Source organism: Pongo abelii, chromosome 7 (genome assembly GCF_028885655.2).
Source record: "Pongo abelii isolate AG06213 chromosome 7, NHGRI_mPonAbe1-v2.0_pri, whole genome shotgun sequence".
Taxonomy (NCBI): domain Eukaryota; kingdom Metazoa; phylum Chordata; class Mammalia; order Primates; family Hominidae; genus Pongo; species Pongo abelii.
The window spans coordinates 139,367,889-139,489,784 of record NC_071992.2 but is presented as its reverse complement, the minus strand read 5'-3'; the positions used below and the strand labels follow the sequence as shown (position 1 = coordinate 139,489,784).

The 121,896-nt window shown below is 40.4% G+C and overlaps 1 protein-coding gene and 1 non-coding gene across 17 annotated transcripts; one reads left to right on the top strand and one right to left on the bottom strand.

The window, feature by feature from the left end:
• Window positions 1–673: 673 nt before the first annotated feature.
• On the bottom strand, window positions 674–96,720 carry TBC1D31 (TBC1 domain family member 31). 16 transcript variants are annotated; one of them, XM_024250535.3, is made up of 22 exons: window positions 96,227–96,720; window positions 91,818–91,964; window positions 86,225–86,340; window positions 82,646–82,824; window positions 73,201–73,352; window positions 69,551–69,710; window positions 65,992–66,192; window positions 61,508–61,684; window positions 57,558–57,637; window positions 57,339–57,485; window positions 46,877–47,010; window positions 39,717–39,850; window positions 39,219–39,398; window positions 37,406–37,638; window positions 36,696–36,848; window positions 35,580–35,715; window positions 31,736–31,828; window positions 25,018–25,158; window positions 23,441–23,635; window positions 21,039–21,177; window positions 15,794–15,889; window positions 13,758–14,105 (listed from the first exon to the last, which is right to left on the bottom strand). In XM_024250535.3, the coding sequence occupies exons 1-22, from the start codon at window positions 96,301–96,303 to the stop codon at window positions 13,972–13,974; spliced, it is 3,204 nt and encodes a 1,067-aa protein (XP_024106303.3). In that variant the 5' UTR covers window positions 96,304–96,720; the 3' UTR covers window positions 13,758–13,971.
• On the top strand, window positions 8,553–8,625 carry TRNAM-CAU (transfer RNA methionine (anticodon CAU)). The gene has a single exon. It is a non-coding gene; the product is annotated as a tRNA-Met (tRNA).
• Window positions 96,721–121,896: the final 25,176 nt, after the last annotated feature.

The window sequence follows — 121,896 nt, the reverse complement described above, 5'->3', positions numbered from 1 at the left end:
GCCAGGCTGGTCTCAAACTTCTGACCTCAGGTGATCTGCCCGCCTTGGCCTCCCAAAGTGCTGGGATTACAGGTGTGAGCCACCACGCCCGGCTGTTATTTTTATTTTAAGCAGAGATAACTGGAAAGGAGAGGGGAGTCACGGTGTGCATAGATTCTGGAGCCAACTCACCCTGACGTCCCTCCAGCTGGAGCAGCCCCTGCAGAGAACTGTTTCAAGAAAGCCAGGCTGTGGCTGTGGCCAGGCCAGATGCAGCCCACAGTCCAGCTGTGACCCCTGCCAAGCAGATGGAGACAGTGACCTGTCGGGGGGTCGGATGGAAGTGCAGGAAGAGGCCAGGAGTGAAAAGAAAAGCCCCAGCTCCTGATGCCTGAGAATGCCCTGGCTGGGCTCAGGCCATTCTTGGGGCTTCTGGTCCTCACCCTCAGGGAGATGGAAAATTCTTCTGGGTTCCCTGCAGTGAAACAGCAAACCTGCCGAATCTAGGACAGCATAGATTTTTTGGCTGTCCACAAGCTCCTCAGACATTTGTTATCAAATATATGCATAAGATATTCACTTAGTATTTGTTACTAATTAGGAAGAATGAGATGTTCTAGAATTAGAAGACCTACAGCTGCTAGGGCTAAAATAACAAAAATGCTACAGCCTGGGTGGCTTAAACAACAGAAATTTATTCCCGCACAATGCTGGAGGCTAGGATGAAGGTGTTGACAGGATTGGTTTCTTCTGCGTTCTCTCTCCTCGGCTTGTAGATGGCCGTCTTCCTCCTGGGTCTCCTTATCGTCTTCTCTCTGTGTGTATCTGTGTCCAGATCTCCTCTCCTCAGAGACACTACTGCAGTTACTAAGAACAGGGAAGATATCTATGTATCGGCAAGGAAAGAGGTCCAGCTTACTGTTAAGTGGAAAAAGTCACAAAACAATAAGTACCATACAATCTTATGTAGATACCTAAAACCCAAGTGTTTATTTTTATGTTTGTGTGTAGGAAGACCACTCACAGGGCTTCCCTCTGGAGGGGGAACAGGATTAGGAGTGACTTGAGGGGACTTGACTTGTGTACATCTATATGTGTGGCACGTTGGATTATTCTTTTTTTTTTTTTGAGACGGAGTCTCGCTCTGTTGGCCAGGCTGCAGTACACTGGCGCTATCTCAGCTCACTGCAACCTCCACCTCCTGGGTTCAAGCGATTCTCCTGTCTCAGCCTTTTGAGTAGCTAGGATTACAGGCGCATGCCACCATGTCTGGCTAATTTTTGTATTTTTAGTAGAGGTGGGGTTTCACCACATTGGCCAGGCTAATCTCAAACTCCTGACCTCAAACTATCTGCCCTCCTCAGCCTCCTGAAGTGCTGGGATTACAGACGTGAGCCACTGCGCCTGGCCTGAATTATTCTTCATTCTTTTTCCTTTCCTTTGGCCTGAGACTCTGCACCCTCTGCCACAGTAAGCTGAGTATTTTTCTCTGCCCCACTAATGTTGAACTTGGCCATGTGACTTGCTTGGGCCAAGGGAGTTTTGATGTATGTACCCAGAGCAGGGGCCTTAAATGTACCTCCTTGGCATGGCTTTGTCCCTTGGGCTGTTGTGACTCTTTCAGAAGAATATACCTTAGTGAATGGCTGGTTCAAGGAGAATGCAAAGACTTGAAGAGCAGACTGAACCCAGCCTCAGCCTGGAGCTGAACCCGGCTGATACACAGATCCATGAGCAAGAAAAAGACGTGCTTACCTGAAGCTGAGTGAAATAAGTCAGACACAAAAAGACAAATATGGCAAGCTTCTACTTATATAAAATATCTAGAATACGTACATAGAGATGGAAAATAGATTAGAGGTTACCGGGGACTAAGGGAGGAGGAATGAGGAATTATTGCTTAATGAGCACAGAGTTTCTGTCTGGGGTGATGAAAAAGTTTTGGAGCTAGAAAGTAGCAATGGTTTTACAATGCTGTGAATGTACTTAGTGTCACTGAATTATAAACTTTAAAAATGGTTAAAATGGTGAAGGATAAAAGACTACACTTTGGGTACACTCCTTCGGGTGATGGATGCACCAAAATCTCAGAAATCACCACTAAAGAACTTACCCATGTAACCAAAAAACACCTGTACCCCCCAAAGGTATTGAAATAAAAAATTTTAAAAAATGGTTAAAATGGGCTGGGTGCGGTAGCTCACACCTGTAATCCCAGCACTTTGGGAGGCTGAGGTGGGCAAATAGCTTGAGCTTAGGAGTTCAAGATCAGCCTAAGCAACATGGCAAAAAATCTGTCTCTGCAAAAAATACAAAAATTAACCAGGTGTGGTGGCACGCCCATGTGGTCCCAGCTACTTGGGAGGCTGAGGTGGGAGGATCGCTAAAGCTGGGGAGGTGGAGGTTGCAGTGAGCTGTGATCACACCACTGCACTCCAGCCTGGGTGACAGAGCAAGACTCTATCTCAAAAAAAAAAAAAAAAAAAAAAAAAAAAGATTAAAGTGATAAAGTTTGTGTTATATATATTTACCACAATTTAAAAAATATATAGGATAGCCAAACTCATTTAATTGTACACTTAAAATGAGTGAATTATATGGTATGTGAATTATATGTCAGTAAAGCTGTTTAAAAAATAAAAGGCCAGGTGCCTCATGTCTGTAATCCCAGCACTTTGGGAGGCCGAGTATATATAAAACTGAGTATATGACATTTAAAAATATACCCAATGGGCCGGGCGCAGTGGCTCACACCTGTAATCCCAACACTTTGGGAGGCTGAGGCGGGCAGATCATGAGGTCAGCAGTTCAAGACCAGCCTGACTAACATGGTGAAACCCCATCTCTACTAAAACTACAAAAATTAGCTGAGTATGGTGGCGTGCGTCTGTAATCCCAGCTACTCAGGAGGCTGAGGCAGGAGAATCGCTTGAACCTGGGAGGCAGAGGTTGCAGTGAGCTGAGATTGCACCACTGCACTCCAACCTGGGTGACAGAGTGAGACTCTGTCTGAAAAAAAAAAAAAAAGAAAAGAAAAGAAAAAGGAAAACACATGCTTGCTGTTTAAGCCATTACATTTTGAGTGGTTTGCACTAGCACAGTGATAGCTGACTAATACAGCATGGCTGTATGCATATATTTTATAATTAGTACATATTATTCGTGCAATTGAAAATAAGCAAAACCAGAATTTATTGCATTCCTCCAAACAGGGCCCTCTTTCCTGCTTTCCTCCCTGGCGGTGGCACTGGAATGTTTCTGGACATTGCTCATCCCAATTTGGAGTGACTTGGCTTCTCTTGACAGCCAGACCCAAGTCCTATGTCTGTGGAATGTGCCTCCACGTGGCTCCCTCCTTTAGCTCTCTGTAACCACCTGCCAGGATGTATTTTCATCATCTGGGCCTGGATGGTTGCCTAGGTGTCCCGGGGGTCTCCCTGCCTGGGTCCATTTGGCACAAGGGAAGAGGATCCACTCTCAACAGGTTTCCATTAAGTTACCCTGTTCAGTCAGCCCAGAGCCCACCTCCCAGAACACACACACATACACACACATACACACACATACACACACACACACAGATACACTTTCCACTCTGTAAAATGGGCTTCCAATAAACTCTATTTTTTGTTGCTCAGAGGCATGCTAAGGTGATCAATGAACGCATTCAAATATAAAATATGTACTGTAGGGGGATAGCATTCTGTGTGAGGAAGTAGAATGGAAATGAGTTCAAGGAGGCAGTTAAATGTAAACTTTCCAAATGTTGGGAGACATATTTGTATATATTCAAAATAGATTTTGGTTTGTATGGAATCCATAGGGTATATAGATGTCATTGGGTACTTTTTTTTTTTTTTTTTTGAGTCGGACTCTCACACTGTCATCCAGGCTGGAGTGCAGTGGCACGATCTCGGCTCACTGCAACCTCCGCCTGCCGGGTTCAAGCTATTCTCCTGCCTCAGCCTCCCGAGTAGCTGGGATTACAGGCGCCCACCACCACGCGCGGCTAATTTTTTGTATTTTTAGTAGAGACGGGGTTTCACCATGTTGGCCAGGCTGGTCTCAAACTTCTGACCTCAGGTGATCCGCCCGCCTCGGCCTCCCAAAGCGTTGGGATTACAGGTGTGAGCCAATGCACCCGGCCCATTGGGTATATTTTTAAATGTCATATACTCAATTTTATATTTTAAAAAAATCACCATTTACATACACTGGTAATTACGTCTTTTGCAATTGTTTATAATGAAACTGTTTTGATATCAACTTAACATTATGAGAGGAGATGCCCAGAAGTTTTTCAACATTATTTTAGGGAATGTAAGTGAGGAAAAGGATTTGGAAACTGCTGAGAAGGGGGGCGGTGATCGTTTGAACTTGGTCAGGTCGCCTGACCTTGAGTTTGAGTTTCGCTTCCGTAAGTGAGGGGCAATTGAAGCACTGAGCCCTTCGGGTTGCTCTAGGAGTGGAGGTAAATGAGCCACCTCCGGAAAGGCGCTTAGCTGGGAGGAAGGAGCGCGTTCAGCCTGGGGAGGAGGGTGAGAGAAGGAGGCAGATGAAGGCAATGGGGATCAGGTTTTCGGGGGGGGGTAGGTGACCTCCGACCCGGCTGACGTAGGGCAAGGAGAGATCCCCGTCTCTACAGAGGGGCCTGAGAGCAGGACACATCAGGCCTAGAGCTGCGGGTGCAAAGGCCTGGGGGCCGGAAGGTCTTGGTCGGGGAGCCACGGCGCAGGCGCAGGCTGAGGCCCTCGGGTCCCCAGCGGGTCCTCGGCATCAGTCACTCTCTACGGGCCAGACCTGGGGGTCACCGCCTGCAGGAGCCTCCGTGCGCGGCCCACTCCCTCACCTGCGACCCCGTGGGGAGGCGAGCCTGACCGCCCTCGTTCCGGACTCCAGCAGGGCGCCCGCAGTCAGCGGTCCCCTCCCAAGTCTCCGCTCCTGCCGGGATTCTGCAGGAGCGGGACCTCACCGCCGCGGCTGGGAAGCCTTTCGAGTTTCATTCCACTCCAAGGCTCAGAAGGTCTTGGAAAATTGGGGACATACATCTTCAAAAGCTGGAGACACTTTATGGGGCGAAATATCTGCACCGCCCCCGCCCCCAAATCCTGTTCTACCTCCCTTCCCTGGCAGGTCTGGGTGATGGGGCCACCTTGGCGCGGGGATTGGGCCTGGTACCCTGCACCAGGTAGTGGCGCGGTGTGTCCCGAGGCTATTTTGGAAAAAGCCGAAACTTGCTGGACGGCGGCTACGACTCCTGGGCACAGCGTCTCCTGGCGACCTCCGGGCTCAGCCGGGTCTGGGAGCCGGGAGGTCGCCGGGAGAGTGGGCCCAAGGCAGGATCAGTCCAGCCCCTCCAGGTAGCCTGCTCCTCCTCCTCTCCTGTCCCCTTCCTCTCTCTCTTTCTCCTTCGCCTCCCCAACTTCCCTTCTTCCTCTCCCTCCTCCCTCTTCCTCCCCTCCTCTCCTCCCTTTTCTTCTAATTCCTACAGTTCGTCTTTTAAATTAAGGTACGTCAATATTTTAATAGTTTATAGATTAACATACTTCAAGTATGTTTTTAAAAAAACTGTTCAAAAATATACAGTGAAAAGTCTTCATCCCAGAAAAACTGTCAGCCAAATGTTAAAATCGAGGGACATTCTACAAAATACCCGACTAGTACTCCTCAGAACTGTCAAAGTCATCAAAACCCAGGAAGAATCTGAGAAATTGTCACAGCCAAGAAGAGCCTAAGGAGACAGGACCATTAAATGTAATGTTGTGTCATGGATGAGGTCCTAGAGCAGAAAAACGGACATCTGGTGAAAACTAAGGAAATCCGAGTCAAGAAGGACTTTAGTTAAAGCATCAACACCGGTTCATTGTTTGTAACAAACAACCCATACCAACGACCAATGCTAATAATATGGGAACCTGGGTGCGGGCTTTATGGAGACTCTTATTATCTTTGCAATTTTTCTGTGACGCTAAAACTGTTTAGAAAATAAAGTTTATTTTTTTAAAAAGAGTCTTCATCTCACCCCTACCTCCAACCATACAGTTTCCACCCCTCAGCGTATTAATCATCGATCTTAGCTTTTTTTTTTTTTTTTTTTTTTTTTTTGAGACGGAGTTTCGCTCTTGTTGCCCAGGCTGGAGTGCAGTGGCGCGATCTCGGCTCACCGCAACCTCCGCCTCCCGTGTTCAAGCGATTCTCCTGCTTCAGCCTCCCGAGTAGCTGGCATTACAGGCATGCGCCACTACACCCGGCTAATTTTGTATTTTTAGTAGAGATGGGGTTTCTTCCATGTTGGTCAGGCTGGTCTCGAACTCTCGACCTCAGGTGGTCCTCCCGCCTAGGCCTCCCAAAATGCTGGGATTACAGACGTGAGCCACCGCATCTGGCGATCTTAGCTTTTTGTGTGCAAACACTAGCAAATATAAACATCTACCCCTTTCTATAGAAATAGTCTCAATAGTCTCATACTCTTGTTAGTTCTGCAGTTGTGTTCTTCGCTCATTTCATATCACAACATACAGCATCCCTTTTTCCTGTTTGCAGCCTGGACAGACCATTATGCCTGTGACCAATCAGTTCCCTGTTGTACACTTGGGTTGTTTCCTTTTCCTTTTTCCTTTTTTTTTTTTTTTTCCTGTTCAAATACGACTTCAGGGAATAACTGTGGAAGTGGTGAGTTAGCATGTTGGGTAGCTTGCCAGTCCTGGGACTGCTACACCCGAAAGTGGGGCTGTTTGTAATTGTGGTAGACAGGACCGTTGGGATTTAATCTGCATGTTAATCAGCACCTCCTCGGGCCTGCAGATCTGGAAGAAACAGCTGGATCTAGGTGACACTCCCAGTCCGCAGTCCGCAGTCCGCAGTCCGCAGTCCGCAGTCCGCAGGGAATGCCCCAGCAACCTTACCAGGCAGCAAGCCCCCTGAGTCGGATTCCCGCCAGTGCGTGTGGATGCGCGCTTCCCCGAGGCTGGCAGAGGTCCTGGGCTTCCCACCCTAGACTGTGGGATCCAGGAGCTTCCCGAGGACTGGGTGTCAGTCTCCGGGTTTGGGGTCCCGGCAGCCTGCCCCTCCTCCAACTCCTCCTTCCTCGCCCCTCGGCCACCGGCCCGGCAGCTCCCAGTCCTTCTCCCACTGGGAGGTCGAGCAGGCCCCACCCCCATCCACTCCGAGATTCCCCTTCCCCTACCCTCAGCAATTGTGGTGCCTGCTGTCAAGATGATATTTCTCCAGCAGCTTGTACTCATACTGCCCTTTGCCCTCTTAACACCCCGTCGTATCTCTCAAATTCTAGGTGATTAACAAAATTCCACCCCCAGTATTTTCTAAGGAAAAACTTCAGACAAATGGAAAAGTCGACAGAGTTGTGCCGTGAATAACCGCACACCCACCTAGGTCCACACGAACCTCTCCCCACTCCCTGTCCTTCCGTCGGCCTGTCCATCACTCGTCCTGTACCTGGGAGGCACCCAGACCCGCGGGCGTCTGCACACTCCCCCCAGGGGTCCCCACGCCCGGCCTTGCCCAGAGTTCTGTCTCAATTTCCTTTTTATAAGGTGAAATTTACATACGGCGAAACGTACAAATCCTCAGTGTGCCACTGTCTGGCTGATTTTAGACAGTACGTGGAAGAGTCTTTTTTTTTTTTAAATTATAATAGTTATGTATTTATTTGAACATGTGTTAGGGAAAAACCCTTACCTGTTTTCCATTTATGATAGGGGCACGAAGTTTCCTTTAGCAATAATGTAGGTAAATGAGCTTATATAAAGGGCTGGGAGGAAGGGGAGGGGAGTGAAAGGGAAAGGAGAGCGGGCTTCCCAGTTAGCATATTAACTCACCGCTTCCACGGTTATTCCCTGAAGTCCTGTTTGAACAGCAAAAAGAAAAAAAGGAAGAAAAAATCAGAACCAGCTCAAGTGTGTAACAGGGCACTGGCCACAGAATGGTGGTCTGTCATGGCTATAAACAAGAAAAAGACTGCAGGACTGCGTCCCGGAGCCCGACAGCCCCTACGAAGCGCAGCCTCTGCCGAGGAGCTGCAGGCAGCCGTGGAAACTTGGAGCTCCGGGAGGAGGCCGGGGACTGGCGGGATCTGGGGTCTGCGGTGGGGGCCGTAACAGCGGGGGTGTGTGTGTGTGTGTGTGTGTGTGTGTGTGAGTGAGTGCGCGCGCGCCCGTGTGTTTTCCAATCATTATGCATCTTCGCCCAACTCCTTGAGCTTGGGTTTGTTCCTGTGAACGCAGCAGCCAGCACAGGGCCGCGAACACAGTGGGTGCCTAATAAGTGTTTCATCCGTTCAGGAGTGTGCAAACGGTTTGTACGCACTACACAAAAATCGTTATTTGGGAAGGAGGAAAAATCCCCCTTCTCCGTGTCGCCGCTACCCAGTGAGGCATTGACAAGCCAGCCACAGTGTTTGTTAATTGATAAACTGGACAGGGGCAGGACGCAGCGGAACTAGCATTCCGAATATTCTGGACGGGATTTACAGCAGCAGTAGAAGTAAAACTGAGCATGCGCAGCAGACCAGCCGTATAGCCTCATAATGATTCGTCCCGAAAGGCTCACTAGGTGCCTCGTTAGCGCAGTAGGTAGCGCGTCAGTCTCATAATCTGAAGGTCGTGAGTTCGATCCTCACACGGGGCACAATACTTTTGTTTGCTGTCCATATAACCCCGCCGGAAAGAAACGTTTTGTTTGCTTGTCAAAGTCCAGGTGTGAAAATAAGGGGAAAAGACATATCTGCGACGAGTGTCCTGGGACCGGGTGAACCTGTTAAGAACCCCCGCCAAGACCACCCTCGCACTGCGGCCCGAGTGTCCAGGAAAGAGCACGTGTAAGGGCCTGGAGCAGTCCCCGACTCCTCGCCCTGCCCTCGCCCTCGCCCTCGCCCTCGCCCTCGCCCTCGCCCTTGCCCTTGGGCACTGGCCGTCGCGAGGGGGAGTCGCGCACAGCTCTGGGTTAGAGTAGGAGTCCGGGTGGTCATAGTCCAGGACGGCGCTGCCAGCGCGGCCGAGTTCAAGGCCGTCTAATGGAGGCAACAGAGGAGTGGCTGGGAACACGGTGTGGGCCGGCGAAGGGGCTGCGGGACGGGTAGGCAGCATTGATGAGAGGCCAGCGGTGGGCACTGAACCTATCTGGAAATGCAGGTCATGATAGGGTCTGGGAGAGGGATGTCAGGGAGCTCATGCAGTCAGCTGGGATATACCATATGCCGGAAGCTGTGTCAAGACTGCATTTGAAACAGACGCTGCAACTGCAGTCCTCACCTGCTACGTTCTTGATAACTCAGCCATTCTCAAAGATCCATCTCCCTTCTGCCCAGGTCAAACAGCGAATTAAATCATGATGGAATAGCTATAACCAGCCCTTCATCTTTCAACTCTTTGCTGGTGGCGTGAGTCTCTTCAATTTCCCTGGGGATAATTCTTCTTTTTTTTCTTTTCTTTTTCTTTTTCTTTTTTTTTTTTGAGACAGGGTCTCACTCTGTTGCCCAGGCTGGACTGTAGTGGCATGGTCTTGGCTCACTGCAACCTCCGCCTCCCACGTTCAACCAATTGTCCCGCCTCAACCTCCCGAGTAGCTGGGATTACAAGCACGTGCCACTACACTCGGCTAATTTTTGTATTTTTAGTAGAGACAGAGTGTCACCACGTTGGCCAGGCTGGTCTCGAACTCCTGACCTCAGGTGATCCGCCCACTTCGGCTTCCCAAAGTGCTGGGATTACAGGTGTGAGCCACCGCGGCCGGCCCCTGGGGATAATTGCGATAACTTTTTACTAACCGGTTTACTATCCTGGTAAGGAGGAAATTCCAGGGGCTTTCACTTGAATCTTTCTAGGATAATAGCTCTTACTCAATGGGTCTTAGTGCCAACGGGAAGAATCTGCCATTTTTCATGTGTGTTTATTTCAATGATATATTCAGGTACTCAGAAAATAACCACAGGTTGGTTTCATGCCCCTGTTCACCCTCTGTAATTCAAACTTTGCTCAAGACTCCTTTGATCAACTGACCACCGTTAGCTGTGACTCTCACTGGTAGGCCATAGTAATTAGTGTCAATTCAGAACCCATGTTTAGTAATCCCTGTGAGATATGGGTGTTTTCTTTTCCCTAGTATGCAATCCTTCAAGTAAATGGCAAGAGGTTTATTTGGGGAAGGGTTAAAGAATACTCGTAAGCATGTATATGTCGTAAGCATGTATATGTGGCACTGCTTCAGGGTCCTTCCTCAGGGGGACCTGGCCTCCCCTTCAATCAAGAGGCTTTGGATCTGAGAATCATTTTCGTACTGGAAACTGGGTGACAGGTATGACTCTCCATGGTGATGACTCGAGTCAGTTTTTCGGCTACCAGGTCTGGAGATTTTCCTGTTACATACCTCAAGCAACATTTTAGTAGGCTGCCTATCTATTTCATTCTTAGGGACAGTGTAGTCAGTTACCAGCAGCCAAAAATCCTTTACTACTACTATTGCCCTGCAGCCCTTTACTGTAAATGGTCGTCTGGTAATTAAATGCTTCTGCCTGGCCTCGGCTGCCCCAGAATTCCATTATTCCCACTGAAACCAGGGAGCACATCTGTGGTGGTGGCAACTCTCACCATCACGTCTTGTTGCATGAGCCACCACAGAGCTTTTCAGGTTTGCGGGTGCTCCCTTGCTCAGCGCCTTCCTAAACGAAGTGGCTTTTGGGCCCAGAGCATGGCACTGGGAGGTGAGTGAGGAGGCCAGATGCGATCAATCCACCCCTACATTCCTACCTCCCTGAGCCTTTGGATACCTGCATCCACATCGTGCCAGGGAAATTCTGGCGTCTGTCTCATTAGATAGAGGCCAACATTGAGTCCACATTCCTGTCAACCAACCAAGTAAACTGTGGAGCCACTTTCAATGGTATGAGCGTGGCGGTTATCAATCATCTCAGGTCTGCAGTGATGGGCTGGGCTCTTGAGGCATTTCTCCTTACAATGCGCATGATGCTGAGCTGTCAATAGAGGGTGCTGGAAGGACACTGCAGGAGAGACAGGGCTTCTCTTCCTTGCTCCAATGTGCTGTTTGGCTTACTCTTGCTCTTGCTTTATGGCCCACCAGCGGTGCGTGTGCATGGCGGACATCTAGTCGTGCTCTGCCCCAACCATGTGCCTAGTGTGCACAATTGCTTTATGACTTCACAGTCCTAGCCCAGTGACCATGTCACTATAGTCTTCCAAGCATGGACACTGGCAAGTTCCAGGTCTCATGCCAGCAGTACCACCCTGATGCACTCTGAGCACCTGCCTGCTGGCCTGTTTGCCGGTGCCTGAGGGTGGTTTCTTGTGGCTTTCTGGATATGGCCAGCCTGCACACCACCCTGACAAGCGGGGTCCTTATGCCCTGCCTCCCTATGCATTTTTACCAGCCTCGGATTGTCTGTGCCCAGATTTGTTTCCTGCTGCCTGGGTACATGGACTACCCCTGGCCTGGCCAACTCTGAGACCCTCCCCAATATCCAGTGGTCTGCAACCACACCTTCTTTGATCAGGTCTGACCTAAGCCTCGGGGACGGAGGAGCCTCCCTTCCAAGTCTGTCCTTCCTTGAGTACTCTTCTCAGTCCCACGTACCCTGTAGAGTTCTCTTTACGTCTTCATAGTTGCTCCCATCATAGTTTAGTCTTTACATTAAACTTTCCTTATCCAAACAACTGTGTAGTTTGCTTCTTCACTGGACCCAGACTGATACAATGAGATTAAACATTAAATCCAGACTCTCAGATAAGCACACCCATATTAATAAATTAAGCCTTATACAGTCCTTGTAGTCAACTGCTGTTAACGACCCACATGCAATGACTGTGGAAAGACCTTTAGCAAATGCTGAAATCTTGCTCAACCTGGGAGAATTCATACTAGTGAAAAACTCTATGAATGTAAATAAATTTGAAAAGGCCCCTAACCAACTTAATAACTTATTTAGCACCACTGAATTCATATTGGAAAGCAACTTTCCAAATGTAGCCCAATGTGGAGAGGGATTTAGCTGAAGCCCAACATTTAGCCAACATTGCAGAATTCACACCAGAGAGAAACTTTATGGATGTAATAAATATGAAAAGGCCTATAGGGACCGCTCTTCTTTAACAAACTCAAGGGAGTAATGGAGAGAAACTTTTTGAATGTAGCAAGGAATTTTAGCCAAGTTCAGCCCTTATTCAATTCCAGAGAATTCACATTATAAAGAAATTGAAGATTGAAGATATAATGTCAAGAAGCAGGAAGAAATAATCAGAAATGTATTTCACATATTTCATTAAATGTGATAACCTTTGCAATACCAACCAAGCACATGTGACTGAGGGGATTCAACCAAGTATCTGAAATCTGCTAAGGCAGTGATTGCATCAAGATTACTGGAGAAACGCAGGCTCGGAGAAAACTGGAAGCATGTGATAAAAATAACTTCATTTGGGTGAGAGCATTCATAGTGCACTTTCACTGAATGAACAGGAACTTTTTTCAAAAATTAACTACTGCAGTTCTATATATAAAAAAGAGGGTTTTGTATGTGTATGTGGTGTGTGTAGCTGCAAAACAGACCTGACGAGGTATAAATCCTAGTCAAAGAGGGCCTGAAATAGAGGTAAGAAACTGCACTAGACAGCTTTTTCTGGGTGGCAGAACCACAGAATTTTAATTTCAATGCTTTCCGGTGAACAAGCAGTTCTAGTCTACCAAAGTTCCCATCACACTCTACCTATTCTATATCCTGGGATTCCTGTTGTCAAAAAACACCTACCAGCTTGGCCCATGCAGGCACATGTTTGCAGCCACCTAAAAATGTATGCAAAACTAGGCTGAGGAAAATACTCTTGGGAAACCAATGCCGTGTATAATGCCAGGATATCATTTTAGAACTTTACTTATTGGGCAAGAGAGCACTTTGCTGAAAATATTTGATAAACTGTAAGATTATGCTTCGTGGCCCCAGAAAAAATAATTAGTACTACATATTGTACACTTACTGTGTGTCAAGCACTGGGCCAGGAACTTTCTAGGCCTGATCTTTTTTGGTTTTTGTTTTGAGATGGAGTCTCACTCTGTTGCCCAGGCTGGAGTGTGGTGGCATGATCTCAGCTCACTGCAACCTCCATCTCCTGGGTTCAAGTGATTCTCCTGCCCCTGCCTTCCAAGTAGCTGGGATTATAGGCGGGCGCCACCACACTCAGCTAATTTTTGTATTTTTAGTAGAGAAAGGGTTTTGCCATGTTGGCCAGGCTGGTCTCGAACTCCTGACCTCAAGTGATCCACCCACCGCAGCCTCCCAAAGTGCTGGGATTACAGGTGTGAGCCACCACGTCTGGCCTGCGTGATCTTACTTAATCCTCGTATCAAGTATTTCTACCCTCCTTTTAGAGAGTAAGGTTCGGGAAGTCACAAGCAGCCCCACTCTGGAGCTAGGAAGTGGAGGGAGGGAGGAAGAGCAGTCGATGCTGCCAGAAGAAGTAGGCAGAGGGCAGAAGGAGCTGGGTCAGGGATGAGATGTTACGAGTCCGGTGGGGTCCCTGACAAAGAGGAGGTCCCGCTGGCAGAGGCGGGGTTGGGCAGGAAGATGGTGACATAGGCCACTCCACGCTGCTGGCGCTCTCCACCTGCTGCTGAGTTCTCTCTCAGTCCAGGCTATAGAGCTATTGAGATGGTTTCCCGTTCTTCATTTCTCCATTCATCTTTAAGATAAACCTTTATCAACTAAAGTTACTGAGGTTTATGCCGGTCCCTGCAACCTGAAAGCTTAAAACAGCTTTAACAGTTTCTAAAACATTTTTATTGTAAAAAGTTCAAGAAGCCATTTAAAAGCCAAAAAGTATCAGAATTAAATAACACATAATTTTGATAGACACATTTTTCTGTACAAAGGGCTGATCTTTATAGGAATTTTAAATAAATAATCTAAAAATCAATGTCACTGATTGCAACATAGGTCTCTCTCTCAACCGTCTCAAGGTGACGTGCGTTCTATGCAGCCAAAAGATGAGCGGTTTGACATCTGTGACGAGCCTGGGCAGCAAGTCTCTGGCGAAGATTTCTCACTTTCTTGATAAGATTCTGTCCTGTGGTGTCCCATTCTACTGCTCTTCTATTTAAAGAAACTTGAAAATGAAATTTGAAATTTAAAATTTAGAAAAGCTGAGTTTTCTGATGTTAGCAATGATACAGCATTTATTTTAAAGATAAATGTGTTGTAAAAATAAATAATGAAATGCAATTCTAAAACCTAAATTTTACATATTACCTGGCCCTAGGTGGTTCCATTTACAAGCCAAATAATTATTTGTTGGACTGAATGAATGCTAACAGAGAACTTCTCTGCTTTGAAATACTTGGGATACAAACAATCTTAAGTTAGAAACAAAGCTTGTTTAAGAGAGAATTTGAGTTTTTGCAATGGTAAGCTTCCTCACAATGATGCTTAATGGTGATGAGAAAAGGCATTCCACGACATAATACTTGAAATATATACCATGACTACCTTTCCAATAAGTAAAAAAAATAAGTAAATCAAATGCTTTTTAATATTGGCTAATATCAGGAAGGTCCAGAATCAAGATTAAAATACTACAACATGTCCAAGTGTAAGAGTGTTACTGATCTAGAGGGGCTAGTGAACACTGAAATTTTTTTTAAAAGCCCTTAAAAATATACTTCTCTGAAATTTAGTTACATAGGCAGTCAGCTTCAATTTCTGAAAAACTGTTTTTCCTCCTAAAGAAATACAACTTTTATGCTTTTGTATTTTGCTGCCAAATAACCTAAGGTTACCAAATAACAATTTGATATGTCAGAATAGAGAATACCTGAGAATCTCTCATCCTTCATCTGACTCTTGAATGATTTTTGGTTTAATTCACATTCTGGCACAGAATTTATAGATGCATATAAAAATATGAGTTAGCAAAAGTATTTTACACAATACTGGAATCTCATGACTTGGTATTAGGCATATTTCTTATAAAGCTCTTCTTTTTGGGACATTGTATAAAAGTTTGTTCTTCCAAAAGAACTAAAAAGATCTTGTTAAATTCTGCTTCATCTATATGGCAGTTTTATTGAAAAAAATTAGTTGAAAGAAAGTTTAACAGAGTGTCTTGTCTCCTCCTCCCTTTTAAAAATAAATAATATACTTTACTGGGAAGATTGTTAGCTTCTTTATGGATGGCCTAATGCTGTGATTACATTTCTGTAAGATGTTTCTACCCTGTCCCTTCTAAAAAACCCCAAACCCTCCAATGAACCACGTCCAGGGATCAAAAGTCAGTTCATCAGCATGAAGCCATTTGCCTTTGGCAGTTCTACTGCTGCTGGGGCCCAGAATTCCATCAGAGTGCCCAGGGCAGACACATTTTTTCAATGGTTGTTGGAGGGAGCCCAGCCCAGATGAACAGAGTCAAGAAAATTCAACTATGCAATAGCTTTGAAAAACAATGCTGATATTTTTTTTCACAAGGATGTCAAAATAGTTATGAATCTCATATTATCAACCTAGTTAGAGACTTCTGTTAGAACCTCCAACTATGTTTTTGGGCAGCAGTGCTGGTGCTCAAGAACTGGAGTGGCTTTAGTGGATTCAGCACATTTTCTTTACTTGGAATTTGGTCTGCACCCAGTTCTCCCACTGCGAAATCTGAGAGAATCTTGCTGCCTCCCTTTTAGGATTTTCATTATCAGTGCCCTGGGAAAATGGCATCCACATGCTATAAACATAATTTAAGCCACAATTTTGCTTAAATATTGTGAAATTTAAAATGGCAGAATAACATTTTCTTGCTTATCAACTTACTCTGTGTTGAGGGATCCATTTCAGAAGAGTCATTTAATTGTGAGGTTCTAGGCAAACAGCTTGAGTCCTCCTGTTCATTTTGGAACCTGGGTTCTTCTGTTATAAAAGTGAGGAGATTAAGATGATGTTTGGGAGTGAGTAGAAAGGCTTACTAATTCCAAATGGTCCCTAGTAAGTTAAAATCACCAAGGATGGCTAAAAGCTCCTTTCTTTTCTATTTTAAGAAGAATGCAGTCAACATTCAAAAGGCAAGGAAGTGTCATTAGTGAGAATTAAGAGCTGAGCTGATTTCTGTAAAACGTACTTTAAAAACACTTTCAGCTAAAACAAAAGGCCAATAAACTCAAAAATATGGATATTAAGATAGAGATTACAAAATGTGATTAGCAAGGCTTCCCTGGAAACTATTATGAGCTGATCACTACTGGTTTTAGCTAGGCAGGGCCTCATCACAACATACAGCAAATCAGAGCCAGCCATAGGCAAGTTTTACCTGAACCCTTCTTAGAGTAGTAGGCAGGGCAGTGCCCTAGCAACTAGTGGTGTCTCCCCTACTTTTATCAATTACTCTCCTCATCTCAAAACTTACACTCACCCTCAGCTGTGTTTTCACTGTTCCCTAACTCCTACAGCAGCACATCCAGTATGACACCAAGGTGTTTTTAAAAACATTTGCATCCTGACATGGCTTATAATGGTCCCTTCCTTTCTGCTCCCACCACTAGCATCTACGCCTCCACGTGTTGAGCCCAGAATGCTGGGAGTCTCATTGAATCGGTAAGATGTCTGCCTTTTACCTCTTGGAAAAGCTTTAGCTAATGGTTTTAACTCATAGTTTTAGCTCAATGAGTCATTAAGGTAATATGACTAATCACCAAATGACTAATTTGAACTGGTGACTAAGAGTCATCTTCAAACATCTGAAGGGCGGGACATGGCGGAGGTAGTAAACATAATCTGCAATCTGCACTGTTCCACAGAACGGTTTCTGCGGACAGAACTCAGCAGAAAAAGAAAAACAGAAAGAAAAAGCAGATTAAACTATTTTACTAAGAAATAACACTTTTTTTTTTTTAATGGAATCTTGCTCTGTCACCCCAGGCTGGAGTGCAGTGGCGTGATCTCGGCTTACCGCAACCTCCACCTCCTGGGTTCAAGCCGGCTCAAGCGATTCTCCTGCCTCAGTCTCTGGAGTAGCTGGGATTACAGGCACATGCCACCATGCCCGGCTGTTTTTAGTAGAGAAGAGGTTTCACCATGTTCGCCAGGTCGAACTCCTGACCTCAGGTGTATAACGGGTTTTAAAAGTAGGCATGATTTGGCCTCCCAAAGTGCTGGGATTAGAGGCGTAAGCCACTGTGCCTGGCCAGAAATAACTTTGAAATAAAATACTTGTAGCAAATGGTATAAGGTCATGAGCTTCCCAGTCTACCAGCATTCTGGCACAAGCAGGCTGGCCACTGCTACATCTGCTGCACAGATAAGACGTGAATCAGGTGTGGTTCCTCAGATCTTTTTGTTTCTTTATTTTTTAGAGACAGAGTCTCACTATGTTGCCCAGGCTGGTCTTGAACTCCTGGGCTCAAGCCATCCTCCCGCCTCAGTCTCCCAAATTGCTAGGATTACAGGCGCCACCGTGCCCAGCCAGAGCTGAGATCTCACAGCTCCCTCTCATCTGTCCTCCAAAATTCAACCTGCCCACTCCTGTTCAATTCATCTTCCCAAAGGGCTGTGTTGTAAATATTATCTCTGTTCAGACAACTAATGATTCCCTTTTGTCTCCAGCAATGTTTCAAACACTGGCTGGGGAGATTCACCTGTGAAACTTTAAAACAAAAATCTAGCTTCCTAGTTTCTACCCTAGAGCTACCGACAGAATTATTACTATTATTAGATCTATTGAATTAAATCACTGTTGGTGAGGTCCTGAACACGTCTATTTTTTGAACATGTATAGGTTTTTGGTTTTTTTTTTTTTGAGATGGAGTCTTGCTCTGTCGCCCAGGCTGTAGTGCAGTGGCACCATCTGGGCTCACTGCAACCTCCGCCTCCTGGGTTCAAGTGATTCTCCTGCCTCAGCCTCCTGAGTAGCTGCGATTACAGGTGTGCACCACCACGCCTGGCTAATTTTTGTATTTTTAGTAGAGACGGGGTTTCACCATATTGGCCAGGCTGGTCTCAAGCTCCTGACCTTGTGATCTGCCCACCTTGGCCTCCCAAAGTGCTGGAATTACAGGAGTGAGCCACCGTGCCGGGCCCAAAAATGTCATTTTCTTAATGGTAGGTGATTATCTCCTGCTTTTAGGATTAAATGAATCTGATTAAATCTATATACCCTGATTAAGAAAATGACCGACACATCATTCAGTCATAAACTTAAGACTTTTGAAAACTGGATGTTTATTAATCAAATTATCTCTATTGGTGAAATTTAGCAAGGTTAAAAAATATACATGGTTGACTGGTCTGCCAAAAAAAATTTAGTTAGCACAGAGGGAAGACATCATGGAGGCAGAGGGGCAAACGTGTAGGAAAACTACTGATGAGGAAAGCTTTTTACAGTTTCTTACCTTTCTCACCTTTCTCTATTTCTACATAGATAGCTCTCTAAAGATTTTATATTTTTCTTTCTAAAACAAGGGTAAGGCTGGGTGCGGTGGCTCACGCCTGTAATCCCAGCACTTTGGGAGGGCCACGCAGGAGGATCACGAGGTCAAGAGATTGAGACCATCCTGGCCAACATGGTGAAACTCTGTCTCTACTAAAAATACAAAACTTAGCCGGGCGTGGTGGTGAGCACCTGTTGTCCCAGCTACTCGGGAGGCTGAGGCAGGAGAATCGCTTGAACCCAGGAGGTGGAGGTTGCAGTGAGCCGAGATTGTGCCACTGCACTCCAGCCTGGCAACAAAGCGAGACTCTGTCTCAAAAAAGCAAACAACCAAAAAAAAAAAAAACAAGGGTAAGTGTGAGAGGGTGAGGGAGAAATGACAGCTCCCATGGTTAGTATCTTTTGTAAGCCAGTTTTAAATATTTAATTTGTGCAAAGTCACATTCTACTCCTCTCCACCTCCCCGAAGTATTCTTGGTGCTATTTGGGACCACGAAATCTCAAGTATGAGAGGTAATGAGGGGTTTTAAAAGTAGGCCTGATTTGGCCGGGTGAGGTATAATCCCAGCACTTTGGGAGGCCAAAGTGGCCAGGTCTCTTGAGGCCAGGAGTTCGAGACAAGCCTGGGCAACATGGCGAAACCCCGTCTCTACTAAAGATTAGCTGGGCATGGTGGCATGTGCCTGTAGTCCCAGTGACTCAGGAGGCTGAGGCAGGAGAATTTCTTGAATGCAGGAGGCAGAGGTTGCAGTAAGCCAAGATCGTGCCACTGCACTCCAACCTGGGCAACACAGTGAAGTTCTGTCTTTAAAAAAAAAAAAATGTAGGCATAATTAAATGACCTAACCTATACTTTCACTCTTCAAATTTGTGAAATGAAAAAGTAATGCACATAGCATATTCATGAGGCCAAAAATTGGAAAGAATCCAAATGTCCATCAACTGAAGAATAGATTAAAAAAATACATAATATCCACACAATGGAATATTATTCAGCAATAAAAAGGAATGACGTACTGGTATATGCTACAACATGGCTGAATCTCAAGACATTATGCCAAGTACAAGAAACCAGACACAGAAGACCATATATTACATGATTGCATTTACATGAAACTTCCTGAATAGGTGAATGGACACAAGGTAGTTAGTAGCTGCCAGGGGCTTGGGGGAGTGAGCGGAAATAGGGAGTGACTGCTAATGGGTACTGGGTTTATTTTGGAGTGCTGAAAAATGCTCTAAACTTGCTTGTGGTGATGGCTGCATGACTATCTAAGTGTATTTTTTAGTACGTGATAATATAATGACACTGAATAATACACTTTAAATAGGTGAATTAGGCTGCGTGTGGTGCTGGGCACACCTGTAATCCCAGCACTTTGGGAGGCCGAGGCGGGTGGATCACCTGAGGTCAGGAGTTCGAGACCAGCATGGCCAACATGGCGAAACCCCATCGCTACTAAAAATACAACAATTAGCCAGGCATGGTGGCATAGGCCTGTAATCCCAGCTACTCAGGAGGCTAAGGCAGGAGAATCACTTGAACCTGGGAGGTGGAGGTTGCAGTGAGCTGGATCGTACCACTGCACTCCAGCCTGGGAGACAAGAGCGAAACTGTCTCAAAAAAAAAAAAAAAGAAGAAAAAAGGTGAATTACAGGGCATGTAAATTATGTATCAACAAAGCTATTATTTTAAAAAGCAATGTATACACATTATAAAAGGCTGAAACAAAATAAAACATAGTAAAATAAAAGCTCCTTGTTAACTATACTCTATAATTTTATGGAAATTTTTTTTTTTTTTTTTTTTTAAAGAGACAGGGTCTTGTCTGTTGCCCAGGCTAGAGTTCAGTGGCATGATAATAGCTTACTGCAGCCTCAAACTCCTGGGCTCAAAGAGATCCTCCCGCCTCAGCCTCCAGAGTATTTTACAGTTTTAAATTATAATTTTGATTTTTCAGTTGATGCCTTGTACCGAAACCTAATGTTGGATCAAATCCTATGAGAAGTTTCCATGTGATACTTGAATGTATTGTTGTTCTGAGGACCAGCTTTTGGCAAAGTACATATTTTACCTTGGAGCAACAGAATCAAACAGAACTCCACAGGACAGCCTGCACAAACTTTTCCCTTGACTGGGACTCTGTTTCTGTAATAGTCCCACCTCAGCCCACCCTTTCCCACCAAAAATATGGTAACCAGTGATTACCTTTTACTCGAGCAGTAGATTGAATAGAAGTGCCAAAATACATCCCAATAATTTATTCACTGGCCAGGCACAGTGGCTCACACCTATAATCCCAGCACTTTGAGAGGCAAGGCGGGAAGATGGTTTGAACCCAGCAGTTTGAGACCAGCTTGGGCAACATAGTGAGATCTCATCTCTACAAATAATTTAACAAATTAGCTAGGTGTGTGGATGCACGCCTATGGTCCCAGCTACTTGGGAGGCTGAGATGGGAGAACTGCTTGAGCTCAGGAGGTCGAGGCTGCACTGAGCCATGATTACATCACTACACTCCAGCCTGGGTGACAGAACAAGACCCTGTCTCAAAAAAAAAAAAAACATAATAACAGACCCTACTAAAAGAATAAATCTGTAAACAGCATGGAGAGAAAGGCCTCTCAGACACTCACCTTTATGACATGGATTTTCAGCATGTTCTACAGCCGCATTTATCTCTTGCTTTAAAAACCACTTTCTAGATGCATCTGAAAGAGCAGAAGCTTTCTTTGCTGATCTCAAACAGAACTCTTTTCCTTCAGCTTCTTTCCACTAAATTCAAATAAATGGAAAAAAAGATTACATAAAAAGTATAGTAATACACATTTCACAGTGGAATGAGCCCCTTCTGTCTTCTGTATCCACTTTCCTTTATATTCCCATGGCAAGTAGGATCTATTTGGTTTTATGGTAATTGGGGTGCCTGTGTTGGCCCAAGGCTATTAAGAGCCTTGAAAGCAGAGGCAGGTTTTATCCAACCCCCAGTATTGCAGAGTGCCACAAAGCACACAACTATATCCCAATAGTTGCTGAAATAATAATGCATTTCAATAAGTTTCAAATCTCAAATCTTATGAGACTAAGCTAGTTTTGTATTAGTGGCAATTGCATTTTATTTAATTTGAATGCTCTATCTTAATAATAAAATCTACAAAATTCAGAGAATGAACTCTTTGCCCAGCTCTGGTCCACATGATGACCACAGGGAAGTCAAGTGATTTCTATTCACCCCTATTTTCTTCTCCATAAAATGAGAAAATAATAATCTTAAAATTAGCTCACAAGGTAACTAAAATAAATTTAAAATCCAACTTCTAAAGTTTGCCAAAATTCTGGAAAAGCTACAGCTTTTACATGGAAACACATAATTTTTATGTTATAGAAATAATAATGCATTAAATAACAAAAACTTTTTAAAAAATCACAAAATAGGGCAAGGAAGGATCACAGAAATCCATCCGTTTCATGTTACTGATGAGGGGGCTGATTCTGAGCAACTTCCCAAGGCCACACAGTAGTCAAATCAGCTTTACAACACAAGACACTAGACACAAGGAAGGATTTCTGCAGAACGTGAAAGGCCTTTACAATGATTCTCAGCCAACTCTCAAAAGTACCATTTTACCCAAAGTCCAGCAGCAGTGAATTTCACACAGTCTAGCCCTAGTGTCAGCAATATTTATGTTGAGAATGTGAGTTTCCACCCCAGTTTTCCTAAGAACAGCCTCAGGGTTCTGCATATTACCCCCACCCTCTCCAAGCCCTTCTTTCCTATCCTAGAATGGAAGGGTTATAAGATAAGGCTTCATGCCACTGGGATGGGGAAGGAGGGAAATGAATCTGGAATAGTGACTTGAAGGAAATACACTGTAAGAAGCCAGCTTTCAGAATAGACACTGTGATACAGCAACAGAGAGAAGCAATTAGGCCAGGTATCTAGATCTTGATCTTTCCCCAGCTCCTCAGTGTCCTTAGGAAAGTCCATGGTACCTGCGATAATATCTCCAGAGCACAGATCCCAGAGTCTTTGCGAGGATCAACCAAAAGATACACACGTATGACATATACTATTAATTACCGCCTCAAACTCCATTCTTTGAGTCTTCTTTAGCAGTAGAATCTTTTGTTTTTATTTTTAGCTATCTTATTAACTGATAGGAACAGAATCTTAATTTTATTTGGGATGATAATGCTCCCTGTGAAGAATACTATTTTTCTCAGCATCCTTTGCTGACAAATGTGGCTTGAAATATGATATCGAACTCCTGGAAAGAAGTTAGAAGGGAGTGTGACTCAGATGGGAGGCAGAACATTCGCACTTGTGCTCTCCCTTCTCCCTGCTGCCTGGAATGTGTATGTGATGGCTGGAACTCCAGGAGTCATCTTGGATGGTAAGGTAACCTTGAAAATGAAAGCCATACACTAAGAAGAGGTGCAGAAAGGCTGAAAGAGGGCATTTCCCTGATAACCTTGGAGCCACAATACTAACCCTAGACTCCCTACCTCCAGATTATATTTCTATCCTGTTCACAGTCACTGTAATTTGGGGTTTTGTTACTAGCAGCTATGTACCATTTCTACCTATTCAGCATCTTTTACATTGTAAGTGTAAAGAATTAGCTAAATTAAAGTACTAATATTATTCAATCAGCCAGAACAAAAATCCAGGAAGTTGAGAAACTGAAACACACTAATGTAAATGAGAAAGATGCTTAGTCATTTTTAGGTAGAATCAATATTAGATGACGTCTCTCACAAACACCTGTTAAAATCAGATTATCTTTTCCAGCAAAAACGACTTGGTTTGATGCTTTTGTCATTTGACTCTGTACTATTTCAAAATTTCAGTGCTTAGGCTGGGTAAAGGGGCTGATGTCTGTAATCCCAGCACTTTGGGAGGCTGACGCAGGCAGATCGCTTAAGGCCCCGAGTTTGAATTTTGAGGCTGTGCAACAAAGTGAGACTCTGTCTCTTTAAAAAAAAAAAAAAAAAAAATCAATGCTTGATATTAAAAAGTTTATAACACTATTTTTACCTTCTTGGCTTCCTCCTCCACCATTGCATTTATTATCTCTATTTCTTTCCTTCTGTTTTCCCTAAGGAGTTTGGCTACTTCCTGGTAACATTTGTTTCGTTGTAGATCATCACATTTTTGTTTATGTAAAGACTGAATCTGCCAGTCAGTATTTAGGCATGCTTGTTCAGCCTTTGCCAAATTTTCTTTAATCACCTAGGAAAAAGTTATACATTTCAGAAACAAGGTCAAACTACTAATACATAAAATGAAGGTATAACCATTCAATGTATCCAAGTGTCTGGGGCAGTTGTTCACAACTCCGGCTGCATATTAGAATCACCTGGGAGTGTTTAAAATAAGCTGATGTCTGGGCCCTACCACAAGCCAATTAAACCAATCACTGGACAGCGGGGTACCAGCACCTTTAAAAAGCTCTTCAAGTAGAAATTAGCTGGGTGTGGCGGCGTGCGCCTGTAGTCACAGCTACTCGGGAGGCTGAGGCAGGAGAATTGCTTGAACCCGGGGAGGTTGCAGTGAGCTGAGATTGTGCCACTGCACTCCAGCCTGGGTGACAGAGTTTAAGACTCCGTCTCTACAAAAAAAAAAAGCTCTTCAAGTGATTCTAATTTACAGCCAAGGTTAAGAACTTATCGGCTAGGGTATGGGTGGGATTCAACAATGTCCATGTTTTCAGTACTCTGAAGAGGAGACTCTGAAGAAGAGCCCATTTTAACAGACTGGACAAAAGCCTATTAAAAAAAAAAATGGAATATCTTGAGGAAATCACCTAAGAGACTGTTGTAGAACATAAGGTATCTACTGTACACTATTCCTGGTTTTTGGAATAGGAGCAGACCAGTACCCATAACCCATTTAACATTTTGTTAAAGAGATAATAGAGAAAGCTCATCTTTGAAAGTCTCAAGTTCTATTTCAATTCACTTAAGTCAGCATTTCTGAAAGTGTACTCCATAAGAAATTCTCTGAAATATGTCTGGGAAATTTTCTTAAATATTCACAAATGTACAGTATCCTCAAATTCGGCATGAAAAATACCTCACTTTAAGACAGCATTTCCAATACTTATTTGACCATCCCCCATCTTATTGAATAATAGTTAATAGTCCACACAATACACTTGGAAGTGCTGGCTTACATACCAAGCAGGGACCTGATGCTTTGGACCTAATCAACTCAGGGACAATTTCAGGGGCAGAACACAGAAGGACTGTATAATTTGTAAAGTCACTATTTCTTTGCATTTTCTTCTAAGTCACTATTCCTTTGTATTTTCTTGTAAGTCACTACTCCTTCGTATTTTCTTGTAAGTCACTATTCCTTTGTATTTTCTTTGAGGAAATTCCTTTGTATTTCCTCAAACTGTAGGAAAAAGACATGCATATCATGTGATTGTCAGTGAAGTAAGCATCCCATATATAAAAGGAAGCAATGTGAGATTCTAGGAACTGTGACAACTGAAGCAAAGAAACAAACTAACTCAACTTTACAGAGTTTAATTTCGATTTTGTTCTCTTAAGAGGGTGACAGATGTAAATTTCTCCTCTGCATGTACACTAAATGGATCATATTTTTACCTTCTGAGTTTTCTGACTCTGGGTTTCACCTGCTTCTATCAGCTTATGAAACATGTGTTCTTCAAGATCCACTTTTTGTCTATAGGCATCTGCATCTGCTCGCATTTCTTTGGCAACAGCTTCTTGATTTTCAGTAAGATTCTGTTAAAATCATTTGTAAAAAAAAAAAATCACTGATTTATATAATGCTAGAATACAAAAATGACTTTTTTCAGAATAGTAATATGCACACAAATAAAAGCTGTAATCATCTAATTTTCAAAGTAAAATTCAAAGACTGGAGACATCAGCAAAAATGGCAGAGTAAGGACCCCTGGAAATCCTCTCATCCATAAAAGCACTGATAAAAAAAATGTTAAAATGAACTTTTTCAGCATTCTGGAAATTAACCAAAGGCTTGGAGCTATCTGGGGAGCATTTACTTATAAAAATGGCTGAATCTTGGTAAGAACAGCTAGCTCTCTGACATTTCATCTTGCATTTTTCCTGTTCCCACCTCACTCCCAAGCTATGCATTAGTCTTTTTATTTTTTGAGACAGAGTCTCACTCTGTCACCCAGGCTGGAGTGCAGTGGTGCAATCTCAGCTCACTGCAACCTCCACCTCCTGGGTTCAAGTGATTCTCCTGCCTCAGCCTCCCGAGTAGCTGGGATTACAGGTGCATGCCACCATGTCCGGTTAACTTTTTTGTATTTTTAGTAGAGACGGGGTTTCACCATGTTGGCTAGGCTGGTCTTGAACTCCTGACCTCAACTGATCAGCCTGCCTCGGCCTCCCAAAATGCTAAGATTACAGGTGTGAGCCACTGTGTCCAGCCTACGCATTAGTCTTGAAAACCAGCAGCCTGGAAGCCAAGGAAGGAAGCCAAGCAAAATGGGGTTGGACAGAGCTCCTTCAAACCACCATTGCCAGAGAACTGTCATTGTTTGACCTGTCTGGTGGTTCCCTGAAAGACCACTCCTAAGGCTGTCTTTTTTTATCTCACTCAGAGCTCACCTAGTGCAGAATAGCCTTATCCCTGGGGAAGTTGTTGAAAACAATTAGAGCAAACTGTTGAATATCTTGGCTGCTTGGGGCAGTAGATCTTAGGAGAGCAACCAATAGGCTAAGCAAAAAGCTTAACAGGAAAAACTGGAGAATCAGATGTCTACAGGAGGCTTAAAAAAGCTCTGATAGATTCCTGGAAGGTCATGTGCATATGTAAGGCTGTGCATATGCTAAGGGCTGTGTTCTCAGACCTGAGAAAGACCCAAGATCTCACACTTCTGGTTAACTCTGAGGTTTTGCATAACCAGGAAGTGGAATCTAAGAAGTACAAACTGCCTAGCTGAGTGATAAAGGTGTGCCCTAACATGCACACAGAGCCCCTCAACAACTACTAGAAGCTTACTGTTTCAAAGAATCTATTAAAATCTCTCTCCAATCATTTGCTGACCCCCAAACTACCTGAGTAGAGACATCAGTGGCTATATACAACAAAGAATAGGGACTTTCAAAATTAGTTCAGAAAAGTCACTAAGCAAAGAAACAAGAAGAAACCCTGGGGAGGGGAGACAATCTTATTTCCAAAATTGCCACATTATATTCCAGACGGTCCTTGAGTTGACATAATGATTTTTTGATTTTATGATGGGTCTATCAGGGTGTTACATGAATTTTCAACTTACAATATTTCTAACTTACGATGAGCTTATCAGGACATAACCCCATCATAAGTTGAGGAGCATTGTATTTAAAATGTCTAGTTTTCAACAAAAAATCACATGACTGTTTGAAAAAAAAAAAAAAAAACAAGAAATATGTGCCAGACATAGTGGCTTATATACATAATCCCAGCACTTTGGGAGGCCAAGGTGGGAGGACTGCTTGGGCCCAGGAGTTTGAAACCAGCATGAGCAACATAGTAAAACCCTCTCTATAAAAACTACAAAAATTAGCAGGGTGTGATGGTGTGCGCCTGTAGTCCCAGCTACTTGGGAGGCTGAGGCAGGAAGATTGCAGGAGCCCGGGAGGCAGAAGTTGCAGTGAGCTGAGATCACGCCACTGCACTCCAGCCTGGGTGACAGAGTGGGACTCTGTCTCAAAAACAAAACAAAACAAAACAAGAAATATGACCCATACATACTTTAAGTAAACATTAATCACAGTATCTCCAAAGAAAATATAAAATGGTCAATAAACATGAAAAAATGCTTAACATGCTAAGTGAAAGAAGCCAGTCATAAAAAATCACACATTGTATGATTCCATTTATATGAAATATCCAGAATAAGCAAATCCATGGGCACAGAAAGTAGTTTCGTGGCTGCCAGGGGCAGGGATATGGGAGAGTAAATGCTAACAGGTACAGTAGTTGGGAGAAGGATAACAAACAGCCTTCATGAAAATGTAGGTTAAAAAAGCCAAATACAAATTGTATGTACCAAATAATCTCATATCACTATTAATGACATTAGCAGTTGTTATTTCTTGAGGGATTTTTTTCTACTTTTCTAATCATCTATAGACAGCATAATTACCTTTATAATTTGCTAAAAATATCTTTCAATTATATGCAAAAAGACACATATGTGAAGATGCTTATTATCAAAAATTGTAAACCACTTAAACATCTAACAACAGAAAAAAGCTTAAATAAGTTATGGTTCACCAGCAGCCACTACCAATGACAGTTATAAAAATATGTAGCCATTTAGAAAAAGAATTTAAAAAATAATTTTATTAAGTAAAGAAGAAAAGCAGAACATAGAATTTTAGCTACTCCATAAAGAAGTAAAATCATGTATGTGTAGAGATTAAGGCCTAAGAGGAAACAATGGAACTCTAAAAATGGTGAAGAGGATCAAAGATTGGGTAGTGGTATGAAGAAGCATATTGGACGACGTGTGCATACTGGAGTTGTCAATTAGCTTTTTAAAATAATAGAGCTTTTTAGGCCAAAGGGAAAAGAGGGAAACTAGTATCTATCCAATATGTATCATACATCAGACACTGTGCAATAAAGGGTTAACTCAGTAGGCCTGAGTAATTAAAAACCCGCACATTCTAAAGAAAAGACTGGCCCTTGATCAGTTCCTGGGAGATAACCTCTAAGCCCCTGGAATACTCTGCCTGATAAGAGTCTCTGTATACCTGGAGATATTGGCCATGCCAGCTGGTTTATGCTAAATGATGGGATCTGGTGGGAACCATGGGCCATGCTCTATCAGTTTGACCTTTGCAGGGGCTGTAGAGAAAGTAACTAAAGTCAGTCACATATACACTCCATGTCTCCATGACCCCCAGTAAAACCCTGGACACCAAGGCTTGAGTGAGCTTGCCTGGTAGACAATAGTCTTACATACCGTTGCACATCTTTGCAGGAAATTAAATGCTGTCTGTACAACTCCACTGGCAGAGGACAACTAGAAGCTTCTGCCTGGTCTCTCCTGGACTCCACTCCATGTGCCTTTTACCTTTACTGATTTTAATCTGTATTCCTCTACTATAATAAAATGTAACCATGAATATAAGAGCTTTTCTGGAGTTCTGTGAGTCCTAGTGAATCACTGAACCTGAGGGTGGTCTTGGGGACCCCTGACACAGACAAATACATATTAACTCATTTAATCTTTATAGCAATCTTTGCAAGACTAGCATTATGCCAAGGAGAAGGTACATACATGTGAAAGAGAGACAGATAGAAAACAGACTTGATAAATGAGGTCCTAGAAGATTATGAGGGGATGGGATCTGGAGTACAGGTTAGTATTTACTTGTTTCTTTTAGTTTATACTTGGTTTCATTCTTTTGTTGAAAAATAATTTGATTCAAATTAGATACATATGGAATGTTGAGCTCATGTGGAGGTAATCATAATATTGTTGGTTTTCTGGGACACAATTTCTTTAGAAATAGACACATTTAATCAACCTAATGTAAGAGATAAATTGGGCAGGTAAAGTGGCAATCACTACAGCCAATTTGGAAAAGGTAGTGGCAGCATATCCATACCTAACTGACCAGATAAAGTTCAGGATTTCATAAATTTGTTTTGGTGAATAGTTTAACTCTTCTCTAATCCTATTGGTTTGTTTAAATAAATACTTCCTTCAAAAGACAGCAAAAAGAGATTAACAAACATTTGCCTCCCATTCTGATACACAGAAAAAAACCTCAGCATAGGATGGGCGCGGTCGCTCACACCTGTAATCCCAGCTTTTGGGAGGCCAAGGCGGGCGGATTACCTGAGGTCAGGAGTTCGAAACCAGCCTGGCCAATATGGTGAAACCCCATCTCTATTAAAAATACAAAAATTAGCCAGGTGTGGTGGTGGGCACCTGTAATCCCTGCTATTCAGGAGGCTGAGGCAGGAGAATTTCTTGAACCCAGGAGGCGGAGGCTGCAGTGAGCCGAGATCGCGCCATTGCACTTCAGCCTAGGTGACAGAGTGAGACTCCATCTCAAAACATAACTTCTGTTGCAGGAATGCCACAGATTAAAGTTACGCACTCCTATGGGTAACTTAAATCTTCTCATGAAGAAACAACAGCCAAATGCAAATTAAGGGACATTCTACAAATTATCTGGTTTACATGCTTCAAAAAATATCAATGTCATAAAATACAAAGACAGAGTCAGGAACATTTCTTATTTTAAAGGAGACTAAAATGACAACAACAAAACAATGGATGAGATCTCAGATTTTCTTTTGCTCTAAAGGACATTTTGGATACAATGGATCAAATCTGAATAAGGTTTATACATCAGATCATATTATGTTAATTTCTGATTTTGAGAACTGTACTGTGGTTATATAAGAGGATTCCTTGGTCTTAGGAAATATACACTGAAGTATTTAGAGGTAAAGGAGCATCAGGTCTGTAACAGTTCAGAAAAACAAGTATATGTTTGTGTGTATATATGTGTATAAGTAGACAAAAAGAGGAAGAGAAAGCAAATTTAGTAGAATGTTAGTGTTTAAAAATCTGAGAGACAAATATCTGGAAATTCTTAGTATTTTTCTTGCAAATTCCCTGTTAGTTCTAAAATTATACCCTTCGATTGCCACTATCCTCCATCCCCAAAGAAAATACAGTAAAAAGTAAAGTTTAGCTTAGTCCAAATGGATTACATCTAATTCCAAATCATGGGAGACTCAGCCAAACTGTAAATCCCTTGCTCAGTTCTAGAAGAAATTCAGTGTGGAGGCTTTAAAAGTGTTATAGGTGTAAATGGATGCTATATGGTTTAAATCTCACCTAATGTGGATATCAAACATATATGTTACGTGTTGTGAATTCATAGTTATCACTAATTTCAAACTAAAAGTATGACTTTTTTTTTGAGACAGGGTCTCACTCTGTTACCCAGGCTGGAGTGCACAATCTTGGCTCACTGCAGCCTCCGCCCCCTGGGCTCAAGTGACCCTCCCACCTCAGCGTCCCGAATAGCTGGCACCACAGGTGCGCACTACCACATTTGGCTATTTCTTTGTATTTCTAGTAGAGATGGGGTCTTGCTGTGTTGCCCAGGCTAAAAAGTCTGACTTTTTTAAGTGGGCTGAAAGAAGTGAAAACTTACAGTTTCAAAACTAAATGAGTAACAAAACATTTTTCCTAAATAATAAAAATTTATATTAACAAAGCTCCTTTTTTCCAGTGTCTTGAAAACTGAACAGTAAGTACTAAGCAGATATTTGCTGAGTTAACTCCAGAAGATTCCAATTTAAAGTACTTTACAGGCCAAGCGTGGTGGCTCATGCCTGTAATCCTAGCACTTTGGGACGCCGAGGTGTGCAGATTGCTTGAGCCCAGGAGTTTGGGACCAGCCTGGGCAACAAGGTGAAACCCTATCTCTACAAAAAACACAAAAATTAGATAGGCTTGGTAGCGCATGTCTGTAGTCCCAGCTACTGGGGAGGCTGACGTGGGAGAATCACTGGAGCAGGGGAGGTGAAGGTTGTAGTGAGCTGAGATGGTGCCACTGCACTGCAGCCTGGGCGACTGAGTAAGAAAGACTGTCTCAAAAATAAATAAATAAAAATACAAATAAAGAAAGAAAGTACTTTACAGCTCCTGACTGATTTACCTTTCAGGATCCTTGTGAGGTATTGAGATAATTTTGTAGTCACTATTACGTAATTACAGGAAAATTTAGTAAGTTGATAAAAAATCCTGAGGCAAAATCTGGGGCCTACATCTGGTGCTTCAGACACTAGACTAAGCTGCTAACAGAAACATGAATTAAATAATTACAACAAACTGTACATTCAGACATTTTGGCTACCTTACAATCCTGCATGGCACTATATTCTGCTTAAAAAGTGAATAAAATGAACACTAGAAAACCATGAATAAATACAGTCTAAAATGGGTTTATACAAACCCTGCTTTTCTTTTCCTTTCTTTTTTTTTGGAGATAGGGTCTCGCTCTGTTTGCTCAGGCTGGAGTACAGTGATGTGATTACGGTTCACTGCAGCCTCGAACTCCAGGGCTCAAGTGATCTTCCTGCCTCAGCCTCCTGAGTAGTTGGGACTACAGGTAAGCATACCCAGCTAAATTTTAACATTTTTAGTAGAGATGGGGTCTCACTATATTGCCCAGGTCTGGTCTGGAATTCCTTAGCTCAAGTGATCCTCCTCCCACCTCAGCCTCCCAAAGTGCTGGGATTACAGGTTTGAGCCACTGAGCCTGGCCAAAACCTGCTTTTCTTATGTTGGAAATAACTGAATTATACCTTCTCATAAAGTCTCTTTTGTGATTCAAGTTCCAGTTGTCTCATTTCTAGTTCTCTGGCTGTGGCAGCAATTTCTCGATCTCTCATGTATACCTATGGCCAAACAACAAACTGTAAATACCAAAAAGAATTTACAAAATAATATTTAATATATTTAGTAATCCTGTAATCTGAACGACCTACTAACAGTATTTAAAATAACAGCAATAGAGTTTTTGAAACCAGAGTAACAGACAAAGATTAATATTCACTGCAGAATCTAGGAATAATCTCTCAGTTAAAGTTAAGTTTAATTTAAAAATAAAAAGCACAATACCATATGCCCATCTATTCAGACTGGAAGAACAGATAGCAGTTCTTATAGTATTACAGTAACCAATATCATGAGTTAGAAAAACTTGAGCAATTTAAATCTGGGGTAGATAAAAATGTAACATTTATTTAATGCTCTTTTTGACTAAACTTCTCTACTTTTATAAGTTTAGTTTGACAATTAAAAATTCTCGGTTTAAATTTCTTGCAGATGGTTCAACCTGTATGTGTTCTGCTCCAAGTGAATTAATTTAGAGTTCACCTATTTCCAAAATTTGATTAGTTGGAAGCTTTTTATTCCTATATACTAGAGGGTTTGGATATGGGATATGGCACTCTCTAGAGACTCTTAGAAATGATCTTAGATGTAAGGTGAAATGTTAGATATTGTCATTATGGTAAAAGACATGCTATCGAATACCTAAAATAGGAGAAACAGTAAATGAGAATATAGCTGGATGTGCAAACATATATATCCAAAGACTAAAAGAGAAACAAGGACCAGGACCAGTTCAATTTAAAGAGGTTATTGGGAAAGGAGCTAGCTCAAAGGTGGGGGGAAGCTTGATTGTATGAAGCAAGAACAGCAATAATGCCAGGAAGTGGAGGAGAGGTGTGGCATAGCAAATCACGCTTTTCAGGAATTTCAATTACAGAGCTCTTTTGCTTATGAATTTTCAGAGATACAAACAGCTATGTGCCACAGCAAAAACCGATCAGCTTTGCTTGCTGCTAACAGATGTTCACAGTCACATGTACTTGTCACTTCAGATTCAAGCAGCCTTTCCTGCTAGAGTCTGAACCATGAGAAGAGCTTCTGCAGTTTGGCAGGGTCAGAGCACAACATCAGAACAGGCAGCTGGGAGGACAGGAGACCGGAAGGGTAGGCGGAGGCCAGATCATGTTGCTGAAAGTTTATAGAATTCTTGGACCAAAAAATGCCTCCTCCTGTTTCAAAGGGGTTTGGAATAAAGACATCAGAGTTCTGAGCTTACTTTGCGGGAAGAACATACACTTTTCTACAGTAATGAAGTATCAATCTCATTCACTAGACGAGAAAATTAAAAGAAATCTTGGGTTTTGAAAACCAATTTAAAATTAACAAGCTTTAAACAAAAGAAGTATCATGCTATAAAGAGATGATAGATTTCTAATACATATGAATTAAAAATACTTTGAAAGACTTAGGCCAGGTGCCTGTAATCCCAGCACTTTGGGAGGCCGAGGTGGGCCGATCACTTGAAGTCAGGAGTTCAAGATCAGCCTGACCAACATGGTGAAACCCCGTCTCTACTAAAAACACAAAAATTAGATGGGTGTTGTGGCGGGCACCTGTTATCCCATCTGCTCAGGAGGCTGAGGCATGAGAATTGCTTGAATCCGGGAGGCAGAGGTTGCAGTGAGCCGGGATCGCACCACTGTACTCCAGCCCAGGTGACAGAATGAGACCCTGTCTCAAAAAAAAAAAAAAAAAAAAAGACTTAAAAAATACTTAGTATTTTATCAAAACTAGGCTTGAAACTCTAAATTAGTGCATAAAGTCAGTGCAATCCTAATAAAAATTCCAATAGGATTGGGAGAGGTGAGAATTCCAAAAGTGAAACAATTCTTAAAGTCTATTTGGAATGATAAACATTTGAGAATACTGAGGAAAACTCTGAAAAGGAAGACTAATGAGTGAGAATTAGGCCTAGTTAATAAAACACTTCAAAGCTACTGTCATTCAAACAGTGTGGTACTGGCTTAGGAATAGAAAAAGCAAGGAAGGAGATCAAATATGTAAGAGAATTTAATATGTAAAAACCATCAGTTGGCAAATGACTTGACTAATAGTCAACAAACGGTGTTGGGACAATTGACTTGCCTTTTGGAAATAAGTAAGCTAACCTGACAGAAAGTTAAGTCTAACTTGACAGAAAGATGGATAAATGATACAAACATGTAATGTGTAATTCTACAAATGGAAGATAAGTAACAGAAAAGATGCTTAAGCTCACTAACAATAAAAAAGGCAAATTGAAATAGATTATTTGTCATCTATCTGCCTGGCAAATATTAAGACTGATGCAGTACAATTGACTATACTAGGGAGTGGGTACTCTTACAGACTTAAAATAGCTGAAACTGTTTCATGTTTAGAGAACAATTTCGCATAATTTAGAAGTTACTCAACAAAAGTATTTGTGCAAGTACTCAAGACTTTTACAATGTAGCATGGTTTTCTTATTTGCAAAACACTGCAAATAACTGAAATGTCCAATAGCAAAGGATTAAATAAGCTATTAATTCAATGGAATATTATACAACCACAAAAAGAGAAATAGATACACATATAACAAATATGAAAAGATATTCAACATATGTAATTTTAAAAAGCAGGTCACAAAAACAATGTATAATGAGAATAATCCCATTTTTGTATAAATATAGGAAAACATGACCATAATTACTCCTCTATCTATAGAACATACCTGAAAGTCTATGTAATTAACCTTTTTTTTTTTTTTTTTTGAGACTGAGTCTCACTCTGTTGCTCAGGCTGGAGTGCAGTGGCATGATCTCGGCTCACTGCAGCATCCACCTCCCAGAGTCAAGCAATTCTCCTGCCTCAGCCTCCTGCGTAGCTGGGATTACAAGTACCTGCCACCACACCCAGCTAATTCTTGTATTTTTAGTAGAGACAGGGTTTCACCATGTTGGCCAGGCTGGTCCCAAACCCCTGACCTCAGGTGATCTGCCCGCCTCGGCCTCCCAAAGTGCTGGGATTACGGGCATGAGCCACCGCACCCAGCCAATTAACCATTTTTTAACAGTGTTTCTCTGGGGATGATATGAGAACTAATGGAGAAGGTCAATTTTTAATTCTGTATGTTTTGTACTGGAAATTATTTTTATACTGGCCACAGATAATTTTTATATGAAAAAAGAATATGTCCCCTAATTAAAAATTAACTGCTGGGCTTGGTGGCTCACGCCTGTAACCCCAGCACTTTGGGAGGCCAAGGTGGGCAGACCACCTGAGGTCACGAGTTTGAGATCAGCCTAGCCAACATGGTGAAATCCCGTCCCTGTGAAAAATACAAAAATTAGCTGGGTGTGGTGGCGCGCACCTGTAATCCCAGCTACTTGGGAGGCCGAGGCAGGAGAATCACTTGAACCTGGGAGGCGGAGGTTGCACTGAGCTGAGGTCACGCCACTGCACTCCAGCCTGAGCAACAGAGCGAGACTCCGTCTCAAAAAAAAAAAAAAAAAAAAAAAAAAATTAACTTAATGGCTGATGCTGATATTTCTAGTTTTAGAGAAATAGTCACCAAGGACACTTGACTAATTTTCCTGGCATTTCTTAAATATTTAGCCATTCATGAAATACAAAAGAGAATGAGAAAGCTGAGGGGAAAAGTAAATACAATTAAAGGGGCTATTTAGTATTCATGGTGGACTCTAAGAATATTATTTAATTTGAAGGTGTTCATTACATTTAAGTGAGAGTAAATGGAGATGATGTATGAGAACTAAGGTAAGAATAATAAACCTTTCTCCCAATTTCATCATCCAGTCTTCTTAGTTCCATTTCCTGTTGATCTTGCTGAAGCTTCAGAAAACGTCTTCTTGCAGCATCTTGTAAGTGCATTTCCTTTACTTTCAGCTCTCTTTTCACAGCAGCTAGCCTTAAATACAAAATACATCAAGTGGAACAAAAACAGCAATTCCTAATATGATTTAGTTTTTTCATAACAGGTCTACCATGCCGATCATTTCAATACAATTGATATCCTTTATTTGAAAGAAGAATGCCAGAACTGCTCCACCGTTACCAAAGATGATGTATATTTATGCTTTGAGAATTTTAGTAGAAAGCTCACCGGCTCAGTGCAGTAATTCCTTTTAACCCACACTATAAGTCTGTTACATAAAGTTCCATCTAAGAATAAGAATCAATAAACACAGAAGTGAGTTTCCCAACTATTGGGCTTAGTCTCAATGTTTATCCCATAATTTTACTTAATTTACACATTTTACCTTATTAACATAGTTTTATATATTGATTTTTAAGTTTTTTCTTTTTATTTTTTAAGAGACAGGGTCTCACTATGTTGCCCAGGCTGGCCTTGACCTCCCGGACTCAAGTGATCCTACCTAGCAGCTGGGACTATAGGTAAGTGGCACCACACCCAGCTAACATACTTTTGAATACACATTTAATACTCATTCCCCTGTCCTCCAAAGAGTTAAATGGGTAATGACATAATCATTCTATGTTACTACTGTCAGGTCACACACATATGTTTAAAACACAATTAAAAAAATTATACTCCACTAAAGGTGATGTACCCAGCATTCTATTACAAAGCATTTCTGCTCACTATAGAATAATGTTTCTAAATAATGTCCTTCAAGGAACATTAATCCATGCAAAGCTATATTATATTCAGCATAACTTTAGAATTACATTTTACTACATAGCAATTTTTTTGAAAAGTGGTATATAAAGATTCTTTTTATTAACTTAATAGTTGCTTAATAGAAATGCTACAGTTGGGTAATCCTATATATAATGTTGTTTCTAAAATGAAAAAATGGAAGAACATAAAAATTATTTAACTAATTTATATGTCCAGATTTTTTTTTTTAAAGTGATAACACATACCTCTGTCTTTGTTGTATCATTTTCTCCTCCTCTTGTAAGAGCATTTCTCTTCTTGTTTCTTCAGCTTTACGAAGCAGCTCCTGTTTCTGGTACCAAGCTTCATCTTCAACTCTTTGCTGGTCGACTTTAGCTTGCATATCTTCAACTGTCTGCCTTAAGTAGGTAATATTATTATGAAAACACAAAGAAGAAAGCTAAGAATCATCAAAACACAAAATGTATACTGATTAATGTATAATCCATTTTATTTCCATATGCAAGAATTAACTATCTTTAATATTTCTAGCCTTCAAACTCTGATTTTACACAAATACTCATAATTTAAATGCATTTTTTTTTTTTTTTGAGATGAAGTCTCACTCTGTCATCCAGTCTGGAGTGCAATGGCATGATCTCTGCTCACTGCAACCTCCTCCTCCTGGGTTCAAGTGATTCTCCTGCCTCAGCCTCCTGAGTAGCTGGGACTACAGGTGTGTGCCACCATGCCTGGCTAATTTTTTGTATTTTTAGTAGAGACGGGGTTTCACCATGTTGGCCAGGCTGGTCTCGAACTCCTGACCTTGTGATTCACCTGCCTTGGCCTCCCAAAGTGCTGGGACTATAGGCGTTCGCCATCGTGCCCAGCCAAATGTATTTTTCATTAAAACTTTCTTATTATGTTTATAACATATTTCATTGTACCAGAAAAAGAAAAACTATTCCATAATTACCTCTCTCTTAAGTAATCCAATTCATCATTCCTTATTCTTTCTCGTTCCTGTGTTTGATAGTCCACAATAAACTTTGGATATTGATTAAATACTGGATACTGCCCTTTTGTCAGTGCAACAAAAACATTAAGCATGCTGTCTGGATGAATGTCAGTAGGCGTGGTCTCCATGAGATGATAAACTTGTCTAATCACAACATTTATATCCAGGTTATTCCGATGGTGAAAAAAAAACTGTAAGAAAACTTGGTGTTTAAATCGAGATTTACCTGACAAAGCAATTATGAGGTAGAATTAAAACAAGAACTAAAAAAAAGTGTATCTATCTTTAAGTGTATCTATACATTTTTTTTGCAAATTCATTAAAGCTTTTCTTTACTCATGTTTTAAAACGAAGACAATTTATTTAAAAAATGTAAGAGTTTCACAATCATAAGAAATTCTGACATAAAATTAAAAAACGAAGGCTTTTCTTACAATAGAATAAGAATGCTTTAACAATGGAACAAACTCTGCTTGGATTTTTTTTTCTTCAAAATCCAAAATAAATTATAAATTAGCCTTTGAAAATAAATTAGCTTGATTCTTTAAAAATATCTGAAATGTTTCCACATTATCTTGTTCTGCTGGAAGATCCAAATTAATGTATCACAGGATCATGAAGTAAAAATAAAGTTTAATTGGACAGTAACCACTAAATAAGTAACACACACACACACAAGAACCCAACTAATTCATCTCGTCCAGCAAAAGAGCATCTACTTTTTATAATGATCTTAATGCTTTCTTTCAGACACTTTCCTGCCAAGTCTCAAAACTCTCATGTTACCTTTTGCATGTGTAATAAGCATTCAGACCATCTGAGACCAGCTGGGTCATGATAAGATTATGCACAGAATAACAACCCTGTACCTGTTAAACATCCTTTATAAAAGCAAAAAGTGGCCGGGCGTGGTGGCTCATGCCTGTAATCCTAGCACTTTGGGAGGCCGAGGCGTGTGGATCACCTGAGGTCAGGGGTTCGAGACCAGCCTGGGTAACCTGGTGAAATCCCGTCTCTATTAAAAATACAAAAAACTTAGCTGGGCGTGGTGGCGGGCACCTGTAATCCCGGCGACTCAGAAGGCTGAGGCAGGAGAATCTCTTGAACCCGGGAGGCAGAGGTTGCAGTGAGCTGGGATTGCGCCATTGCACTCCAGCCTGGGCGACAGAGTGAGACTCTGTCTCAAAAAAAAAAAAAAGCACAAACCCCAATATTATCATGATTCTTTTCTTAAGCTATGATTATAAGACTACTAGCCTGCTATAATTGCCTACTTTATTGTCTATAAACTGTACACGGGTAGGGATGTGGTCTAACTTGTTATCCTTTATATTCCTACCACCTAGCACCAGTGTCTGACATATAACAAGAACTCAATAAATAAATGGATTTTTCAATTGAAAAAACTGATATGGCCTGGTGCAGTGGCTCACGCCTGTAATCCCAGCACTTTGGGAGGCCAAGGTGGGTGGATCATAAGGTCAGGAGTTTGAGACCAGCCTGACAACATGGTGAAACCCCATCTCTAATAAAAATACAAAAATTAGCTGGGCATGATGGTGCGCACCTGTAATCCCAGCTACTCAGGAGGCTGAGGCAGGAGAATCGCTTGAACTCCAGAGGTGGAGGTTGCAGTGAGCTGAGATTGCATCATTGCACTCCAGCCTGGGCAACATAGCGAGACTCTGTCTCAAAAAATTAAAAAAAAAAAAAAAAATAGAGAGAAATAACCGATATTTGAGAACCTTCTCTTAAAAACAAGGACTGTTACCTCAAAGTCATCTTTAAGATTACAGTTGAGCAGAGGCACTCTAGAACACATGTTGTAGGCTACAACAGTCATCAGAAGGAAGGAAGGATGGTTGGAAAAGATATTATCAAACAATTTCAGCCACTCCTCTCTTGTCAGCACTTCTGAGAACACAGTTTCAAGAAGAGGCCATGCATATAGCTAAAACAGATAAGGAAAAATTTATTATTTTTCTAGGGAAAAGTAAAAACGGAGTCATTGGTAATATTCCCTTACATTCGATTTAAGCTATGAAAATCATATTAAATACATAATTATGAAAATAACTACCTTAATTTGGACCCTTCTTTACAGACTTTCAGGAAGGCAGTTTAATGAAGAAAAAGAATGGAATACTGTTAAAAATACAACATGTAGTATGCTTTTTATTATACTCCTTCAAGAAAAGACTGTTTATACCAGAACCAATGTTAGCTTACAAAATAAGGCATGTTATTCTAAAAACCTTATGCTTCTTACCTGGGAGGTTATATCATGATCTATGAAGTGTTGCAGCAGTTCCGTGTCATGAAATGCCAAAACATTTTCTATCATACTAAGAATATTGATAGGAGGATTAGGAAAATATTCAAACCAGTGTTGACACCAATTGACTATGAAGGAAAAAAAAGAAAACATATCTTTAAATATCTTTCTATGTTATCAAAACTCTTTGCAATTCTTAAATGTATCCAATCTTTATGTTCTCAATATGTCCATGAATAATAAAAAAATAACTCTTTGTATTGTATGACAATCAATTTTAAAATTCTATCATGTTAACATAGTATGTTTACAGAAATTTTGCAAATTTCCTTACAGTAGTCAATGAAAAAGTGTTAATTAAAACAAACAATCACAACTTCTCAAAGTACTCCTGATGGCATTCTGGCTCCTGACTCCTGCTTTGTTCATCATCTGATTAACAAAATGATCTTTCTAAAAAGGGCCCCTATTTAACCCTTCATTAAATGTAATCAACGTTAGCATGCCAATCTCCTCAAATCTACTAAAATTCACAAGTAATCACAATTAGAAAAACTTAAGGAAAATGTTCAAAATTACATCAGCAATATATAAAAACAAATGTGTATATACTGTATCCCTAATCCCTTAAACATTATAATGACAATAAAAATGTCCTCATTCTGAGGAAAAGACTGATTGTTCTATAACCATGGTAACAAGGAATAACCAGTAAATAGCCACCAGGACTGGTTTTATATCTAATTGATCACTGACAACTTGTTTCAGTAAACTTGACTTGAAAACCAACCAATCAGTAACAGTGGCATTCTTTGAAAGTCAGCTAGTCCAAAGTAGAATATATTCAACTAACTCTAAGGCTGACTTTGACTCACTTGCGCTCTGTAATCAGTAAAATGACCCACAGATTGTTCTCAAAACCGTATATAAGACCATCGGTTTGTTTTGTTCAATAAGACTATGTTTAACTTCTCCTTTAGTTAATTTTTAAATTTTTTAAATTTTAAATATTGAGTTGTAGATTCATCCTTTGATAATAAGATCTCCTATCTCAAAATAGCAAAAGAAGGCTTTATCAGCAGAATATTAGATTACAGTGGTTTATAACAACTTTCCAATTCTGGAGTTCCATTATTTCACTTATTATTGATCATTTAAATTTGAGTTAATAATGAAGTCATAAATAAAATCTTGCAAAGACTGAGCTTTAAAAAATATTTCAAATTCTCTGTAGCTCTTAATTTTTTTTCTTTTTTTTTTGAGACGGAGTCTCACTCTGTGGCCCAAGCTGGAGTGCAGTGGCGCGATCTCGGCTCACTGCAACCTCTGCCTCCTGGGTTCAAGTGATTCTCCTGTCTCAGCCTCCCAAGTAGCTGGGATTACAGGCACCTACCACCACGCCCAGCTCATTTTTTTTTTTTTTTTTTTTTGGTATTTTCAGTAGAGATAGGGTTTTACTATGTTGGCCAGTTTGGTCTCGAACCCCTGACCTCAGGTGATCCCCCCGCCTTGGCCTTCCCAAGTGCTGCGATTACAGGTGTGAGCCACCATGCCCAGCCCAGCTATTAATTTTAAGTGGAAAAATATGGTTCAGCACCTGAGTACTTGTTATGTCTCAGACACTGGTAGTTCTGACAATTTAAAACACCACACATATACCCAAAGGCCTGATCCTTACAATCTTCATTAAGAGAGCACTGTTTTTCCTTAGCAAGAGGATATCCTACTGCATACAGTAACTGTCTGCCTGCTCTTAAGTATTTTTATTCTGCTTTGATGCCACCACAAAAGCATGGGTAGAGGACCTAGAGAGAGAACTGACAGATAGCAAAATACAGAGAAATGATAATTGTGTGGAGACTCTTTGCTAAACCAAAATACTTTATGTCTGGTCATAAAAGAGACTCTAGTGTCTAAAAAAGACTTTTACAAATACATTCCAAATTATACATAGATGTGACTTTTCCTTCAAAATGTCTTCTAAGTCCCAACTAGCCTATAAACCTGAAAGCCAAAATGATGGCGTATCCCAGCAGTGCTAGTACTTAGCTGAAGTTCAGTACATTTTTTAAAATTGTGCTTACTTAGAAGCATTCAGAATGTCAACAAAACAGTTGCCACTTTTTTTTTTTATAATTATAGAGTGGTATTCAGTTAACAAAACATTTATTTTGTATAAGCTACATCAGAGAAAACTGAAGATAAAAAAACTACTATCCCCAAACAAAATAACTAATTTATGCTGTGGATTAACAAAAACTTGCTTTTAGATTTCCACGCCAATTTATAATTCCCATAGTATACCAAGCAAAGTTAATCCTATTGAAAATATCACCAGGACAAGGCTACCTAAAGACATTCGATAGAGTGTTAACTATACAAAAAAAGACACTGTACAGTTTAAACAAATGTTACACAGCCTTACATTTCAATTTTTTTCTTTAAAAGAAGTGAGTGTGTACAGGAGTGTTAAATCCTTTATAGACAAAAAGAAAAACCTATGCTAGAACCAACATCATCTTCTTCATCTTCCTCATCCTCCTCCTTTTTCTTGCTTTTTTCAGCCTTGATGGTTCTCATTTTTGCTGCATCAGGCTTTCCTTTAGCTTGGTATGCAGCAATAACCTTTTCGCATTTTTCCTTCGGCTTTGCAGCCTTCTTGTCAAAAGGCTGTTTGTCATCTGCAGTGGTGTCCCTCCATGTCTCTTCCAGTTTCTTTGCAGCATCACCAATGGATAGGCTGAATGTTCTCCTTTGATTTCAAGGCAATATTAAGAACAGAACAAGAAAAAGGTCAAAGGAGGCCTCTTGTGAGATGCATTGGGATCCTCAAACTTCTTTGTTTCCCCTTTAGGAGGGATGTAGGTTTTCATTTCTTTCATGATGAAACTTGTCTGCCTTTGCCGTGTCTTCAACTTTTCCCTTCCCTTTAGCAGACATGGCCTTCCATTTCTCTGAAGCCCTTCTTAGAAAACTCTGAGAAGGTGACTGCAGTATCTGGGTGCTTCTTGTGCTTCTCCTGGCAAATCTGCACAAAGGACGCATGTGATGACATTCTGCCTCTCAGCCTCTTGGAATTGCCTTGCTAGTGTTTAGTTCTTTTTCCTCAGTGAGGGTAGAGTCACCCAGTGTCCATCGGGCTCGTACCTGTGCCAGTGGAGCTCCAGGTACTGCAATGGCCATGAAAGCAGGTCAGACGCAGCCTCCTCACTCGCTCCCCTCTGAAATGTTACTCTTTAATAAATGTTTATTGAGTAAAACTAATTTGAGACCCTTGATAAAAATCCACCACTCATGCTGACCATCCAAGAGGAAATAATAATCTCCCAAATTTAGATTTCAGGCATGTTTGTTCAGAAGAGAAAAATCAATTTCCTTAGTATAAAACATTTTAGCTATGTAACAAGATTTTACCAGAAATAAAAAAAATAAAAAAGTTTTGCATGCATACCTAAATTAACTATAATCCGTTTCTTTCTGTATTAATTATAGTAAAATAGATGTTATTTGCCACTTTAACCATTTTTAAGTATACAATTCAGAGGTATTAATCCCATTCAGGGTTATACAATGATTACCACTATCTACTCCCCAAATCCTTTCAATACCCCAAATAGAAACTCTGTATCCATTCAGGACTAGCTCTCTGTCCCACTTTCCCTAGCCCCTGTAACCTCTAATTTATTTTCTGTGTCTATGAATTTGCCTATTCTAGATATTTCCTAAGTGAAATCATACAATAACTGTCCTTTTGTATCTAGTGTATTTCACTAAGCATGATGTTCTCAAGGTTCACCCGTGTCGTAGCTAGTATGTGGCAGGACCTCATTGCTTTTGACAGCTGGATAACATTCCATTATGTGTATTTACCACACTTTGCTTATCCATTAATCTGTTAATAGATTGTTTCCATCTTTTGGCTATTGGGAATAACGATGCTATGAACATTCACACGTGAGTATCTGTCTGAGTCTCAGTTTTCAATTCTTTTGGGTATACATCCAGGAGTGAAATTGTTGGGTTATACGGTGATTCTATGTTTGAATTTTTGAAGAAATGGCAAGTTGTTTTTCATAGTGACTGCACCATTTTATGTTTCTACCAGCAATCAATGAAGGTCCCAATTTTCCCACATCCTCAATAAAATGTGTACAACATTTTTAAATTATAGCTATCCTAGTAGGTATGAAGCGGCATCTCATTGTGGTTTTGGTTTGCATTTCCCTAATGACTAATGATGCTTGAGCATCTTTTCATACTCTTGGTGGTCATTTGTACACTGCCTATGGAGAAATGTCTACTCAAGTCCTTTACTCATTTTTTTAATTGGCTTGTTTGTCTTTTTGTCATTGTGTTCCTTTTGCTTTTAAAACACGGTAGTGCTATTGGCAGGTAAATTAATACTTGTGTTAGTTTGTTTTGCTATTGCTATAAAGAAATACCTGAGACTGGGTAATTTATAAAGAAAAGGGTTGAACTGACTCCTGGCTCTGCAGGCTGTCAAGCAGGGCTCCAGCACCTGCAGGAGCGACAGATGAGGTGAGGGCCAGGGAGACAGCAGCAACGAGAGCACAGGGCAGACGGTGCCATGCTCTTAAATGACTAATTCTCGCGTGAACTAACTGAGCTAGAACTCGCTTACAACCAAGGGAATGGTGCTAAGCCATTTATGAATGATTCCCCCTCATGATCCAATACCTCCCACTAGGCCCCACCTCCAACATCAGGGGTCACATTTCAACATGACATTTGGAGAGGACACACATCCAAACCATATGACAACCTTTTTGGGGAATCGATTATTCTTATTTTATGACCCAATAACACCAATTCTGGGAATCTACCCAAAGGAAACTATTATGTTTGTATGTGAAGATAGTTATAACGTTGTTACTTTTAATAGGTAAAATGCCAGGTGCGGGGGGCTCACGTCTGTAATCTCAGCACTTTGGGAGGCTGAGGCGGGTGGATCAGTTGGGGTCAGGAGTTCAAGACCAGCCTGGCCAATGTGGTGAAACTCTGTCTCTACTAAAAAAATACAAAAATTAGCCAGGCGTGGGGTGGCAGGTGACTGTAATCCCAGCTACGCGGGAGGCTGAGGCAGGAGAATTACATGAACCCAGGAGGTGGAGGTTGCAGTGAGCACTATTGCACTCCAGCCTAGGTGACACAGTGAGACTCCAGTCTCAAAAAAAAAAAAAAAAAAAAAAAAGAGGTTAAAATTAGAAACAATCTAAATATCCAAAAAGATTAAACTAGTACATGCACATTATGTAATAATAGCCAATAAAAAATGTTTATGAAATTTATAAAAATAAGGGAAATATATATAACATGAAGTAAAAGTAACAACAAAAAGCTGCTTTGAAAGTGTGGAAAAATTAGAAAAATAAAATTCTTGCAGTTGGGGAATACATAAATGATATATCCATAAGATGAAATACTATATTATGCAGACAATAAATTATTATTATTATTTTCTAATTTTTTTTTTTTGAGATGGAGTCTCGCTCTGTCTTGCCCAGGCTGGAGTGCAGTAGAGCAATCTCAGCTCACTGCAGCCTCCACCTACTGGGTTCAAGTCATTCTTCTGCCTCAGCCTCCTGAGTAGCTGGGATTATAGGCATGCACCACCACACCCGGCTAATTTTTGTATTTTTAGTAGAGCTGGGATTTCACCATGTTGGCCAGGCTGGTGTCAAACTCCTGACCTAAGGTGATCCACCCTCCTCAGCCTCCCAGAGTGCTGGGATTACAGGTGTGAGCTACTGCGCCTGGCCTAAATTATGTTTTTCACGAATATTTAATGATTTGGGAAGAAATGCTCTTATAAGAAATCACCATTTTCAAAGATTATCTTTGGAGAAGAGAAACATTGGTAAATTTAATTTTCTTTTGTGTATTTTCCTATATTTTTCACATTTTCTCCAATGATCAGTAAAAAAATTATCAAAACAAGTACAATGTAACAAAAACGTAGAGAAAAATACAATAAAATATACAACATCTATACACTTGAAACTTTTCTTATTTCTACTTTTCAGAATTTTAAGTTAAATTACTTATCTCCTTTGTATAAGAAAAACATATTAAGTAACAAAGTACATATAAAATTGATTTTTGTTAAACCAATCTATAATTTAGATCCAGTTTAACAGACCTGATTTTACTAATATGAAAATAATGACTCAGCTTTCAGTGTAAATGATGACGATAGAGAGTAAATACAGTGGCTGCAAGTACAGACTACGAAGTCTGCCTGCCTGGGTTCAAACGCTTGCTCTGCCCTTAACCTAACCTTGGGTAATTTATACTCTCTGTGCCTCAGGCTCTTCATCTGTAAAAAGGGGATAAATAATACCTACAGCATAGGATTATTTGAAGGATTAAATGGATTAATAAAGGCAAAACACTGAGAATGGTGTCTGGTACACAGAAAATGCTCAATAAACATCAGCCATGGATGATGAGGATGAGGACAGAGGCCAACGCTTGGGTATTAAATCACAGGAGCTATGTGCAATGCTTTACAATTATAACAGTTCTATGAAGAGCAACTGTCTTTCAGTAAGTGAAGGATCTGCTTCATTCTTACTAGCAAAATCCAGTCTATAATACTTTTAAAACTTTACTATCCAAATTTTGTTTTCTTTTTTTTTTTTGGAGACGGAGTTTCGCTCTTGTCGCCCAGGCTGAAGTGCAATGGCGCGATCTCGGTGCACTGCAACCTCTGCCTCCCAGGTTCCAGTGATTCTCTTGCCTCAGCCTCCCAAGTAGCTGGGATTACAGGTGCCCGCCACCACGCCCGGCTAATTTTTGTATTTTTAGTAGAGACAGGGTTTCACCTTTCACCACATTGGCCAGGCTGGTCTCAAACTCCTGACCTCAGTTGATCCGCCCGCCTCGGCCTCCCAAAGTGCTGGGATTACAGGTGTGAGCCACCGTGCCTGGCCTCCAAATTTTCTTCTAAATAAAAAGGTTTACATATAAATGCTTCAATTGTCTATTTTATGTTTGATACCTTATTGTTTCACACTTTCGTGACTTAAAAGTAGAGACATCTAGAATTGTTAAATGTTGCAAAGGTGCAAAGACATCAGGAAAATGTATAAGAATCCATTCTTGATCTTATACTTTAACAAGTATTTACTTACTTATGAGAGTAGCAATAACTTCAAAACAGATGAGTTGGTTGTTCTGGAATAATTTTACAAATGGAAATGCCAAGAGTGGAAGATACGGTGTGTCACTAAAAATGACAGACCAGTGAGCTAATGCAGATAAGGTTCTGTGAATAAAATAACTTAGCATTAAAATTTATTTGAATAAATAATATCTTCACATGATAAAAATTTGATACAAAAAGTATATTTGGTGAAAATTCTTCCTTGTATCCCTATCATCTAGTTCACCTCTCCAGAAGTAACCACTGTTAAAAGTATAAATCCTTTCTTAAAAAACCACAAATGGTAGTATATTATAAAAATTGTTCTGTACTTTGCATTTTTCAATTAATGGTATCTTGGAAACAGTTTATATCAGTATATGCAGAACTTCCTTACGACATTTTACAGATGGATATGACAGCTTTGTACCGATACACCTTCATTTCTCTTTTTTTCTTTTGTTTTCCCGAAACAGGGCCTCGCTGTGTCACCCAGACTGGAATGCAGTGGCACAATCATGGCTCACTGCAGCCTTAAACTCCTAGGCTCAAGTGGTCCTCCTGCCTCAGTCTCCTGAGTAGCTGGGCCTACAGGTGTATGTATGTCACTATGCCTGGCTAATCTTTTTTGCGGGTAGAGACAGGGTCTCACTATATTACCCAGCCTGGTCTCAAACTCCTGGGCTCGAGCAATCTTCCCGCCTCAGCTTCCCAAAGTGCTGGGATTAGAGGCGTGAGCCATTAGAGGCGTGAGCCACTGTGCCCATCCACCTTCATTTCTTTAACATGATCCCTATCGTAGGGCATTTGCTTCCAGTCTTTCATAAGCAATGCGGTGCTTAATGCCACTGTATGTACCGTACAGTGTGTATCATTCTTCACATGAGAATACAGACTTGGAAATTCCTAAAGTGGCATTGCTGAGTCAAGAATACGTGCATTTGCAATTTTGAAAGTCAGTGCCAAATTGGCCCCTACAAAAAGTGTCTATTTACGTTCCTATGACTCGCGTAAAGGGATGCCTGTTTTTCATACTCTTGCCAGCATATTATCAACGATTTTTAAAAAACCTTTAATCTAGGTGAGAAATGGTACTTCAATGTAGTTCCAATTGGCATTACTCTTTCTATGAGAAAGATTAAGCATCTTTTCATGCTTAAGAACCACTTCTAGGCTGGGCACAGTGACTCATGCATGTTATCCCAACATTTTGGGGGGTTGAGGCAGGAGGACTGCTTAAGCCCAGGATTTTGAGACCAGCCTGGGCAACAGAGCGAGACCTCATCTCTACAAAAAATTTTAAAAATTAGCCAGGTGTGGTGGCACACACCTACTACTCAGGAGACTGAGGCAAGAGGATTGCCTAGGTCCAGGAGTTTGTGGCTGCAGTGAACTGTAGTCACACCACTGCACTCCAACCTGGGTGACAGAGCAAGATCCTGTCTCTAAAACAAAAAACAAAAATAAATAGAAAGAACCATTTTACCACTGTGAACTGTATATTAAATTGTTTATCCATTTTTTTTTACTGGCTGGTCCTTTACATGTTTATTTATATAAGCGCTTCATACATTAAAGAAACCAGCGTTTCATTCGTCATGTTTTACATATGTTTTTTTCAGTTTTACATGAGTCTTTGTTTTGGAAATTATTTTTACATGTAGAGATTTTTATTCTTATCAACCTCTTCTGGATATGTCATACTTAGAAAGGCCTTCATTACCTCTGGGATTATAATTCTCCCACATGTACTTCTAATACCTGTACTGTTAATTTCCTTTTTTTAACTTTCTGTTTTGAAATAGTTTTAGATTTACAAAAAAAACTGCAAAAATAGTAGTGTTATTGTATACCTTTGGCCTAAATTCCCCTAATGTTAACATCTTGCACATAGTACAATGATCAGTACTAAGAAATTAACACTGGCACGATGCTATTCACTAAATTATGGACTTTACTCAGATTTTACCATTTTTCCACTGATATCATTTTTCCGTTATTTCTTTCATTTCACCAACCCCAGATTCAACATTACATGTGTTTTGTCTCTCTAGTTTCTTCCAATGTGAGAGTTCCTTAGTTTTTCCTTATTTTTCATGACGATGCGATTTTTGAGGAATATCAGTTATTTTCTAGATTGTTCCTCAATTTGGGTTTGTCTGATACTTATGATTAGAATGAGGTTACATATTTTTGGCAAGAATATCACAAAAGTGATGTGCATCATATTGACGTCTTATTACCAGTAATTTTATTTATTTAATTTTTGAGATAGGTTCTCACACTGTTGCCCAGGCTGGAGTGTAGTGGTGCTATCATGGCTCACTGCAGCCTTGAATCTCCACGCTCAAGGAATTCTTCCACTTCAGCCACAAGTAGCTAGGACTATAGGTGTGTGCCACCACACTCAATTAATTTTTAAAAATTTTTTGTAGAGGTGGGTTTCTGCCATGTTTCCCAGGCTGGTCTCAAACTCCTGGGCAAGTGATCAGCCCACCTTGGCCTCTCAAAATGCTGGGATTAGAGGCATGAGCCACCACTCCCGGTGTACTAGTGATTTTAAATGTGCTTACTTGGTTAAGCTGGTATCTGCTGAGTTTATCTACTATAAAATTACTATTTTTCCATTTGCCATTAATAACTATCTTGGGGGAGATATTTTAAGACTATGCAAATATCCTGTTAATCCTAGAATTTTTTTTTTTTTTTTTTTTTTGAGACAGAGTCTCACTCTTTCACCCAGGCCGAGTACAGTGGCGTGATCTTGGCTCACTGCAGCCTCCACCTCCCGAGTTCAAGCGATTTTCCTGCCTCAGCCTCCCAAGTAGCTGGGATTACAGGTGTGCACCACCATGCCCAGCGAATTTTTGCATTTTTAATAGAGACATAGTTTCATCATGTTGGCCAGGCTGGTCTCTAACTTCTGACCTCAGGTGATCCACTCATCTTGACCTCCCAAAGTGCTGGGATTGCAGGCGTGAGCCACTGTGCCTGGGCACCCCTAGAACTTTTGTCCAGTAATTTTAGCATCAATTTGTGGATCTTGCCTCCAACAATTATCACTGTGGTGTTCCAATGGTGATTTTCTATATCTCTAATTCCTTCTATATTTATTAGAACTGTCCCTTCTCCCTCATTTATATCTTTATTTATTCAATTATTTATGTCAGGATGAACTCATGGATATTTATTTTATTCTGTAAGTTACAATTGATTGTTATTTATTTTGTTCCTCAAATTGTTCCAGCTTTGGCCACTGGAAACTTTTAGGTTGAGTCATGTGCCCTTGTGACATGCCCATCCTTTCTGAGCACTTCCTTACTTTATGGCACTAAAAGATTCTTCAGGTTCATCTTGTATTTTCCCCATACCAGTAGGTGCGCTCACTGTTACCAGGGTGTCATTGCTAGGCCTTCTCGGTAGACAGAGCTTGGAAACATATGCATGTATACTAACTCCTGCATACATACATATCTATATTTCTTTCTGTGTCTATTTATCTGCATATACGTTAAGAACTAATGCTATTGATTCCAATCAACTACTGCAAGATTCATTCTAGCCCTCTTGCTACTTATCTTCTTTCTCTGAGGGTAAGAAACCTGGCTCTCATCTCTATTTAGCTATTTGTATACAGGAAGTGGCTTCTACACATAAAGTAGTTTCAGACTTGCTAACTCCACATTTATTTCTAATACTCTGATGGTTTTGTTTTTTTAAAAAGGAATTAAATCTTTAGTTCAAGCAGAATTTATATGGTGTAAGATATGAGGTATGCTTTCAACTTTTTCTAGATGGCTAGCTAGTTATTCCATGTCATTTACTAAATAACCTATCTTTTCTTCATTACTTTGAAATGACATCTTTAAAAACAAGTCAATTTTGGAATGTAGCTGGGTCTATTGTTAGACTCTGCATATCTATTTATATGTCAGCAGCAATTTCAGTACTTTATAATAGCTTTTAATATTTTTAAGGCTAATTCCCTTTCATTACTGTTCAAATATAAATTATTTTTTTGAGTATACTTTATAGTTAACGTGGCAAGCAGAATAATGCAAACTGCCTCCCTTCCCAAAAGATGTCCATGCTCTAATCCCTGTAATCCATGAAGATATTATTTTACATGGGATTTTGCAGATATGATTAAGTTAAGCACCTTGGGATGAGGGCATTAATCCTGGACTACCTGGGTAGGTCCAATCTAATCACACAGGTCCTTAATATCAAAGAACCCCCTCCTGGTTGTGGTGAGAGGGAGATACGACTACAGAGGAATGGTTAGAGAGGCGCTTTGAAGACAGAGAAGGTGGGCCGAAGTCATGAAATATGGGAAACCTGCAGAAGCTGGATAAGGCAAAGAAAAGGATTCTCTCCAGAGCCTCTAGAAAGGAATGTGGCCCTGCTGACACTCTGATTTTAGCCCAGTGAGATCCAACCCATGGTGAACTTCTGCCTACCAAACTCTAAGGATAAATTTGTGTTGATTTTAAGCCACTACATGTGTGGTAATTTGTTATAGCGGCAATAGAGAACTAATATAGTTAATGGAGTTAATAAGCTATGTCAGACATTTTTTATTATTCGATACAATACTCAGAACAACCCCAGGAGGGAGGGATTAGCATCATTACTGAGCCTAGGAAATGGAATTCCAGAGAATGTAAGCAAATCCTCATTGTTGGAAGGGCTAGAAATCAACCTAAAAACAAGAACATGTTCTCCTAAGGATAGTACTTTCATAATTACAGAAGTTACATATTCAACGGTGAGTTCCCATCTTTTGACTGACTCTCAGACTGACAACAAATAAAGACTGATAACATCCAGTGTCGGTGAAAACACAGTAACACTGGCATTTCTCAGGGCTGGCAGAATTTTCTGAGAGAATAAATGAATGATTTGACCTAGTAGTTTCAATTCTAGAAGTCTACACAAAAATATTCACACAAGATATTTATAAGGGGTGTTTATTATAATTGTCTGAAAAGCCAATAAATGTAAAATAACCTAAATGTCAATTAACAAGATGAAGACTTAAATCCTGAAACGTCCATTCATGTGCATTTTTTAGAAGGAAGTAAACCTACATATACTGAGAGAAAGAGGTCCATGATAGACTTGAAAGTAAAAAAGAAGATAAGCGGCAAAATAGTATGTATAGTATGATTCCATTTTTGTTAAATGTATGTGAATACTTTTGCATTATATACATACAAAAATATCTACACAAAAGTAAACCAAACAATTACCTCTAGCAAGTCAAATTGGGGCTGGAAGAGGTGCTGATTTTTTCTTTATCATCTTCTGTACTGTTTGAATTATTTTACAAAGAAGGTATATTCTTTTTGTCATTTAAAATGAATAAAGTTACTTTTGAAAATACTCTATCACAGGCTGGGCGCAGTGACTCACACCTGTAATCCCAGCACTTTGGGAGGCCGAGGCGAGCAGATCACCTGAGGTCAGGAATTCCAGACCAGCCTGGCAAACTTGGTGAAACCCTGTCTCTATTAAAAACACAAAAAATTAGCCAGGTGTGGTTGGGGGTGCCTGTAGTCCCAGCTACTCTGGAGGCTGAAGCAGGAGAATCACCCGAACCTGGGAGGTGCAGGTTACAGTGAGCCAAGATGGCACCACTGCACTTCAGCCTGGGCAGCAGAGTGGAAACTCCATCTCAAAAACAACAACAACAAAAACAAACAAACAAACAGAAAACAACAACAAAAAACTGTATCACAAAAAATTCCAAACATATATAAAACTAGAAAGCATAATCATGCCCCACGAGCCGGTCACCTGGCTCCAACAATAAATCCACATTTTATTATACTTCTTTCATTGACTACATCCCCTCAATTTTTGGCTAGACTATTGTAAACCAAATCCCAGACATCATGCCACTTTATTCTTTAATAAAGAAGTCTACAACTCTTTAAAAAAGTGGGGGAGGGATGATTTTCTTATATAGTCACAACACCGCTGTAATGTAAATAAAATTAACAATTATTTTGCAGTACTGTTTCATAATCAGGCAAGACCCAAATTTCCCCAATTGTCTAAACAAGACTCACTCATTGATCCATTTTTGTAGCAGAAAAAAAAGGCTCACTCACTGAATTTGGTTATCGCCCTTAAATCTCTATCTCTTTTAATGTAGAATAATCCTTCCCTTTTGTTAAGTTACAATTTTGAATTTTAGTAGACACAGAAATGTAAAATTTTAATTTAAAAATTTAGAAAAACAAATTTAAGAAACAACAAAAAAATTGCTGTGAAGCCTTAACTAAACTAGGATTATAATTTGAAGTACACATACACAGAATTAGAGTTACAATGGTAACTTTAATTGTAAATGTACTAGTAGGCATATAAGTGTAGAAAGCATAACACCTTATTACATTTTATGAGAAACTTCAAATGATATGAGCAACCTCTTGTCACTTTAGGAAGATCTTTTGGAAAATACATCTCAAGAAGGTCCCCATGTATACACTGTATTTAGGTAGAAAACATCAAAATTATTTCTCTGATAATTTGAATTTTTAATCAAATTTATAGCTTACACTATGATATTAAAAGTGTTACCTCACTCTTTCCCAAAAAGCAGAGCAGTGTAATAATTAAATTCGTTTGCTCTTAATGTGAATGTGAACAGAACTTAATGAAAGAGTGAAAAAATCCTAAAATATTCTGTTTTTAAGTTGTACTACTGGGGATAAGGAAGAAGCATCAACAAGTACCCAAGAAAGGCATTCATAATTTAGAAAGTCTAAAATCCTAGGATACGCAAAAATTATAAGAAATTTTAGATACCTTAAACAATTACTTGAGTAACTTTTACTTATTGATAAAATCAGTTCTTCATTCCCTAAAGTGAGGGGGTCAACAGAAGGAGAAAATGTTTTCTACCTTGTCCTCTGAACTCAGGAAATTTATTATTTCAGAAGAATGCACAAAATCGTCATTTTTGAAGTAATGTACTCTCCTCTTTTAATTCCTTTGGCATCTGATGAGAGACTTCACTTTCTAACCAAGATATTTACGGCTCTCAACCTAGAATATGAACCTAAAAAGCAAAGGCAAGGCACTGACGGTCTACACTGCTATTTTGACAAACGTCTGAACTGTGATGTTATCTTATACACAGACATGAAGCATAGTAAGTGTGAAGACCAAATAGAAAAAGTAAGCAAATTCCCATCTCTAAGTCATCTCTTAACAAAGTTATCTGATGTTTTCTGTAATCGAAAACGGCAGTGTATTATGTATTTACCCTTTGACTCAGCATCTCAAATTTATGAATCCATTCCAAAGATACACTTAATAGAAAAAGACTAACGGGCCAAACTAATTAATGCAGCATGCTTGTGACAGCAGAAGATTGAAAATAATCTACATGTTCATTAATAAGGGACAGGCCAAATAAATGATGGTGCATTTGCACCACGGTGCATAATGCAGGTATAAAAAAAGATGAATATTTCTGTATATTGCTTTAAAATGATATCCAGAATATGTTGTTAAATTTAAAAAGCAGAGTACAGAAAAGTGTAATAGTATACAACCATTTACCTAAGAAGGTAAATACAAACATATTTGTAAATACAAATAAGATATTTGCTAAAAGGATGACTTATTGGGAGAAGAAGTAATAGGACAAAGGAAACAGAAGTCAGCCTGTTCTGAATGTACCTTATTTTGTAGATTTGATTTAGAAACATGTAAATGTTTTATAAAAGTATAAAACAAAATAAATTAAATACAAAAATTTTTCAAAAAACTAAAAACAAATGAAACAAATTAACCTGTGTAGTGAGCTAGTGGCATTATCATATGAAGAGGAGTTATTTCAAGTCATTTTAAAACAATAATTTGGGCTGGGTGTGGTGGCTCACACCCGTAATACCAATACATTAATACCAATACATTGGTGGTAGAGGCAGAAGGATCACTTGAGCCCAGGAGATCCAGATGAGCCTGGGCCACACAGTAAGACTTCATCTCTACTTAAAAAAAAAAAAAAATAAACTAGCCAGGCATGGTGGTGCACACCTGTAGCAGCTACTTGGGAGGCTAAGGTGGGAGGATCATTTGAGCCCAGGAGTTTGAGGTTACAATTAGCTATGATTATGCCATTGCACTCCAGCCTGAGTGACAGAGCGAGGCCCTGTCTCAAAAAACAAAAACAAAAATGAAAACAATAATTTGATTATATATGCCTAGTGGGATATAACCTAAGGACAAAAAGAACTATAAAAGATATTTTGAACTGCTTTCAATAATCATAATATTCACATTGTTATTATTTAGTTATATAGTTTTTATTATACAGCATACATATATGGAGCTTAAAAACCATTGTGTGAGTGTGCGTGTGTATGTGTGTTAAAGAAAATAAGGAATTATGTCAATGCTGTTAGAAATCAAGATTTTTAGCATAAGAAAAAAAGATACAAATATAAAATCAAAGCAGCTATGCAAATTTGTAATCTTAAATCTGAATTGAAAATATTAGTATGAACTCCTGGTTCTATGCACTGAAAAGGTCTATATGTTCAATCTGAGTTCATAATCAATGCACTGATCGCTCTGGGGAGCTCCAAGGTAATCAGTTTACTATTCTGAAAACTGTTTAAAAAAAAAGATACCAAGCATTTAACTTGCCTTTTCCTACATGGGTTGTATCTTCTGGTAACCAAATAGTTGATCCTAAGAACTTCTTCTTTGGAGAAATTTCCCAGTTTATAAAATGAGAAGGAACAGAATTATATTATCACTGTTTTGCTAATCTCTGGTGAAATAATGGATCTAGGCAATAATCATCAATGGACAACAACATCACCAAAAGAGAGACAGCCAAATATTGGTATTAATTATAATCCGCCTAACAGAAGTACATAAAACCACCTAGGAAGTTTTCTTGCAAGCCAAAGAAACAAATACCAAAGTGGGGAAATAAAAACTTTGACTCAGATCAAGCCCCTAGCTCTAACTGTCAGTTTATAGTAAATTCAGGAGAAAGAGAAACATGTTAAACAATACTATGAAATAAAATCAGCAAAATCCAGAACATAGAGGGCTGTATGGGTTAAATGACCTGGTTCCTTCCAACAAACAAATTGTAAGAAAAAAAGAGGTATCAGAGTCTATAGATTAATCTCAGTGGGGTATCAATCAAATGTAATGTGTACATGTTGTTTGAACCCTGATTTGAACAAGTTTACATAAGAAAATTTTTAAGACAGAGGAATGCTGATTGAATATTTGAACATACTGAAGAATTATTAATTCTTTTTTGTGTGTCAGTATGATAGTGTACTTATGTTAAAGAAAAAGAGTCCTTATCCTTTAGGGATACATACGTATATATTTAGCAGGGGGAGTGTGTGTATGCTGGGATGTGTGGTGTAGAGTGAGTGGGACTATTCACCCAACATGATTGGCTATGAGTTGGCAATTGTTGAAGCTGGGTGATGGGCTTGGGGATATTTGTTACATTATTTTTTATTCATGCTTGAAATTTTTCATAATAAAAATTATTTTTTAAAAAAGTCTTTGGCTCTGGAACCTGGGCTTAATCTTAGCTCTATCACTGCTGTGACTTGATCATATTTCCTAGTCGCTCTATGCCTTAGTTTCTTTATCTATAAGTCAAATGTGCCTAACACATGAAAAGCATGTTAAAGGATGAGCTACTGTTATTATTAACATTTACTGGATGCTTCCTAGGAATGGACTCTAGCATATGCATTCTAAAAGAGATTCTCATCTAATTTTCCCAATAGTCTTATGATGTTGGTGTTATTACCCCCACTTTTAGATAAAAAAAATTAAGGCTAAGAAGTAAAATAACACGTCTTACATCACAATCATTAAGTGGTAGAATAAGAATTCAAAACTAGGTCTTTTGCCTTCAAATTCAAAGCTCTTTCCACTATGCCTCTTTGTTCTTTTTTTTTTTTTTTTTTTTTTTTTTGAGATGGAGTCTTGCCCTGTCGCCCAGGCTGGAGTACAATGGCATGATCTCAGCTCACTGCAACCTCTGCCTCCCGGATTCAACCGATTCTCCCTGCCTCAGCCTCCCGAGTAGCTGGGATTACAGATGCCCGCCACCACACCCAGCTAATTTTTGTATTTTTAGTAGAGATAGGTTTTGCCATGATGGCCAGGCTGGTCTCCAACTCCTGACCTCAGCTGATCTGCCCGCCTTGGCCTCCCAAAGTGCTGGGATGTTCTTTTAGATTAACTGAAAGAGTCCTATTTTCTAGAACACAACACAAACTATATTCACATGTAATATATGTGTATGTACATTTTTAAAATTAAACCAACATATCACACAAGGATAATCAAACTCACAAAACAATATTTTATAAACAGCAGATTTTGTAACATTGCAATTATTAGTTACAGGTCTCATACACATTGCTGCAATATATAGAACATACCTCTGTAATACTCTGAGTAGCTTCCTACTTTTGATAGGGTATTTCTTCTGAAGGTTGAGAAACGCCACATGAGTCCCCTTATCTATGAGGGTACTAAACGCAGTATGATTTTCAGGCAGTTGTAGCAGAGAGCGCCAAATGAACATTCTGAAATAAAAATATATTTTAATCCCCCCAATTTGTTTAAAACTGATGTAACATACAGAATTTAAATTGTACCTGTATTTTGTTGGATATTCACCATAGCCTTTTAATAAGATTTGTAAACGCTTTTTGTTTAATCCATCTGGTAATTCATTCTACAAAGAAAAAGACAATATTAATAAATGACATAATCATTAAAACTGAAAAGGTGACAAATGGTAATCTAGTCCACAGTGACTTCCCAACTTTAGAAAACAACACATAGTAAGACATATTTGTGTACCATAGGTCTTTTCCCCACTCCCCTCTCTCCCTCTCTTGAGCATGCATATACATAGCCAATAAAGTTCACGATCTAGTACCTTCCCGAAACGAGCTTGACAAACTTTTTCTGTAAAGGGCCATGATATGCTTTGGCTCTGTGTCCCCACTCAAATCTCATCTTGAATTACAATCCCCACAATCCCCATGCGTTGAAGGAGGGACCTGGTGGGAGGTGACTGGATCACGGGCGTAGTTCCCCTATGCTGTTCTCATGATAGTGAGTTCTCATGAGATCTGATGGTTTTGTTAAGTGTTTGTCAGTCTCTCCTCCACATATTCCTCTCTCTCCTTCTGCTGCCTTGTGAAGAAGGTACCCGCTTCCCCTTCACCTTCTGCCATGATTATAAGTTTCCAGAGGCCTCCACAGCCATGTGGAACTGTGAGTCAATTAATCCTCCTTTCTTTACAAATTGCTCAGTCTCAGGTAGTATTCTTTATAGCAGTGTGAAAACGGACTAATACAGGCCAGTTAGTAAATATTTTAGGTTTTGTGGGCCAAGAAGAAAAATCAAAATGATATATTTATATATAACCACTTAAAAATGCACAAACCATTCTTAACTTGAATAGCCAAATTAGGCCCATTGGCTGTCATCTGGGACCCCTGCATCAAGAGCAATCCACTCTGACAGCTCCTCCTCCATCTCTCTCTTTCCTTAAAATTCTAGGCAATTCCTAGCATTAAAGCATCAAGGAGAAGTCTGGCAGAAAAACATGTGGGAGTTTATCATTTTATCCTAACAGACATCAGCTCCCGCTGATAGTCCCTCATATTTAAGACTTCTAAGTCAATTTTTATCTTAATAAAAAATATTTTATATAATTTAGGATTATAAAGCTGTTTTCATATATTATCTCAACTGGATCTAACAACTATATGAAACAGATGAAATGTCTTCCTTTATTTGAGAAAATGGGAAAATCAGAGGAGTTTGGTGCATTGCTTATGGTCACAAATCTGCTAAATCTTGGCTCAAGACTCGAAGCCAGACTTTCTGATTTAGTTTAGTGCTCTTTTTACCACAAGAAACAGGTAGTCCAATGTAAGAGAAAGGTGAAGGGAAAACCCAAGATGATGGTGAATGAAGATACTTGAGTGCCATGTTAAAGGTACAGAGGGCAACTAGAACAAATGAGAGCAATATGATCCAGGAAGACTGACTTCGTCATCAAGATACCTGCTGCCATTGAAGCTTCTTTTTAAACAAAGAAAAAGATGCCCTGGAGAGTTTGGCCTCAATTTGATCTGTCCTTGTCTTGACCATGAGCTGATAAAGTTCCTTCTTTCCTTTCCACGTGCTAATGCAAAGATTAGTTGAGGACTTGCACTTCACCCCATCGAAGTGTTCTACTTTGACCTACTTTTTAGAGCTAGCTATGGTTTCCTTGGAAGCAGCTCCATTCCTTGACATATTTCCGTAGGATATCCACATTTGATCCACACTACAATGCTGCCAGATACCCTGACATGATGAGCCTTTTACTTCCTGAAGTTACTCATGACCATTCCCACTAGTTTTCCCAGAAAAGGTCCTGCAAACTCTGAAGCCAGAACATCTCAGAGATACCATTCAGCTTATCTTTGCATTAAAGCATTCATTAAATAGGAGCAATATTGCCCAATCTTTACACAACTAGGCTAGGCTTGTGTCTGCTATTCAGTTTTTTCTTTAAAGAAATAATATTTTGTTTAGAGTTACATGAAGAGGTTATAAAACTATAAAGAAAATCAAGAGCATAATTAACACAAAAGTGAGGACAATGGTTATATATATGGGGTAGGGAGTAAAATGTGATGGGGGGATAAGCACACAGGGGGCTCCAAAGCTACAGTAATGCTCTATTTCTTCATGTGGAAATGGGTATGTGCAGAAAAAAGTGAACACAAGCCGGTCTGAACCTGCTACCCTTAGAAGGCTTACTTGCAAGGTCGGCCTTTGGCTGATGTCTACAAGTTGAATTTCAGGAAAGTTCTCACCATCCCCAGAACCAATAAAGAGTGGCTCATTGTGCTTAAACTGTTTGTACAATGTGGTTTATGCTGAATGCCCGCCTTCCTTCTGGGAGTCTGAAATTTGAAACCTGTTAAAACAGGGTACCTACAGAACCAGCCTCTAGTAAAAATCCTGGGCACCAGGTCTCTAATAAATTTCTCTGGTAGACAATACTTCACACATACTGCCACACATATTCACTGATGGAGGAATCAAGGATGTCCTGTGATTCCAGTGGGAGAAGATTCCTGGAACCTTGTGCCTGGTTTCTTCTGGACTTCACCCCATGTGTCTTTTCCCTTTGCTGATTTTGCTTTGCATCCTTTCCCTTTAATATATTATAGCTATGAATATGACTACATGCTGAGTCCTAATAAATCACCAAACCTAAGGATGGTCTTGCAGCTACCTGACACAGGATACACATGTAATCTTTTTATTACTTTTCATTAAGCTGTAATCTGTTTTAGACACTCTTCTGTGTTGTTGCAAGTTTTACAATTAAAAAATGCTTAAAGAAAAAAGAAGTTACAGTAGTCGCCACTGATTTGAGGAGGAAATGTTCCAAGATCCCTAGTGGATGCCTGAAACCTCAGATAACACTGAACCCTAAATATATTATGTTTTTCCCTATATATACATACCTATAATAAAGTTTAATTTATAAATTAGGCACAACAATAGATTAACAATCATAACTAATAATAAAATAGCACAATTCTGACAATATGTCAGTATCAGTACTTTTGTGCTCTACAGAACTTTTTAAAGTAAAATAAAGGTTATTGGAACACAAGCACTGTGATACTGTGACAGTAGATCTGATAACCAAGAGGCTACTGAGTGACTATGCTAGACAAAATGATGATTCATGTGCCAGGTGGAACAGAGCAAGATGGCAGGAGATTTCATCATGCTACTCAGAATGGCGTGCAATTTAAAACTTATGAATTGTTTATTTCTGAAATCTTCCTTTGAATATATTTGGACCACAGCTGATTACATGTAAACAAAACCATGGAAAGTAAAACCATGGATAAGGAAGGACATTGTATTAAAATCAATGTGAAAAGTATCAGGTATTATTAGTGAGAATATAGAGCAACTAGAACTCTCAAATACTGCTGGTAGGACTGTAAATCAACTACTTTTCAATCAACCACTTAGGAAAACTGACAGTATTTACTAAGTTAATCTACAGTGTATCAGTCGAGTAGTTATTCTGGGGTGGGTGGGGGTAAGGGAGGGAGAGCGTGGAATGGAGCAAGAAGCTAATGGTAATGTTCCAGTTTTTGATCTGGGTGCTGGTAACATGGTGTGTGCATTTTGTGAAAGTTCACTGAGCTCTATACTTAATGTGTACTTTGCATATGTGTGTGTATATATTTGTCATTAAAAAGTCTTAAAATCCCTTGAAAATAACGTAACTTCTCTATTAATAGCTATATTTTCTTTCTTTCTCAAAGTAATACGGCTGGGTGTGGCAGCTCATGCCTGTAATCACAGCACTTTGAGAGGCCAACGTGGGAGGATCACTTGAGCCAGGATTGAGACCAGCCTGTGCATAATTTAGGTTACAACTTTATTTTCTTCATTTATTCTTTCTTTAATTCCCAAGAGAAGGAAGAGTGGTGATGGCTTAGAAATCACAAGACTTGTCTACAGCAGAGTTATGACAAATAAAGTTTAATTACCAAATATTCTTACCTTTTTACTTTCAAAATCACCAGTCAGGTCTTGTTTTAATATTCTAGTTTGTATTTTGCTTTCCCTAGATTTTGCTGGCTGCTGTACTCTTCCTGATGTTACTTTCCTCTTAAGATCACTGGAACTCAGTTTATTCTTGGGCAAATCTTCAATAACTTTCACTAAAGGTGGAGGTGGCTAAATGGAAACATAAATATATATATTCTAATGGATATCCTTGGAAGATAGGCCTGTTAATATATGATTTTCAAAATTTGCTTTAATAACATGCCTTAATATGTAGAATTATTCTTCAGGCAAAAAACCTAAGTAAAATGTCTAGGAACATCTGCTTTGACTAATAAATCAAAGCAAATTTCTGCTGAATCCTTTTGAAGAACATAATAAAGATGCAAGATTAACAATAGCAATAAATATAATTATTCCTTGAAAGCTGGCCTTAAATCATTTAATACCAAATCATGTTTACACATACATGGTAAAGTTAGTATGGTGATTATTATCTACAGCAAAAAAGGTGCAGTTAGAGGTATGGCCCTCTAGAATTCTGACAGAAGTACCTTAATATTCTTTGGCGTCAAGTGAAATTTCTAAGAGGAAACTGCCAAATGACTTTCTTCTAGAAGCATGGAATCTCTGCCCCTCTATCCCTTGGTTAAATGTTTTAATCTGCTTAATGATCACTATTAGTTCCTTATTGTGTCAACAGCTTAAGCAGTTCAGACAATGTGACTTAGAACCTACACTTTCATTTTTATGGGGCCCATCAAATAGGGAAAAAAATCTGAACAACTTCAATTTACTTAAAGTAACATTACTCACTAGAACATTTTCTCCATAAATAATATTTTCTTTGAAATCAAAAGATCTTCTTCAAAGGAAGTGAGCAAATAAGGTAACTCAGGCTTTCTAAGTTCTAAATACAATTAAAACACAATGACCATTTACAGTTTATGATTCAATTCTTCAATTCATCTATGGGATGGGATTAATAGTGGTCTGACTTATGAATATTACCCATATTTAATATCCTTAAACTATTTTTTGACTTCAATCCATTCTTCTAAATTTTTATTAAAAACACGTATTTTCTCTGCAAGGTAAGCCACAGCCTGTGTTTACAAACAATAAATAGCACTTCAATGCTACGCTTGGGGACCACTTTAACAAGTAAAATCTTAACAAAAAGCTTCAAAATGCAGAAAAAAATGGCATTAAGTAGACCACAAAAAGGATACTTGTTTACACTATGAGAGCTGAAATTTACTAAAATTTTATTAAAATTATAAAATTTTATTAAAATTAAAATTTATTAAAATTTATTAAAATGTCACAATTTCCCCTGTTTGAGCCTTATCCTCTACCATGAAGTATAACCTCCCAAAAAAGAACCTGAGAAACAACCTGACTTGACATACCTTTGTAGTGTTAAACCTTCAACACGTAAGAATTCATTTACTCTATTACCACAATACCAGAAATTCTCCAATGACAAGAAAATAAAACTGGTAAAAATGGGACAAAGGTGAGTTATGATTTATAGAGAACATAGAGCTGAACATTAATGTAGCCTGGAACAGCCATAAAGACACTGATGGTACTGGGAATGTGTCAAAAAATAAAAAAGATAATTCTACTTGTATGCGAGCTTTTTATTCATGTGATCTCAATTTGCTCAACAGATAACAAGCAGAAAGGAACTCAATGACTCATTGTTACCATAGTTTTTCTCAGATCTCTGCCTGTCTCTATTAAGAAGGTTTGGCAAGGCCAGACGCAGTGGCTCATGCCTGTAATCCCAGCACTTTGGGAGGCCAAGGTGGGTGGATCACCAAGGTCAGGAGTTCAAGAGCAGCCTGGCCAACATGGTGAAACACCATCTCTACTAAAAAAACAAAAATTAGCCGGGCGTGGTGGCACGCGCCTGTAATCCCAGCTACTAGGGAGGCTGAGGCAGAAGAATTGTTTGAACCCAGGAGGCGGAGGCTGCAGTGAGCCAAGATCACACCACTGCACTCCAGCCTGGGCGACAGAGTGAGACTCCATCTCAAAAAAAAAAAGAAAAGAAGGTTTAGCTAGTACTGTAAAACTGACTATTCAGAGGCTGAAAACTCTCTCAGTAAGAGCAGATATTAATACATTTAAAAAATTTATTAATATATAGCACATATTATAATGTAAAAATATATTTATACAGTATACATAATGATATAAAGAGCAAAACAGCAGCAGAGTATAATCCCATATGTTTAGAGACAAGTATGCATACACACACGTGCGCATGCACACACACAAACATATATGTAGAGTTAATTCTCGCTATTTGCAGTGGTTCTATAAAGTCACCATGAACACTCAATTAGTGAATACTGAAACACTGCTCCTAGGGGAAACAAGGAGTCAGGTTCCTGAGAGCCTCGTTAATCAATCAATACATACATGTGTGTTTCTGTTTAAAGACATCTTATTTAATACATATTGCTGATTCCTTATCATTGAACTCACAGCTTAGCACTATAACTCATTCCTGAATGAGTTTATCTAACACACGTATTTTCTCTGTAAGGTAAGCCACAGCCTTCCTGTGTTTAGAAACAATAAATAGCGCTTCAGCGTTACGCTTGGGGACCACTTTAAACAGTAAAATCTTAACAAAAAGCTTCAAAATGCAAAAAAAAACTGGTATTAAGTAGACCACAAAAAGGATACTTGTTTACACTATGAGAGCTGAAATAAGAAGACAGAGTGTTGCCTCGTTTGACTTCAGCTGGGAACAAGGGTATCTGGTGACTCAAATTTTCACTGCTCTGTGCATGTCCCTGAATGACCATGAAAGCACTGCAACTATTAATTTTGAAGTTACAAATAAATTTTAGTGAGTAGGTGAATTCTCATGTATAGAATGCACAAATAATGAGGAGTGACTATATATATTTACGCACATAGAAAAGAAATTGGGAACGTATAAATCAGAATCATCTGAGAATGGTGAGACTTTCATTGATTTGTATTTGTCTGTTTGCTATTCTGTATATTCTTATTTTTTTCTGCAATAAGACACTACTTGTATAATTTTTTAAAAGATAAAACAAAAAGGAGGAGGCACAAACTTTTTTTTAGAATAAAAAAAGGTGGCAAACGCCACTCCAAATGCACCCAATCTCATGTGATCTTGGAAGAATTGGAACACCCAGAACTGCTAGTTACTCGCTGTGTGATTAATTTTGAGCATGAACTTCTTCCTGTGTAAAATGAAAGGGTCAGACCAGGTGATCATCAAAGTCTCTGTTAGAGCTACCAAGGTGCAATTCCAGACTGGAAGACACATGGACAATATGACTGGTTAGCTGGGGGAATTTTAGATAACCAAAGAGAAGTGAGGCATGCATTTTAGTGAAATGGATGGTGTGGATAATAGTTGCAGAAATAAGGATGGTCTCTATGGGGATAATGAGGGAAGCTATAAGTTCGAGGGAATAAGTTAGACAGGTAGACAAGATTAGAGAGAACACTGAGAGGCAGGCAGGCAAAGGAAGGAAGCCACTTAATTCAACAGGCAAAGGAAGGAAGCCACTAAAGTAGCATTAATTAAGAAATGATGATGAATTATTTTAGAAGATGGAAGGATGGGCAGGGCAAGCACTGAGGGCTCTGAGTTTAAGATATTTCTTTAAATTACCATTAGTCCAGAGTAGTTAATGAAGACCAATACAAGGATAGCAATTATGGAAGTGGAGAGCAGATAGCACATTTATAGATATTTCAAATTTAAGAAGCTGGGCTGGGCGTGGTGGCTCACACCTGTAATCCCAGTACTTTGGGAAGCCAAAGCGGGCGGATCATGAGGTCAGGAGTTTGAGACCAGCCTGACCAACACGGTGAAACCCCATCTTTACTAAAAATACAAAAATTAGCAGGGCATGGTGGCGCGCGCCTGTAATCCCAGCTACTCAGGAGGCTGAGGCAGGAGAATCGCTTGAACCCGGGAGGCAGAGGTTGCAATGAGCCAAGATCGCACCATTGCACTCCAGCCTGGGCAATAAGAGCAAAACTCCGTCTCAAAAAAAACAAAACAAAAACAAAAACAAAAACAAACAAGTTATATGACTTAGTATTGACTGGATTTAGAAAATAAAGGCATAGGAAGTCATAGAGCTTCAAGGTTTCTAGCCTACGAGATGGGAAGAAAACATGAGAGAGAATTGAAGAAAGAAGAACTCTTTTGGGAAGGAGATAATGAGTAACACCTAAATGAGAGACATCAAACGGAGATGTCCCTCACGAAGGCAGCAATTTAAGAATGGAGCATATGTGAGAAATCAAGGCCAGAGATGTGGCTTTGGGAGTTAAGAGCCACAAAATATATCCACAAAAATGGATAAGTTCCAGGTAAGTTAGAAATAGTAGCATAAAGATTTTATTCTTGATGATATAATATGTAAGTGTTTATAAAAAGCTGATGTTTATTACTTCATCATACACACCTTATTTATTTCTTGTGTTAAAGCCTGAACTGAATATATGTTTAGACTTCCATCTTCCATAATAGATGCAATGTACCGTCCATGTGGGCTAATTGCTGATGAGCTAATTCCTTCATTGAGGCTCCCAATCTCAAAGAGAAGTTTACAAGTCTGTATATTGATAAATCTCATAATACCATCTTGACTTAGTACTCCAAGAACCTAAGAGAGAAAAAATATAAATTCCTAAAAACATGTGATAGTCAATGTCTGAAAGTCATACTATATACATGTCTTTACATGTATGCAACATTTGTGTATGTACGTGTGTATATGTGTGTGTGTGTGTGTGTGTGTATATAAATATATATATTTTGAGAGGGACACCTAGAGGAAATTCTATTCTCAGTGAGATATTATATGTTTTATTATTATTATTATTTTGAGATGGAATTTTACTCTTGTTGCCCAGGCTGGAGTGCAGTGGCGTGATCTCCACTCACTGCAGCCTCCGCTCCCTAGGTTCAAGCAATTCTCCAGCCTCATCCTGCCAAGTAGCTGGGATTACAGGCATGTGTCACCACGCCCGGCTAATTTTTGTATTTTTAGTGGGGATGGGGTTTCACCATGTTGATCAGGCTGCTCTCGAACTCCTGATGTCAGGTGATCTACCTGCCTCGGCCTCCCAAAGTGCTGGGATTACAGGCATGAGCCACCGCACCTGGCCTGATATTATAAAAGTTGTGATTTTAAAATCACAACTTATGGCTCATGTTGATTATGCCCTGGCTCTAATCAGAACCAGCAGGTAACCTATCATGGTAGACTATGGAAAGGTGCCCTAAGAATCTTCCCTTCCCACAGGCAGATCATGCCCACTGACGACATATACAGGGGACAGAGAGGATTAGACAATGATATAATTTGAATGTGTCTCTCCAACAGCAAATATTGGAAACTTGCTCAATGCAACAGTGTTGGCAGATAGGGCCTAATGAGAGGTGATTAGGGCATGAGGGCTCTGCCCTCATGAAAAGATTAATGCTGTTATTGTGGGAGTGCGTTTGGTATAAAAGGATGGGTTTGGCTCCCTCTTGTCTCCTCCCATTCCTCCCACCCTTTCTCACCCATATGAGGCCTTCTAATATATTATGACAGAGAACAAAGGCCTTCAAAAGATGGCAACCTCTAGATCTTGGACTTCCCAGCCTCCAGAACTGTGAGAAATAAACTTACATTGTTTATAAATTACCCAGTCTGTGGCATTCCAATACAGAAGCACAAAACAGACTAAGACAGACAGTTCCTAACTTTTGCCGCCACACTGGCTATCAGAAACAAGGAGGGTGGAGGGTTTGCCTTCCTGTACCCTTTCCATAGCTAATCAAAGCTAACATCAGCCCTGCTGCCCTCACACAAAGGCTCCCCACTGTCTGCCTGTTTTCAGCAAATATTTTAAGTAACATTTGGAGAATGGAGAGTTTGTGAGTTGCAAGGGTAGTGGAGGGGTAGGAGGGAAGCTAGTCTTTTAAGGGGAGAGAAAAGTTTAAATTTTAACTCATAATTTCAAAAATTAAAAACATGTAATAAAGGCCGGGCATGGTGGCTCACACTTGTAATCCCAGCACTTTGGGAGGCCGACACGGGCAGATCACGAGGTCAGGAGATCAAGACCATCCTGGCTAACATGGTGAAACCCCGTCACTACTAAAAAATACAAAAAATTAGCCGGGTGTGGTGGCGGGCGCCTGTAGTCCCAGCTACTCAGGAGGCTGAGGCGGGAGAATGGCGTGAACCCGGGAGGCGGAGCTTGCTTGCAGTGAGCCGAGATCGTGCCACTGCTCTCCAGCCTGGGTGACAGAGCAAGACTCCGTCTCAAAACCAAAAACCAAAAACCAAAACAAAACAAAAAAAACATGTAATAAAAAAGTTTAAGCAAATAAACCCCCATGCTGCCTTGTCTAAGTGCAGGTTCTCTTCCCAGTGGCAGTGGCTGGTAGGTGATGCCACCATGTGATTGCTTGAAATGCTGATGTCACTTATCATGGTAAAAGGCAGTTTGGAGGGGACACTCTATAAAGTTCTCCTGTTGGTTGGCTTGTAGGAAACAAAGCCCCTCATCTGCAGTTGATGCAACTCCTCTGGAAGTCAATTGGGCAAGATCTACTCAAATTACAGATGCACATAACCTTTATGCCACTATTTCAACTCTGGGATTTTATCCTACAAAGAGGATGTGTGAAATGACACTTGCGAAAAGTCATTCAGTGAGCATTATTTGTAACAGAAAATGACTAAAAATAGGTTAACTGCCAATAGAAGACTGGTTTAAAAAATAAACTGCAACACTATGCAGCTGTGAAAAAGAAAGAAGTTCTGCACTGATATAGAACAATTTCCAACTTAAGAATAAAAGGTAGACTGGGTGCAGTGGCTCACACCTATAATCCCAGCACTTTGGGAGGCTGAGGCGGGTGGATCACTTGAGGTCAGGAGTTTGAGACCAGCCTGGCCAATATGGTGAAACCCTGTCTCTACTAAACATACAAAAATTAGCTGGGCGTGGTGGTTCATGCATGTACTCCCGGCTTCTTGGGAGGCTGAGGCAGGAGAATCACTTGAGCCTGGGAGGCGGAGGTTGCAATGAGCCGAGATTGCACCACTGCACTCCAGCCTGGGAGACAGAGCTAGACTCCATTTCAAAACAACAACAAAAAAACTGGAAGAATAGAAGGTGCAAGGCTGTATAAAACAATGGGAAAAACAAAACACTATATATAACAACAGTGGATATGGGGGGAGGTGAACAACTAGACAAATGGTAGAAAGGCGTAACAGACTTCCTACTGTATGCTGTTTTATGTTTTCAACCATGTGAATATATTACCTAATCAAAAATGTAAGTAAAATGGACATGATATATACATACATGCATATGTATACATATATATGTAAAACATATATCTAATCTGTTAAAATACAAGATCCATGACAGTCTATTCAAAATAAGAAAGTTAAGATTTGACAGAACTCAAGTCTTAAAGAGGAATAAGCGAAGGGGTATGGAGGAAGAAGCACTTTGTAAACTAAGGAAAGATACCAATAAAAACATGTTTCACAGGAGTGAGCAACCAGTTAGGATAAATAAAATAACAACACAATGAAAACATTTTAGTTCTAGGCCAATCTTTAATCCTTACAATTAACAGGAATGTTGATGAGTCAGTGTTTCTTGTCGTTAGTGTTATAATCTGTAAGATGGGGAGAATATCTTTCCTGCCAATGCTAAAGAATTAAGGATCAAATGAAAAATAGCATGCTAAAGCACACTGCAAACCATAAAGTGCAATATAAATTTACAGTATGTTGATTTTACAAAAACAGCAAATTGCCAATAGTATAAAGAATACAAGATTTTGAAATTTTTTTCAATCCTAGACTCTTCACAAAAATAACATATTTGTAATTTCAAACTCTTGTAACAGCCAGGGTGTAAATTAAATAAATAAGAGCTAATATAGTTCAGAGACGGATGCGTTCTTTCTCAAAAAGTACAGTGCCCTACATTTATGTTACTAACCTGATTAGAACCAGCATCAAAACTATCAGGAAGAAATTCTAGATGGCGAATGGCTCGAACTTTAGTGGGCATCTGGATAATTCTAAAGAGCTGCCTAGCTTCCAAGCACCACAAATGAAGATGATTTGACTTGCCTCCAGCAGCCAGGATTCGGCCATCTCTATATAAACAAAAAAGTGAGAAAGAAAAACACGTTCAATATTTTGTAGCAGCACTGTCCGACAGAACTTTCCATGATGACAGAAATGTGCTGTCTATGCTATCCAATATGGTCACACTAGTCCCATGTGATTACCAAGCACCTGAAATGTGGCTAATGATAATGAGGACCTTATTTTTTAATTTTATTTAATGTGTATTAATTCAAATACTTGCATGGACAGCTCAGGTTTATAGTACATATTTTTTTACCTACTGTGCTAAGGCACCAGTTTACCAAACATTTGTTTAATGACCTGATTCTGGGTTTTTTACATAACACTTATATTTTATAGCATAATCTCAAAGTCACTTATCACTATCCAACTTTCTATATTTCACATACAGCTATATAGAATTGGTGGTACATGGCTATATGAAAAAAACAAAACAGCTCAAACTTTTTTCCTGCTCAAAGAAAGCTACCTTAATAAGATACAAAAAGAGTAAGTTGTTTTGACTTGCAAGGCCATTGCTCATCATTCAACAAGAACTTGTAAAGGACTTATGAATTTTTAAAAAGTGTGATAATACTATGGTTATGTTTCAGGTGTCTGCTATAAGCCAGGTATGGTCCCAGAAGCCAGGGACACAGTCAGTTGAGGCTGCACAAGTCAAATAATCCTGCTCTTACAGGACTTTTGGTCTAGAGGAAGGCAAACAAATAAATGAACTTGATCTCAGCGGGTGATAAGTTCTATATAGAACTATAAAATAAGGTGATGAAAGCTGGGAAAGGAGGAAGATCTGCTACCTGAATGACACAAATAGGCCAGTCATGGGATGATTTGGAGGAAGAATTCTATCCTGATCAGTATTCCAGACTGGCTGGTACAAAAGTGCTGAAAAAGCAATAAGGTTAGTATATAAGGAAAAGTAAGTAAGAGGTCATACTCAAGTGCATTGCCATATGAAAGTATACTGCTATACTTGGATGTGGCTAGAGCAGACTAAGGAAGGAAATGAGATGAAGCGAGGGAGGCCTAGGCCAGATGACAGAAGGCCTTGGGGGAAATGAGGGGTCGGGGGTTGGATTTTACTCTAAGTGATGAAGGAGGTTAAATAGGAAAGTGACATGATCTGACTTACTGATTTATAAAAACCACTTTATCTGCTGTGCAGAGAATGACTATAGGAAATGAGATTGAAAACAGGGAGAACAAATAAGAAGGCTATTACAGTAGCCTAAAAGAGGCTAGGGTAGCTTGGATTAGGGTAATACCCACAGCAATGAATAAAAACAAATTGACCGATTTGCTATATAGTTTGGTTGAGTTGATGGGATTTACTGACGACTTAGAAGAACAGGGTGAGAAAAGAGAGGAATTAACATCTATTTTGTAACTCTTTCCCCTGACTAGAAACAATGGTCGGCCCAGTCAAAATGAGAACCCCCGGCATCCAGATTAGGGTCTTGAATTACCATTTCCCAAAAAAGAACCCAGACTCTTTAAAGAAATGGCTAATTCCAGGGTTAGGGCAGGAATTGTACAAGGTAAGCTTGGAACATCTTGTCATACCAGAAAGCATAAAAGCTATCACAGGCAACTGCAGTTGTAGTAAAAGGATGTCAAAGAGCCACAGCGAAAAGAGGATCCTATTAGTCAAAGATGAGAGAATTGGAACATCTGTAAGAACGACAGCTGCAATGTATTAAAACATGTCAACTACTCTAAGCCTATGAGTTTACAAAGATTCAAGATAAAAAACTTCATTGGCCACTTTTGAAAGATGCTAATAAACCAATTCATTACTTCGAAAACTAGTTTAAGAAAAAAGAGGGGGAAATTAAGCATTTATCCTGCCTTTCCAACTGTACATCAAAATAACCAAAGGGTTGATGAGAGGAAGTTTCTTTCTATAGAAGGTTATTCACTAATAAGTGAAGAAGAAATGAGAGAATTAGAACAGCAGCATTTTGCTAACTTCTTAGGCAGTACTAGATCTAGGGAATGATCACCAACGGCTACTGAGATCACAAAAGAAAACTGTTCTATGTTGTTCCTGACGAAAGTACACAAACCACCTATAATGTCTTCTTGTCCTTGAATCAGATCAAGCCTCCAGTTTTTAGAAAATACAGGTATAACCAGTATACAGGAAAAATACAGATAACAGAGGATCATATTAAACAATACCACATGAAGACAAGAGCAAAATCCAGAATATAGAAAGCTCTAAAGGAGAAATGACCAGTTATTTAATGAATAAACTATAAGGAAAAAAAAAGACGAATATATCAACAAAATACAATCTGTGAACCTTGTTTTGCTTCTTATTCAAACAAATAAATCATAAAAACCAGTTATTAGACAAATCAAGGATGTTTGAACAATAACTAGATATATGACAATATTAAGACATTCTTATTAATTTTTAAAAAGTGTGATAATAGGTCAGGCGCAGTGGCTCACGCCTGTAATCCCAGCACTTTGGGAGGCCAAGGCGGGCGGATCACCTGAGGTCAGGAGTTCGAGACCAGCCTGGCCAACATGGTGAAACCCCGTCTCTACTAAAAATACAAAAATTAGCCGGGCGTGGTGGCAAGCACCTGTAATCTCAGCTACTCGGGAGGCTGAGGCAGAAGAATTGCTTGAAGCTGGGAGGCGGAGGTTGCAGTGAGCTGAGATCGTGCCATTGCACTCCAGCCTGGGGGACAAGAATGACACTTTGTCTCATAAATAAATAAAGTGTGATAATACTATGGTTATATTTCCAAAAGGGCCCTTATCTTTCAGAGATAAACTGAAATATTTATGGATAAAATGATATGCTTAGGTTTTGCTTCAAACAATGCATTAGAGAAGTAGGCGAAGTTATTGATAAAAATAGAAATGGCCAGGTACGGTGGCTCATGCCTGTAATCCCAGCACTCTGGGAGGCCGAGGTGGGCAGATCACAAGGTCAGGAGTTCGAGACCAGCCTGACCAACATGATGAAACCCTGTCTCTACTAAAAATACAAAAATTAGCCGGTATGGTGGCACGTGCCTATAATCCCAGCTACTCAGGAGGCTGAGGCAGGAGAATCGCGTGAACCCGGGAGACAGAGGTTGCAGTGAGCCGAGATCGTGCCACTACACTCCAGCCTGGGTGACAGAGTGATACTCCATTTAAAAAAAAAAAAAAAGAAATGGCCATTCGTTGATGATTATTGTAGCTTATGGAAATATTTAGTGGTTCTGATGGAGGAAAGGCTGGTATAAATAAAACAACATACACACACACACAAAACAAAAAAAAGAAGAAATTCTTAGGGGTTCATGTATTTTTCTATTTTTGTGTATATTTGACATTTTGCAAAATAAAAAGTTAGCAGATCATATCTAAATTTGAAGGTAACTTTTTCTAATATGACAAAAAGATACTGAATAAAAACTAAACGAAAATTTGTAATTTTTTACCGGAAATTAAATTTCTTAAATATTCCTAGTGTCTTAAAATGCACATTACCTGGTCACAGCAAACACTTTGTATAATATACTAGAGCTTTCAGGTGGAGCTGGCAATTGATATTTGCAAAAAAGTGTGTCACATTCCCAGGCAAAAATGGAATTATCTTTAAAACAGCTGAGGATGGTATTACTTAATGGTAGAAAGAAAACCTAAGGAGGAATAGAGAAAGTTAGTTTTCACATATGGTTCACATAGTACTCTAAATTTAAAATTATACAAGTCGTCTATTTTTCTTTATTAAAACATTATTTTCTTAAGCTGGAGAAAAATACATTTCTAATATATGACAAGGAGTAATACTGATTATTTCATAAATTATTATTAACTAAAAAAAAAAACCCTTCAAACGAAAACTAGGTATACTATAAAGACTAGGCAAGTCACAAAATTCTAAATGACAGTTTAAAAAATTTCACCTAATATTATTAAAGAGTTAAATGAAAACAAGATATAATTTTGAGTATCAATTTTACTTTAAAAATAAAGCACATTGGTCAGGTGTGGTGGCTCACATCTGTAATCCCAGCATTTTGGGAGGCCGAAGCGGGCGGATCACTTGAGGACATGAGTTCGAGACCAGCCTGGCAAACATGGTGAAACCCTATCTCTACGAAAAAATACAAAAATTAGGCCGGGCGCGGTGACTCACACCTGTAATCCCAGCACTTTGGGAGGCCAAGGCGGGTGGATCACCTGAGGTCAGGAGTTTGAGACTAGCCTGACCAACAAGGTGAAACCTCGTCTCTACTAAAAATACAAAAATTACTCAGACATGGTGGCAGGCATCTGTAGTCCCCGCTACTTGGGAGGCTGAGACAGGAGAATTGTTTGAACCTGGGAGGTGGAGGTTGCAGTGAGCCAAGATCCTGCCACCGCACTTTCACCTGGGTGAGGGAGTGAGCCTTCGTCTCAAAAAAAAAAAAATTAGCCGGGCGCGTGCCTATGGTCCCAGCTACTCAGGAGGCTGAGGCAGAAGAATCCCTTGAACCTGGGAGGTGGAGGTTGCAGTAAGTCAAGATTGCACCACTGCATTCCAGCCTGGGTGACAGAGCAAGACTCTGTCTTCAAAAAGAAAGCACATATATGCATAGACAAAATGGGGTGTGTGTCTATATATATTACTCCCACAAAATGGAGTGTATGTATTTATTACTCCCAGCGGCAGTGTATGACAGTGCCTTTTCCCTATACTTTCACCAACATTTGATATTTTTTAAACATCTATCAGTAGTTGGTATTTAATATAGTGTTTATATTAGTATATAGTTCTATATATACTATATATATAGTAAAAAAAGTCACTGTCATACACTGCTGCTGGGAGTAAAAATTAAAGATGCTATATGATATGTGTCAACAGCCTTAAAATATATATCTTCCCAAATTAGTCAGTTTGCTTTTAAAAGTTAGTCCTGGCTGGGCGCGGTGGCTCACACCTGTAATCTCAGCACTTTGGGAGGCTGAGGTGGGTGGATCACCTGAGGTCAAGAGTTTGAGACCAGCCTGGCCAACATGGTGAAACCCCATCTCTACTAAAAATACAAAAATTAGCCGGGTGTGGTGACAGATGCCTGTAATCCCAGCTACTCAAGAGGCTGAGGCATGAGAATCACTTGAACCTGGAGGGTGGAGGTTGCAATGAGCTGAGATCGCGCCACTGCACTACAGCCTGGGCGACAAGAGTGAAACTCCATCTCAAGAAAAAAAAGTTAGTCCTTTGGGAATACTGGGCAAAGTGTTTCAAGATAAGTGTTAAGCCATTTTTTTATAAGAGTAAAAAGGTGCCTCCTGTTAATGAATATTTTTATAATTCCAATTTTCCACTATTATAAACAATGCTGCAATAAAAATCTTTATACTTTTCAAAAAAAAAAAGAGTAAAAAGGTGCAAATGCATGTATAATCCTATGTTATTACAGATTCAGTTCATTTAATGGACAACTGAGAGTAAAACTGATAGCAAAGTTGAAAATGTCATGACTTTATTCTCCTAATTTTCATTTTTCTATCACATAAGCATAAACAATGCTTCCTTTTGTTAATGCAAAATTATTAATGGAAATTAACCAATATTTTCTCACAAGTTTCAGTGGCCTCAAATATAATTTTGTGTCTCATCTGTACAACACACACACATATATAATGCACTAGAGAACATACTGGTTAGCAAAAATAATCTACTAAGGATTAATGCCAATAAGACAATAAAAAATATGAACTCAACTACATCAGATATTGACAGATCAGGCAAGGGCCTGATCAAGCTCCTCACTTCTTCCTTGGCTCCCTTTGCTAAAGACAATCTGTGGTAGATCTTTTGCTATCAGATTCACTGTTAGGAAGACTTATAATATGAAGGCCTTACAGATTTCTATAATCTATAATGAATGCATTAAAACACTGTTTCAAAACTGATGTCAAAAAATGACTTAAGAAAATTATTATTATAATTAGCAGGCATTTTTCTGGAAAAGTAATAAAGTTTATTCCTACTGGGAAAAGCAGAAGCTTAAAAGTTAATGAGCATCAACTGCTATTTTAGCAGAATAACTGTGATAGATTATTGCCTACATGATTATTCATTACTAGATTTGTGATTTTAATTGCCATATTTTAATGATTATAAAATTGTTCCTAATGAAGCATGTCATTATTATTTAGATAGTGTCATCTCTTGAGAAACATAAAAACCTTAGGAAAAACTTCAAAACATTAACAAAGTATACTTTTTGGGGGGTTAGGTTCAAGGACGGAGCTGTAGTTTTTCCTTGTAGAACACAAAAATCCTAAGCTTTCCAATTCAGTTTTAGGAGGTAGATGAACTCTTTTCAAGGTTTATTTTATCTTACAATTTATTTATTTATTTATTTATTTATTTATTTATTTTGAGACAGAGTCTTCCCTCTGTCACCCAGGCTGGAGTGCAGTGGCACGATCTTGACTCACTACAACCTCCCAAGCGATCCTCGTGCCTCAGCCGCCCAAGCAGCTGGGACTACGGCATGTGCCAACACGCCCGGCTAATTTTTTGTATATTTTAGTAGAGATGGGGTTTCACTATGTTGGCCAGGCTGGTCTTGTTGGCCAGGCTGGTCTAGAACTCCTGACCTTAAGTGATCCGCCTGCCTTGGCCTCCCAAAGTGCTGGGATTACAGGTGTGAGCCATGGTGCCCAGCCCTTTTTCAAGGTTTAAAGCGTTTAGGATACTAATATTAGCAAGTTAAGGTCAAATGTATTATTTGGCAGAAATTTAGTGAGTGTCCTGGGTACACAGGCTGAATTAAGTTCAGCAAAACACTCTTTATTAGATGTTTTCTGATATCCATCACAAAGCCTTTTCTGATACCTACTGAACCACAGTTATCACAAATCCCAGGGATTCCAAAATCCCTAACTAATGAGCTGAATATCTTACCTCCAAGCATCAACAAAAGAATAAAAATGTACTAATTTGAAGAGGTATAACTGGTTTACCTGAGAAGCAGTAAGGCTTTAGATAAAGACAGGTTTGAATTCAAACTGCAATTCTCTCCTAAACTATGTGATACTGAACAAATTACTTAATATTTCTAGACAAAGTACTTAATATTTCTGAACTTCGGTTTCCCTTCTTGTAAAATGGGGATAATAATATCTCCCCTTTAGGATTAAAGCTTTAAAATATTTAAAATGAAGGTTCATGGAACATACTGAACAACGGGTATCTATTACTATTACTAATAATTACTACTATTACTGCTTACAAAAATCAGTGGAAAGAGGTTAGAGTGGTAGGTTCTTTAAAAACAGTCTGAAATCAAAGTTCCACAGTTCCTTTTCTGAAACCCTTGGGGCCAGCTGTGTTTCAAAATGCCGATTTCCAATTTTAGATAGGTAGTATGATGTATATTCTAAAACATTATGTAGAACTTTAGGAGACCTGGGGCAATGCCCCATACTCAAATATATTAATATTTCAGCCTCATGTCAATTCAGTTCAGATTTTGCTGCCAAATGAATTGAGGTCAGATCGCATTTTGCCACTGAGTTATTTAAATACTTTTGGGTTTCTGAATTGTTAATATAATGTAACTAAAAAATAAATAACAGTTACTCCACAGTTTTGTTTTTTTGAGACAGGAGCTCACTCTGTCGCCCAGGCTGCAGCACAGTGGTGTGATCTTGGTTCACTGCAACCTCTGCCTCCTGGGTTCAAGCGATTCTTATGCCTCAGCCTCTTGAGTAACTGGGACTACAGGCACACGCCAGCACACCAGGCTATTTTTTGTAGGGACAAGGTTTAGCCATGTTGCCCAGGCTGGTCTCAAACTCCTGGGCTCAAGCAATCAGCCTGCGTCTTAAAGTGTTGGGATTACAGGCGTGAGCCCATGTGCCTGGCACCCTACAGCTTAAGCAAATTATCTAACTGCACTGAGATAATCCTATCATAGGCTTGATGGTAACAACCGCAACAGATGCAATTTTACTAAGCACTTACTATACAACCAGCACTGTGTTAACTTTGCATAGATTATCACACTCAATGCTGAAACCAACCCTAAGGGAGGTGTTACAGCTGAGTATTCCTTATGCAAAATGCTTGGAACCAGAAATGTTTTGGATTTTTTTGGACTTTGGAATATTTGCATTATACTCACCAATTGAGTATCCCTAATCCGAAGATCTGAAATCTTAAATGCTCCAATGAGCATTTCCTTTGAGCTTGATATTTGAGTATCATGTTGGCACTCAAAAAGTTTCAAATTTTGGAGCATTTGGGATTTCAGATTTTCAAATTGGGAATCCTCAACCTGTATTGTTTACTATTTTTTCCCACACATAAGATAAATAACTTGTCAAAAATGTTTAACATGAATCTCCTCAAACCTTTAGACTTAATGTCTAGTTTACAGAAAATGCAGGTGAAAGACAGACAAGTTAAACAATAATGAAGGAACAGAAAAAACAACTCCAGAATGTGGGGCATTTTCTAAGATAACTGGTCTGATCTCTCCAGAAAATTAATGTCATGAGAAAAAAAGTAGAAGACTGTGTTAGATTAAAAGAGCCATCAAAAATGAAATCCATAACAAAAGACCCAAAGCAAGTTACTGAACGGTCGCATGTGCAATCAAAACAAATAAATACATAAAAGTTCTATTTAAAATATAGAATCAGAATCTGTAATAAAAATATGAGTTTAGTAAGAATTTGGTAAGAATTAACGTTTTTAGGGGCACATGTTCTCAGGCTCTCCTGAGGGCTGTGTCACGGGAAAAAATTTTTTTAAAAAACTAACGTTTTACTTTAATATTAAGGTTACAGTTATTTCCTGTTGTCAACTGAAGTGGCCATCACCTGGCCCATCTCTAGTCTTTGTACAGCCCAGGAGTTAAGAATGGTCACTTTTTTTTTTGAGATGGGTCTCACTGTGTTGCCCATCTTGGTCTTGAATTCTGGGGCTCAGGGGATTCTCCCACCTCAGCTTCCAGAGTAGCTGGGTACCTGGCTTTAAATGGTTACATTCTGAATGGTTATATAATTTTGCTCTTAAACTGCAAAGTCAAAAATATTTACTGGCCCTTTAAGAAAAATTTGCTGATAACTTAAACTATAGTGTATTTTATTTTATTTGAGATAGAGTCTTGCTCTGTTGCCCACGCTGGAGTGCAATGGTGCAATCTCGGCTTACTGCAACCTCTGTTTCCTGGGTTCAAGTGATTCTCCTGCCTCAGTCTCCCCAGTAGCTGGGAATATAGGCATGTGCCACCACGCCCAGCTAATCTTTGCATTTTTAGTAGAGATGAGGTTTCACCATGTTGGCCAGGCTGTTCTTGAACTCCTGACCTCAGGTGATCCACCTGCCTCGGACTCCCAAAGTGCTGGAATTACAGGCGTGAGCCACCGTACCCGGTCCTGTTTTATTATTTTAGAGCAATTTACTATATGCACACATCATACTATACATAGATTTTCACATTTAATTTTATTCTTATAGCACTAACATTAAGATACTTAGGCACACATCACACTATACATACATTTTCCACAGTCCTAATTTTTAAACTAAAATGTCTAAATGTCCAAGCAAGGTTTGCGTTGACAACTATTCAGCGTATACTCATTTTAATTTCATAGTAAAAAGAACAGATGGTTTTTGTGTCATGTGTCATTGTTTCATAACTCTGTTTCCATGTGGGTTCAACTCCCAATGTTCTCTTCTTTGGAACTTAAAATTCAAAATGTAAGTACTAAAGCAATTAAAGAAGAAAAGACCTACTAAGACATTTGGCCTAAATCCCTAATGAATAAGCTGGCACAACTTTTATCTCTTTTTAATTATTAAAAGCACATTAAAGAACTCTGGGATTTCCATGGAGACTACAAAGTAAATTTTTGGTTGACATGCATTGCTAGCTGTTCATGTTAATAACCTAGAAATTAAAAACAGTACTGCATGTATAATATAACCTGAAGCAAAATAATTAATCACACAAGAGACTCAGATACTCCTGAAAATAATATTTAGCTAATGAAATAGAAAGAAAAAAAACCTGAAAACCAAAAGACGGTGGGCGTTAAGGAGACGGCCTTCCTTGGACTAAAACAACCTAGCAATGCCACATTTGAAGTGGCTTTGAGGAATAGGGCCTGTGTGCTCATTTGAATAAAATCAGCCAAACAGAAAGCTTTGAAGAGGAAAGACCTATAATTCCATCTTCCTCTGACTTCTCCACTTCTAACATTTTGAACACCAAAGCCTGGCACAGAACAGGTGCCCAGGCTGGGCGTGGTGGCTCACACCTGTAATCCCAGCACTTTGGGAGACCAGGCGAGTGGATCACTTGAGGCCAGGAGTTTGAGACCAGCCTGGCTAACATGGCGAAACCCCGTCTCTAATAAAAATACAAAAATTAGCTGGCTGTCGTGGCGCACGACTGTAATCCCAGGTACTCAGGGGGCTGAGGCACGAGAATTGCTTGAATCTGGGAGGCAGAAGTTGTAGTGAGCTGAGATCGTGCCACTGCACTCCAGCCTGGGTGCCAGAGCCAGATTCCATTGCAAAGGAAAAAAAAAAAAAAAGAACAGGGAGGAAGAAGGAAGGGGAGAGAGGGAGGGAGAATCGGTGATGTGGACAAAGTAGCATGACACAAAGTGCCAGCTCCCTTAGGGTGGAAGTCACAGACAGACCCCTAGAGCTGAAGAGATATGACAGGCTTGGATATGGGGGCTTGGAGGAGGAAGAGTGACCGGGGCACTGAAAAAGGGTGGGACAGCCAAAAGCTCCTTGACTCCATCCCAGGATTTGGGAGGCCTGACTCTGCAGAAAGGCTTCAATCTGGCTTCACACCCTGCCAGCTCTGGCACTTGCAGCCGCCAGTGCTTCCAGTCTCCAGACCCCTGTGTCTTTGTGTTTGGGGAACAATAAACACTGCCTACTTCATTGAGGCAGTGTCAGGACTGAGTTGAGATAATGTATGGAAAGTTCTTAATACAATGCCTGAAGCATAGTAAACGCTTCAGTAGCTATTATTACAATTGAAGAAAGGGTGAGATTTGACTAGGTGGAGAGAATGGGAAGGTTATTGGGTGTGGTAAGGAGGGAGGAGGGGGTAGCAGTGTGGAAACCCTGTGAAAGAGACCAGTTTGGATGTCATATAGGAAATCACGGGAGATGACAGCCAGGGGACATAAAGGACAAAATAACAATGGGAACTACTATATAAGGGCCTGGCACTCTGCCAAGCCCTTGACATGAATTATTTATTTTATCTCATTTTCTTACCAGCCCTGGTAAGGTGTTACCACAGACCCATTTTCCTGCTCAGGAAACGGAAGCCCAGAGAGGTTGGTTATGTGCCTTGTCTGTTAAAAGAAATGATAGAACCAAACTGGGGCATTTGTGGGGCTCAGAACAAGAGTACAACTGGAGGCCCATATACCATATGTTTCTACATAGTTGGAAAAAAACAAAAGAAATGGATTTTTAAAAGGTGGTATATTTATACAATGGAATTCTAAACAGCAATAAGAAAGAACAAATTACTAATAAATATAATATGGATGGATCTCAAAAATATTATGCTGAGTGGGGCTGGGCGCAGTGGCTCACGCCTGTAATCCCAGCACTTTGGGAGGCCGAGGCGGGCGGATCACCAGGTCAGGAGATCAAGACCATCCTGGCTAACAACAAAAAAAATTAGCCGGGCGTGATGGCGGGTGCCTCTAGTCCCAGCTACTTGGGAGGCTGAGTCAGGAGAATAGTGTGAACCTGGGAGGCAGAGCTTGCAGTGAGCCGAGATCACCCCACTGCACTCCAGCCTGGGCAACAGAGCAAGACTCCGTCTCAAACAAACAAACAAACAAACGAACAAACAAACAAACAAACATTATGCTGAGTGAAAAAAGCCTTACATAAACTATTATTGTATAGTTCTATTTATATGAAATTTTAGAATAGGCAACACTAATCCATGGTGGGAAAACGTAAGAGTGGTGGTCACCCAGGGAGGGAGATGATGGAATTTTCTGGGATAATGGTAATGCTACATCTGCACAGGTTACACAGGTGTGTGTATTTTTCAAATTTAACAAATGAATACTTAAGACTTACATATTTCATTATATATAAATTTTACATCAACAAATATTGACCCCTAGTCAATTAAGTACAGGCTTAAGTATTCACAGGGAAGTAGGCTGATGACCGAAACATCACACACACACAGCTGGGCACGGTGGCTCATGCCTGTAATCCCAGCACTTTGGGAGGCCGAGGCAAGAGGATTGCTTGAGCCCAGTAGTTTGAGACCAGCCTGGCCAACATGATGAAACCCTGTCTCTACTAAAAATACAAAAATTAGCTGGGCATGGTGGTACATGCCTGTAGTCCCAGCTACTTGGGAGGCTAAGGCAGGAGAATCGCTTGAACCTGGAAGGCAGAGGTTACAGTAAATTGAGATCACGCCGCTGCACTCCAGCCTAGGTGACAGAGCGAGATTCTGTCTCAAAAAAAAAACAACAAAAAAGAAAGATGGATAGACCCATAAGAGAGTATCGCACCATGTAAAGCCGAGTAAAGGATAGCACAGTAACGTGTTAACGGTAGAATCTAGATGCTGCATATACACGTGTTCAAAAATTCTCGCAAATCTACTGCATGTTTCAAATTTTTCGTAAAAAAATGTCAGAGGGTTAAAAATGAAAACAAAACCAATCACCTAAATAACTTTTGCCTTAGGACAGTTGAAGTTACACAGCCATAATTTTAGAAAAGAGCTCACTAAGTCATAAATTTTAGCTGTAGGCAACATCTTTGTGTTGGCCACTTTGCTTTGCTTGTTGCTGAGTTACAGAGCTACAAGGACAAAGTGAATCATTACTCTTATATCATCTATACATCCTGTTGACCAAGAAATTAGCCCGAGAAGCACAACAGGCCAAGATGTCCCCCTTCACTGACCTTCTGTATACCCACAGACTGGCGAATATTCAGCTTCCTTTTTCTCTGAAAGGTATCCAAGTCCCATAATTGTGCTGTATCAGAAGAAGTGGTGATGGCATATTTCCCTGATGCATGCACAGAGATCGAAAATACTGATGACTCATGTCCTCTCATCCAGCTAACTAGCTCCTTGGTGACTGTGGTAAAAAGTAAAATTGTTACCCAGGTAAAACACTGTACGTCCAGAAATAACACTACATATAAACACCATAGATGAACTGATCCAATGGGTGGTTAGGTATTATATGAGGCACCTCCATTAATATCCACAAAAATGGAAGCCTGTGGCTAGTTGATAAAGTATATGACGGGGACATGTTAGCAACATCTCATTCATGTAGGAGACAAGGCTGACAAAGACTTTGATGAAGAATAATGATGAAGAAAAATTGATGCTAGTGAGTTTGGGCTTTCTCTTGAGGGTAATTTTATGTAAAAGAGTACCATATCTAGTCTGTGTTTTAGAAAGAGCACTTTGAGGATATCTGGTGGAGGGGAAGAGATTGAACAAGAAAGACTAATTTATATGTTGCTGTAATAATCCAGGCAGGAGATATGGAGGGCCTCAACTAAGAAAGTGGCAATGGAGAAAAGAACAAATTCAAGAGCTACTAAGGAGAAAAACAAAAAATATTAGTGATCAAGTTGATGTCCTGAGATATAAGAGAAGTGAAGGCTCCAGCGGTTCCAGCTTATTTAAGCAGATGGTGATACTGTTAGTGGATGTAGGAAATACATGAGGAGGGGCCGGGTGGTGGCTCACGCCTGTAATCCCAGCACTTTGGGAGGCTGAGGCAGGTGAATCACTTCAGCCTAGGAGTTCGAGACCAACCTGGGCAACATGACAAAACCCTATCTCTAAAAAAATGAAAAACAAAAAAATAATAATAAATACATGAGGAGGAACAGGTTTATCAATGTGAGATACTGATAATACATTTGGTTTTTAAACTTGATTCTGATGTACTTGTGTGTATCTGTGTAAGCAGAGAAAACAGTTTGCTAGGGAAAACACCAAAAACTATTCATGATAATTATCACTGGGTAGTAAAAGCATAGGTGATTTTTATTTTCCTTTACACTTTTTTGTATGTTTGCAAGTTTTCTACAGTAGGCATGTTTTACTTTTATGATCAGAATTTTCCCCCCGGAAAGATGGAACTTGAGAATAGTCAGAAAGCAAGATATAAATCTGGGAAACATTATGATACAAAGTAGGTCAAAAGTGAAGACAGAGAAATGACGAATCCCTTAGGGAAACAGCAGTGGTTTCCAAACACCATTCAGAGGTCTGGCATTAGTTAATGATAAATTTTCCACTGGTCTTCAGTGAAAGAGAAAAATACAGATAACACAGTGAGTTTTTCATAAAGTCAAATTTAAAGTACTACCCTTTCCTCTGTATTATGTCACTCCCTGTTTATGTTGAAAGAAAATCCCTTGTTTTATGAAACTGTATTTTTTCCAATGTCAATTAGCAATATGAAAAGTTGACAAGCTATGTGAGTTCTTCCACTTTTTTAATGGGGTCAAAAATCCAAACGTCTAGGAACCACTGAAAGAATTCAGGAGACATGATTAAGAAGCAGTTAGAAAGACAGGAGGAGAACCGAGGTAACAGAATGAAAGCTAAAACAAAACAAACTTTCAAAGTAATCCCAGCTGTTAAATGCTATAGAGAAGTAGGATGAAAGTTATAAAGATCACTTAAACAATCAGGGGTTAGGGTTACTAAGGACCTTGGAGACAAAAGTCTCAGTAGCATGGGGTAGGGGAAGCAAGGGTCAGAATTCATCAATGGATACTGTGAAGAAGCAGAATTTGGCAGAGGGGAAAGGAAGGAGGGAGACAGTGTCTAAGGAAGCGGCTTCATGGTGGGGGTTCAGTAAAGTAGAAGAAACTGTGAGAACACAGAACAAGGAAGAAAAAGAGGAGAAGAGTGGAATCTAAGGAAAGGTGAGTTATAAAGACTTCATTTTTCTGATATTTTGTCACAGCAATGTTTGTAACACCAAAAATTGAAAACAGTTTGAAAGTCCAGCAATAGGTAATAGGTTAAAAAATTATGGTAAACATCTGTACAATGGAAAGTTAGGTATTGATTTTAGACATGCTACGCGAATTTTAATGAGGTAAAATTATTCCACAAAACAATATAGATAGGATAATTATGCATTTGTTAGAATATAAAAAGAGTATATACATAGAAAACAGACCAGAAAGAGAGAGCCCCATTATAAAAACACTGTGTCTCTGGGCAGTACTACAGAATCACTGTTTTTTTTCTTCTTTGTTCGCAGGATGAGAGTGTAGTACAATGATTAACAGCAGTGACTCTGCAGCCAGACCACCTAGGCTGGAATTCTGGCTCCACTGCTTATAAACTATGGGACTCTGATTAAGTTACCCATGTGCCTCAGTTTCCTCATCTGCAAAATGGGGATGATAACAGTATTCATCTCTGTGGGTTATGATGATGATTAAAATTAATTAATGTGTATAAAGTCATAGAAAGTCCCTGGCAAAGAGTAAACACTATGTGTTAGCTATCACTATCTTTACTATTATTATTTATACATCTGCTGAATATTAGAACACTTTGATTATTTTAATAAGAAAAAAATACAGTTGAGATACCTTTTTTAAGAGTAATACGTTTAGTCTATAGAACTCTGTGTTCTCAATTTAAAAACATAAGGTGGTATAAAATACACAGGCTATATTAAAAAAAGAAACTGTACCTGTGTAAGTAAAGAATTTGACCTTTACAGAGAGGTCTGGCTTATTTAGGCTCCTGGGAGGTAACTTCTAAACCCTTGACTTAGGGGTGTCTTTGTTATTCCTGGCGGGTCCCTCACACTATACCAGATAGCTTATGCTAAGAAGACTCAGCGTGGGAGATGGCCACACAAGAAAGGTCAACCGTGTGATTAGCAGTTTGGGGCTTCTGGGACAGGTGACATCAGAACAACTTCTTAGGAGGAGAGGAGGGCTGGAAACAGAGTCCAGCCACATGGGGAATGATCCAATCAATCATGCCTATGTCATGGAGCCTCAGTAAAAACTCTCGACACCAAAGCTTGGGTCGACTCCCTGTGTCAACAGTGCTTGGCGCAGATGGCCAGCTACACACCAATACTGGGAGGGTCGTCTGGGAGGGCAATGCGTCCCTGAGGACAATGGAGGCTTCCCTTTTGGAAGCCTCCCAAATTCCACCCCATGCTTCTCTTCCTTTGGCTAGTTATACTTTGTATCCTTTTGCTATATTAATACTGTCATCATTAAGTGTAGTGCTTTCCTGAGTTCTGTGAGTTGTTCTAGTGAATTATCAAACCTGACGGTAGTCAGGAAACCCTGACTTTGTAGTCAACCGCTCTAAAGTGAGGCTGTTTCTAGGACTCCCAGCTTGCACCTAGTGTCTGAAAGGAGGGCTGTCGTGGGGACTGCTCCCTCAAGCTGTACAGAGTGATAAACTTCTTGCATTTCTTCAGTCTATATTTTACTCTGCTTCAAAAGAAAAATAGGAGAACTTCTTACCTGTATCAAAACATTTAATAGAATAATCAGCTAATGCCACAAGGAATTCAGATTTCCTACGAAGATTAAAGGCCAGAGCTGTGCAAGCTTGTGCTGTTCGCTGAACAAGATTGAACCTATTAAGAGATCATTGCATTAGTATCACAAATTCTCCCAGTAATTACAAATTCCATGTGGAAGGAGTCCGTAGAGACGAAGAAAATGAAACCCAGAAAAATGAGCTACCATTTTAGGCCAAAAATAGATTATGAAGGGTGCTATGTGCCATATTAAGGAGTTTGGATGTTATCAGAATAGGAAACCACTGTAAGTGTTTAGCACAGCAGAATCACAATCAGGTACGTGTTTTAGGAAGATGATCCTGGCAGTAATGGCAAATGGATAGAGGGACAAGGAATAAAGGAGATCCCTAAGAAAGTTACTACAGAAAATCTCAGCCAGAGATATGCGAGCACAAATAGGAGAGGTTTCAGAAGCCAAGCAGAGGCTCGGTATGGATTAAACATAGAGTGAAGAAGGGGGAATCAGGACCCGCTTTTGTGTAAAATGAAGATAAGAACAGATAAAAGGCTGTTGTGATGACTAAATGAAATAATACATATTGAGTGCTCAGTAGAGTACTGGGCACCTAGCTAGAGTTTAATTTACAAAAAATTAAGCTTTTGAACTTAGGCAAAAGAGGAATAAGTTTGGGGATAGGAAATAATAAACCTGCTTTTAAACATGCTGTTTAAGGTCCTTGTGAAACTGATCTAGAGTCATGCTGTCTGAAAGAAATACAACGTGGGCTACATACGTAATTTAAATTTTTCTAGGAGCCATATTAGAAAAGAAGAAACAGGTAAAATTAATCTTAATAATACATGATATGCTTTGGCTCTGTCCCCACCCAAATCTCACCTTGAATTGTGGCTCCAATAATCCCCACATGTTGTGGGAGGAACCCAGTGGGAGATAACTGAATCATGGGGGCAGTTTCCCCCACACTGTTCTCATGGTAGTGAATAAATCTCACGAGATCTGATGGTTTCATACGGGGAAACCCCTTTCCCTTGGTCTTCATTTGTCTCTTGCCACCACTACGTAAGACGTGCCTTTGCCTTCTGCCATGATTGTAAGGCCTCCCCAGCTACATGGAACTGTGAGTCCATTAAACCTCTTTTTCTTTATAAATTACCCAGTCTCGGGTATGTCTTTATTAGCATGAGAACAGACTAATATACTTTATGAACTCAATATGTATCTAAAACATTAGTATTTCAATATTTAATCAGTTAAAAATTTTTGAGATATTTTACACTTTTTATCATATTAAGTCATCAAAATCCACCGTGCATTTTAATTTTACACATGCTTCATATCTCAATTTGGACCAATCACTTTTCAGGGGCTCAAGAGTTACATGCAAGCTAGTGGCTCCTGGAGAGCCCAATCTAGAAGATTTCTAGTAGGTAGCAGTAGCGGAAGTAGGTCTAAGTCAACAGTGTTTACATGGCAGATGAAGCCTGAGGCTTGGTGGTGATGTGATTATTGAAAAGAGTACCTGAAATATGGAAGGAAGTAAGCCAAAGAAAGATGTCTGGGGAGCACAACATGGAAGGGGCAGGCACTGGAAGAAGAGTCAGTAAAACAAGGGAAATATGATCAGAGAGGTAGAAAATTCAGCAAGAGCTTTACCATGAAGCCAAAGAAAATAATTTCAGGCAGGATGGGGAGACAAGAGTATTTAGTGTTTTAGTAAAATGAGAACTGAAAAGTGACCAATGGATTGAACAATTAGGAAGATTTTGAGGGAGCCCAGTATGCTGGGCTTTATGATCAAGTCTGATTTTAAGTCCCAGCTCTGCTGCTAACTGCTCAGCCGCAAATGTTTTTAGTGAAGGGTGGCAGAATATGCCATCCCGAACATCCCACTTTGGCATAAGGATTACTTTGAGCTGAAGGTAAATGAGAAAAAGCAGATATAAGAAAAGCTCTCAGCCAGGCGCAGTGGCTCTTGCCTGTAATCCCAACACTTTGGGAGGCCGAGGTGGGCGGATCACGAGGTCAGGAGATCAAGACCATCCAGGCCAACATGGTGAAACCCTGTCTCTACTAAAATACAAAAAATTAGCCGGGCACAGTGGCACACACCTGTAGTGCCAGCTACTTGGGAGGCTGAGGCAGGAGAATTGCTTAAACCCAGGAAGCAGAGGTTGCAGTGAGCCAATCACACCACTGCACCCTGGCCTGGGCAACAGAGCAAGACTCCGTGTCAAAAAAAAAAAAAAAAAAAAAGAAACAAAGAAAAGAAAAGAAAAGCTCTCTGCCCTTGTCTAAAAGTTTACATGAATTTGCATGCATTTACAAAGGAGTCCCTCTTCTCTTCTCTACCAGGAAGGACAACGGTTGATCACAGGAGTTGACTTTAGATCTTTATCATCCTGGAAACAGCACCAGAGAAATGTATATAACTACCATTAGTTTCCCATATATTTGCCTTCCCACAATTTGCTGCCCCTAGAGACTCAAGGTCCTCTTCTTTTGTCTTGTCACTTCTCTAAAAATGTATTGTTCTTTGATGAAGATGCTATATAAGCCAGAGCAGAAGCCACTTCTTGAGTTAGTAATACCTGGATACTGTCACGTGTTACATGCATGACACAAGTTGATAATACTTCATACTAATACCTGGATACTCTGGGTATTCTCATGTGTTACACGCATGATAGAGATTAATAACTTGTTCATTCTTCTCTTGTTAATCTATCTTTTGTTACAAGGGCCCAGTTGAGAATTTAGAAAGTTAGAGGAAAAATTATTTTTTCTCCCCAACAACCAAAAGTGAAAAGGGGACAATGGACAAAATAGTAACACTCATGGTGCAATGTCTCAGGGGAGGCTATCGACGATAGGGATTAGCACTAGAAGAAATTAAGATCACCTGTTTTCATGAATAAGGTAATGAGGGCTGAACTTTATGAATAAGGTAATGAGAGCTGAACTTTATGAATAAGGTAATGGGGGCTGAACTTACAATATACTTGAGGCTGCAATGGGGAAGGAGAAAGGAAAGCTTGAAGGTATTTATTTTTCCATGAATCAGGAGGCCTGGCAGTCAGAATAAGGTTAGAGTCCAATGCAAGGAGACAAGGAAATTGGTAAAGGTTTGTGACACTTGGTAGAGAACAGGAAAAGTTAAGTAACGGTAGATAAGCAAATGAAGTGCAAAGAATCCTCGATGTTGAAGTTCATTATTCTGTCATGAAATCAATCAACAATTATTTTTATTTTTTTCAGAAGTATTAGCAAATAGACAGTGGTACTGATTTAAGGTCGGGAATTGGTGAGGTAAGTTAAGCAAGAATAAAGGGTAGAAAAGTTGGGCCCATTACTTTTTTGGTAAAGGGCAGAAACAATGATTTACAGATTTTTACCTAATGAATCACAGAGAAGTAAATTATATGTCACATCTTTTCTTTAACTATTTAAGTTACCAAGATCAAGTTTCCTATAAATAAGAAAACTCTCCTACATAATCACAATATAACCATCAGCACCAATAAATTACATTTATACATTACCACCATCTAATCCTAAAACTCCAATCAAATTTTGCCAATTTTCCTAATAATGTTCTTTATAGCAAAAGGATCAGTCCAGATTCATGCCTTTGTCATGTCCCTTTCATCTCCCTCAGATTAGGAGTTCTTTAGTCTTTACCCAACTTGCATGATCTTGTCCCTTGTGGAGATAACAGGACAGTTTTGTTATTAGATAGCCTTAATTTAGCTTTGTGTGATGATCCCACTGATTAGATTCAGGTTATATATCTTGAGAGGAATATCATAGAAATGATGCTCTGTTCTTTTCACTGCATCCTATCAGGTGGCACACAAATTTTGATTCATTCCGCTACCAGTTATATTAACTTTAGTCATTTGATTGAGGCAGTGTTTGCTAGGCTTCTTCATTGTATAATTATTCTTTTTCTTCTATAATTAATAAGTATTTTGTGTGTGTGGGGGGGTACTTTGTGACTATTCAATATCCATGCCTTACTAAACTGTTTGTTTGTTGGTTACAACATGAACTCATAGATTTCAATTTTATTCAATGGATGACCCATCTCCAATATGACCAGAGGGAGCTCCTTCAAGCTGGCAACTGTGTCTTTTTGACACATCCCGAACATTCTTTGAACAATTCCTTCTTTCTGGCTACAAAATGTTACAGGTGCATTCTGTACTTTCCCTGTCTGCATTCTGAAATTGGCCATTTCTGCAAATATCCTTGATTCTTTTTAGTAGAAAGTGATATTTTGAAAACAAGAACTCAACACTGGGTATATTCATTGCTACTGGCATGCTGTTGCTCCCAGGCCCTCTGGGTGTACGAAGCTAGGGAATAAGTGTACATATATTTGTACATACCTCTATTTAGTTCTATATCTATCTCTACATATTCAAAACCAGGGGTTCAAACTGATATATCTAATTCCAATGCAACACCACGGGGTTTATTCTAGTTTTCTGCCCTCCATATATGTAAGTCTCTTTTCTAAGAGTGAGAAACTTGGCCCTCATTATCCCTAATATATTTATTTGATCAAAGCCCCCTGTATTAAACTAGCTTCCCATCACTGCGCCATTCGCTATGCAGACACCCTCTGCCTCTCTGCTAGGCTGCTGCAGTTGTCCTTCCCTCTTAGCCCCACTGCGTGAATATCTACCTCCATCAATCCCACCTAATTGCTTTCGGACTAAATTGTTTCACAAGGGAAGAGAAGAGGAAGAAGAGTGAAAACCAACTTTTTTTTTTTTGAGATGGAGTCTTGCTTTGTCACCCAGGCTGGAGTGCAGTGGCAGTGGCACGATCTCGGCTCACTGAAACCTCCACCTCCTGGGTTCAAGTGATTCTCCTGTCTCAGCCTCCCGAATAGCTGGGATTACAGGCATGCACCTCCACACCCAGCTAATTTTTGTATTTTAGTAGAGACAGTGTTTCACCACGTTGGCCAAGCTGGTCTCGAGCTCCTGACCTCAAGTCATCCGCCCGCCTTGGCCTCCCAAATTGCTGGATCACAGGCCTGAGCCACCACGCTCGGTTGAAAATCAATTCTTTAAAATTCTTAGATCTGGCACCCCACAACAACAATGTGCAAAGAAAACTGCGTTATTTCTACATTGCCTGATGATGCACCAGAAATTGATAAACTAGCAATAATGGGCTGGGTGCAGTAGCTGGAACCTGGGAGGCGGAGTTTGCAGTGAGCTGAGATCATCCCACTGCACTCCAGCCTGGGCGACAGAACAAGGCTCTGTCTGAAGAAAAAAAAAAATAGCAATAATAAATTTTTAAATTTAAGAAAAAAAAATAAACTACTAGAGAGACTATTAAAACCAGCACTTTAATTCTTTAAAATGTGAACCATATTATCATTCTGTTCTTTCTCACTTTCTTCCTTTAGGACTTATGACAGTGTTTTGCAAGGTACCTGAAATATAATAGAACTTAATCAGTCTTTCTGAATGAATAATGAATAGCAGGTACGAAAACAGTCAGTGAATTAATAACTTGTTAAATAACGTAGACATCAACAGTATCTGCTTACCTGTTTCCATACAAGTCAAAAACATAAATATTTCCTTGGTGGTCCCCAGCAATTAAGCAGTCGCCTGTGCCATCAAAAGCCACATTCAAAAATCGCAAAACTTTTGGATGGTAATCGGAAGTGTTGTGAATAATGTTCACTATAATTCTGTCAAAGAAAAAAAACCCAAACATTGAATCTATGTCACGTATTACTTGATATTATGAAAAATATGGCAAGTAAAGCATTTCATCTGTTCATTCTTCCCTCTCCTACTGCTACCACTATACCCCCTCTCCTCTAGAATCAATCTTACCAGGATTTCAGAAAAACAGGTCAGAAGCTACTCATTATCAAAGTAGCTACTGTTCATTTATTCATCAAATACTTGATGTTCAGACACAGAACGAGCCAGGTGCTAAGAATAATTGATACAGTCCCTGCTTTCATGGCACTTACAGTTTAGTAGTAAGGACAGACATTAAAAAAATAAACACACATAGAAACAGATTTATAAACTGTGATTAAGTGATAATAACAGGGTATGAGATTTTGCTTTTGTGTATGGAATGTTTCACAGTGAATTACACGTGCACCAGTTTTACTTCCATTTCTAATGTATCTACCATGAATCCCCTAGCAGGCGAGTTCTGTAAGGACGGGACCACTGCTTGCTCATTACTGTACCCCAGCACCTGGCCTACAACACACAAAAGACACGCAAAATATGCCTGCTGAATGAACAAATGCTTCAAGAAATCATTCTTTAAAACCCACATTAATCATACTGCTATATGAAACAGTAAGGGAGCTTAGTTTTCTATCTTATTCTGGAGACACATATGTAATGATTAAACTTAAATGAAAATGAAAATATTCTAACCTGAAGTCTTACACACTGATACACACACACACACACACACACACACACACACACACACAATTAAAAGAAAAAATAAAGAGGAAAAATCAAAACCAAACAGTCTCTAGAAAAATTACAAAAAATTAGCCAGGCATGGTGCATGTGCCTGTGATCCCAGTTACTCAGGAGGCTGAGGTGGCATTATCACTAGAGCCTAGAGCCTGGGGAGGTCAAGGCTGCAGTGAGCTATGATCATGCCACTGCACTCCCGTCTGGGTTACACTGTAAGACCCTGTCTACAAAGGAAAAGAAAAATACGTATAGGGAAAAAAAGATGAACACAGCTAAATATTAACAGCAGCTGTCTGCAGGTAATGGCAATATGGTTAATTTTTTTCCCCTTTCTACTTTTCTATCTTTTAGACACGTTATTTAATGATTACATACTATTTTCATAACAGGAAAGACAAGAATACATGTGTTTAAAGTTACCCTTTTTGAGAGAAGGATCATATACCCTGTATCTGTTGAAAGAAAATTTATAAAATTAACTTACAGCACAAAATAACTCCTTAAAATAATATATGTGTGTATATTCTGGTCACAAAGATCAGAATAATCCCATTCTTTATTGCAACAATAGTTTTTAATCATGAAAATTTTATCTTAATTGATTTTTCATAAATTCTTGGATTTTGTTTTATTTTTTTTTTTGAGACGGAGTCTCGCTCTGTCACCCAGGCTAGAGTGCAGTGGTGCAACCTCGGCTCACTGCAATCTCCACCTCCTGGGTTCAAGTGATTCTCCTGCCTCAGCCTCCTGAGTAGCTGGGATTACAGGTGCCCGCTACCATGCCCAGCTAATTTTTTGTATTTTTAGTACAGACAGGGTTTCACCATGTTGGCCAGGCTGGTCTCGAACTTCTGACCTCGTGATCCACCCACCCTGGCCTCCCAAAGTGCTGGAATTACAGGCGTGAGCCACTGCACCTTCCCTAGTTTTTGGATTTTATATTAGAAACATCTATCTTCATTATAATTTCATTAAAGCATGCTAAATTGAATTAAGTGGATTAAACATTTTCTTCATGTTTATCTAAACATAAGGCTTTTTAGACTCATTAAAAGAAATAGCAAAATTCTTAACAATGCTTATTTTTATCTAGTCCCCAAGGAATTAAAAACACAAAAATAAACTTACAGAAATGACAAGCAATATCAAAATGTTTCATGGCAACTAAACTCAGAGCAAACAACTTTTTCCTCCAGTCTTATTTTCTACAACACTTATTACATGTTCTGGCTACAAAATTACATAATCATTGTTCAAAATATGAAAAATATAGAAATACACTAAGAAACAAATACTCAATTATAATCCTACCATGTAGATGTAATCACAATAGTGACATTCTGCCACCTCCGATTTTTCATACAAATCACACGTAAAAAATTTATTTTAAAGCAACTTCCTTTCAGATTCTCACAGATTGCCTGACAGAGTTCCTCAGTTCTCAAACATAAGAAGATCAAATATTTACTGAGCACCAAATGTGTAAGACAACCTGTCTGGTAAATCTGATTATCCCCACTGACAGCCTTAGTGATTAACTTGCCCAAGGTCACAGAGTTGGTAAACGGACATTTACTTCAACAAAATACATCTGACTCCAAGTCAGTGCTCTCTGCCTGTCTAAACAGCATGAACAATGGGTTTTAACGAACACAAAGATAAGCTATGTTTTAGTGGAAGAAGCAAACGACATTTGGATAATCAACCCATTTCTTTCACTTTTTGAATCTTGCACATATATCTAGATATTCTGTATCATCAAGACAGAGAAGGCGAGTTGGCTATAACTTTTAGAATGTTTAGAGAATACCAGAGGTGGGAGTGGTATTTACACAAACTCAAAATTTGAAAATGAAAAACTTGAGGAATCCCCACTTTAGACAAAATTTTTTATTCAATGTAGTTGAGACAGCAGCATTGATAAAGAGGCCTGACAGTAACCAGGAACAACCTGCTGGTAAAACGTCTCGCATCGCACTTTGGATATACAGAGTAGGCACTTAAAACTCTGATTTGTCGGCCAGGCGCGGTGGCTCACGCCTGTAATCCGAGCACTTCGGTAGGCCAAGGCGGGTGGATCACAACGTCAGGAGATCAAGACCATGCTGGCTAACACGGTCCGTCTCCACCAAAAATACAAAAAATTAGCCGGGAGTGGTGCGCCTGTAATCCCAACTACTCAGGAGGCTGAGGCAGGAGAATCTCTTGAACCTGGGAGGCGGAGGTTGCAGTGAGCTGAGATCGCGCCACTGCATCCGAGCCTGGGCGACAGAGCAAGACTGTCTCAAGAGAAAAAAAAATTCTGATTTGTCAAGAAGCAACCAAAGGATCAATAGAAAAATCACTAGAGGCTGGGCGCAGTGGCTCAGGCCTGTAATCCCTGCACGTTGGGAGACTGAGACAGGCGGATCACCTGAGGCCAGGAGTTCGAGACCAGCCTGGCCAACATAGTGAAATCGCGTCTCTACTAAAAATACAAAAATTAGGCGGCCGTAGTGGCGCGCGCCAGTAATCCCAGCTACTTGGGAGGCTGAGGCAAGAGAATCGCTTTAACTTGGGAGGTGGAGGTGGCAGTGAGCCGAGGTCGCGCCACTGCACCCCAGCCTGGGCGACAGAGCAAGACTCCGTCTCAAAGAAAAGAAAAATCTACGAGAACAAGAAACACATTGAAACAGGAACTCAAACGATTTCCGTGAAATCCTAGGGAATTAGAAGCAATAAGATCACTCTGAGTGCAGAAATCGAAATCCAAATGGCACCGCTTTGTAGCAAAGGCTTCCAGGGAAATCACACAAGACAGGCTGAGCCTCAAACAGGACAGGTATGAAAAGCAGAATGAAAAGCAGCGCTGGCCGTACTAGAAGCCCCCAGCAATGCATAATGAACGCCCCTGCCCCTACATAAACGCCAATATGTGAACTCCAGAGAACTCCAGAGAACCGGAAGTGTGTTTTGTTGCATCGGCGTCCCCAGCGCTTAGAGGCGTGCTTGGCACACAGTAGGCGCTCAACAAATAGTTGATGAATGCTTGTGCGTCTAAACACAACCAAGGATTTAAGGATGGATAAACTGAAGCCTTTGGAAGAGGCAGAATTGTCCTGCTCTTCCACCTCGCATCTCCCCCTGGAGTTCTGCTCTAGCTGCAACTGTTAAATACTCACTGAGCACCTACTACGTGCCAGGGACACTAGCGGGATACCGTGATCATAAAAGCAGGAGAGTCCCGGCACACAGCAAAAGCCGGAAGTTCCCAGGTCTGAGAACCACCGGCCTCCTGCTCCGCGCTGTCCCGGACCAGACCCCAGCTCCCAGAACTCAGAAGGGGATCTCTGCAGACCCTGGCGTCCACAGCCACCTGTTCCACCGCAGGCCATCCAATCCAGGGATGCGGGGCAACGTCAGAGCCAGAACCTGGACCGCTGCCTGACGCCCGGCGTCCCCTCCTCGCCGGTCTCCATACCCTCCACAGCCCGCGCCCTCCCGCCACGGCCTTTACCCGTCCCGCGTGGCCGGGGACGGCTTGCGGTGCCATATCTTGCCGCTCTCCTTGTTGCCTAGGTCAGTGCTCTGCATGGCGAAGCTCGCCCACGACCGCCGGCGGCCCGCTGGGTAACCGTCCCGGTGCCTTCCCGGCAGGCCCAGCGCTCCCGACCCGGGTAATTTGAGCTCCGGCCGCGGCGGCCTCTGTCCTGCACCAGCCGGCCGTACCAACCCCCTTTCTAATAACAACCAATCGGAAGGCTGATCCCTCCCAAAATCCGCCCAAGCGGCCACTCCCTCTCTGGACAATGGAATCGACCAAAGACCTTCTCTTAGACTCCACCTCTTTCTGAGCTCAGTCTTCCCGCCCCCGGACCCAAAGCCTTCTGGGAATCGTAGTTTTCTGCAGGTGGATCATAGACGCGAGGAATTGGCTTGGGAATTCTGCCCTTTGGGAGTCTCGTGGGGGTTTTAGGCTCCCATCAGAGGCAATAAAAGTCATTTTCTCCTGTGGTCCCTGCATTCCGTTCTAAATTGCTTTTAGGGATTAAGGAATTGTATAGAAATAACTAAGAGAAGCAAGGAGACAAGTGCAGAGAAGCAAGGAGACAAATACATTGAGAACTGATGGGTTCCTTTCATAGAACGTTCGGGCTCAAAAGAAACTTACAGATGAAATAGTCCATTCTTCCTGACCTTTTCACCATCCTCATGGTTTTGTTTTGTTTCTTCAGTTCCGTAATCTGACAGGACCTTCCAGCATTATGTTCAGTCCACCAATCACGGTCCAGAAAAGCAATAATATCAACAACTGGCTGCCTTGACTTTAGCGTTCCTTTGATAAAAATTCTCTTAGTGCCTCCGGAGTGCTCACTAGGTATGGGGCACTTTTCTACTTGCTTTCCGAATATATCAACTCAATTAATCCTCGTAGCAAATTTACAAGTTAGGGAGTACTAATTATCTCCATTTTTAGTGCTCTGTGAGGTTATGCATTAATTTCCTGAGGCTGCCCTCACAAATTACCACAAACTTGGTGACATAAAAAAACAGAAATGTATTCTTGGGAAGTTCTTGAGGCCATACATCGGAAATCAAAGTGTCTGCAGCCTCCTTTCAGGCTCTAAGCAAGATTCCCTTACTTGTGTATTCCAGTTTCTGGGAGTTGCTGGCTTTCTTGGCTTGTGATCGCATCGCTCCATTCTCTGCTTCCATCTTCACACGTCTTTCTCCTCCTGGATGTATCTTTTTCTCTTCTGTCTGTTTCAAATCTCCCTCTGTTTTTCTCTTATAAGGAAACTTGTCATTGGGTCCATATGAATAATACAGGAATACAGGATGATCTCTTCATCTCAAAATCCTTAACTTGATTACATCTGCAAAGACCCTTTTTCCAAATAAGGTAACAGTCACAGATTTTGGGATTAGTATGTGGACATATATTTTGGGGGGCCACCAGTCAACCTATTCCAGGTAAGTGCTAATATTATCCACTTTTACAGACAAGGAAACCTTAAATCTTTCCATTCCTAGTCTCTATGTTATTCTACAACAGAAAAATGACGTTAAAAAAATTATGGTCTTGGTATTTGAAAAGTTCAAACTCCTGATCAGAAAAGAAAATTCTCAAAAAAAAAACTAATGCAGATTTTTAAACTTTATATTGTTATCAAGGGGTGGCTCTGAAAGATCAGACAACTTTTAATGACCTATTGCAGAGGAAGCAACTGCAGCTCTTATTTTTATTTATTGCTTTTGAGATGGTGATAAACTACATGTATGAATGTTTGCATTATTATTTAGGAAACTTAGAATCTTAAACTTAAGATACAGTGCCTAACCTGAAACAGATTATTTGACAACATTTCTATCACACACTGTTAACCAAATAACCTTTTTTTTATCAGAAGCAAAGATGAATCTGCTGAATGATTTTCTTAACTTCTCTAGCTTAACCTGTCTGCAGCTAAGCTAGTTTGGGCTGTCTCAGCCCATGTGACAATCCTATTCAATCTCAGATATGTGATAAAGAGGTTTATATGTTGGATCTTCTGGACTCTCACTTTGTACTTATCTTTTGATTCAGGGGGCACAATTTGACGGTCAGGCTGAAGAGACGTGTACCCACAGCTGCTAACCTTCTACTCATGAGATCTCCCAGTTTTTACAACACTAATTGGTAGTCCTTTGTGATCTAGTTCCTTTCTGAATTATCAGTCACTCAATAACAGGCACATACTATTTATATGTATCTATTTGTATATATACAGATAAATAATGTACAGATAAATATATATACATATATATATTTGGATATCCAAATGTATATATATGGATATACACAAACACATATACACTTACAACCCTAATTGGTAGTCCCTTATGTTCTAGTTCCTTTCTGAATCATTAGTCACGCAGTAACAGGTACATACTATTTATATGTATATATATACACACACATATGTTATATATATAAAATACATATATATATAAAGGTATCTATATGTATAAAATTATATAAGTATACCTATATACCTATTATATATATGGTATACTATATACCTATACTTTATACCTTTATATATAAAGGTATACTACATACCTATTTATATATGAAGGTATACTATATACCTATTTATATATAAATATACCTTTAGTATACAGTATACCTTTGTATAGTATAAAGGTATACTATTTATATGTACTTTTGTATGTATTTATAAAGGTACACAGTACGGACCTTTATATGTTTGTTTGTTTGTTTGTTTGAGATGGAGTCTTGCTCTGTTGCCCAGGCTGGAGTGCAGTAACATGATCTCAGCTCACTGCAACCTCTGCCTCCCGGGTTCAAGTGATTCTCCTGCCTCAGTCTCCCAAGTAGCTGGGATTACACGCTTGCGCCACCACGCCCAGCTAATTTTTGTATTTTTTTTTTTTTTAGTAGAGATGGGCTTTCACCATGTTGGCCAGGCCGGTCTCAAAATCCTGACCTCAAGTGATCCACCCACCTCGGCCTCCCAAAGTGCTGGGATTACAAGTGTGAGCCACTGCACCTAGCCTATATATATTTATATGTGTATATATATAAATGCATACACACACACAAATAATATGTACCTTTATATATATTTATGTAAATATAAATAGTATGTACTATATAAATAGTATGTACATATATAAACAGAATGTACATATATACATATATATATTATATATACGCATATGTACCTGTTGTTGAGTGACTAATGATTCAGAAAGGAACTAGAGCAGAAGGGACTACCAATTAGTGTTCCAAGGATATACATATAAACAGTTTTATTGAGAAATAATTGACATTCAATAAACTTTACATATTTAAAGTGTACAGTTTTATTAGGTTTTAGGTAGCTAACCCCCCAAGAAACCATCACCATAATCAAGAAAATGAAAACATCCATCATCCCTAAAAGTTTCCTCATTTCTCTTTGTAACCTTTCTACTCCCACCCCACTTTGCCCATGAGCAACCACCAATCTGTTTTCCTTTCTTTCTTTAGTTAACATTTTCTAGAAATTTATATAAATGGATTCATAGACTATGTGTATGTATGTATTGTACTTTGGTGTCTTTCCTTTTTTTTTTTTTTTTTGTTGGTCTGGTTTCTTTCATTCATCATAAAGTTGAGATTATTTTGAGATTCAATTGTGTTTTTGTATGTATAGGTAGTTCATTCTTTTTTATGGCATCAATTGATATGGTTTGGGTTTTTGTCCCCACCCAAATCTCATCGCGAATTGTAATCCCCACATGTCAAGGGTGGGACCAGGTGGGAGGTGATTGGATGGACCAGAGGGGCAGCTTCCCCCATGCTGTTCTCATGAAAGTGAGTGAGTTCTCACAAGATCTGATGGTTTTATAAGGGGCTCTATCCCCTTCATGTAACACTCTCTCTTGCCTGCTGCCATGTAAGATGTACCTCTTCCCCTTCCGCCATGATTATAAGTTTCCTGAGGCCTCTCCAGCCCTGTGGAACTGTGAGTCAAATAAACCTCTTTTCTTTATAAATTACCAACTCTTGGGTATGTCTTTAAAGCAGTGTGAAAATGGACTAATACATCAATATGCCACAATTTTTTTTTTGAGACAGGGTCTCATTCTGTTGCCCAGACAGGAGTGCAGTGGCATGACCATGACTCACTGCAGCCTTGACCTCCCAGGCTCAAGGGATCCTCCCACCTCAGCCTCCTGAGTAGCTGGGACTACAGGCATCACGCCTGGCTAATCTTTTGTATTTTTTGTAGAGACAGGGTCTCACTGTGTTGCCCAGGCTGGTCTTAAACTCCTGAGCTCAAGTGATCCACCAACCTCAGCCTCCCAAAGCGCTGGGATTACAGGTGTGTGCCACCATGCCTGGCCCAATATACAACAATTTGTTTATCCATCCACCTGATCCACCTGGTGATGAACATTGGAGTTGTTTCCAGTTTTTGGCTATTTCGAATAACAGTGCTGTGAACATTCTTATGCAAGTCTTAGTATGAACGTGTGCTTTCATTTGTCTTGGACAAACCCTAGAAGTGGAATAGTTGGGTCATATGGTAGGAGTAAGTTTAACTTTTTAAGAAACTGTCAAACATTTACAAAGTAGTTGTGCCATTTTACATTCCCACCAATAGTATGAGAGAGTTCCAGGTGCTCCACATCTGTGATGAGTCTGTAATTTTAGCCATTCCATGTTGTAGTGGTATCTCATGGTGATTTCAATTTCCATTTCTGAAATGACAAATGACGTTCAATATCTTTTCATGGGGTTATTTGCCTTCTGCATACATCCTTGGTGAAGTATTTGTTCATATCTTTTGCCTTGTTTTTAATCGTTTTGTTTTTATTAAACTTATTAAAGAAAACTTATTATTAAATTTTCATAATACTTTATATATTTTGGATACAAACTTTTTATTCTGTATATGTTTCGCAAATATTTTCTCTCAGTCTGTGGCCGTTTTTTCCATTCTCTTAACAGTATCTGTCAAAAAGCAGAAGTTATTAATGTCTATAAAGATCAATCCATCTTTTCTTTTATGGATTGTACTTTTCGTGTCATATCTAAGAAACATTTTCCCAAACCAAGGTCACAAAGATTTCTTCCTTTGTTTTTTTCTTTGTATTTCAAATATATTCTTAGAAGAATGGAAAGTTGTGTGTGTCTAAGGTATTTTAGATTTTGCTTTGCAAAGCCCTTTCTCCTTGTGCTCTCACACACTACACTTTCGCAGCTGAAGGATGTTTTTCTTTTTGCTATGATAATATATAATTTGGACAGAAAAAGAGTACTTCTAATTTGTTTGCTAGAGGGAGCTTAGTGGACGTATAGATTGCCCAACATCTGAACACCCTTTTGGTCTGGGAAAAGTGTCAAGATATTTGGAAGTAAAGAAGTGAAGCTATTCTCTTTCCCAGCTGTGTGGTAACTATATTGATAAGTCTCAAAAAACCTAGGCCAGTCAACAGGTTAGCAGGCAAATTAAAGTAGTGTAGTAACAAAAATAATTATCCCAGCACTTTGTGAGGTCAAGGCAGGCAGATCACTTGAGTCAGGAGTTCGAGACCAGCCTAGCCAAAATGGTGAAACCCCATCTCTACTAAAAATACAAAAATTAGCCAGGTGTGGTGGCAGGCACCTGTAGTCCCAGCTACTTGGGAGGCTGAGGCAGGAGAATCGCTTGAACCTGGGAGGTGGAGGTTACAGTGAGTCAAGATTGCACCACTGCACTCCAGCCTGGGTGAGACAGTGAGACTCCATCTCAAAAAAAAAAGTTAACAAAAAATAATTGAAAATACAATTAAAATATTCTCTATAAGAATAGAATACAATTCAAATAAATACAATTTTATTCACATAAATACAATTCAAATAATCTCTCTAAGAGCATCAAAGAGAAAGCAGTTAATAACCTTTAGCAAACTTCTTAAAATATCCCCTTCCCACCTTATTCAGTGAGGCTAGACTAAGTTATGCCACAGTAACAAACAATTTCAAAATCTCAGTGGCTTAAAACAGCTTTTTTTTTGGCTGGGTTTTCAGTTTATCTTATTCTCTCAGGGATCCAGACAGAGGGAGCAGCTAATATTTCAAAAGTTTTTGGTTGATGTGTTAGTAGGAAAAGAGTTCTAGAGGTTCTCACACCAGCAATTAAATGTTCCAGCCCAGAAACGTCATTATTGTTTTTGCTTCCAACTCATGACCAGAACTGATATAGGAGTTAAGAATAGATTATTTAGGCAGATAGTGAGGGTAGGGAAGTCCTTGGTAAGGTTTTCCTTTTAATGAAAAGCAGCCCTAAAATCATTTTCTTTTCTAACAAGGAGCAGCCTGTAAAATCGAGCTGCAGACACAGACAAGCAAGCTAGAAGCTTGCATGGGTGAATGCCAGCAGTTGTGCCAATAGGAAAAGGCTACCTGGGACTAGGCATGTTCAAAATGGCGTCCCCATAGTCCCTTCTCTTTGCCAAACCACGTATACAGCAAGGAGCAGACAACATGGTGCAGGCCAAGTAGAAAGCTCATTTGCATAATAAGATTAGGGTAGTGTGGCCAGCATTCCCCGGGCATTATGTAAACGTCACACCTGGTCCAACCAATCTGTGGGCCCTATGTAAATCAGACACCACCTCCTCAAGCCTTTCTATAAAATCTGATTCACTCTGCCACAGGCTGGAAGTCCCATTTGGGCTCCCCACTCTATTTCAAGAGAGAGAGCTGTTCTCCTTTCTCCTTCTTTTGCCTAGTAAACCTCTGCTCCTAAATCCACTTCTTGTGTCTGCGTACTTGATTTCCTTTGCGTAAGACGATGAACCTTGGGTATTTACCCCAATGATGCTGCCTCAGAACTATGGCTACAACCTTAACATAGAGCTAGGAAGTGCAATACTGCCAAATCAGTTATATATAGTTGCAATAAAGCTGTGAAAAAAAAAACAACCACCAAACCTCTTTAGCATTTGACCATAAGCATTTATTGCTCATGCATCTGGAGTCAGCAGGTGGCTCTACTGATCTGGGCTGGGCTCACACACATGTCTAGGGGCCAGCTGGTTTTCAGCTTTGTAGGCTGACCTCACCTGGGGCAACTGCAGTAACTCTATTCCAAGTGTCTCTCAACCTCCCACAAGCCAACCAAGCATGTTCTCAAGGCAGTGGCAGTGGTGCAGGTGAGCAAGCAGACATGCAGTTCTTCTAGTCTTGGAGCTGGCACACCACCACTTTCACCTCTTCTTAATGGCCAAAGCCAGTATGTGGCTGAGCCCAAGGGCTGAGTATTATATTGCATTCATGGCAGGAGAGCACTGAAAAGTTTCATGGATCCAGGGAGGAGTGGAGAACGGAGACCAATTATACAATCTACAACACCTACCATGTGTTTGGAAGGGGGAAGAACCTAAAATATTTGGTGAAAAGCATTAAAAACTCCCACACCATCCCTATTTCTCAGTATCTAAAATCTCCACAACCCTCAGGGATTCCTCCTTTTCTCTTCTAAAACTTTTCTCAGTGCCCATAAACACTAGGGTTTCTGACTCTAACTTCTTTGTTAGAAGCTCAGCTTTATCTTTCTGCTTATTTAGCTCTTTTTCTCATTAACAGGAGTCAAACAGAGTCTAGAAGCTGACCCAGAAACTAGAATCTTTCCTAGTGAGAATGTTGAGGGCCAGGTGCGGTGGCTCAAGCCTGTAATCCAAGCACTTTTGGAGGCCGAGGTGAGCAGATCACTTGAGCCCAGGGGTTCGAGACCATCCTGGGCAACAAAGACCCTGTCTCTATTTAAAAAAATAAAATAAAATAAAAAATTTAAAAAAGAAAAGGAAAAATATTAGGAAGATTACACACTTATGGAACTCTCTTCCCTCCATGTCAGATACTCATTAATTGTGTGATTCTTTGATTAATGTTGCCTGCCCCACAGGACTGTTAACTTCATGAAGACAGAGCTCCCCAGAGCCTAGCATAGAGTGTGGCATGGAAAAAGTGGACAAAAGACCAGTGCTGTGACTCACACCTGTAATCCCAGTACTCTGGGAGACAGAACTGGGACAATCCCTTGGAGCTAGGAGTTCAAAACCAACCGGTCAACATAGCAAGGCCCCATCTCTACAAAATAAAAAGAAAAAAAAAGTGGACAAAATATATGTGTTGAGTGGGGGACTTTACTTGTTTTGTGCTCCCTAGCATCTGGCACAGTGTTAGGCACATAGTAAGCCCTTAAGACATGTTTATTGAACAATTGAGCTATTATTTAAACCTAAACTACTTCAGGCTATGTTTATATATATATAATTTATCAAACTATAGTGGGAAAGAAGAAAAAAAAAACGAGGCTGAGTTTCTAATCCTAGCTCAGTCACTACATTGTTGCATGATCTTGGGTAAGTCACAACCTCTCTGAGTCTCATCTTCCTCACCTGCAAACAGCAGGAATGGAAAAATGCTCCCTTAACCCCCTTCCATCTCCCACATCCCATGCTGCTACATATACAACATGGAGGCTCATTTATGCATCCCTTGACATTTTTCTTCTGTGTAATTGCAAAGAAAATATTATTTCATATTTTTAGGTATGCATTCAGAAGGCCACAAGCAGACATGATTTATGTTTACACACAAGTTTTCTTCCTGACACACATAAAAACACGGCTGCATTTTATGAAAATACCCCTTGAAGTTGTCAATGTCAAGTTTGGAACTTCTGAAAGAGGTTTCTTTTTTTGTGGGAAATAGGATTCCCTCATCACTTATTTCCCTGTTTCTTCTGGGATTTCTCATGACACACATGTGACATGTCACTTCATTTTGACTTTTGTCACAAAGAAACCCTGGTACCTATTTTCCACACCTCTATTATTCTTTGTTAGCCAAGTATAGTCAACTTTTGATATCCCAAATTGGAGACGGTAGCTCAACCCAATGATTCTCAAAAAACTGGCTTAGTAACTACTGAAAAACTTAGAGCTTATAAACGACCATATTCAATGTGTCTGCAAAATCCTTTCTATCAAAATTGGAAAAGGGCCTGGATTAGCTCTTCTTCTCTCTATAGGTAGGCCATATCTTGCTCTTGTCACTCATTGATTTAATCATCAGTGGATCATTCACTCAATATTTTGAATGCCAACTAGGCATCAGGCCCTGTACAAGTACCTGGAGTTGCAGAGACAAAATAAGATGAGTTTCATGTTCTTGGAAAGCTCACAGCTTAGGGTGGAATGGGAAGTTCTAGGGAGAAATAGATGTGTGACTATAATACCGTGTGATCAGTGTTATACTGAAGTGCCTCAATTTATGATTAAGTTGTGTCCTGGTAAATTCAATGAATGTAGTTTAAAAATATCATAAGTTGGCCAGGCACGGTGGCTCATGCCTGTAATCCTAGCACTTTGAGAGTCCAAGGTGAGTGGATCATTTGAGGTCAGGAGTTCAACCACCCTGGCCAACATGGTGAAACCTCGCCTCTATTAAAAATGCAAAAATTCGCTGGCATGGTGCTGAGTGCCTGTAATCCCACCTACTTGGGAGGCTGAGGCAGGAGAATCACTTGAACCTGGGAGGTGGAGGCTGCAGTGAGAAGAGATCATGCCACTGCACTCTGGCCTGGGTGACAGAGTGAGACTCTGTCTCAAAAAATATATACCATAAGTAAATACTTTTTTTTTTTTGAGTTGGGGTCTTGCTCTGTCACCCAGGCCAGAGTGCAGTGGCACAATCATGGCTCACTGCAGCCTCAACCACCTGGGCTCAAGTGATTCTCCCACCTCAGCCTCCCAAGTAGCTGGGACCACAGGTGTATGCCACCATGCCTGGCTCATTTTTTATTATTTGTATAGATGAGGTCTCACTATGTGGCTCAGGCTGGTCTTGAACCCCTGTGCTCAAGTGATTCTCCTGCCTTGGCCTCCCAAAGTGCTAGGATTATAGGTGTGAGCCACTGCAGCCCGCCAAAAAATGAATTTAATACCTCTGACCTACTGAATGTCAATCATAGCTTAGCCTAGCCTACCTTAAACATGCTCAGAATACTTACATTAGCCTATACTTGAGCGAAATCATCCAATACAAAGCCTATTATGTAACAAATAATATTTATAATAAATATATAATAATATTCCATGAATAGCTCATGAAATTTATTGAGTAATGTACTGAAAGTGAAAAACAATGCTTATATGGGTTGAAGTATGGTTCCTACTGAATGCCTATTATTTTTGAATATTCATAAAGGCAAAAAGTATAAATTGACCTGTCACAAGTTGGGGCCATCTATAACTGAGGTATTGGTAAATTTCAGAGAAGGGAGTGATTAATTATCTGGGAAAGAGAGAGAGATGTTAAAAGAAGAGGGACAGGCCAGGCGCAGAGGCTCACACCTGTAATCCCAGCACTTTGGGAGGCTGAGGCAGGTGGATCACGAGGTCAGGAGTTCAAGACCAGCCTGGCCAACATGGTGAAACCCTATCTCTACTAAAAACTATAAAAATTAGCCAGACGCATTGGCAGGCACCTGTCATCCCAGCTATTTGGGAGGCTGAGGCAAGAGAATCACTTGAACCCAGGTGGCAGAGGTTGCAGTGAGCCGAGATCATGCCACTGCACTCCAGCCTGGGCGACACAGCGAGACTCCATCTCAAAAAAAAAAAGAAAAGTGACACTTGAGCTAGGCCTGGAAGGATGAGGTGGAAAAGGCTTTCTACACAGAAGAAAGAGTTTTGGTGGTTTCTTGTTATTGCCTGTATTAGTCAGGGTTCTCTAGAGGGACAGAACTAATAGATGTATATATAAAGAGGAGTTTATTATGGAGTATTAACTCACATGATCACAAGGTCCCACAATAGGCCATCTGCAAGCTGAAGAACTTGGAGTCCAATGTTTGAGGGCAGGAAGCATCCAGCACAGGAGAAAGATGTAGGCTGGGAGGCTAAGCCAGTCTTGTCTTTTCACGTTCTGCTGCTGCTTTTTATTCTGGCCTTGCCGGCAGCTGATTGGATTGTGTCCACTCAGATTAAGGGTAAGTCACCCTTTCCCAGCCCACTGACTCAAATGTTAATCTCCTTTGGCAAGTCCCTCACAGACACCCCCAGGATCAATACTTTGCATCCTTCAATCCAATCAAGTTGACACTCAGTATTAACCATCACACTGCCCATCCCACCTAATGCAGTAATTTTGTCCCCATTTGACTAACGAGGAAACTGAGGCTTGGAGTGGTTATATAACTTGCCCATGGTTATACAGCCATTAAGCCAAGGTTGAAATGTAGACCTAGCTGGCTCCATTGTCTCACTCTGTGTTTCCTATGCTTCTCCGCCTTTGTAGATGGGTCTGCTAGTCTGGTAGACTGATGTAGTTCTGTAATTCTTCCAAAAGACACATCGCTCAGACCAGAAAAGAATTTATTGCTAACCTGGGTTAAAAATCTCTGGGAACTTTTATAACAAAATTCTGTTCTAATCTACCGAACGTCAATCATAGCTTAGTCTAGCCTACCTTGTTTAAAAAAAAATAAAATAAAATAAAGTTTCAACCAAGCAAGGATGAAATTTTTTAAAAAAATTTGTTTTAAAAGAAAAGAAAAGGAAGGCAAGGTAAAAGAGTTCCTTTGCATATGAAAGGGAGTGTTGGTACACAAAGAGACTGTCAATGCTGAGAGCATTTTTAAAACATAATAAAGCACAGAGGAAGTGGGGCTGGGGGAGGATTGTAAACATGGATAGTTCTGCCTGCCCAGCACTCTTACTTCCACCTGCAAACCTACTGCCCTCTCCCAAACCCTTCCTGGACAGGTTCCTTAGCCCACCCTCATTGGTCGTATGATTGGTATGGGGTTGGGGCCTGGCTGACTCAGCTGAGCCAATCAGAACCCAGTGCTGGGGTGTGTGTGTGTGTGTGTGTGTGTGTGTGTGTGTGTGTGTGTGTGTGTGTGTGTGTGTGTGTGTGTGTGGTGATGAGTCTGAGTGTGTGTGTGTGTGTGTGTGTGTGTGTGTGTGTGTGTGTGTGTGTGTGTGTGGTGATGAGTCTGAGAGAGGATAGCTAAAGCTCAGGACAAAGCTGGAAAAAGCAGTGGGAAGAGAGCATCCTGGCAGCATTTACGTTCCTTGTGTGTGTGTTTTTTTTTTTTTTTTTTTTTTTTTTGAGACAGAGTCTTGCTCTGTCGTCACCTAGGCTGGAGTGCAGTGGCACAATCTCAGCACACTGCAACCTCTGCCTCTCAGGTTCAAGCGATCCTCCTGCCTCAGCCTCCCGAATAGCTGGGATTACAGGCATGTGGCACCCCACCCGGCAAATTTTTGTATTTTTAGTAGAGACGGGGTTTCACTGTGTTGGCCAGGCTGGTCTCAAACTCCTGACCTCAGGTGATCCACCCGCCTTGGCCTCCCAAAGTGCTGGGATTATAGGCGTGAGCCACTGCTCCCAGCCATATCCCTTGTTCTAATTGCCCCAGAAGTTGATCTGGCCTCCTGACTTTCCTGTACTGGAGCTAAAACATTGCCTCTTATTTGGAGAGTAGATGGAATTGGAAGAAAAAAAGGGCCAGGGAAGGCTTCAGGAGGCTATGATGCACGAGCTCAGTCGGGAAGGATGAGTGGCGCTTACCAAGGCAGAGGAGACTTTAGGGGAGGAAATAGCATCTGTAAAAATCCAGGAGGTTGTGAAGTGACAAGGTAGCTTCCAGAAACTAGACTTCTGTTCAATTAAAGGGCAGGATGCACAAGGAGTCATTGGGCATATACAATGCTTAGCACTTTGAAAGCCCTCAATAATAACAATAACAGTTACTATTATTTCTACATGGAGAATGGCAGAGGAATAAGAGTTATGCTGAAGTTAGAATATAAAAGACCCAGCCAAGCACAGTGGCTGAATCCTGTAATCCCAGCACTTTGGGAGGCCAAAATGGGCAGATCACTTAAGGCCACGAGTTCAAGACCAGCCTGGCCAACATGGCAAAACCCTGTCTCTACTGAAAATACAAAAATCAGTTGGGCATGGTGACACACGCCTGTAGTCCCAGCTCCTCAGGAGGCTGAGGCAGGAGAAACGCTCGAACCCTGGAGGTGGAGGTTGCAGTGGGCCAAGATCATGCCACTGCACTACAATCTGGGCAACAGAATGAGACCCTGTCTTAAAAAAAAAAAGAAAAAGAAAAAGAAAATATCACTAGGACAAGAAACACACTGAAACAATGTGTTTAAAAAAAAAAAATATATATATATATATATATATATATATATATATATATATATATATATATATGTTTTAGGGGCCAGGCATGGTGGTTCACACCTGTAATCCCAGCACTTTGGGAGGCCAAGATGGGCAGATCACTTGAGGCCAGGAGTTCAAGACCAGCCTGACCAACATGGTGAAGCCCCGTCTCTTCTGAAAATACAAAAATCAGTAGGGCGTGGTGATGCACGCCTGTAGTCCCAGCTCCTCAGGAGGCTGAGGAAGGAGAATAGCTTGAACCCTGGAGGTGGAGGTTGCAGTGAACCAAGATGGTGCCACTGCACTACAATCTTGGCAACAGAATGAGACCCTGTCTTAAAAAAAAAAAAAAAAAGAAAGAAAGAAAAAGAAAAAGAAATTACTAGAACAAGAAACACACGGAAACAATGTGTTTAAAAAAAATATATATATAATTTAGGGGCCGGGCGCACTGGCTCACGCCTGTAATCCGAGCAATTTGGGAAGTCAAGGCTGGTGGATCACCTGAGGTCAGAAGTTCAAGACCAGCCTGGTCAACATGGTGAAACCCCGTCTCTACTAAATATACAAAAATTAGCCGGGCATGGTGGCGGGTGCCTGTAATCCCAGCTACTCGGGAGGTTGAGGCAGGAGAATCACTTGAACCCGGGGGCAGAAGTTGCAGTGAAGCAAGATAGCGCCATTGCGCTCCAGCCTGGGCAACAAGAGCAAAACTTCATCTCAAAAAAAAATATATATATATATGTATATATACACACATACATATAAATATACACATACATACATATATATGTATGTGTGTATATATGTATATACACACATACATACATATATATGTATGTATGTGTACATATATATATATATATATATATATACCGAGTCTGCCTTTCTAAGGAGTTTGGATCTTATCCTGAAAGGTTCTAAGGAAACCCTTTTTTTCTAAATACATCCCTTTGACTGCAGTGGGAAGATCACTCAAAGGAGTCTGAGGCTTCAGGCGGAAGTTGAATATTTATTTAAGCAGCTTAGAACACATCTCTGATTTTTTCTGTACTGACTCATTAAAACTGGGAGAGGGGAGGTACACTGTGTCATAGTTCACAGTATGGGAGCTGTTATTCCACGAAAAGTGAAGAAGCCTTGACCAAGTCAGGCAACAGTTAGGTGACAAATTTATGGAACTATTGTGTAGGAAAGTTGGCATTGCAAAAGAAACAGTTCCGTTTCATCAGTAACACAGAAATATGTGTCACGCTGCTAACTGATGCAAACCTAGGCAATGCTTTCCATTGCCTAAATGGCTCAACTATTCGGCCTTGTGAGGGGAGGAAGAAGGCAGAAACCATTGCAGGTGAACTATGAGATAGTGTACCTCCCTCTCTCCCCACTTAAATATGAGTCAGAACAGAAAGAAAATCAGAGATGTGTTCCAAGCTGCTTTAATAAATATTCATGCTTAGGTGTTCTCATAAAACATACATGAAAGCAACCAAGGGTAGTGTTTCATGTATAATCAAAAGGATTTGGCACCTACGGCTGAAATAGTACAATATCAGAGGAGAGAAGGAACTGTGATGTTGGTGTTGACAGGCAGCAAGATCATGCCCACATACAATGAGAAAACTGCTGACATAGATTAGGTTTCTAAAAGGGTTTCTCCACTCTAAAGGAAGGAGGAGCCCAAAGGGTGAAGCTCCCAGTCCCATGACAGAATAAGCCCTGCTTGCAAGTTTCCAGTCTTTAGAGCCCTTCCATGTGGCCAGGAGAGGAGGTGGGGGTGGAATTATCAGCCTTTACGACATCTAAAGCTGTCCTAAGAAGTAAGGACAGTCTAGAGCCACTTGGGCCATGGCCAGAACTACATAATATTCCATCATATAAGATGTGGCATACTTTTATAATCTCCCAGTTGTTGGCAATTGGATTTAAAAAAATATTTGTAGGCTGGGCGGTGGCTCACGCCTTTAATCCCAGCACTTTGGGAGGCCGAGGCAGGCAGATCACCTGAGGTCAGGAGTGTGAGACCAGCCTGGCCAACATGGTGAAACCCTGTCTCCATTAAAAATATAAAACTTAGCTGAGTGTGGTGGCAGGCACCTGTGATCCCAGCTACTCAGGAGGCTGAGGCAGAAGAATCACAATCTCACTGCAGAGGCTTCAGTGAGCCGAGATTGTGCCATTGCCCTCCAACCTGGGCGACAGAGTGAGACTCCCCCTCAAAAAAAATTGCAATCTGCGTGCCAGAAAAATTAATATCTAATTGTGCTATTGCAGGAACTAGCATAAACCAGCTTGGAAAGATTCTATCAGTTAGGCTGTAAAATTATAATCTGCAGGTAGTCACCTATTCCAAAGATCTCCCTGGGCAGAAGGCTGTGGGGGTCAAAAGATGTTGGGAATAATTAGCCTTGATTTACAGGCGCCCAATAACATTTGTGAGCTCAGAGGACAGGCTGTCAATCAAGCATGAGAAAATGCCAGTAAACTATGAGTAAAATGCCTCTAATTGCTGTAAGGGTGGAAGACAAAGTGATTGAACTAAGCATTTATTGTCCAGTAAAGTATTCTAGGGCAGTGCAGTATCCCTCCTCAGGCACCCTCCCTGAGGAGTAAGGATGACCAGCAAGAAATAAGCACCTAACAGACCCCTTCTCAGCCAAACATCACAACTGGCTCTTCAGTTTCTTTCCTTCTCTATGTGGCCTTAGTAGTAAAAACCATTTTTTCCAAGTGTTTTTGTTTTTATTATATTGATGCGTTTGATAAATACTGCAAGCAACTTTCCATGTGAGGAAATAAAAAGATAAAAGGATAAGCACAATGGATCATTTATTTACTCTATAGACTTTGGAAGAGTACTGTCTGTTAGTGAAATCAAGCCCAGAAGTTGGGCCCAGCTGCTTAACCCTGCAGAGAATTTCTTTTCAAGGAAGTAGGTGTGAACATCTGGGGTGTGGAGAGGGAAATGGAACCAACATTGACTAGACATCTGTGCCAGGTATGTGTTAGCTGCTTTTCACTTTATGCTAGTTTGTTCTTTGGTCTTGCTTCCCTTTTTTTTTTTGACGGAGTCTCGCTGTGTCGCCCAGGCTGGAGTGCAGTGGCACGATCTCGGCTCACTGCAACTTCTGCCTCCTGGATTCAAGCAATTCTCCTGCCTCAGCCTCCCGAGTAGCTGAGATTACAGGCGCCCACCACCACACCTGGCTAATTTTTGTATTTTTAGTAGAGACGGGGTTTCACTGTGTTGGCCAGGCTGGTCTCAAACTCCTGATCTCAGGTGATCCACCCGCCTTGGCCCCCCAAAGTGCTGGGATTACAGGCTTGAGCCACTGTGCCTGGCCTCCTTTTTGTTTTTAAATCCCACAGAAGGTCCTACTTGAATTTTGCATTATATTAAAACCTCTAACTCATAGGTACTGTGAACATAGAGTTCCAATTTCATGTTTTCTGTTCTCCCCACTAAATACATTTGCATTTATTAGATCTTGTACCCTGAGTAATGGTTGGGAAAATATGCGTAGTATACTTAAAGGCATGAAACCCAGACGCCTGAGTTCCACTCCATTGCTTACTGTAATAGTACTATAACCTTGGACAAAGTATTTAACTTCTCTGATTCTTGATTTCTTCATCTGTAAAATCAGTGTCATAATAGGACTCACCTCATAGAGTTGCAAAAAGTTTAAACAGCATCAGGCAAATAGAAGTCCTCAATGAGTGCTAGCTATTATTAAAGCCCTGCCAGGCGGGTACCAGTGATGTGCTGTAAATGTTTAATGACCGCCTCTCTGGACAAAAAGAGTTCTGGTATGTAACATTTGGCAATTTCTGTGGTGGAAATACTCCTGTGATGGCCAGTTTCAGGCTATCAAGGTAATATCACTGAATGCAGAGTTGGACAGAGGTAGGCAACAGTACAGTATTGTATAGTATGTTCACTGTATAGACACAATAGACATAAATAACTTCAAGAGCATAGATAATAGTAAAATACAGTATTATAATTAGAAAGGCTGGGAGTGGTGGCTTATGCCTGTAATCCCAGCACTTTGGGAGGCCGAGGCAGGTGGGTCACCTGAGGTCACAAGTTTGAGACCAGCCTGGCCAACATGGTGAAACCCCATCTCTACTAAAAAGACAAAATTAGCCGGGCATGGTGGCATATGCCTGTAATCCCACCTACTTGGGATGCTGAGGCAGGAGAATTGCTTGAACTGGGAGGCGGAGGTTGCAGTGAGCCGATATCGGGCCACTGCACTCCAGCCTGGGGAACAAGAGTGATACTCCATCTCAAAAATAAATAAATAAATAAATAGGAAGTGGTACTTATTATCTTTTGAAATATAATGTGTTTTAATGTAAGTTTATATAATTTAATTTAATTTTGTTTTTAGAGACAGGGTGTCTCTTCATTGTCCAGGCTGGAGAGCAGTGGTGTGATCATAGCTCACTGCAGCCTCAAACTCTTAGGCTCAAGTGTTCCTCCTGCCTCGGCCTCCCAAAATGCTGGAATTACAGGCATGAGCCATTGCACCCAGCCTAATTTAATTAGAAAAATATAATTTTAAATTTTTTGTTTCCATAGGTTTTTGGGGTATAAGTGGTATTGATTATGAGTAAGTTCTTTATTGGTGATTTGTGAGATTTTGGTGCACCCACCACCCGAGCAGTATACACTGCACCCAATTTGTCGTCTTTTATCCCTCATCCCCTTCTCACCCTTCCCCGCAAGTCCCCAAAGTCCTTTGTATCCTTCTTATGCCTTTGCATCCTCATTGCTTAGCTCCTGCTTATGAGTGAGAACATATGAGTAACATATTCCTGAGTTACTTCACTTAGAATAATGGTCTCCAACTCCATCCAAGTTGTTGTGCATGCCATTAATTAATTCCTTTTTTATAGCTGAGTCGTATTCCATTGTATATATATATGCCACAGTTTCTTTATCTACCTACTGATTGATAGGCATTTAGGCTAGTTCTACATTTTTGCAATTGCGAATTGTGCTCTAATTTAATTTTTAATAACAGCTGTGTTTAATAATTGACTCAGAAAATTCAACATTTGGCTCCTGTAGCTGGTGTGAGCTGGCTGCAACAGTGCATTCACCTTTATCAACTTAGACATTTGATAATAATGCTTTAGTTGTTTATCGCTGTGCAACAAACTAGCTCAAAACTTGCTTAAAACAACTGTGATTTCCTTTTTTTTTTTTTTTTTAACGGTTCTGTGACTTGACTGGGCTCAGCTGAACAGTTCTTCTGCCCTGCATGGTACAGCCAAGGCCTCTCATGGTTGCATTCAGCTGAAGCTCAGCTGGGGTAGAACATCCAAGTTGGCTTCTCATCCATCAGGGCCTCTCTCCACATGGCCTGTTATCATTCAGTAGTCTAGCTTCAGCTTCTTCACATGATGTTGGCATCTAAGAAAGAAATGTTCAACTGGGCGTGGTGGCTCACATCTGTAATCCCAGCACTTTGGGAGGCCAAGGTGAGTGGACCATTTGAGGTCGGGAGTTCAAGACCAGCCTGGTGAAACCAGACTCTGCTAAAAATACATGGTAGCATGTGCCTGTAGTCCCAGCTACTTGGAAGGCTGAGGCAGGAGAATCGCTTGAACCTGGGAGACGGAGGTTGCAGTGAGCTGAGATTGTTCCACTGCACTCCTAGCCTGAGTGACAGAGTGAGACTCCATTTCAAATAAAAAACCCCAAACAAACTCAGTGGTTGTCAACCGGGGTGGTTTTGCCATCTCCTCCACACCCTCCACAGAGGACATCTCCTGGCAATATCTGGAGACATTTTTGGTTGTCATAACTGGGGAAGAGGTTCTATTGTCATGGGGTGGCCATGGATGCTGCAAATTATTCTACAATGCACAGGACAGCCCATCACAAGCAAAGAACTATCAACCCAAAATGTCAACAGTGCCCAGGTTGAGAAACTCTGCACGTAACCTGACACATGCACCATTTTGGCTGTTTAGTATGTACACTTTCTCTTTTCAACACATTTTCCCCTGCTGCTTTTCACAGCAAGTACAAGGTATAAAATTCTGTTAGCACTCTCTAAATGTGTGTTCAGCCTATTTGGCTTGGCTTCAAACAAACATGACAGATGTAGCATTTTTGGCTCAAATGCCTTGCCAGTCAAGCATATGCATGTTTGCACATCACGTCTGCAGTGACAGCAATAATATTCTGTGACTAAAAGGGGTTGCACATTCAACTTTTACTGAAACATCTCAAATTATTTTGTTTTTCCTCTGAGTCTTTTGGCTGTCAGGCATTCTTGGTGCCTCTCTCTGCTCTCTTCTTCAGATAAATGGTTCTCTCCTGTTCCTCATGATACCAAGGTTACATTTGCTCTTTTTTTTTTTTTTTTGAGACAGAGTCTCACCGTATCGCCCAGGCTGGAGTGCAGTGGTGCACTCTCAGCTCACTGCAACCTCCGCTTCCCAAGTTCATGGGATTCTCCTGCCTCAGCCTCCAGAGTAGCTGGGACTGGAGGTGCGTGCCACCACTTCCAGCTAATTTTTGTATTTTTAGTAGAGACGGGGTTTCACCATATTGGCCAGGCTGGTCTCAAACTCCTGACCTTGTGATCCGCCTGCCTCAGCTTCCCAATGTAGTGGGATTACAGGCGTAAGCCACCACACCCAGCCACATTTGTGCTCTTTTTATAAAGGGATGCCCATTTATTAGCTCAATTTTTTTTCTTTACTTTTCTTTTCTTTTCTTTTTTTTTTGAGATGTAGTTTCGCTCTTGTAGTCCAGGCTGGAGTGCAATGGCACAATCCCCACTCACTGCAACCTCTGCCTTCCGGGTTCAAGCAATTCTCCTGCCTCAGCTTCCCAAGTAGCTGGGATTACAGGCATGCGCCATCATGCCCGGCTAATTTTTTGTATTTAGTAGAGAAGGGGTTTTACCATGTTAGTCAGGCTGGTCTCAAACTCGTGACCTCAGGTGATCCACCCACCTCGGCCTCCCAACGTGCTGAGATTACAGGCATGAGCCACCACGCCTGGCCAATAAATGTGAATTGAGCTCCTACTGTGCGCAAGAGCTGCTCTGGGTCGGGGGGCTACAGCAGTGAACAAAACCAAGTTGTGCTTGCATGGAGCTTGCATTCTAGCTGGGGAGACAGACAATGAACAAATAAGAAAATAAATAAATGATATGTTGGGTAATGAAAAGTGAGGAAACATTTAAGTAGAATAAAGAGATGAGACTGATGGTGTGGGATGGTATTTTGATTAAAGTGTTCAGGGAAGGTACCACGGAAGGGTGTTGTCTAAGCTGTACAGAAGGAAGACCCAAAAACTCCCCTCCCCTCCCCTTCCCCCACCCCCTTCTCTTCTGTTTTAGAGACGAAGTCTCATCTCACCATGTTGTCCAGGCTGATCTCAAACTCCTAGCCTCAAGCAGTCCTCCTGCCTCAGCCTCCCAAAGTGCTGGGATTGCAGGTGTGAGCCACTATGCCTGGCCCAAGACAGGTTTTCAGTAGTGCACTATACTGTGTGGAGGTTTGGTTTAAAAGAACAGAAATTTATTCTTTCACATATCTGGAGGTCAGAAGTCCTAAGTCAAGACTGGACGTGGTGGCTGGGATCACACCTATAATCCCAGCACTTTGGGAGGCCAAGTCAGGCAGATTACTGGAGGTCAGGAGTTTGAGACCAACTTGGCCAACGTGGCAAAACCCTGTCTCTACCAAAAAAACTCAAAACTTAGCCAGGCGTGGTGAGGCTCACCTGTAATCCTAGCTACTCAGGAGGCTGAGGCAGGAGAATTGCTTAAACCTGGGAGGCAGAGGTTGCAGTGAGCAGAGATCGTGCCACTGCACTCCAGCCTGGGCAACAGAGTGAGACCGTGTCACACACACAAAAAAAATCCTAAGTCAAAGTATTGGCAGGGCTGTTTCCTACTGGAGGCACTGAAGGGGAGTCTGTTCCATGCCCTCCTCCTAGTTTCTAGAGGTTGCTGGCGATCCTTGGCGTTCCTTGGTTTGTAAGATGTGTTACTCTAATTTCTGCCTCTGTCTCCACATGACCTTCTCTCTCTCTCTCTCCCTTTCTCTCTCTCTCTGTGTGTGTCCATATTTTTTCTTTTTTATTAAGACACCAGTCAGGCCGAGTGCAGTGGCTCACGCCTGTAATCCCAGCACTTTGGGAGGCCGAGGCAGGCAGATCACCTGAGGTCAGGAATTCGAGACCAGCCTGGGCAACATGGTGAAATCCTGTCTCTACTAAAAATACAAAAAAAAAAAAAAAAAATTAGCCAGGTGTGGTAGCGGGCACCTGTAATCCCAGCTACTCAGGAGGCTGAGGCAGGAGAATCGCTTGAACCCTGGAGGCGGAGGTTGCAGTGAGCCAAGATTGTGCCATTGCACTCCAGCCTGGGCAACAAGAGTGAGACTCCGTCTCAAAAAAAAAAAAAAAAAGACACCAGTTGACTGGGTGTGGTGGCTCACGCCTGTAATCCTAGCACTTTGGGAGGCCGAGGCAGGTGGATTGCCTGAGCTCAGGAGTTCTAGATCAGCCTGGCCAATATGGTGAAACCCCATCTCTACTGAAATATAAAAAATTATCCGGGCATGGTGGTGGGTACCTGTAATCCCAGCTACTCAGGAGGCTGAGGCAGGAGAATCACTGGAACCTGGGAGGCGGAGGTTGCAGTGAGCCAAGATCATGCCACTGAACTCCAGCCTGGACTCTGTTTCAAAAAAAAAAAAGAAAAGACACCAGTCATTGGATTTGGCCTCACCCTGATTCAGTATGATTCAGCTTAACCTGATTACATCTGCAAAGACTCTATTTCCAAATGTGACATTCACAGGTACTGGGTGTCAGGGCTTCAACATACCTTTTGGAGGAACACAATCCAACTTGCAACAGTGTTGTTTTGAATTATCACAATAACTAGGGGACATGCTGCCATATAGGGCAGGGGCCGGGGGTGCTAGGAAGACATTCCACAATGTGCAAGATGGCCCACACCCATTTGTCAATTCCTAAGATACTGCTGTAAGTAAAAACCCTGTTTGTAATATCTGAACCTAGAACTAACTCTGTTTTACATATAAACATAAAGAATATTTATAGGGATTCAGTATACACTAAATTTTCCTGAAATGCAACCACTCTTCTACTGTTTTCTTTCTTTCTTTGTTTTTAACTGTTCTACTGTCTTCATCAAGAAAGACTGTACTATTTTTTCCTTTCACTTTTTTCTTTTTAGAGATGGGGACTTACTCTGCTGCCCAGGCTGGAGTGCAGTGGCACAATAATAGCTCACTGCAGCCTCCACTTCCTGGCTCAAGTGATTCTCCCACTTCAGCCTCCCGAGTAGCTGGGACTAGAGGTGGGTGCCACCAAACCTGGCTAATTTTTAAATTTTTATGTTTGTAGAGATGGGGTCTTGCTATGTTACCCAGGCTGGTCCCAAACTTCTGGCCTCAAGTTATGCCCCTGCCTTGGCCTCCCAAAGTGCTAGGATTAAAGGCACTGAGCCACCACACCCAGCTTTTTAATTCTTTTTTTTTTTTTTTTTTTTTGAGATGGAGTCTTGCTCTGTCGCCCAGGCTGGAGGGCAGTGGCGCGATTTAATTCTTTTTTACTTGTGTGTGTATTCTTATTTCCTCTTCTTTCTTACATGAAAAGTAACATATTATATACTATTTTACACTTTACTTTTTTCACTTACTAGGGTATCTGACATTTTTTGTACAATATTTTATGCTGTTACAAGTTTATCTTCAAGGTAAACTACTAAAATTGACATTGTCGAGTTAAAGTGTAAATGTATATATTGTTTCTATTGTTATACAATATTTCTTACTGTACTATTTTTTGCCAATCTGATAGGTGAGAAATGGTATCTCAGTATGATTTTAATTTGCATTTCTCATATTATGAGAAAAGTTGAGTATCTTTTAACGTTTTAAGGTAATTTAATTTTTTTGTGAATTATCTGTTTGTGTGTTTTATCTGTTTTTCTATCAGGTTTTTGATCTTTCTCCCCCTCATTTTTTACAAGTTCTTATATGCTTGGTTATTGTAGCCTTTTATCTGCGATATATCTTGGAAATATTTTCTCCACTTTGTCATTTACCTCTACGTGATTTTTTGTCATGCAAACACATTTTATTTTTACATCATTGAATCTGTCTTTTATTTTATCACATTTGAATTTTTATGCACTCTATTATATTCAGAATTTTTCCAAGGGCTGTCCACCGTTGTGGACAGTCATGTAACCAATGCCAATCAATTCAGCTGGTGGTGTTTGAGCCACAAATATAACACATGGATATCTGTCTGCATTTATAGCTCTCAACTCACCATAAATCTATAACTGCAAGCACCAGACGTTTTCATGACGTTTGCTAATATAGTTGTGCCTGATCATTAACATTAAAATCTATATTATAGTAGAAGTTAGTTTCCTTTTTTTCTCATTATATCACAATTAGGGCATTATATTTATTTTATTGGAGTTGTAATTTATAACCTATGGTTTTCATTGTGGCATTGGGACAGCAAATATTTTAAAAGAGAGCATTTGGCCTGATAGGGTTGAGCACCACTCCTCTGGGGGAAGTGTGTTCCAGGCTAAAGGTACAGCAATCACATGAATGCCTTCAACTGTTCAATGCAGGGAAGGTATTGAGGCTGGAGCAGAGTGACAAGGGAAAAGTAGGAGGTCACAGAAATTGCCAAGGTTCACATCATATAGGGCCTAGAAGGTCATGGTAAGGATGTTGCATCATGCTTTCCACTCTAGCTAGAATAAAATGCAATGTGGCTTTGAGCAAGAGAGTGACAGGGTCTCATTTAGGCTCCTGTGGGATTGCAGACTGCAGAGGGGTGCAACGGAAGCAGGGATACCAATTGGAAGTCCACTGCAGAAGTCCAGGCACTGAGGCCGGCTGCGGTGGCTTACTCCTGTAATCCCAGCACTTTTGGAGGCTGAGGCAGGTGGATCACCTGAGGTGGGGAGTTCGAGACCAGCCTGACCAATATGGTGAAACCCTGTCTCTACTAAAAATACAAAAATTAGTCGGGCTGTTGTCAACTATGTGGGCATGCACCTGTAATCCCAGCTACTCAGGAGGCTGAGGCAGGAGAATCATTTGAAGCCCGGAGGCAGAGGTTGCAGTGAGCCAAGATCGCACCACTGGACTCCAGCCTGGGTGACAGAGGGAGATCCTGTTTCAAAAAAAAAAAAAAAAGTCCAGACACTGGTATGATAGTAGGTTGGGCCAGGGGATAGCTCAGTGGAAAAGTTGGGAAGTGGTTTGATTTGGGACATATTTTGAAGGTGGAGAGGTCAGGATTTGCTCATGAAATTTATTTAGTCTTGTGTGAGGAGCCATAAAATCCAGGCTCTACCTGGGCGGAACTTATACTCTAGAGGAGGAGACAGCTACCACACACACAAACAGTTATCAAACTATGTTCTAAGTGCAATGATGGTGATTTGTGCAGGGTATTCTAGGAGTACAGAGGAAGTTGGTGGTGGGTATTTAACCTAGCCTGGGTGGTGGTGATTGGGATAAGGGTAAGGAAAAGTTCTAGGATGAATCATAATTCATTGCAGTCAACAAGCCTTTATTGAGCACCTACTATGTACCGGGCACAGTTCTAGACACTGGGGACACAAAAGTGATCAAAACAAAGTCCCTGTCCTCATGGAGCTCACATTCTAGAGGGCACGATCTGAGACTGTCTTCCTGTTTTGTTTGGTTTTTCTCTAGAGACAGAGTCTTGCTCTGTTGCTGAGGCTGGAGTGCAGTGTTGTGATCATTGCTTGCTGCAGCCTCGACCTCCTGGGCTCAGGTGATCCTCCCACTTCAGCCTCCCAAGTAGCTGGGACTATAGGCACATACCATAATGCTTGGTAATTAAAAAAACTTTCTTTTTTTGTAGAGATGGGTCTTGCTATATTGCGCACGTTGGCTCTTCCTGTTTTTGGTGAAAGCAATTAATATATATATATATAGTATATATGTAACATAACTCATTGGTGTTGGAAAGCTATAGTCAAAGGATTCTGGAATGCCATTCTCTTGGGGCATCTGACTGTTTTCAGAGAGAAAGAAAGAGGAAGGGGAGGGAAGGGCTTTGACTTGAGTGGGAGGAAGGGCCGGCAGGACTGGAATGAGACTTTTATTTTTATTTATTTATTTATTTTGAGATGGAGTCTTGCTCTGTCACCCAGGCTGGAGTGCAGTGGCGTGATCTCGGCTCACTGTAACCTCTGCCTCCCAGGTTCAAGCAATTCTCCTGCCTCAGCCTCCCGAGTAGCTGGGATTATAGGTGCGCAGCACCATGCCCAGCTAATTTTTGTTTTTAGTCGAGTTGGGGTTTCACCATATTGGCCAAGCTGGTCTCAAACTTCTGACCTCAGGTGATCTACCCGCCTTGGCCTCCCAAAGTACTGGGATTA

What these genes read in the sequence shown, in the direction of transcription:
- TBC1D31 (XM_024250535.3), bottom strand. Translation starts at nt 96,303, where the DNA reads ATGCAGAGCACTGACCTAGGCAACAAGGAGAGCGGCAAGATATGGCAC. An exon ending in TTTGACTTGTATGGAAACAG is followed by an intron (nt 86,341 to 91,817) that starts GTAAGCAGATAC and finishes ATCTCTTAATAG; the next exon opens with GTTCAATCTTGTTCAGCGAA. An exon ending in TATTAAATGTTTTGATACAG is followed by an intron (nt 82,825 to 86,224) that starts GTAAGAAGTTCT and finishes TTTTTACCACAG; the next exon opens with TCACCAAGGAGCTAGTTAGC.